General features: G+C 41.6%; 3 protein-coding genes across 3 annotated transcripts; 2 read left to right on the top strand and 1 right to left on the bottom strand.

Annotated features, from left to right (window-relative positions):
- Positions 1–5,332: 5,332 nt before the first annotated feature.
- Positions 5,333–21,902, bottom strand: LOC139159318 (vomeronasal type-2 receptor 26-like). Its single transcript, XM_070736641.1, has 4 exons — positions 21,471–21,902; positions 19,215–19,442; positions 8,707–8,833; positions 5,333–6,243 (listed from the first exon to the last, which is right to left on the bottom strand). The coding sequence occupies exons 1-4, from the start codon at positions 21,900–21,902 to the stop codon at positions 5,333–5,335; spliced, it is 1,698 nt and encodes a 565-aa protein (XP_070592742.1).
- A 27,936-nt stretch (positions 21,903–49,838) lies between these two features.
- LOC139159319 (vomeronasal type-2 receptor 26-like) lies at positions 49,839–78,365 on the top strand. The gene is made up of 8 exons (XM_070736642.1): positions 49,839–49,887; positions 56,364–56,424; positions 59,551–59,688; positions 63,620–63,911; positions 64,417–65,211; positions 65,937–66,149; positions 71,743–71,869; positions 77,464–78,365. The coding sequence occupies exons 1-8, from the start codon at positions 49,839–49,841 to the stop codon at positions 78,363–78,365; spliced, it is 2,577 nt and encodes an 858-aa protein (XP_070592743.1).
- A 2,920-nt stretch (positions 78,366–81,285) lies between these two features.
- On the top strand, positions 81,286–118,983 carry LOC139159320 (vomeronasal type-2 receptor 26-like). Its single transcript, XM_070736643.1, has 7 exons — positions 81,286–81,416; positions 82,892–83,050; positions 91,914–92,199; positions 106,635–107,471; positions 110,845–111,072; positions 112,015–112,141; positions 118,061–118,983. Exons 1-7 carry the CDS (start codon positions 81,286–81,288, stop codon positions 118,981–118,983), a joined length of 2,691 nt encoding a protein of 896 aa, XP_070592744.1.
- Positions 118,984–121,010: the final 2,027 nt, after the last annotated feature.

Here is a 121,010-nt window from a genome sequence, read left to right on the forward strand (position 1 = left end):
AGGAATATCAACCCTATTGCACACTTTAGAGTCATCGGCAAATAGGCAAACCTTCCCTACCAAACCTTCCCCTATGTCACTCACTCAGATATTAAAATGAATAGGACCCAGAATAACCCCTTGTGGCACACCGCTTGTAGCCAATCTCTTCTCAGAATACTTGCCATTGACAACAACTCTCTGATGTCTATGTTTCAGCCAACTGCAAATCCACTGAACTATCCAGGGATTAAGTCCAATCTTCACTAATTTATCTATCATCTCTTTATGTGGAACTGTATCAAAGGCTTTGCTGAAGTCCAGATAGGGAGGGTCTTGCCTTCTCTTTCTGCTCAAGATCCCCATGGACAATTGGTGGGCCACTGTGTGACACAGAATACTGGACTTGATGGGTTTGGCCTGATTCAGCATGGCTCTTCTTATGTTCTTATGTTCACAGATTTGGCAATTTCTTCCTTTTTTGAGGCTTTAGCAGCATATGTTATCTGTTTCGCCTCCTTCTGTCTCATTTTATACTCCTCTCTGTCAGCTATACTTCCAGACTCTTTATATCTCCTATAGGCAGACTCTTTTTCATTGACTATAGCCCTTACATCATTACTAAACCATAGTGGTTTCTTCTTCCTTTTACCTTTAGTTATTTGGCTTACACACAGTCCAGTGGCTTTTAAGATGGCCTTTTTTAATACAATCCACTGAGAACTTGCTCCTGCCCTTTTATCCCTGCCCTTTAATAAATTATTTAGATATCCCCCCATTTTTTTGAAATTTGTTTTTCTTAAATCCAATACTTTGGTTGTAGTATAGGATTGCTCACAATCAGTTTGTGCATCAAACCCCAAACGTAGGTGGTCACTGCAACCTAGGTTTTCTCCCACCTTAACCTCTGAAACTCACTTCCCATTCATAAAAACTAAATCTAGAATATTTTCCCCTCTAGTTGGTGTCTTAAACAGCTATATCAGAGCTGCTCCTGTAAGGGTCTCTACTATATTCTTACTTTTGCATGTAAGGGCACTAGGAATATTCCAGTTAACATCAAGCATGTTGAAATCACCTGTAATCACAATATCTCCCTTTACTGCCATTTGGGTAAATTCATCCACCATCTTGTTGTCATAATCCTCAGATTGTCCTGGAGGCCTATAGATCACCCCAAATCTAATGACAGAACCCTCTTTAGTTTGCATGGAAATCCAGAGAGTGTCCAGCTCCTTACATGTATTTTGAATTAGTGTTGCTTTTAGACTTTCCTTAACATAAATGGCTACTCCACCTCCCCCTCTCTACTCTATCCTTCCTATGCAATGTATATCCTGGCATGGATATTTCCCATTCATTGAAGTCCTTAAATCATGTCTCAGTTATGGCAGCTAGATCCAAATTATCTCTAGATATTATGGCCATTAACTCACAGAGCTCGTTGCTCAAGCTTCAAGCATTTGTGCACATTACCCAAAGAACATCATTATCATTATTTGTTTGTCCCTTATCCTCAACAACTACATCTATCTTATTTACAGCTCCCTTTTCATAAATTTGAACAAACTGATTTATCCTCATTGTCCGGGGACAGAAATCATTCACATCGGTTACATCTCTGTCCCCTTTACCTAGTTTAAATGCCTGTCCAAAAAGTTCTGAACTCCTTTTGTTGGCATGGGTGCCAAGATATAGGAGTGTTTATGCATATATTTTGGGAATGCCCGGTAGTGCAGAATTTTTAGCAAAAAGTGCAAGAGATATTAATAGGATGTTAAATATACAATGGATTAATTACTAAGGAAATGGTAGTATTAGTTAAAAGTAATGCGATGGGAGAATTTAGAGAAATAAAATAAGCAGCGCTAGAAAGTGGTCAGGTGGTAATAGTCTTGGGTTGGAAGGATGCAACAAAATGGACAATGCAAAATTGGTAACGGTACATGGTGGATCACATTCAATTTGAGATTATGGATAGAAGGATGAATTTGGCTAATGAAACTGATTTTCAACAACTGATGGGATGATGGGACAAGGTAGGATGATATATGGCAAATAGAATTTGAGACCAAACTGCAAGAAATTAATTGGAATAACTTTATAATATGTAAATAGATACTTTGCTCTTGGGTTAAAATGGTTTATACAAAAAACACCCCCGATTTGGTGGTGGGTTGTGAATGTTTGTCTGATGGTGGGCACAAATCATAAAGCACCTGTTTTATGTCGTGTGTGTGTTTATATTTGAAAAAAAAACAATTAAAAATATATAAATAGAAAAAAAAACTCCTCACCAAGCACCTGGGTACCTCTATGATGGATGCAAACCATCCATCTTAAACAACTCCCTAATAGGCCACTTACTAACATCATGAATGACATACTCAAACCTTCAGCTTTACGCCTTAACCACTCATTAAACTCTGCAATACAAGTTGTTTTATCCTCCCGACCACAAACCAGTAACACCTTTGAGAAAGTCACTGAATCAGTTATTCTGCCCAGCTCCACAATAAGACATTGGAAATCTTCACACTAAGACATTGGAAACATAAATGTGTTTGGGTAGAATGTGAAGATGTTGGATCAAGGAGACCCATATACAAGACTCTGCACCAACAAGAGTTTGCTGACATTAGGCTACCCACCATATAGAATATGCCATTCATGAGTCTCTAATAGTTATAACGATAGAGGCAAAAGCTATAAATAGTTCACAATTAAAATTGCACTTTCTTTTTCCTTTTTGGATACCCTTGTAGTCAAAGGGTATACTGGTAGAATTTCAGAGTCAGAGGGGGCCATGGACTTATTATGGAGCTGAACAAATGTAACAACATCAACATCATCATCATCATTATTTATTGGATTTGTATGCCGCCCCTCTTTGTAGACTCGGGGCGGCTAACAACAGCATGTAACAATCCAATATTAAAACAACAACATAGTGCAGATGCCCAAATCCACATCCCAGATGGTTGCCTAGCATCAAATGATCCAATGAAAAGAAGCCCATCATCCTTCAAAATTCTTGAATTTCCTTTCTTTTTCTCTGTGTCTGTGTATATACAAATACACACACATGCACACACAAACATCAATAGATTTTGCACAATCCACTGGAATCAGAGTTTTAGTCTTCTGAGTGTTTGGACTCATGTTATAGCCCATCCTCATGGAACTATTTTCTCACAAGAATGTGTAATACATTGTGATGATAGAGAAATTCTATCATATTATTATTGTTTTTCTGTTTTTGTACTTGCTGTGAGCTGCCCCGAGTCCCCGGAGAGGGGCGGCATACAAATCCAATTAAATAAATAAAATAAATAAATAAATTCCCTAAGGATGGACTTCAGCATGAGTCCAAAAGCTCGGAAAACAAAAACTCTGCTCTTGACGACTAACTTAGATTGGATCATAAATACTTTTGGGGGGGGGGGGGGTCTGTCATAACTTCATACAGTCACTAAGTGACTTGTCATAAGTCAAAGTCTATTTGTAGATCTTATTTTATCCTTCATCAAATAAACCAGCTTTATATTCCTTCCTTTCATTTCTGGCAATCTTAATTTTTAATTAGAAACATAGAAACATAGAAGACTGACAGCAGAAAAAGACTTCATGGTCCATCTAGTCTGCCCTTATACTATTTCCTGTATTTTATCTTACAATGGATATATGTTTATCCCAGGCATGTTTAAATTCAGTTACTGTGGATTTACCAACCATGTCTGCTGGAAGTTTGTTCCAAGGATCTACTACTCTTTCAGTAAAATAATATTTTCTCATGTTGCTTTTGATCTTTCCCCCAACTAACTTCAGATTGTGTCCCCTTGTTCTTGTGTTCACTTTCCTAATAAAAACACTTCCCTCCTGAACCTTATTTAACCCTTTAACATATTTAAATGTTTCGATCATGTCCCCCCTTTTCCTTCTGTTCTTCAGACTATACAGATTGAGTTCATTAAGTCTTTCCTGATACGTTTTATGCTTAAGACCTTCCACCATTCTTGTAGCCCGTCTTTGGACCCGTCATTCAAATATTTCATTCATTCAAATATTATCTAGGATTTGATCACTTCTTTGTATCAACATCAAAGTTTTTTACTACAGTCAGAAATGGCAAGACCGATTGCTTCAATGTAGCATATGATCTAATGTGCACATATTTCTGGAAACAGAACACCTTTGATATGTAAATTCATTAATGCCCCATTAGCCAAGAAATATCCATCTGGTTCAGTTCCAAGTGGGGAGAAAGACAGTGGAAACATGGACGCTGATTCTGTGCATGCGCGTGTCCCCTCACAAGATTTTCTTCCTGCACATGTGCAGAAGTAAAATCTTGCTGGGACATGCACACACATGTCAGAGATCCAAAGCTGTGCATGCAGTTTCAATTTTATTACCAGTGCGGCATCCTCATCTGTATTGGTAGGAACCCAATACTGCAGCTGTCCACATGGATTTGAAAGAGAGAGAGGGAGAGAGAGTGAGAGAGAGAGAGTGTGTGGTATTTATATCCTCTCTTGGGCTTTGCCCTTGAACTTCCTGTTCCTGTGGCAAGGGCATGTTTTCTATTGGTTGCTGTCAGACTCTCAGGGCGCTATGCAGGAAACATAACTAACTTTGTAGACAGTCTGTGTCCCAGGCTTGGTTGAAGTTTGCTGAGTGAAGCAATTAAGGGGCTGAGGGCTAATCCTACCTTTGTCCAGACCTTAATGCTGGGAGTAATGGATTACCAAAACCGCATTTCTAGGCTGGCCTCAGCTTAGGGTCTGCTTGGGGGCAGGGAGCTGAGGCTCTGAGTTTCTGTTTTTAGAAACATGTTTCTCTTTTAGTGGAATATAATATTGTGACTTTTAAAATATTTCTCAAAATGCTCCATTCTTCTAGGAAGGATGAGAACTTTGTACAAAGGCAAGAGGTAGACATAATATTTCTATCCCAAATTTTATAGTACCTTGTTTCCCCCCCCTCTCAGTTCCCTGGTTAGTTTACTCATTCTAGCACCTTTTTTTACAACCATAGCATTGGAGGAGTTCTTGGTTTTCCCCCCAATTTTGTGCGAAATCATACTCTCATCATTAATGCTTCTTTTCTTCAATGTGATGATCCACAGGACATACCAATTGAGGAACAGATTTCTGATACTCGGAACAATGGCATGGTCAATCCAGATGGCTTTTCTTCTTGACTAATCAGTTTGACATGATAGAAATACTGGTCTTGCATTTCATGTCTCTCAAGAATCAGAAATATTTCTTATAACACATATAAGGATTTTACTTCCTAAATATTTTATTTTACATTACAGTAATTATTTAGAAAAAGGAAGTACTATTAATCAATAAGTCTTATACGTTTTCATCCTTAAGTGCTCCTTGGTGTTCATGTGAGGTTTCAGAATAATGATGTAGCATTTGGGAACAAAAATGCAGACTAGTAAGCCTAGGCTGGAGGCTAAGATGGAGAAAATCTGTACAGCCACCATGTATTTCCCTTTGGTGCTCAGGTAGGTGGGGACAAAAGAGATCCAAACACTGCAGAAAACCAACATGCTGAAAGTAATCAACTTAGCTTCATTGAAGGTCCCTGGCAGTTTTCGGGCTAGGAAAGCCACTAAGAAGCAGATGGTAGCCAAAAAGCCCAGATAACCCAGCATGATATAGAACATGGTGACTGATCCTTCATTGCATTTTAGCAGAATCTGTCCTGGTTGGGAATGAAGGTCAGAATCTGGGAATGGGGGAGAGATTCCCAGCCATATGATAGAGATACCAATCTGGATACCAGTGAAGGATAAGACAATGGAGTTAGGAAGACTTTTTCCCAGCCAATTCCTCATCCTGCTGGCTGGCTTTGTGGCCAGAAATGCTACTACTACCATGACAGTCTTGGCCAGCAAAGTAGACACAGCTAGTGAGAAGACAACACTGAAGGCAGTTTGTCGAAGAAGACAGGTCACTTTCTTGGGGTGACCAATAAATAAAAGGGAAGCCAAGAAGGAAAGGAGGAGAGAGACCAGGAGAATGTACGTGAGGTCCCGGTTGTTAGCTCTGACTATGGGAGTTTTTTGATGTTTAATGAAGATTCCCAGGACAAAGACAGTGATTAGAGCCAAAAATGAGGCAACGAGAGCTAGACTTAGACCCAATGTTTCTTGATAAGATAGGTAACTTAAAACTTTGGGGACACATTGATCTCGATTCTTATTGGAATGCTGCTCATCTGGACACTTTTCACATTGGGCTTCATCTGAGAAACATAAATAATTGCTGTGTAAATAGTGAACCCAGCAATGTTTAACACATTAAAAGTTATTTACCAAAAGAAGACAGTGAATAAATAAGGAAAAGACACAGATACTAACAAAAAATATGACTGAAATACAGAGAAAACACTTAGGAGACTTATCAAACATGAAGATCACGAAAAAAGTGAAATACTTAGGAATATGGATGACCTCCAAAGCCCTATCTTTAAAAAACGACAATTACTTAAAATTATTAAGTCAGATTAAAAAAGATTTAGAAATATGGAGTAATTTACAATTATCATTCGTAGGAAGAATCTCCACAGTTAAAATGAATATCCTTCCAAAAATACTATTCCTTTTTCAAGTGATTCCGATAAATCCAGGAGCGAAATTCTTTGCCGAATTGAATAAGATAATAAGAAAATTTATTTGGCAAGGTAAAAAATCAAGAATAAAACAAAATTCATTAGAAGACCGTAAGGAGAGAGGGGGCCTGGGGCTTCCAAATTGGAAACTATATTATCATGCCACGGCTCTGACATGGATAAAAGAATGGCTTACACTAGAAAATCAAAGATTGCTTAACCTAGAAGGCCACGACTTGATGGTCGGGTGGCATGCATTTGTTTGGTATGATAAGTTAAGAACCCACTCATATTTTAAAAATAATGTTATTAGAAAGGCATTGATAGAAGTGTGGAATGAAATAAAGAAAAATCATTTTTTAGTAATGCCAGAATGGGTTTCACCCCTTGAAGCCATAGTACACCCAAATCTTAAAGGAAAAGGTAAGATTTGGAAATATAGTGATTTGTTAAATAATCAATTAAAATTAAGAACAAAACAAGAGTTATACGAGTTAGGTATAGACTTAGATTGGTGGCATTATATGCAGATTAGTTCTAGATATCAAATAGACGTAAAGACTTACATTTTTAAAAAAGAAAATAATGTACTGGGCAAATTATTATTCCAAAATCAAACAAAGACAATTGGAAATGTTTATAAATATTTACTAAATCATAGAACGATAGGTTGGATATTGAAAGATAACATGATCAGTTGGTGCAAAAATTTTGGCAAAGAGATTGATTTAGATACTTGGGAAAAGATATGGACCTATAATTGGAAAATAACAAAATCAATCTCTTTCAAAGAAAATCAAATTAAGATGTTTTATAGATGGCACCTTCCACCATATAGAATCTCTAAAATGTTTCCTTCGGTATCGCCCATTTGTTGGAAATGTAAAAAAGAAGTTGGTACATATTACCATACATGGTGGACCTGTCCGGAGACAAAAATATTTTGGAATAAAGTAGAGAATTGGATAAATGAAATAACAAAGGAGAAGATTAAAAAATCTCCTGAATTTTTTTTATTGGGTATTTCAAATATAAAGTATAAAAAAGATATTTACTATTTAATAATACATATATTGACTGCGGCACGAATAACATTCGCGCAGAAATGGAAAGAAAAGACGATACCGAAAGACTCTGAGGTGTTTAAAAAAATCATAGAGTGTGCAGAACTAGATATGATGACTAAAAGGTTGAACAATCAAACTGAAACAGAATTTTATAAAATTTGGGATAAAGTATATGATTGGTGGAATGTTAAAAATAGTATTAAAAATTAAACATATAAGAATAAATGATTACTTAAAAATTATAAGATAGAATTATATAGTTTATATAGTTCATATTATAACTAATTCAGAAGTGTTTATATTATTATTTTTTTTTATTTTTCTTGCATTACTAATAATTTGCTTATTGTTTTTTTGATATATATATACATATAAGTATATTATTATTATTTTTTGTACAAAAAATATATAGAGAGAAACTCAATCAATAATCTTAATTTTAAAAATCTATAATTAAATTTAATGATAAAGTAATTTTCAAGTGTGGTTTTTCTGCTTAGATCTTGTAACAGTTAGAGTTTTTTATATTTTGTATTAGTTAGACTTCTAAGATAAGCGGAGCAATAGTAGCTCCTTAAATGTTTAATGTTGTATGTCTTTGTTCGTGTTACTTTGAAAATAATAAAAAATATTTTTTTAAAAAAAGAAGACAGTGAATAGATGGAACAATAATTATTTATCCTAGGTCCCCTATTTGTCATGCTGCCCATTTTGTACCTAAATGGTATCTATGCTTTGCCTAGCCATATAATATATTTTCCATAATTAAAAATTATGTCTTATGTTGATAGAACATACTTCAATAATCACAAGAACGAGTAAATACCTGGTTTTAGGAACAAATCTCTGCATCCACAATTATCTGGATTATGGGGCATTTTGAGGGAGAAATAGTTTGATAGGTCACAAGTAGGTTATGTCCCTCCGTAAGTGGCAGCATTTAACCCACTGCATTCAGTTTGTGAACTAAGCAGGGTCATATCTGGTTTATACATGAATGGGGCATCTTCATTGTTCTTGAGCCACATACCTTCCTGTCTGGAAATTGTTCCTTCAATGCATAAGGAGCAGTCATAGCAGCAAACTGGTGCTCCCTCTCTCATCAACTTGCTGTATCCTGGGAGACAACTTTTAGTACACCTAGAAAAAGGCGCCCTCTAAACATAAAATTGGATACAAATGAGGGTATTACTTATGGTGGGTTTCTACTTATTTGGACAGGTTCTTTAGAACCAATAGAGGGAATTTTCCCTTGCTCACTGAACCAGCAATGATGGGAAACTGGACACCCCATGAACCGGCTCTCTTGGAAGTGCTAACTGTGACAACATCTTATCTTTATCTTCATATTCATAAACTGGATTTTCAACATTGTGCATGGGTGTCTGGACACCTACACAGTATGGGAGGAAGCAAACTGGCAGCAAGGTAAACATGCCTGGCTATGGATACGGAGAGGGGCGGCATACAAATCTAATAAATAATGATAATGATAATAATAATAATAATAATAATAATAATAATAATAATAATAATAATAATACCACATCTCTTCATCTTCAGCATGAATGGACAATGATATAAAAAAATGGGGAGTACAGTGTTTCCTTGACTTTCGTGGAGGATACATTCCAAGACTGCCTGAGAAAGTCAAATTTCTGTGAAGTGGAGATCCTTCCTTCCTTCCTTCCTTCCTTCCTTCCTTCCTTCCTTCCTTCCTTCCTTCCTCCTCCCTCCTCCATTCCTGGTTTTAGTTACCCCCCAGAACCGCCAGGGGCAATGGGACAGCAAGCTGGGGGCTTTGCTGTGCTCGCTGTCGGCATCTCCCATGGTGGCAGTGGCAGCACTGGTGCTCAGGGTCAGGGCAGGGTGGGGGAATAAGATGCAGCGGTGGCAGGCGGCAGTAAGTGGCAGGAAAAAACCCTAACCCTAACCCATTGCAAGCCATCCCCATGATTAGCACGTGGCCCCCTGACCCAACAATGCCCTCAGCTCCTCCCCCCTCAGGCAAGTTAAGGTGGTCTTGTACACCCACTTCAAGTGGAGTGTACCAACGCTCCGAGAATTAAAGGGGAGGAATAGGGAGGCTGGGGCAGAAGCGAAGCTTTTATTTAAAGAAACAGGATAGCTGGGGGGGGGAGTTAAACAGACAGTATTCCATGGCAAATAAGCCCTGAGATATGTAGTGGGGAAGCAATCAGATAACAACTGCCCCCCCCACTATGCTATTACTTGTCGATGGGGTGGCCTGAAGTGATTGGGTCAAGGGTGAGAGAGAGAGAGAGAGAGAGAAGTGTCTGTGCATGCCTGAGAAACCTGGAAGTGAGAGTGCGGTAAAGAACTTCTCTTGAGAGGTGCTCCTCCCCCTGATGCATGGAACTTTTCGACTAAGTGGCGGCAAACCCTGGAAGTTCCTGTTGAGGATGGCTTCTTTAAATAATTCTTTTTTTAAAATAACATGGGTATACCACAGGTTTTCAAAACATTTATTTTATTTATTTATTTATTGAAAACCTGGGGTATAGGCTTTCCACGAAAGTTGGACCCGTGAAACTTAAGGGACCACTTTTGCATGGAATGCAGAAGATTGCTTGCTCCTATCTCAACAATTGCTAGGACAATATCCACTGTAACTTGCTGTGTCCCTGCCTTCTTCCAACTCTATCTCTTAATTAGATTAATTTTTAATTAATTAATCTTATTGAGGGGTTATTTTAAAGATGGATGACTGGGATAGGATGGAAAGTATGTATGATATGAATGGGAGCAATGTTATGAATGGAAGGGTCAGCCTACCTGGCGATGTAGAGGTGGGAGGGATGAGGGAGCCTATTTCTGGGGTGGTAGAGGACCGGAATATTCCAGTCCTGCTGGGGAGAGGCAGACATGGGGTAGGCTCAATGTTTGAAAGTGATCCCTTGTTCCGGCCCCATGTGCTCCACCTGGGGTACTCTTGACGAGAGAAACCTGGGCCCTGGGCTCAGGCTGTTGCTACTCAATGCCAGGTTGGTTGTAAATAAATCTCTCCTCATCTGGGATTTGATCCTGGATGAGGAGGCCTACCTGGTATGTGTGACTAAGACCAGGCTGGGCCCAGAGAGAGGAGTTCCTCTCTCTGAAATATGCCCAGGTGAGTTTCAGGTATGGCATCAACCACAACCCGAGGGAAGGGGGGAGGAGTGGCCTATTATAGCCAAGAAGACCTTCAGCCTATGCAGACTTGCTGCTCCTGAGATTACGGGTTGTGAGTCCCACTTTATGAAGTTGGACCTAGGGGTTCAGATGGGCTTGTTGCTCATGTACCTGCCTCCCAGCTGCATGTCAACAGCCCTGCCTGCGCTGCTCGAGGAGGTAGCCAGGCTGGCGGTGGAATTCCGCGGACTTGTTATCTTGGGGGATTTTAACTTACTGTTGCTTGATGAATCCTTTGGGTTAGCACAGGAGTTCATGACCATCATGGCAGCCATGGACCTGACCCAAGTGTTTCAGGGTCTGACTCACGAGGGGGGGCACACTCCCGACATGATATTTTTTTCAGAGCAGCTGAGTAATGGTCTGAGATTAAGGGGCTTAGATGTTTTGCCCTTGTAATGGTCAGACCATTTTCTGCTACAGCTTGAGTTCAAGGCTCCAATCCTTCCCCACAGGGAGGTGGAACTGACTAGATGGTTCTGCCCCAGAAGCCTGATAGACCCAGAGGGCTTTCAGAGGGCACTTGGGGTTTTATCGGATTCACTCGTACACATTTCAGCAAATCCCTCGCTGTGGCCTGGAATACGGCTGCGATGGAGGCTCTTTACTGGATTGCGCCGTTGCGACCTCTCTGTAGAACTAGACCCTGGAGATCTCCTTGGTTTACCGAGTAACTCTAGGTGTTGAAACACTAGAAGAGACATCCAGAGAAGCATTGGAGGAAAAGTAAATCTGAGTCTGATCAAACACTTTTAAGAGCTCATATTAAGACTTATAAAGTGGCGTTCAAGGGGGCAAAATGCGCGTATCATGCTACCTTGATTGCACCAGTGGATTCCCACCTGGATGCCCTGTTTAGGGTGACCCACTCCCATCTAAATCAAGGGGGAGTTGGGGAGCCCTTGCAGGGTAGTGCTGAGGATTTCAATATGTTTTTCGCTGATAAAATCGCTCAGATTTGGACGGACCTTGACTCCAATTGGAACGCAGTGTTGACTGACAACGAGTCAGTTGAGGTGACAAGGGCCCATTTTAGTCCATCTGTCTGGGAGGAGTTTGACCTGGTGACACCTGATGAAATGGACAAGGCCATTGGAGCTGTGAGTTCCGCCACCTGTTTTCTGGACCCGTGCCCCTCCTGGCTGGTTTCAGCCAGCAGGGAGGTGACACGGAGCTGGGTCCAGGAGATTGTCAACACTTCTATGAGGGGGGGGGGTCCTTTCTGGCTCCCTACAAGGAGGCACTTGTGTGTGCCCCCTCCTCAAGAAGCCTTCCCTGGATCCAGGCATACTTAATAACTACCATCTAGTCTCCAACCTTCCCTTTATGGTGAAGGTTGTTGAGAAGGTGTTTCGCTCCAGAGGTCCTTGGAAGAAGCCAATTATCTAGGCCATCAGCAGTCAGGATTCAGGCCCGGCTACAGCATGGAAACTGCTTTGGTTGTGCTGATGGATGATCTCTGGCGGGCCCGGAATAGGGGTTTATCCTCTATCCTGGTGCTCCTTCACCTCTCAGCAGCTTTTGATACTAGCAGCCATGGTATCCTTCTGCGCCGTCTGGAAGGGTTGGGAGTGGGAGGTACCATTTTACAGTGGTTCTCCTCCTACCTCTCCAGTCTGTCACAGTCTGTGTTAGTGGGGGGTCAGAGGTCGACCCCTAGGTTTTTCCCTTGTGGGGTGCCTCAGGGGTCAGTCCTCTCCCTCCTGCTATTTAATATCTACATGAAATCATTAGGCGAGATCATCCAAGGACATGGGGTGAGTTGTCATCAGTATGCTGATGGCACCCAGTTGTTCATCTCTACCCCGTGTCCATTCGGCGAAGCAGTGGAAGTGATGATGCCAGTGTCTGGAGGCTGTTAGGGTCTGGATGGGTGCCAACAGTGTCCAACCCAACCCTGAGAAGACAGAGTGGCTGTGGGTTTTGCCTTCCAAGGACAATTCCATCTCTCTGTCCATTACCCTGGAGGGGGGAATTATTGACCCCTCAGAGAGGGTTTGCAACTTGGGTGTTCTCCTCGATCCACAGCTAACTTTAGGACACCATCTTTTGGCTATGGCGAGGGGGGCGTTTGCCCAGGTCTGCCTGGTGCACCAGTTGCGGTGCTATTTGGACAGGGGGTCCCTGCTCACAGTCACTCACATCTTATTACCTCGAGGTTCTACTATTGCAATGCTCTCTACATGGGGCTACCTCTGAAGAGTGTTCAGAAACTTCAAATTGTGCAGAATGCAACTGCGCGAGCTGTCATGGGTCTTCCCAGATACACCCATGTTTCTACAATACTCCGCGGACTGCATTGGTTGCCTATTGGTTTCCGGACACAATTCAAAGTGTTTGTGATGACCTAAAAAGCCCTACATGGCATCAGAGCAGATTGCTTATGGGACCGCCTTCTGCCGCATGAATCCCAGCGACCAGTTAGGTCCCACAGAGTTGGCCCAGGGGAAAAGTTTTCTCTGTGGCAGCCCCGGCCCTTTGGAATCTGCTCCCTCCAGAGATTTGCATTGCCCCCACCCTCCTCGCCTCTCGCAAGAGTCTTTTTTTAAAAATAAATATTTTTTAATTAATTTTCTTAAAATTGACACACAGACTTACAAACATTAAACATAAAGTGTGGGGATGTATCTTCCCCGCTTTTCTCAAAAGTATAAATGCAGATACAGAAAAAGGAATACATAGTTAAATACATAATTCAATACTACTAATGCAAAATTACCTAATAAGGAAAAATTGATATTATTACAGAGAAAAATAGTTGTAACTAATATAAAACCAAACAATCTTATCAATTCTATATATATAAACTAATTCTAGTATTATTCTTAAAAAGAAAAAGGAAAATTTAAACCAAGACATCTATATTTATTTTTAAATATCACAAATATTTTACTTTTTTAACTATTTGTATTCCAGAGATACGTTCTAAATTGCTTTCTTGTACTTTATTCATGTTTTTTGTTATAAATTGTGTTTTATTTTTATTTATTTTCAGACCTGCTACCTTACCATATTGTTCTATTGTCTGGATTAATCTTGGTGCTGTAACTATCGGATCTTCCATTATAAAGGTCTGATCATCTGCAAAAGCCTGGACTTTATACATCTCTTTTCCAACGGTTAAGCCTTTTATCTTTGGATCTGCTCTTATTTTTATTAATAGTGTTTCTAAGGTCATAATGAACAGGAGGGGTGAAATAGGACATCCTTGTCGAACTCCTTTATTTATTTTAAACGCTTCCAATTGCTCATTGTTTAATATGATTTTAGTTGTTTGTTCTGAATAAATAGCATCTATTAAGTTAACAAATTTAGGGCCAAATCTCATTTTATTTAGTTGCATTTTTATAAATGTCCAATTAACGTTGTCAAAGGCTTTTTGAGCATCTAAAAACATTAATGATAATGTTTTATCTGGATATTGCTCATAATATTCTAATACATTAATAATTGTTCTAAGATTATTTCTAATCTGTCTGCCTGGCAGGAAACCATTCTGGTCTGAATGAATTTTACTATTTATAACCGTTTTCAACCTATCTGCATATATTGCAATAAAAATTTTATAATCAACGTTTAATAATGATATTGGTCTATAGTTTTAAATTTTTTCCATTGCTGTATCCGGTTTATGAATTAAAGTTATCAAAGATTCAGACCATGATTTAGGAATTTTGCCATCTAACCTGCATTCATTAAAAATTTGCAGCATATTATTTCTTAATGTTTCATTTTCTATTTTATACCACTTTGCTGGAATAGCATCTGGTCCTGTGGCTTTGTTATTTTTTTGCTTCTTAATAGTTATAAGGAGTTCTTCCATTGTTATAGGGCTCTCCATCCTCTCCTGTTGTTCTTCTGTTAATTGGGGTAATTCTGAACTTTCTAGATATTTAAATACTTCATCTTCCTCTATATTATCATTTTTATACAATTCTTTAAAGAATTTTTGTACTATATTTGCTTTTCCTTCTGTGTCATATTTTATTGTTCCATCTTTATCTTCTAATTGTTTAATTAATTTAGATTGTCTCTGTTTTCTCAGTTTATATGCTAACCATCTCCCTGGTTTGTTGGCATGTTCAAAATAGTGTTGCTTAGCTCTTTTTATTTTTTCGAGCATTTGATTCTGTTCTTCCAATCTAATTTTATGTTTAATTAGATTTATTTTTTTCCCCAAATCCTTATTTTTCATGTTTTGTTGTGATATAAATTCTAGTTGTTTTAATTCATTCATTAATTGTTCATATTTTCTTTTCTTTTCTTTATTGTTAATCCTCTTATGTATGCTTTAGTTGCGTCCCATAGGTTTTGGGGAGTAGTATCTGTATTTTTATTAATTTCAAAGAATGTTTTTAATTCCTTCTCAATCCATTCTTTGTATTCTTTCTCTTTCAGAATGTTTCTATTCATTTGCCAATTGTAATGCTTTTTACTATTTCTCATATAAACTATAACTGGGTTATGATCCGCCCATGTGTTGACATCTATTTCTACCTCTTGTATATATTCTGCTGTTATTTTAGGAGCCCACACCATATCTATTCTAGTCCAAATTTTGTGGGGGTTTGAGTAGAAAGTGTATTGCCTTTTTTGGGGGTGTCTTTCCCTCCAGATATCATTCAATAGTAATTCTGCTTTCATTTTCTGAAAAGTGGAGGGTAATAAATTCTTTTTTTCCCTTTTACTATTTTTTTTCTCTCCCGAATGGTCTAATTGCCTATTTGTTATTGCATTAAAATCTCCAATAATTAACATATTTTCCAAATTTAATTCTATAATTTTTTGATGTAATTTTTTATAAAATGTAATTTGGTCTTCATTTGGGGCATATATAGAAACAATAGCAAGAGGTCTAGGTTCAATATTAACTTGGACAATCAAAATTCTACCTTCATTATCACTAAATAATTGTTTGGAATTTATAGAACTCTCAACATACATTGCTACTCCTCTTTTCCTTTGATCTGCTAATGCAGCATACATATTTCCAATTTTAGTATTTAGCAATAAATTCCGATTACTTTTTTTTATATGTACTTCTTGAAGTATAACAATTTGAGCCTTTTGGTTCTTAATTTTAGTAAATATTTGTTTTCTTTTTTTGGGTTCATTTAGTCCATTAACATTTACTGAGAAAATTTTTAAGTCTCTCGATGTGGTCATTTATTGTACTTTTTGGTTTCCCGCTGAGGTTGCTTTCTTCTGGCCCCGTGGTCCTGCTCCTCCACTTGTGCTGATGCCCCCATGGCTTCCGCCTGCATTATTTCCAGTTCTCTTGATAGCTGTTCCATTTCGCTTATTCCACTCTTTTCATAAAAGTCTCTTGCTTGGTCTAAATTCTCCAGCTTGTATCTTGTGGATTTCCATGTCAGTGACAGTCCTTGTGGAATAAGCCAGCGAAAGGTTGTATTCTCTTTGATCAAAATTTTGGTCAAAAATTGGTAATCTCTTCTGTTCTCTCTAACACTTCTTGGAATTTGTTTTAATATTTTTATTTCTTTGCCTTTATGTTGTAGTTGACCAGTTCTTGACCAGTGCAGTATATCATCTCTCAAAGTTCTTCTTACAAATTTAATGTGAATCTCTCATGGAAGGTTGTGACGACGTATGTAGCAATTTGAAATTCTGTAAACTTCATCAATTTCTTTTATCATTTCTACTGGGTCTATCTTGAGGATTTTCCCAATAATTTCAGCCATGATGGCCTTTAAATCTTCATCCTTCTCTTCTATTATATTTTGAAATCGTAGCCCATATGAAGCACGTTGCATTTCCAGATGTGTAATTGATTCATCATATCTTCTATAGCGTGAATCCGCTCTGTCTTCAAGATAGTCAATTCTTTTCTCCATTCTCTCCGTCTTTTCTTCAGCTGCTTTCATTCGATCTTCACTCTCTTTCAAGGTTTGTTTAATCTCCTTCATCTGGTCTTTCATCTCTCCTGTATCAACTTTCATTTCAGCCATCTCTGCTTTTATTGCGTCTCTCTGTTGGGTTGCGTCGCTTTGAGATTGAAGCATAAAGTTTTTTAATGCAGTTAGTGTCTCTTGGATTGTAGCAAGTGTAGGTTGTTGTGGTTTCTCTTTCTCCTTCTCCTTGGTAAACATGGTTGCTGATAAGGCCGACTGTGCGGGGGAGGGATGAGGCGAGCCTTGGGGGGACGATGCAGCAGATGTTTGCTTCTTAATTGTTTTGGTATGAGTAGAAGTACTTGACATTTTGAAATTTAAAATTGGTATTATTTTATATTAGCAGTATGTAAAGAATCGCTATAAATTCCAAACCTACACAATTAATTGCCCTAGGCAGACCACAGTAAAAATTCAAATACACACTGAAAATTGTAATATAGTTCAAATACAAATACAATTAGAATTCAATATTCAAAATATGACTCGTTAATTCTTATTACTCTAAATCCAAAATTATATCAAGAGAAAAGAAATTGATTTGGCACAGCAGGAGAAGAGAGGAAAGAAAAGAAAACCAAAGGAGAAGGAAGAAAGAAGAAAAAAGGAAAAAAATAGAGGATGAAGGGAGGGGGGCAATCTAAAAGAGAAGAAGAGATATAATTCAGTTAAGGAGGAGCAGGAAACCAAGGATTGTTAACAATGCATATACAAAACCCAAAGGATTATAATATAGTATAGGTTTAAAATTCAAAACTTAAAATTGTAAGAAGGAAAAAGCAGAAATCAGTTATTAATATTCCTCTTATAATAAACTAATTTTGTTGATTGAAGATCTAATCTGTTTTAGAAGACACTTTTAGTATAGGTTAAAAGAAGGTCCCGTAGATTTAAAGAGTAAAAACAGTGAAATTTAATCTTCTCAAAATTTTCAGGATCTCAGTTTTCCAAACGATTTCAATTTAGTTATCCAATGTTAAAATAGAGTCGATCCGTCTCTCGCAGCTTAAAGCAAAATGCAAAGCCTCTCCGCTACGAATCCGACAGAACAGCCATTAATCCAAACGAAATGATCCAACGAAGTAATCCAAATAGGGTCAATCAAAGAATCCAAATATAGAAAATCCAAAATAAGAAGGAAAATATTTTTATGTGTTTAATCAAGTTTTGTGACTAGATAGTAGGCAGTCTTGATCCTTCCGCTAGGAAAATCCGAGCCCGGACTTCATTTTCTACTATTTTTTGTAACCAATTGCTTCAAAAAAGGAGAAGAATATTCAGCCAAATAATGTCATTTTATATATGTTAAACCTTTTAATGTCTCATTTTGAAATCCTTTAAATTCCCCTTATTTTCAAACGTTTGACAGTTCAAGTCCAAATTCAAGACAATAAGTGAAAGTAGTGAAAGTAAGTTCCGGCTGTTGTTTTGCGCCTGGATACAATGTTTTAGACAACTTTCTCTTTCGCCTTCTTTTAAAACTTTTTTATTTCTCCACTTTCTTTTACTCCGATCTTCTTATTTAACATGAAACATAGAAAAAAATCTTTTTACCTTGATTGTGCTTTCTTTAGTGTATTCCTTTTTCAATAAAAGTAGCTTTAATCTCTGCTTTCACTTTTCTGATTCTTTCTTGCTTCCCGCTGGTTTGGTGGGATCGCAATGGCCGCGTCCTCTCTCTCGCAAGAGTCTTAAGACCCACCTATGTCATCAGGCATGGAGCAGCTAGACTATGCCCCCCCCCCGGACCATTAAATGTTATGTGTGGATGTGACTGAGTTAATTGACTGCTTTTTAATGTAGTGGGATTTTAGCTGATAGTTTTAACTACTGGTAACTAGATTTGTATACATATTGTTTTTGTATTTACCCTGTGAGCTGCCCTGAGTCTTCAGAGAAGGGCGGCATACCAAAATAATAATAATAATAATAATAATAATAATAATAATAATAATAATAATAATAATAATAATAATAATAATCTCAAGTCTTAAAGCGTGATGAAGCATGGAGGAAGCTATCTGCCTTTAAATGACTTTATTGACCTGTTTAGCTTCCTTACAGCCTACAAACAAGATTGGATTAACCAATCACATTGTTTCCATCTTGTTCAAGAACAATTCTGGCATCCACACCCTTACATATTTTGTGGGTGCAAGGAGAAACTGGAGATCTCCTTCACCAGCTGATGTGGCCTAGAGGTGGAGCTCTTGCCTTATAATCAGGACGTTGTGAGTTTGATCCTAAGTAGAGGGAGATGTAGGGTCTCCTGTTTGGGCAGAGGGTTGGACTAGATGACCTGCAAGGTCCCTTCCAACTGTGTTAATCTGTTCACAACCCAAACATTTTTCAATAAAGACTCCATCAGAGTGGCAATGCTTCAATTTCCATGCATAGGAGCAGATAAGTGATAAAATGTCAACAACTCAACTACCTGGTTGAATGATGTTGGCCATTTGATGGCACTCTGATTGATGGAGACCATAACTTCTGAAGAGGCTTCTCTTTCTATATTCCCAATTTTCACTCCAACTGTAGACTTGTTATGAAACATTGCCCAATTTATGATATCCAGATCAGCAACAGGATTTTGGTCCTCATCCAAATAAACATTATCCCCAGAAAGATTATAAAGCTGGAAGTTTCTTAGAAAAGAATGAAGCTAAAAAGACACCAATTATCATATGAATCCTAATTTAAAATAGTCTGCTTCAACTCAGTGCCTTTGTCTGCAAATGTTGGCAGAAAGAATTCAAATAAGGATTAACTATTTTTCTCTATTTTTGCTTTATCACTCAAACCATTTTATGAATCCTGGGTCTAGAAAGCTTAGAACTACGACGCCTTAAGCATGATCTAAGTATTGCCCACAAGATCATATGCTGCAATGTCCTGCCTGTCAATGACTACTTCAGCATCAACCACAACAACACAAGAGCACACAACAGATTCAAACTTAATATTAACTGCTCCAAACTTGACTGTAAAAAATACGACTTTAGTTGTCGAAGTGTGGAACTCATTACCAGACTCTGTACTGTCATCCCCAAACCCCCAACATTTTACCCTTAGACTTTCCACGGTTGACCTCTCCAGATTCCTAAGAGGTCAGTAGGGGGCGTGCATATGTGCACTAGTGTGCCTTCCGTCCCCTGTCCTGTTGTCTCTCCCATATCTCCTATATCTTTTCTTTTATTCCTATATCCTTTATTTATTCTTTCCTTGATTTATTTTATTCCTATATCTTATTCCTATATCTTATATCTTTATTCCTATATCTTATTCCTATATCTCTTCTATTCTTTCTCTGTTATATATTACTATGAGTATATCCTCTATAACCTTCCTTGTGTATTGGACAAAATAAATAAATAAAATAAAATAAAAAGGTGCTAGGGTCAGGTCACAAATATATTTTGACTGGTTCCTCAATATTGATTTAAAGTGCCAACCAATTTTGGTGATATGATTGATAACACCAATACCCCAAATTTCTTTTCCTGAAACTTTAATTCCACTCTGCCTTTGAATAATCTTCAACAACCTGATGCTGAGTTGTCCTATCTTCATTGGTAGATATGCCAATGCAATCTTCCTGTTTTATCTCTCTTACCTATCTTTCCCTTCTTCCTCCTCTGCTTGGAGATAGTTTTTCTTCAATTGATCTGATAGTTTCCTGAGAGGGAATGTGACATCCTGGAGTTATTTAAACTACAGATATGGAATGGAACTCTCTATTGAGGCAGCATCCCCTTTTCTTATATCACCCTGAACCAGCACAAGTATTCAACTTAAAACATCTAGACACAAGATATCTACCTCTCTCATTCTTCTTACACATAGAAACATAGAAACATAGAAGACTGACGGCAGAAAAAGACCTCATGGTCCATCTAGTCTGCCCTTATACTATTTCCTGTATTTTATCTTACAATGGATATATGTTTATCCCAGGCATGTTTAAATTCAGTTACTGTGGATTTATCTGCCACGTCTGCTAGAAGTTTGTTCCAAGGATCTACTACTCTTTCAGTAAAATAATATTTTCTCACGTTGCTTTTGATCTTTCCCCCAACTAACTTCAGATTGTGTTCCTTTGTTCTTGTGTTCACTTTCCTATTAAAAACACTTCCCTCCTGAACCTTATTTAACCCTTTAACATATTTAAATGTTTCGATCATGTCCCGCCTTTTCCTTCTGTTCTCCAGACTATACAGATTGAGTTCATTAAGTCTTTCCTGATACGTTTTATGCTTAAGACCTTCCACCATTCTTGTAGCCTGTCTTTGGACCTGTTCAATTTTGTCAATATCTTTTTGTAGGTGAGGTCTCCAGAACTGAACACAGAATTCCAAATGTGGTCTCACCAGCGCTCTATATAAGGGGATCACAATCTCCCTCTTCCTGTTTGTTATACCTCTAGCTATGCAGCCAAGCATCCTACTTGCTTTTCCTACTGCCCGACCACACTGCTCACCCATTTTTGAGACTGCCAGAAATCACTGCCCCTAAATCCTTCTCTTCTGAAGTTTTTGCTAACACAGAAATAACACATAGACTACATAGAGCACACATGAGAAATTGGGAAATTGTACAGCACTCCACCCTGTACCCAGACTATTTCTGCTCCATCATAAAACTGAATAATTGAATGGATTATTGCTGGAATTCCACAGAAGGAAAATCTTACCTGCCATGGCTGTACTACCTGAGGTACCAGGTGATTCCTGATCTGGATTCTTCTCCAACTGAGGTGAGAGGAACACATAGCATGAAGCACTGAGGAGACAGCCCGGATTGCAGTGGCAATACTGTGACTATCCTCAGACAAAATATCTGCAACCACATTGTGAGCTGGGATTTTCCAGTTCTCTTTTTCTATGCATCTTCCCCAAATTCTCTTGGATAACCCACGGCTCGAATAGGAACGCTGAAATGCTGTCTTCACAATTTTTTTGAGAATGGAAAAATATGAATTTAAATCATAAGATCGTGTCTTTCGATTTGTCTCGGTTAAGAAGGATATCAAAAATTCTTTATGCTGGAGTTGAACAAACTGATAAAAATATCTCACACCTATATCTGTCAAAGCTGTTGCAATCCACACTTTCCCCCCAAACATTTCATTATTCTTTTCAATATCATGTATCATTATTGTTAATATAAGTGAGGCCTGAAAATCTAGTTGACAAACGATAACGTTTACTTGACTGTTGCTGAAATACTGAAGATCCTTTGTTTTCGCTTTATTTATCACAGGGAGGATTTCTGAAAAGGCAACACAAATCCCTTTCTTGGTAGCCACTACCATAAAGGTTCTTCTGAACTTTTCTCCATTATCATTGTCTGGAGCAGCCAGGCCAATCCATCTCCATTGGAAATGGAGGAGCAGTTTAATAATTGCCAAGTGAGGTGGTTCTTGCTTTGGACTCAACCGGTAGAAAAAAGGGAAATGGCGTTTCTGCTCAGGAATGTGGCTTATGACCCCGTAGCTGATCTAAGATGAAAAAGAAAAGATGAGTGGGACATATATGAATTCTTAATTGAGAATTATTTATTCATTATTGGCCAAGTGTGATTGGACACACAAGCAATTTGTCTTTGGTGCGTATGCTCTCAGTGTACATAAAAGAAAGGATACATTTGTCAAGAATCATGAAATACAACATTTAATAATTGTCGTAGGCTACAAATCAGCAATCCGGAAACAATCAATATTAATAAAAATCTTAAGGATACAAGTAACAAGTTACAGTCATAAGTCATAAATGGGAGGAGATGGGTGATAGGAATGATGAAAAGACTAGAAGTAATAGTAATGCAGCCTTAGCAAATAGTTTGACAGTGGTGAGGGAATTATTTGTTTAGCAGAGTGATGGCATTTAATTTAAAGTTATTTCCAAGTGCAAAGGTGTGCTTTTTATGTGTCATTGAGAACACTACAGTTAATATAGGGATAGACAGATAGACAGATTATAAGAGTTGGAAGGGATCTTGTAGGTCATCTAGTCCAATCCCCCAGCCAAATAGGAGACCCTACACCATTTCTGACTGATGGCAGTCCAGTCTCCTCTTCCAGCTTCCAGTGATGAGGCTCCCACATCTGTTCTATGGGTTGACTGTTCTCACTGTCAGAAAAATTCTCCTTGGATAGTCTGAATCCATCTCAGCATAAAAAAGGGGGAACACTCTGAAATTAGTCTATCTTTCAAAAGCTATGCTGTAAACTGAGGCCAGAGTGAAGGGAAAAATGATTTAGGTTCACAATGGGAAAGTATTATTTTGAAAAATGTAGCTTGAACTTTCATTCATACCTGAGGGATTTTGTAGATGCCCAGCATGCTTGAAACATGAATGAAGAGCTCAGAATCCGTCCCTTCAAGCACAACCAATGTATTTTTTCTTCTTCCACAACTGTAGTTTGGGACATTCTCCTGTCCCATGGATAGCAAATCCATCATGGCATCGTATGTTATTCTTGCATTGAAAAGGATCTCATAAATGTTGTAGCCCAGGGTGATGTTTGGTACGAGCCTCGGATTCTGGTTGATCTCATGGAGGGCAAAGACAAAGGGCAGGACATGCACAAAACTCACAAACTTACTGCAAGATAAGAGATATTAATAGGTCTTCATTTTTGGTTTCAATTTTTATCTTCGGGTCATAAGGGAATGTCTTATTTTGGACAACCTTTTAAGGAAATCTGTGAATCATTAGTTACATATAATAATAATAATAATAATAATAATAATAATAATAATAATAATAATAGTAAGAATAACAACAACAACAACGAGTTAGAAGGGACCTTGGAGGTATTCTAGTCCAACCCCCTACTTAGACAGGAAACACTACACTGCAAAATATTTCGATCTTTTACATGTATTTTGGACAGTTAAAAATTTGGTCTGAAGAGCGATGGGATGGGTCATTCTAAAAACTCAACTAGGTCACCTGATGAAGGGCTGAGGAGGTTACTCAGCATCTCACTCTCACTACACTGCAATGTAGGAAATGTTGTCAGATGTTAATTGCTATAAATTGGCCCATGAGTTAAGTCGTCAATTGAGGACTATGTCCAGGAGAGGATAAAGGTGATAAAGAAGAGAGTGACATTGGGGGGAGAGAAGGAGGGAGGGAGGGAGAGGGAGACTTTGACAGATTGTAGTGTATCATAGACAACATTGTAGGTAATGAGAAGATATGGTGGGAAGAACTTTTTTTTTTGCCTTCAGCTAGGTGACTCTCCCTGGCACCACCTATGTTCTGAAGAACCAATGAAAATAGTAAATAATATAGATGTAGGATAGAGAAGTATGGATATATGTTATATGATATATATATATATATATATATATATATATATATATATATATATATATATATATATATTTGTTTTCGTAAATTTTCACGGGTATATGTATGTAGATTGTTCTGAGTTCGGGTTTTGCCCTGTGTAATGTTTTGCATGTCTATGCGACGTTTCGGCGAAATCACATTCACCATCATCAGCCTGATGATGGTGAATGTGATTTCGCCGAAACGTCGCATAGACATGCAAAACATTACACAGGGCAAAACCCGAACTCAGAACAATCTACATATATATATATATATATATATATATATATATATATATATATATATATATATATATATATATATATATATACTGTATATAAAGCTAGAAGAAGTAATATTGGGAAGTGTAATTATATATAGAAACAAAATAGTTGCACACAAGTGGTTAGTATTTACTTTATCTGTTTATATTCCATGTATTTTTGTATATCTTTTTAATATGTGGTTTGTTTATAACTAAAAAACTCAATAAAGATTAAAAGAAGAATCAAGCTCCATCTACCCTACAGCTATTTTGTGAGATTGACAGTGGCTCTCAGGGGCGAAGCTGGCTTTTATAGAACAGTTTTTAAAAAACGTCAGAGTGCATGACATGTCTTAGATAGAATAAGTGTTTTCTTTAAAGCACACAGGGAATGACAAAAAAGGACATTGTGACTTTGCACTAGGAAGTGGGATATCCATACTGAAAAGATTACCAATTAATCAGGATTCAGGGCATATTAGTAATTACCTTGCAAATCTGTTGGTGGGAGGCATGAAGAAACTATACGGTTGAACTACAGTACTGGATGTAGATATGATTCCACTAATCAGATAATCTCCAGGATGGTAATAATTTAACATATACTTTTCCCCTTCTAACACGCTCAGCTGACATCTGACCATTGATGCTCCACAGGGGAAATGAGACACCAGGAAAAGCAGCAGCAGCAGAAACAGCAGCAGCATTTTCCATACCATGAGGGAGATTTGCTTTATTCTTTGCCTCTGAGAAGCAATTGCCTCTGAGAAGCAATATTCTCTCATCAAAGATGAGATACATCCTGGCAGCAAAAACAGAGGCTCAAGCATAAAATGTCATGTTACCATAGCTCCTGACTACCTAAATCCCATCTGACATCCTTGGAATTTATTTTTCAAGATTTTTATATTAAAAGTTACCAAATATTTAAGTTCTGTTGATGACTAGGTATTCTCACTGTGGTTTCTGAGCAGGGAAATTTCCTGGGGATTTGCTGGAAATAGAATAAATCACCATCATTTTGTTAATGATAAAGGGAAAATTGATCACAGTGGGTTCCCTGTAAGAAATCTCTGTGATCCATATGTGTAGTTGCAATTTAAGTGTTTATGTGTTCCCTGAAGGGACTAGTTCTGGAAAGTTTGACTGCTTCTTGGCTCTTCAGGTCTCCCTGAAGAGCCAAGAATTTTGTGCTGTGGAAAACTGAGAGGGAGGCATTACAGGGAACTGCCTTGCACCTGGAGGGGGGTGACTGGAAAGCATCTCCAGTTGGGACAGTGCACTGATTGGACCATGTTGACTTTCTTTTGGGTGGGGAAAACCTGGAAACTTTCAGATTCGGGTTTTCCTGGATGTGCCAATATGACATCTCTATAAAATGGAACTTTGAGGAAACTCAAGCCTCAGAGTTTTCTTTGGTTGGGGGTGTTACTTGGAACCCTGATATTTAACTGAAATAATTTACAAAAAAGATGAAACTTTGGTTTATGCATATGTATGTCAACCTGTAAAAAGACTTCAGCTGAAGCCATACTTAATTCTGCTTCGTTTCTTGGTTGCCATTCAAGGGAGAGGGGGGAGATCATGGGAGGGAACTCAAGAATATGATGCCTCAGCTGGCTAGCCATAACAACTACCAGCTAGCATAAGAACCAAAGTCATGTCAATGGACACTTGTTGAAGTTGAGCAGGAACCTACATCTGGACTGATTGGCCCATGTGACCTGAGAGACAAAGTGGGTGGGGAGGTGTCATTCTTTTCACTATCCCTAAGGGGGAATAATTTAGAGCCCTGGTTCCCAAAGAGGAGCACACGCCCAACAGAGGGGCAATTTGATTTTTAATGGGGGCAAATGGAACCTTGCTTAAACCAAATTAATGGCCTTTTAGGCTTCCTCCATGTGAGTAGTTCATTTTTTAATAGCAAAAACTATATGTCACAGGGATGGGGAAGGGGGTGTCAGAATTTGAGAGATGCTTAGATGGGGCATGGCCAAAAAAAAGGTTGTGAACCACTGGTTTAGAGCTAGTTCCACTGTTCTAAGTGCCGATATGATGTACTCAATAACAAATCTCTTGAATATGAGCAAAGTGTCAGATTCCTGAGTTCCCTGGAGTTCATTACTCATAACAATGACAATGTAATTGTCTGGAGAGTAAGGATGGTGTTAGATTGATTGTGTGCTTGTTTTTTAATATTCTGGGGTTGTTTTTTTATGAATTTCTTAGCTTAAATTGTAATTGGATTGGTGGGTATTGGATTTGTTATTTGTTATTATGTATTGTTTTTACCTTGTTGTGAGCCGCCCCGAGTTTGCGGAGAGGGGTGGCATATAAATCCAATAAATCAAATCAAATCAAATTGAGGAAGTACTTTCCCCCCTCTCCAGTATGTTTTTTTTTTCAACTTCCTAGTCTAACATACAGCCTTAGTCTTTTCTGCTAACATTCTGCTCAAGTAGTTTCCATGCTTGGCTCTGAAACATTACTATTTCCATCCCCTGGAGTAGCTAAAGCACTACTAATCTCTTTGGTACTCTCAGAATTGTTCCATTAAGCAAGGACCTGTGTTGTATCCTGAAATGGCTACCTTGTATTTCCTGTAAATAGTTTGTTCCGTCTTCCAGCGCTGTCTGAGCCGAAGCAGGAAGTCGCTCCTGATTGGCTCAGACGCGGCTGGCTCTTGCTTTGGCGGGAGCCGCAAATGTATAAAAGAAGCGGCTTTTCCAAGCAGAGTCAGTCGGTACTCACTGAATTGTCACTTTGCCTTGCTGAGCTGTCACTTGTTCTCTGAGCTGAATAAAAGTACCGATTTGCTTGAACCCTGTCTCTGGGTCTACTTCACTGGCGACAAACGGACGGAAGAAACATCGCGTGCAACATGAACAAAGTCCAGATCGGCCAGGCTCCGGAACTCTTCGATCCCGAAAAAACGTCCTGGGATGAATACATGGCCACCTTCGAGATCTTCCTCGAGGCGGCAGGGATACAGGACGCCGAAGCCGATCGCAGACGGGCTATCTTTCTGAATTACTGCGGCCCAGAAATCCATGGCCTTGCCCAGACTCTCACCGACCCGCAGCCAGCAAGAACCGTAGCTTGGGACGTCCTACAGGAAAAGCTAGCGAGCCATTTCAAACCGACCAAACCAGCCATGGTTTTTCGGCATCAGTTTTCCATGATGGCTCAGAAGGAAACTGAATCAATCAACCAGTTTACAACGCGACTTCGGACGGTAATTGCTCAATGCAAGTTTAAAGACCTGGAAGCTCGCCTCACTGATGCCCTGGTTTTCGGCATGAGAAGCGCCACGGTGAGAAACAAACTCCTCACCGAAGAAGAGCCGACTCTACAAACCGTGATTAAACTAGCGCAAACCGCAGAAGCCGCCGACGCAGCAGCTAGAGAATTAAAAGAACACGGAAGGCGAGAACTCATTGCCAAGATTGACTCCGCGTCTCCCCGCGCCGTGGAATCAGACGACCCCAGCCAACCAGCTCACAACGGGGACAACTGCTTCCTGGTACAAGACCAGCCGAGACACCACAGAGCTACTCACCCAGCCCCCTGCGCGGGCTGCCGGGGAAACCTCCAGCGCCATCGATGCCCCTTCCGAGACGCCACATACCGCCGCTGCAACCGTCGAGGCCACATCGCCATCGCATGCAGAGCAACGGCACCAGAGGAGACATTCGCCACACCGCAATACCAACGACCACAAAACCAGACCCCCCAACCGCGAGAAAATAGACCGTTCCACTATTCGGGTCAAAGAAACTACTCAACCGCTAACCGCGACTACTATAGAGGTAACACTCAATTTTCCGTGAATAACACGGCAACAAAAAAAGGGGCCAAAATTGTTATCTCACTGTTACTAAATAACCAACCATGCTCGATGGAGCTTGATACTGGGTCTAGGTATACCATTATGCCTTGGGAGAAGTTTAAACTGTATATGCCTAATATGTCTAAATCTGATCTAAAACAAACCTCTTTAGTGATCAGAGATTTTCAAGGGGGGGTAATCTCGGTCCTGGGAACAGCAAATGTACCTATTGTATTCAAGAATGTCAAATGTACCCTACCCATGCTTATTGTAACGGGGGCTAAGCACTCTCTCTTGGGGTTGGCTTGGATGGAACCTTTGGGGATTGAAATTTCGGGTGTGTGTAATGTAAACTGTGATAATATGCCTAACTTTGTGCAAGAGTTCCCTGAAGTGTTCAGCCCCACCTTAGGTTCGTATAAGGGGCCCCCTATATCATTTTCTATTGACCCCAAGGTCCCACCAGTCAGGCTAAAACCTCGCAGGGTTCCCCTTCCGCTTCTCCCCAAACTAGACCTGCAGCTTGATAAACTTATAAGCCAAGGTATTTTGGTCCCTGTGGAACAAGGGCCATGGGAAACTCCCATAGTTACACCTCTGAAGCCAGATGGTTCTCTAAGGGTTTGCGCTGACTATAAATCTACCCTTAATAAGGCCCTCCAACACCACCCCTACCCCATCCCGGTGGTACAACAACTCCTTCACTCCCTGGGGGAAGGGAAAAGGTTTGCAAAAATCGACCTCGCGCAAGCTTACCAGCAACTCCCGGTCGATGAACAAACAGCAAACGCACAAACAATTGTAACGCACAGGGGGGCTTTCAAATGCACGAGGTTACAGTTTGGGGTAAGCATAGCCCCAGGAATATTCCAGAGCATTATGGAATGCCTATTGTCAGGGGTAAATGGGGCCATTCCATATTTTGATGACATCTTAATTGCAGGGGAAAACCAGGAACAAGTAAACAAAAGAATAAGGGAAGTACTTAAGAGGTTACAGGACAAAAGCTTAAGAATCAAGCCTGACAAATGTGTCTGGGGTACCAACAGTATAGAATTCCTAGGATATAAAGTAGACAAAGAAGGTATCCACCCCACAACAGAGAAGCTGAGAGCCATTAGGGAAGCCCCAGAGCCACGAGATAAGAATGAGCTGCAGGCATTTTTAGGCCTCCTTAATTTTTATTCCGTTTTTTTAAAGCATAAGGCAACAGTAGCAGAGCCTCTACATCGTTTACTCCAGAAGGAAGCCCGCTGGACCTGGGGGGAAACTGAACATGAAGCTTTTTTCCAAATAAAGCAATTATTAACTTCTAAAAGTGTAGTAGTCCAATATAGTGCTTCACTACCCATTAGGCTCACGTGCGACGCTTCACCATACGGCATAGGAGGAGTCCTAGCTCACGTTCTGCCTAATAAGACAGAGGCCCCAATAGCATTTTTCTCAAGAACCATGACTAGCACAGAGAGGAATTATAGCCAGTTAGACAAGGAGGCTCTAGCTTTAGTGGCAGGGGTAAAGAAATTTCACAATTACATTTTTGGAAGAAGTTTTGAATTAGTCACTGACCACAAGCCTTTACTAGGTCTGCTGGCCCCCAACAAGCCCACTCCGCCTTTTATGTCTCCAAGACTGATCAGATGGGCTCTTTTCCTCTCAGGGTACCAGTATGATCTCACCCACAAGGGGGGGGAAGGAAATCAATCATGCAGACGGCCTCAGCAGGTGCCCCATAACAGACTTAGTGGAGGACCCTGCTCCTTCCACAGATGTACTAATGATAGAACTCGAGGATAACCCACTAACCACGGCCAAAGAGGTAGCTGCACATACGCAGCAAGATCAAATCCTTAAACAAGTGGTAAACTGTGTACTTAAGGGATGGCAAAATGATGCGGTGAAACCTGATTTGTGTGACTTCAAAACCAAAAGACTTGAGTTATCTTATGTAAAGGGTTGCCTGCTGTGGGGAGATAGAGTGATCATCCCCAAAAGCCTAAGGGAAAAGGTACTCAAAATGTTACATGTGGGCCATCCTGGGATTGTCAGGATGAAGAGCCTAGCAAGAGGGCATTTATGGTGGCCAGGTCTGGATGCTGATATTGAGAGCTGGGTTTCGAAGTGTGAACCATGCCAAGAGTCACGGCCTAATCCCCCCAAAACAACTCCGGCTGAGTGGGAGCAGCCTGCTGGTCCTTGGTCAAGAATCCACATTGACTTTGCTGGTCCAGTGGGGTCCCAGTATTTCTTAATAGTGGTTGATGCGTTCTCCAAATGGGTGGAAATAATAGCAATGAATAACATAACCACAAGTGCCACCATCAAGGTATTGAGTAGACTGTTTGCCTCCCATGGTTGCCCAGATATCTTAGTGTCTGACAATGGGCCACAGCTAACAGCCAGGCAATTCGAATTGTTCCTAGATGGCCTAGGGGTCAGGCATGCCCTCATCTCGCCTTACTCGCCTTGGGCTAATGGATTGGCAGAATGTTACGTTCGTGTGGCAAAGGAGGCATTGCACAGGTCAGGCCCTGGGGATGTACAACAAAACTTGGACCAATTCTTACTCACCCAACACATCACCCCTAACTCGCACACACATGTAAGCCCTGCAGAGTTATTAATGGGAAGGAAATTAAGGTCACCACTAGATAGGTTGAACCCAAGGTTCTGTATTAATAATAATCAAATGTGTATAAAACCTGAAAGAGAAATGTATTTGGGACAAAATGTATATGTAAAAAGTTTTGATGGAAATGTAAACTGGATGAAAGGAATTGTTGTTAAGCAAAATGCACCAAAGACTTATATTGTAAAACTAGAGGATGGTCGTTTGTGGAAACGACACATAGACCACATTCGGAAGCGAACAGAAAATCAATTGCCACAAACCGCTGACATGGACTCTCCCCCTTCAACAGACTTTAACACATTGCCCGAGTTAAGAAACACGCAAAGAGACTTATCGGGCCAAGGGGAGCCATCCAGCGACGCCGAGCCATCCTCCTCCTCCGAAGCCTTCGTTGGGCCCGCCAGGCCAAGTCCGCCGCGCAGGGAAAACAGCGGCGAGCCATCCTCCACCGTCGGTGTCGAAGGAGAAATTGAACTGCGCAGGTCAGAGCGAGCTTCACGGAGGCCCCACCGATTGGACGACTTTGTCACGTGGCTTTCGTGATGGATGTGTCCAACTAGGAGGGGAGGGGTGTTGTATCCTGAAATGGCTACCTTGTATTTCCTGTAAATAGTTTGTTCCGTCTTCCAGCGCTGTCTGAGCCGAAGCAGGAAGTCGCTCCTGATTGGCTCAGACGCGGCTGGCTCTTGCTTTGGCGGGAGCCGCAAATGTATAAAAGAAGCGGCTTTTCCAAGCAGAGTCAGTCGGTACTCGCTGAATTGTCACTTTGCCTTGCTGAGCTGTCACTTGTTCTCTGAGCTGAATAAAAGTACCGATTTGCTTGAACCCTGTCTCTGGGTCTACTTCAACCTGAACTGTCATTGGACCAATGTGAACTGCATTGTTTGGGATGTCCCCATATTTTCTGTGTATAAAACCTAAGCCTGATAAGAGTGCATAGCAGGGGTGAAATCCAGCAGGTTCTAACAGGTTCTGGAGAACTGGTAGTTTTCCAGATTGTGTTTTGAGTAGTTTGGAGAACCGGTACTGGAAATTTTGAGTACTTCAGGGAACTGATAGTGGAAATATTAAGTAGTTCAGGGAATTGGTAGTGGAAATTTTGAATAGGTTGGAGAACCAGCAAATACCACTTCTGGTTGGCTGCCAGAGTGGGGAGAGAATGGGGATTTTGCAGTATCATTCCCCTGCCATGCCCACCAAACCATGCCAATCAAGCCATGCCACACTATGCTCATCAAGCCACGCCCACAGAACTGGTAGTAAAAAAATTGGATTTCATCACTGGTTCATAGTGGTGTACACTGTGGCCAGTGTTATTGCCATGATAGGATTGAAAAAACAATGGCTTTTCTCTCTTTCTCCTTTCACCTTCAATTCAACATGTTTCCTAACACTTCTTGGCTATTGATCATTTTTCACACCAGAAATATTTATTGATCTATTTTCACTGCCCGCCCAGCCCAGGCACTTGCTGCCTGCTGAGCCCTGGCGCTCGCTGCCAACCCAGCCCCGGCATTCGCAGCATGCCTCGCCTGACCCTTACCTTTTGGGGAAGAGCCGAGGCTGTGTGCTTTCTCACTCCTTTGCAGCTTCACCCTCCTGTGGCAGCAGGAGTAGCAGCAGTAGCAACATCACCATCACCACCACCATCTTCCTGCTTCATCCCTGACACACCAAAAAGATGTGGCGCAGGGAACAGGCCAGGTAGCCGGAGCTCAGTGGCACTGCTGATGTCGCATGGCTGGGGCTCTGTTGCTCCAGGTGCCACAGTGAGACCGAAATCTCATGCGAATGTCTCTTGCGCAGTGAGATTTCGGTGAAAATTACTGTGTTTTTGCTTCCACGCATGTGAGAAAGCAAAAAACTGATGATTTTCACCAGAATCTTGCTGGTGGTGCACATGCACAACATGTGCATGACTGGCAGTGATGGAGTTGCATGCACAGCTTCATTTCTGCTACCGGAATGGCACCCCCCATTCCAGCTTTTGCCCACCCCTGCCTATATCCTTTATCAATTGTTTATAGTACAACAATTCTGTATACATTCTGTACACATTAATGATAAACTTGAGAATTCTGTTTACATAGTGAATAAACTAATATGTTGTTGCCTAATAGATTTCCATATTATTAAAGCATTAACCAACATAACCGCTATACTTGAGGTCTCCTGATATTACGAGTCATTGTATCAGTAGCAAAACTTGCATAAGCATATGCAGTTAACATTAGTGCATTTCTTGGTTCTAAATATAAAGAATAATGTATTGTGTGCTTTAAATATCAAAGTATTCATTTAGGTGCTTGCCAATGTCTTTCATTTGGTTCAGCATTATATCTTGCCAATTGATTTATGCTGTGGGATATATCTGGTCGAGACCAATTACTCAAATGTGAGTGACTACCAATTAGAGATTGATACATTTCCTTATCAAATATAGGACATTTAATATCGCTATGTGTAAATGTCTGATCCATCGGTGTCTTAGCAGTTTTACAATTTTCCATATTATATCTTTTTAACAATTGGCTAATCTTCTTAACTTGCAAAATTTTGAAACCTTTATATGTCTTCATTTTATCAAGACTCAAATTATGTTTAATCTCCCCTAAATTTTTAATCCTGAACTTCCTTTGCAATCTAGAAACAATATCATTTGGTTCTTGTTCACCTTTGCTATAATTGCTATATTATCTGTAAATAGTAGTAACAGAGAAATCAAACTATCTTTCTCTTTCCTAAATAAACAAGGATCAGCTATACCAGCTTTAAAATCCATGGAAACTAATTCTTTTACAATGCACTTATTGCCTGGTGCACCAGTTGCAACCCTATTTGGACCGGGAGTTACTGCTCACAGTCACTCATGCCCTCATCACCTCGAGGCTCGACTACTGTAACGCTCTCTACATGGGGCTACCTTTGAAAAGTGTTCAGAAACTTCAGATTGTGCAGAAACTTCAGATTGTAGGGAGATTATGATCCCGCTATATAGAATGCTGGTGAGACCACATTTGGAATACTGTGTTCAGTTCTGGAGACCTCACCTACAAAAAGATATTGACAAAATTGAACGGGTCCAAAGACGGGCTACAAGAATGGTGGAAGGTCTTAAGCATAAAACGTATCAGGAAAGACTTAATGAACTCAATCTGTATAGTCTGGAGGACAGAAGGAAAAAGGGGGACATGATCGAAACATTTAAATATATTAAAGGGTTAAACAAGGTCCAGGAGGGAAGTGTTTTTAAAAGGAAAGTGAACACAAGAACAAGGGGACACAATCTGAAGTTAGTTGGGGGAAAGATCAAAAGCAACATGAGAAAATATTATTTTACTGAAAGAGTAGTAGATCCTTGGAACAAACTTCCAGCAGACGTTGTAGATAAATCCACAGTAACTGAATTTAAACATGCCTGGGATAAACATATATCCATCCTAAGATAAAATACAGAAAATAGTATAAGGGCAGACTAGATGGACCAGGAGGTCTTTTTCTGCCGTCAGACTTCTATGTTTCTATGTTTCTATGTTTTTATTGTGCAGAATGCAGCTGCGAGAGCAATCATGGGCTTTCCCAAATATGCCCATGTCACACCAACACTCCGCAGTCTGCATTGGTTGCCGATCAGTTTCTGGTCACAATTCAAAGTGTTGGTTATGACCTATAAAGCCCTGCATGGCACCGGACCAGATTATCTCAGGAACCGCCTTCTGCTGCACGAATCCCAGCGACCAGTTAGGTCCCACAGAGTGGGTCTTCTCCGGGTCCCGTCAACTAAACAATGCCGCTTGGCGGGACCCAGGGGAAGAGCCTTCTCTGTGGCGGCCCTGGCCCTCTGGAACCAAGTCCCCCCAGAAATTAGAATTGCCCCCACCCTCCTTGCCTTTCGTAAGCTACTTAAAACCCACCTCTGCCTCCAGGCATGGGGGAATTGAAATACTCTTTCCCCCTAGGCCTTTACAATTTTATGCATGGTATGTCTGTATGTATGTTTGGTTTTTATATTAATGGGTTTTTAATCGTTTTTAGTATTGGATTATTATTGTACGCTGTTTTATTATTGCTGTTAGCCGCCTCGAGTCTCCGGAGAGGGGCGGCATACAAATCCAATAAATAAATAATAAATAAATAAATAAATTCATAACTTGATTGCTTTAAACCATAAAGACATTTCTTTAATTTCCAATAACAAGTTTTAAACCTTTTCGCTTTCTCATATAAATGTGCATTGTAAAGGTGCATGTGAATATGCAGTTTCAACATCTACATGATTAACTATGTATTTATTTTTAGATGCCCAAACTAAAGCTCCTCTTAATATATTTGTTCTCAGATTAGGTGCAAATACATCATCACAGTCCTTATCTGACTGAGCAAATCCCTGAGCAACTAATCTTGCTTTATAGGTAGCTATGCCATCCACACCAATCTTTAATTTATACACCCATCAGTAACCTATTGCATGCTCACCTGGTGGTAAATTCACATCATCATATACCTCAAGATCCTTTAAAGATTTTAATTCCTTATTCATAGCTTCCTGCCAAGCTACCTAATCCTTTGTCAGATAAAGCTTTATTTCATTATAATTAGATGGTTCCACATTAAGCTGGCATACAATACTTACCTGATATATATCAGGTGGTCGTCTCTCCCTAGTCGACCTCCTAGGCAATTCAGTACAAGAAGTTGGAATTTCATCTTGCTTTACCTCCTGTATTGTAGCATCTTCTACATCATCCATAGATGGTTCTTCCATTGATAATTTCTCTACAGAATAGAACTGATAATAGGATATTATCCTATTATCAATTCCATTCTACAGAAGTTCTACAGAATAGAACTGTAGAGGATTCTTCCACTATCCTATTATCAGTTTTATTCTTATCAGGATCATCAGGAAACAATGGATCCTCAACAACAACACTATCTTGCACCTTGTGTTCCTGTTCAATCTTACACCACCCAATGTGCTCAAGGAATTTAGCAGGAAAAAGTAAACAAATGGGTTGGCCAAACCATTGTGAACTGGATGAATGCCACCTCTGATTAATATAGGGAGATCTAATGGAAAGTTAAATCAAAAACATTAGGCAGGGTTCAAGATTACAGATTTCTTCCTGAGCATTAGAAGACAGGCAGCACTAGAATTAATTGTCATCAACCTAAGGTGGTACCAAACTGTTTAGTTCTGGGTGACCTTTCCTAGGGGGCTCTGGAGACAAGAAAGTACATTGAAGGACAACACCCAATTTCCTGAGTGTCAAACTATCTTCTTTCAGCATCATTTTTAGACATGTCCAGAAACGAAGAACCACAACCACTTCACACCAATGCCATCTAGAGGTATATCTATGATTTTTCAATATGCTTTTCTCCAGCTTTTCCTCTATACATGGAGGCTCAGAAGTATTTCAGGATCCCCAGAGGAGATGTTGCTTCTTACAGTAATTATTAAAATCCTGGTCTGTGAAACCTCTCCTGATATTTCTTCAGTTTTTTTCCTTTGATGTAAATATCAGACTGAGGCAACTTGAAAGGGATATTATATGAGAAAAGGATAGATGTCTCAGGTCTCTCTCTGTGCGGCACACATTTTTGGAACATTCAGGGACTGTTCTTCTTCAATGTACCTTTCCTTTTTCCCCTTTCCAGGGGAAGTTCTGTTTAACTCAATCTCATTCAAGAAAATCACTCTCATTTCCGGCTTGTGACAATGCTTTGAATTTTTAGAACTATCTTGTTCTTCCTTAGAAACAGGAAGGGGATTGTTTCAGCCCTATGAATTATGGAACTCCTCTTTCTACTTCTGCTTCTGCTAATATCCCAGCCAGTCTCTGGGAAGCTGAGAACAAAGTGCCTGCTCAGTTTGGAGGAACATGAGGGAAGAAAACTACGGAGCTATTATAGGCCAGGAGACCACCTCATTAGTATAGTCTCCATTGCTACAATAATATCACACACAATTCTGCCTTTCAACACAGCTCCTTATACTCAAGCTCCCTCGTAAGTTATTCAGTGTAATGGAATTACTTTCTCTCCTTTTGCCGTCCTAACACACTTCTCCTTTTTCTTTCATTTACTCCTAAATTGTAGGATCAGGTATAATGTTTTGAATCATTTGGATTTCCATGGCTTCTCTCTTACGTCCTATTTTAAGAAATCCAAATCCATAGATGGAGTAACCCTGCCCCTAATGTCCAAATTATTTTTACCCTCCTTGTACAAGTTAATCACAACTAGCATATTGGAAATTTTGTAGTTACCTTTGCCCACCCATTTCCCTATTTTTATAACCATTCAATGACATTCAATTCCCAAGCCTAATAGGAGTATGGAATGACCTGTTTTTAAAATTGCTTTTCTGGGTCTCTTATGATAAGTTTTCGTAAGAGGTTTGTTCCCTATGCCATCCATCTGGAAAACTCAAAAAAATCATTTTGCTTGCTATGTATGTGGATGCATCCAAACTAGACTGTGTTGTTTCTCTGGGTCATATAATATATGGGGGTATACCCATAATTTTGCATTTATTTATTCTGGCATGGTTTTGTAGTGTATATTCAAGGTGGTGACCATTTGAAAGCTGTATGCAATAAAATTTCATTTTAATTAGCACACATTCAAAGTGATAATAAAGGTATTCAGAGTTTTAAGTCCTCTTGGCTAATGATTCTATTTTAATGATTGAATGATTCTGAATAGAAATAGCAATAGCACTTACCGTATATACCGCTTTACAGTCCTCAGCAAGCAGTTTTCAGAGTCAGCATTCCGGGTACTCATCTTGGCTGTTGCACTAATTAAAAACTGAGCACTATTACTAATAATGATATATTTGTGAATATTAAATATCCATCCCACATTCTCAACCCTCATTAAAAAATGGTGATGGGGGAGTAAAATTGGATTCTTGTTTTGGACACTTTTGTCTTAAGACTGAATGGGTTTTTTGGAGATTACGGTATCCTGAACATTTTTTACAGTAGTTCATTTACTGATCTAGCAAGAATTCTACGCTTCATTTTTGCCATTCAAAAAGTCAACAAGAATTCTCAGCTTTTGCACAATCTCACACTTGGCTACAACATCCATGACAATTATTTGGACACCCTTGGGACTTCAGATGCCTTGCTGGACATGCTCTCAACTGGAGAAGCCAATGTACCCAACTATAGTTGCGGCAAGAAGGATAACTTGATGGCTGTTCTTGATGGAACTCTTGATGACATCTCCATTCAGATGTCAACATTAGTAGGCACTTACAAAGTCCCACAGGTTTGTTTATGTTTTTCTGTTTCTGGTAAAGTGAGTAGGGTAGTGGTGGGTGGGTAATAGATTCAATAATATCTTTTCTATGGAATTCATGAGCTGCTTTTCACCATTGTCATCAGTAGGGATTGGAATCCAAAGGAGGCCTACACATTCAATTGAGCAAGGCTTCAAGCAGCTGGACACAATTATTATTATTATTATTATTATTATTATTATTATTATTATTATTATTATTTATTAGATTGATATGCCGCCCTTCTCTGAAGACTCGGGGCAGCTCACAGGATACAATGTAAACAATACAGCAACAAATCTAATCAATTAAAATTACAAACTAAAAACCCAATATAGAAAAATCAATCGGCCAATTCTTTCACAACCAAACATTTCATTTATGATGAAATGTTAAATATGGGACATTTAAGCAAATCTCTAAACTGATTTGAATTTGCAGTGCTCCAGATATAGAAGACATAGCATGTCTATAAATTAAATGTCAATGTTATGAGAAAAAAGAAAGAGCATCACCTTAGATCTCAGATTAGATAAATGATTATATTCAATGTTGCTAATATTCTGCGTTTTGTATTCTTTATCTTGATATGTTTTAATGGTTAAGAACTATAAACTATTGTAATATGTTTGGGAGAACCTCACTGGATATGTTAAAAGCATACATTTTGGATTTGATTTGATCTAAACATAATACACCATTTTTCATTGCTTCTTCAGATCACTTATGGAATTGTTTCAGAGGCTCTTAGTGATCAAAGTCAAATCCCTTTTTTTCATCAAATGCTGCCCAAAAATGGATTCCAATACTCAGGAATTGTCCAACTCCTCCTCCATTTCAGATGGACTTTGATTGGACTCTTTCCACCAGACACAGAGGAGGGAGAGAATTTCATGAGAACTTTCACTCCTATGCTTGTCAGAAATGGAATTTGTGTCATTATCTCACAACAATTCTCAATGGCTAGACCTACAGAACCTCTCAGAAATGCCATCTCTAAGTGGAGAAAAGTCAATGTCTTTGTTCACTTTATAGAATTTGCTTCCCTTCTGAATAGAATTAGCCACATCCATTTAACAATTGAAGGTTTGTCAGGACCCATTGAAGGGAAAATTTGGATCACCACAATTGTGGATAACTTGACAATGATAAGGCATATATTTTTCAAATATACCCATAGCATTTGGACATTTGCTTTTCAAGAAAGAAAAGGGCCAAATGATGACAGCTTTCAACCCAATCTTTTTAGGGATTCCAAATTTGAAGAGCAGTCTTTTCGCTGTTGTTTTTTAAAACATGTCATCTCTATTAAGGGCCGGAGACAATGTACACAGATAGCACCACTGAACATGGAAGAAAAAAAGAACAGAATTCAAATAAAGAATGACCACCGTTTCTATAGTGTTGTTAAGATTCTAGCCCATGCCTTGAATGCTGCATATTCCTCAATATTTAGGAGGAGAAAAATGGAGAAGGAGGGATTGGAGGCTCCAAGGATAGCGCCATGGCAGGTATGGGGCCTTGACAATGCTAATGTGTGGGAACCATTTCAACTTACTTGTTCTTTGAAACACCAACAGGTTTGGCCAAGCTGAGGCCAGATTTATTTCACAGGATTATGTTCTAAAGGGCAGGCAGTATGACTATTATATGTTGGTATTAGATAGATAGATAGATAGATAGATAGATAGATAGATAGATAGATAGATAGATAGATAGATAGATTTTATTGGCCAAGTGTGATTGGACACGCAAGGAATTTGTCTTGGTGCGTATGCTCTCAGCGTACATAAAATAAAATATACATTTGTCAAGAATCATGTGGTACAACACTTAATGATTGTCATAGGGGTCAAATAAGCAATGAAGAAGCAATATTAATAAAAATCTTAGGATATAAGGAACAAGTTACATGGGAGGAAATGGGTGATAGGAATGATGAGAAAAACTAGTAGAATAGAAGTGCAGATTTAGTAGAAAGTCTGACAGTGTTGAGGGAATTATTTGTTTAGTAGAGTGATGGCGTTCGGAAAAAAACTGTTGTTGTGTCTAGTTGTCTTGGTGTGCAGTGCTCTGTAGCGATGTTTTGAGGGTAGGAGTTGAAACAATTTGTATCCAAGATGTGAGGGGTCAGTAAATATCCCCCCCCTCTTTTTGACTCGTGCAGTATACAGATCCTCAATGGAAGGCAGGTTGGCAGCGATTGTTTTTTCTGCAGTTCTGATTATCCTCTGAAGTCTGTGTTGGTCTTGTTGGGTTGCAGCACCAAACCAGACGGTTATAGAGGTGCAGATGACAGACTCAATGATTCCTCTGTAGAACTGTATCAGCAGCTCCTTGGGCAGTTTGAGCTTGCTGAGCTGGTGCAGAAAGAACATTCTTTGTTGTGCTTTTTTGATGATGTTTTTGATGTTAGGTGACCATTTTAGGTCTTGAGATATGATAGAGATATGATAGATATCATAGAGATATGATAGAACTATTAAATACTGCTACTATAGAATTATTTAAAATGTATATATTTTAAATAAATTCCTGTACTTATGGGTTTGTAATTAGCATGATAGAATTTTATATTCATACATTTCAGTTAAAGCTCCAAGTGTTTATCCCAACCCTTCCTCACTGCAGGAATCCAATTAAAGCTTTTCAGAGTGATAGCTACTCAGTCTTTGCATTTAGCTGTGATGGTGCAGTCATTACAATGCAAGTTTTATTGTCTAACTCACTGCTTACTGCCAGGAGTTTGATCCTGACCAGCTCAGGGGTGACTCAATCCTTCCAAGGTTGGTAAAATGGGACCCAGATTGTTGGGGAAAATATGCTGATTCTATAAACCATTTAGGCAGGGCTGTAAAAGCACTGGGAAGTCAGGGTCCCACCATATGATTTCACTTCCTCAAATGCTCAGGACTATATTACAATCCGAAACACAGCTGAGCAGCTTTTCAACTGTGCTTCAGACAAAGAATAAAGGTCAGCATTAAGATGAGGGTGGGTGGAGGGCTTCTTCTAACATTGAGACGCTGGAAAAAATGGCTCAAAATTTCATCGTCACTGGGTTCCTACTGGTATGGCACTCTGGACCTCAGTGATAGGACTCCACCACTGTGTGAAGTGAAATATAAGTTTAAGTGCTATTGCTATTTAGGCAAACAGTGAGGGGGGGGGACTGAACATTTTATTTTATTTATTTATTAGCGGGCAGGCCTCTCCCCCCCCCACTTAAGGGGAGTTTAACCCCCCCACACACGCACTCACACACCATTTACCCCCCCTGCCCCCCCCAAATTCTCCACAGGGGGGGTTGTTTTACTAAGGTGGGCTGGTAAGGGCTAAAGGAAGATAAGCCTCTTGCTTTGGGACAAAGGGATTTGGGCACTTCGAAGCAAGGGTGGCCTTAGTGCAGGGTAGTGGGATCAAGTACTGCACCTAGTGGTGCGATCTGGTCCCAGCCCCCCCCCCCATTCGGGTGTCTTGGCCTGGGTTGTGGGGGCATCCAGGTTTTTTCCCTGTTAACAGTGTCCCAGGGTTTCCTGAACCCCAAGACCTCCCTTCCGGGTGGCTGGGGGCGAGCAGGCCTGGTTTGGGCCTACGATCTTAACTTTACCCCTGGGATTTTAGAGGGATTGTCTGCATGGCTCCCAAGAGGCGTGCCCCTACCCAGGGCCCCCTGGGTCCTCGCCCTCAGAGGGTGAGGGTCCCTTCATTACGGGCTAGGGAGGCGGGGGAGATAGTTCCTACCCCTCGTGCGCAACCTTCTTCTGTCAGCCATGCCACCCCAGGCCCTGAACCCATTATCTCGGCTCAATCTTTTTCTGCTTTACTAGATCGCCTGGACCAGATGGACGCCCGCTGGGAAGCCGCCTTCGGGGCACACAGTGGATCCATGCCCTCGGCAGCGTTGGGAGCCCCTCCTGCCAGCGGGGATGCGCAAGATCCATCTCCGGACCAGAGCGACCCGAGGGTACAGGATGCCAGTACGGCGGCCGGGGCCCTCGGGGCCCCATTGGATGGCAGGGGTGAGTCAGTATCCATTGCACCCACACTGGTTGTACGGGGGTTATCCACCGTAACCCCCCCGGCGGGGCTGGCCAGCATGGCTCCCCCTTTGGGGTTCAGCACGCCTACGGTATGCTCCCAAGTTTGGGGTGCGACCGTGCAACCGGCTTTGGTCCCGGCCGGGGCGCCAATGGTGAACACGGGGTCCACCGCGGGGGGGAGCCAGGGTAGTATTTCTAATACACAGTGGCTCCAACCATTGCCCGGATCTTCGGGGCCAACCGGGTCATCGCTCAACATGACTGGCAGTGGAGGGCCCCAGGTAGCTCCTGTTGGGGTAGCTGGGGCGGTGACAGTGCCGGGTTTTTCTTCCCTTTCGGCGGCCTTTTCTGTGGCAGGGACGGCCAGTAACAGTGTGGCCACCTCGACCGACCCCATGGCTGCTGCCATGGGGGTGGTGCCTGTAGGCCTTCCATCAACCCCCTTGGGATATCATTTGCACCCCTCGATTAGGGATAAGATTTGGAGGGGAGAATATATCGACCTCTATACCCTGTTAAATAGGGAGGTTCCCAAGAAGGAGAGGGATGAGGAAGCTCGGACCGATCGGGCCAAAAAGGTCAAGGTCCCCAGAAGTTTCAGGTCTTGGCTGTACGCCTTTTTGACCTATGCCACCGTTATAATACAAAAGGAACCGGGTAGGGCTACGGCGCTACTTAAATACATCGACCTCATTGCCATGGTATACTTCGAGGTCAAGGGGGATGCCTGGCAGAACTACGATGAGGCATTCCGGATGAGGGTGGCTTTTGACCCTTCTCTCCCCTGGGATCGGGAAGTGCCCGACCTATGGTTTCAGGCGACCCGTAAGAGCGGGTCGGGTCAGCGGACCGATAGCGGTCATTTAATGGAGGAGGAGCTGGCTGCACCCCACGCTGCTGCGGGGCAGGGTGTTCGAACCACCCAGCTTTGTTTTGAGTACAGTGCCAAGGGCTCTTGTGCACGCTCCTCTTGTAAGTTCCGGCATGCTTGCGGTAAGTGTGGGGGTTCCCATGCCACCCACATGTGCACACGTCCCGGTGGAAACAGGGACAAAAGTAAACCAGCCATTCCTGCGACGCAAGGGCCCCAGTCCGGTCAAGCTTGAGCGCTTGGCCGAACTCCTGAAAGGGTACCACCCACCAGAGAGGGCGGCTGTTATCCTTTGGGGCTTTTATGAAGGCTTTAGTATCCCTTATCGGGGTCCACGTAAGGCCTTATGTCAAAGAATTTGTAGTCAGTTTTGGGTAATGACGATTTAGTTAGAGCTAAGTTAAGAAAGAGGTAGACAAAGGAAGGGTCCTGGGCCCCTTCCCCCCCCACGTGCCTAATAGGAGGGTCCCCCCCCCGGGTGGTGCCCAAGAAAGCCCTAGGGGAATGTCGGCCTATTCACCCCGTAAAAAGGTAACCCTCTAACAGCTTCAGGAGCTCACAGGGCTGCTTAACTTCGCATGCCGGGTAATTGCTCCCGGTAGGGCGTATTTATGCAGACTGTATTCCTCCATGCAGGGATTAAGCTCGCCCCATCATCGCGTGCAGCTCAATGCAGGGGCCAGAGAAGACTTGTGGGTATGGCAGACATTCCTGGCCTGATTTAACGGGATTTCCTTCTGGCAGCAAGATTTGCTTCTCCAAGCAGACTTGCCATTGCACTCCGATGCCTCGGATTTCCTTGGCTTTGGGGTGATGCTAGGAGGAAGGTGGCGCCATTCACCATGGCCAGCCGAATGGGAGGCAGCAGGAATTTGTAGGGATCTTAGGGAGCCTGGCAGGGCTACAGAACCAGGGAGGCAGGAGGCAGATCGGGCCATTGGGCCGTCAATAGCTCCAAGCACCCGGGCTGCATACCGCAGGACAGGTAAGGAATTTTGGAGTTCAGGGCTAGCAAGGGTTACAGGCAGGCTTGGCCATACCAGTCGTAGGCTTTCCCGATAGGGACCCGGGTATTGGCCGTTTTAATTGTTTGGTTTGTTGTTTCAGCCGTTGCTGTTTTTCCGGCCCGTGGTTTGGCTTTTGGGCTGGCTGTTTTGCTGCGAAGTCTCCTGTCGGATCGCAGCTTTCCCTGGGCACCAGGAGGGACGTCGTCTGGATGGGCCGCAGGGGAATGCGCTGGGAGGGGCTCTGCCCCCTGTTTTCTGAGCAGTGTTGGTCCGGGAGAGCCCCCGAGTTGCTGGTAATCCACCTCGGGCGCAATGACCTCGGTGTTTTGAGTGGCTTGGCGGTGAGCATCCAGGCTCGCGAAGATCTGCAGGCCATCACCACTGCATATCCAGGCACACGCATAGTGTGGTCTGAGATTCTCCCCAGACTGGTCTGGCGGAATGCTATCTCACCTAAAGCTGTGAACAAGGCCAGGTTAAGGGTCAACCAGGCCATTGGAAGGGTGGTGGGGGAGTTGGGGGGGTGTAGTGAAGCATCCCCTGAAAAAATTTGGAACCCCCTGGCTCTACCGGGCCGACGGCGTTCACCTCTCAGATGAGGGGAATGCCATTTTCCTGTCAGACCTGCAGAGGCGCCTCCAGGAACCAGTTTAGGAGGCTGGGTGGGGGTCGGGGCCCCAAAAATTGAGATCTGACCCCCCCCCCCTCCGTGGCAGGTTGGGGGCGGAAATGGGCAATTAGAAGCAACTGCGCATGCTCCTTTCGGGCATTCTTTAAGGGTGATGGACCGCCTCTCTCCAGGAACTAGAGGTTTGAGCAATGTCGGGGATTAGAGAGAGGATGTCCATGGGAATCACCGGATCCAATCTCCCCCGGGGATTGGAGGGTGAATTCCTCCCACACGTGGGGCGTGGTTTGATCCAGGTGAAGGTGGTACCTCCACCTGGTTCAGCAAGGAGTTCATTGCCCAATGTTGCCAAGGAATGTTATGGTAGGAATTTCCGCCCCGTTAGTTTGGCTCTGCAGGTCCTTAGTCTGTTTTGAATTAAATATTCAAAGTTACATATTTAAATTTATTTAAAGTCATTTAAATTTATGATAATTAATAAATGACCGTTAATCCACAATATATGTCTCAGCGTCTTTACTCCGCCTCTGGGGGGCAAATGCCCAGCCGGCAGTTTTTTAAAGCTGCCGGCTGAAATTCCCTACAGGGCGGGGGGCGACGCTGAGCTAGCTCTTTTCAGAGCTCAGCACTTCCGGGTTCATTCGGAACCCGGAAGTTCGGCTTCTGGCAGCGCGCCAATGAGAGCGCGCTGCCGGCTTGCCCTGCCGGGTCCCAATCGTCCTATTTAAAGGGCGATCTGGATGGGACCCCCCATTGCTTTTCCCAGCGAACACCCACCCACCCTCCGCTATCAACAGTGTGTCCTAAGGAGGTCGCCTTTGGGGCCGAATAGGAATTTTTTGTGGCCTCCCCTTTAGAGGCGGCCGTTTTTTCGCCTATTCCACACTGACGGTGCGGACTGGATTGGTTAGGGGGTGCGGCGCTTTTAGTTGTTTAAATAGGCCTCACTTTGGTCACTGGGGTTTGGCAGGTTGGGGGCGGAAATGGGCAATTAGAAGCAACTGCGTATGCTCCTTTCGGGCATTCTTTAAGGGTGATGGACCGCCTCTCTCCAGGAACTAGAGGTTTGAGCAACGTCGGGGATTGGAGAGAGGATGTCCATGGGAATCACCGGATCCAATCTCCCCCGGGGATTGGAGGGTGAATTCCTCCCACACGTGGGGCGTGGTTTGATCCAGGTGAAGGTGGTACCTCCACCTGGTTCAGCAAGGAGTTCATTGCCCAATGTTGCCAAGGAATGTTATGGTAGGAATTTCCGCCCCGTTAGTTTGCCTCTGCAGGTCCTTAGTCTGTTTTGAATTAAATATTCAAAGTTACATATTTAAATTTATTTAAAGTCATTTAAATTTATGATAATTAATAAATGACCGTTAATCCACAATATATGTCTCAGCGTCTTTACTCCACCTCTGGGGGGCAAAAGTCCTTTTTGACAATTGAAATAATGATGGTCAGTTTGTAATGAAATGCTACTTAGATATGTTCTCTGGATTCTAAGCTATCTACAAACCCCTTGAAGGCAATTGCTTCTCTTGATTGTCAGCTGCCTTAAGTTTCCCACTAAAACATAGAATTCTCAATAAGTCATAAATAAATATGTGTCTGTTTTTCCATGTTATCTAACTGTAGTTCTAATTTGGGGAGGTACTGGAGAACAGGGCGTTCTGGGTTATGATTCTTTGGGGCTCAAAGAGTTGGACACAAGCGGTAACTAACAACGAAACTGCAATTCTTCAACAAAAGGACCTTGCCTTGAATACCTAACTGGACCTTAGAAATATCCCTTTCCCACACATGGTTCAAATTCATGTCCCATACGCTGCAGCAAAAGATGCCTGGCTTACCCTTTTAAAATGACTTGTACTCATGATTTCAACTCATTATAATTCTAGGAACTAGGCAGTAATCTTTAGTCTTATTTCACCAGTGTGGCAATGCATTGAAGATATATTTTAACTGGGACAAGTGTGTGGATTATTTTCTAAGCGGAGTGGGTTTGAAATAATTATATAGTCCAGAAGAAACCTTTCCTAATGTACTGCTCAAACATTTATATCTTAAGGACAATTTCTTTTAATTTTAATCAACTTAATAAATACAAATTTGGCAGATATTTTGGAATGCATTTTGTTTTTCTGCCTAGTCTCTGCCTCAGTCCAAATGTGTGAACAATTGTCACCCTGGATTTGTAAAGCGGACTTGGAAAGAAGAACCAATCTGCTGCTATGTTTGCATTCCTTGTCCAGAGGGGACAATCTCCACACAGGAAGTTGAGTGACACCAGAGAAAAGAGCATTGGATTCAACCAGAACTTCAACCAAATCAATGTGCGTGTTAAAAGAACTTGACTATTATATTTTTCATTCCTGTTTTGAATATGTCCAATTTATTCCATAAATAAGGAATAAATAATAAGGAATAAGATCCTGGAGAATAAGGCATGAAGAGATAGAAGAAAGTAGTGGATTGGACAAAATGAATTCTGCTAAAGGAAGTATTGTATCTACTTGTCAGCTTGGAAGTTTCCTTCCATGTTTACCATCTAAATTCTATGAAACTTGAGTATTGGTTTAAGGTCAATGGGTTTTGCTCATCCAAACTAATTTTATCTTACAGACCAAAAAAATATACCAATCAGTCAGTCAGTCAATATTTATTAAGATTGTAAAGCCACATAACAGAAAGATCTATTTGGGAGGACCAGACTGTTTGGGTTCAAGGAACAAAAGAAAACAAAATACTTAACATTGAAATTTACAGAAAACCCACATACAGTGATCAATATTTACATTTTGATTCTGATCACCAATTTGAGCACAGAATGGGAGTTATCACAACCCTAAAGCACCGGAGTGAAGGTTTGCCTACTAGCAAAGAGGGAAAAGAAAAAGAACTAAAACACATCAAGGAAGCCCTGATGTGAGTTGGTGAGCATAGCTTGGTGGGCATGGCAGGAGAAGGATACTGCAAAATCTCCATTCCCTCCCCCCTCCTGGGAGAAGAATATTGCAAAAATCTCCATTCCCACCCCGCTCTCGGGCTAGCCAGAGGTGGTATTTGCCAATTTTCCAAACTACTCAAACTTTCTGCTACCAGTTTTCTAAAACATGCTAGAATCTGCTGGATTTCACACTTGCTTTAAACCCCAAAATATGCTAAGGTAGAAGGGCTAGTTACAAAAAGTGTAACTTAGACACATAAAAGCCCATGTTAGAGGCTTCAGGGTTCCCAAGAAACTTATTTACTCCAAAGATAAGACACCCAGGTACAAACTGAGCACTGTAGTATATAAGCAGTACAATGCAGTGAGACACGTACAAACCTATACTTTGCAGAAACAAAACAATCACTCCACAAATGCATGGCGCAGCCTAGGAGAATAAAGCTGTCAGGATTCAAAATTCAGCAATCCATCTGCATTTGGACAATAAAGGACACTGTTTTGAAGACAGTAAAATCAAATATACAGGCATAAAATATATGTAGCTATGTTCCCTAAAATATTGTCACCATGTGGATCCTCAAAATATTGCCACCATGTGGATCCTTTTTTGGTTTCAGCCCCTGCCCTATTGGACAACCCCCCACCATTTAAATGCAGTAGACCACTCCTAAACTGCTGGAGATTATTTTTCTAGACATTGGGATAAAATGATTACAACAAAGTAGTCATATATATTGTGTCTTTAAAAAAACTAGACTGTAAGCTACTTACTGGTTTAAGATGGGCAACCAGAAAAGAATTATATCTTTTTATGTTTATATCTATATTTCAGATTAGCAATTACTATGCTTTCTTGCCTCTCAGTATCAGCTGTCATACCAAAAGGACCTTTCTTTAAACGTGAAAGGGGAGACAATAAAAATAATATTACTTACTGTTTTCTCAGATACTGAAAAATGCACTAAGTGCCCAGATGATAAATATCCAACTGATGACAGAATCCAGTGTATCTCCAAAAGAATAACTTTCCTGTCCTATGAGGAACATCTGGGCATCATCCTGGTCTCCTTTGCTGTACTCTTGTTTCTAACTACAGGCTTTGTTTTAGTCATATTCTTTAAATACCTAGAAACTCCCATTGTCAAAGCTAACAACCGTGAACTGTCCTACATTCTCCTGGTTTCCCTCTTGCTTTGCTTCTTGTCCTCCTTTTTCTTCATTGGCTGACCAAGGAAAGCCACCTGCCTTCTCCGACAAACAGTGTTCAGCATCATCTTCTCAGTAGCTGTGTCTTGTGTGCTAGCCCAAACAGTCATGGTAGTATTGGCTTTCCTGGCCACTAAACCAGGGAACAGGGCGAGGAGATGGTTGGGGAAGAGCTTAGCCAACTCCATCATTCTTTTTGTTTCTGCTGGAAAAATTGTGATTTGTGCAATCTGGCTTGGAGTTTCTCCTCCATTTCCTGACTCTGACGTGCACTCCCAGCCTGGAGAGATCATACTTCAGTGCAATGAAGGCTCTGTCACCATGTTTTATGTTGTTCTCAGCTACATGGCTTTCCTTGCTGCCATTTGCTTCACAGTAGCTTTCCTGGCCAGGAACCTGCCTGGGGCATTCAATGAAGCCAAACTGATCACTTTCAGCATGCTGGTCTTCTGCAGCATCTGGAGCTCCTTTTTGCCCACTTATTTGAGCACCAAAGGGAAATACATGGTGGCTGTGCAGGTTTTCTCCATCTTGGCTTCTGGTGCTGGCCTGTTGGGCTGCATCTTCTTCCCCAAGTGTTACATTATTATCCTGAGACCAGATCTAAATACTAAGGGACATTTAATGATAAAAGTTGGTATCTGATCATGAAGTAGTTTCTTAGGCTCATCACATTTAATTATTTATTGCAGTTATTACTGAGTTCGTGTGCTTATCTTGACAATTAAAGTTATTTAAAATGAAAAGAAATAAATATACAAAGAATCTAACTAACTCAAGATAATCATCAAAGTGTAAAATTAATGAATTATTAATTCAAATTGTCATGAAATTTGAGAAGGACAAGATAAGAAATGAGATAATTATATTAACATAATGCATCTGCAGAGTACATAACACTTCCCAGAATGGGATATCATCTATCTCCAGTCCACAGTGCAGTCCTTTCAGCAGTTCTTGGAAGGCTGCACACCCATTTGTACTACGTAGATGACCCCATGGACACAGATAAACCTCCACGTAGTCTCAATGACTCTTTAAAAGAATGTAAGTGACCAGCTGTCTGCAAGAAGTATAAATCCTTCCATTCCCCACCATTCAGTCAGATGAGAAGTGAAATGTCTTCATGAAAAAAAAAGGCAGTCCAGTTACCTCTTGAAAAAAGCACCTTTGGGACATATCAGAGGATAGCAGAACCACTCGATAGATTAAGGTGATCAGACGTCCCGCTTTTGGTGGGACAGTCCCACTTTTAAATAATTTGTCCTGCATCCTGCAGTATTTTTTAAAAGTCCCAATTTGTTTTTGGCAGCCATGTGGCTAGTCCCTGGCCTTCTCTCTACCCTCCCTTCCTCTTCCCCCACCCCCTGCGCACCCAACAACGAATTGCCATGAAGCATTTTCCAATGCTGCGCAGTGGAGCTGGGTACCATTTCTCCCCACCCAAAAGCTGCACGATCCAGGTGCTCAGCTGGCTGTTTTGCTTTGACCAGCTTCAGCCAGCAGAGAGTGAGTGCAGATGCCTGGAGCACTTTCTCCTCTCTGACTTTCTCACACTTGCATTCCCACACCGACTTCGGCTCAGCCCGCTGACTGCCAAATGCCACCTTGCTCGAGTGCACAGGGCCCACCCCTCAGCCAGGCTCAGCACGGCCCTCTCCACCCCTGACCATCACTGCCTGGAGCCTTGGGAAAAGGGTGGTGGGAGGGGGCGAGCAGAGATCACCCACAGGGAGTCCTCAGTGAGGGGCCAGCCAGAACTTTGGCAAGTGCCCTGGAAATGTGCAGGTCAGGAGTTTGGCTTTGCTGGATCTGCAAAACAGATGGGGGAGGGAGGGGGGAAGGAAGGAAGGAGATGCGAGGGAGGACAGAAGGAAGGAGGGAAGGAAGGAAACAAGGAAGGAAGGAAGGAGATAGGAGGGAGAGAGAGAGGACAGAAGGAGGGAAGGAGATGGGAGGGAGGGAGAGAGGACAAGGAAGGATGGAAGGAAGGAAGGAAGGAAAAAGAAAAGGAAGGAAGGACAGAAGGAAGAAAGGAAGAAGGCCATGTGGTGCTTGATTGCCTGTCTAGCTGAGGTTTGGAACTGGCCCGTGGAAGACTCCAAAGGCAAAGCCTGGCACACTGGCAGGAGAAAGCAACTTGGCAATGACCGGGGAAGCTCCTGCCCTTTCGGAGAGAGGAAGAAAGAGAGCGAGAGAGATGAAAGGAGGGAGGGAGACAGAAAGAAAGAGAAAGAGAGAGGGAGGAAGGAAGGAAGAGAGATAGAGAGAAAAGGGGAGGAAAAAAGAGAGAGGAAGGAAGGATGAGAGAAAGAAAGAAAGAGAGAGAGAAATAGAGAGAAATGGAGGGAGGGAGGAAGAGAGAGATATAAAGAAAGAGAGCAAGAGGGAGGGAGGGAGGGAAGGAGGAAGAGAGAGAAAGAAAGAGAAAGAGAGAGGGAGGGAGGAAGAGAGAGAGAAAAGGAGAGGAAAAAAGAGAGAGGAAGGAAGGACAAGAGAGAGAGAGAAAGATGAAAGAAAGAAAGAAAGAGAGAGAGAGAAAGAGAGAGAAATGGAGGGAGAGAGAAAGAGAGTGAGAGTGAGGGAAGGATGGAGAGAGAGTGAGAGAAAGAGAAAGATGGAGGAAAAGAGAGAAAGAAAGAGAAAAAGAGAGTGCATGGTAGGGCGAGAAAGAAAAAAGAAAGAAAGAAAAAATGAGAATAATGGAGGGAGGGAAGGAGGAAGAGAGAGAGAAAGAAAGAGAGAGGGGGAGGGAATGAGGTAGAGGGGAAAAAGAGATGGAAGAAGGAAGAGGGAGAAAAGAGAGAGAAAGAGAGGGAGAAAAAGAAAAAGAGCGAGAGGGAGCGAAGGAGGGGGAGAGAGAGAGAAAAAGAGAGGGAGGAGGAGAGAGAGACAAAAAGAAAAAGAGAGAGGAAGGAAGAGAGAAAGAAAGAAAGAAATAGAGAGAAATGGAGGCAGGGAAGGAGGAAGAGAGAGAAAGAGAAAGAGTGGGAGGAAGGAAGAGAGAGAGAGAAAAGAGAGAGGAAGGGAGGGAGGGAGAGAAAGAGGGCGAGAGGGAGGGAAGGAGGGAGAGACAGAGAGAAAGAGAAAAAAGACAGAGGAAGGAAGAGGGAAAGATAGAAAGAAAGAAAATGGGAGAGGGGGGGGAGAGAAAAGGGGAGAAAAAGAAAAATGAGAAAATGATGGAGGGAGAGAATGAGAGATGGAAAAGAGGGAAACAAAAGAATGAATGAATGAAAGAAGGAATATTAGCATGAACGGAAGGACGATGAGCCAGCCCAGAGAACATATACACGCTCCCCTTGTCTCAGATAATTTAGGTAACTAATTTATTTATTTATTTCATAGACCAAATTTTTAATCAAGACACCCCCCCCCCCAGCAATGGTGTCCTGCTTTACCAATGTTAAAATCTGGTCACCTTACTATAGATCCACAGAAATTCACAGAAACAGAATATCATCAATATCATACCACAAATCTACACTTCAACTGTAGTCTGAAATGATGATGTAATTGAACAGAACAAAAGAAAACAAAGAGTGAGTAGATAGGGAAGGATATGCAGTGGAGTGCCCCAAGGCTCTGATTTAGGCTCAGTACTCTTCAACATCTTCATCAATGACTTGGACAAGGGGATAGATGATGAACATCAAATTTGCACCAAACTTGCAGGAATAGCCAACACTCCAGAAGACAGGTTCAAGATACAGAAGGATCTTGAGCAGTGGTTCTCAACCTTTCTAATGCCGTGACCCCTTAATACAGTTCCTCATCTTGTGGTGACCCCCAACTATATGTTTAGCGCCAATTATTCCAACAGATCTTTAAACTGATTGGCAAGAGGTCAGAGGGAAACCCCCCTGTAAACGCCTGATTGGTTGGATTGTAAAAATATGTTCTGAGATGCCAGAATAGAAGCTTTAGTTGCTAACACCATTGGAAATTTGTCTTTTCCCATGGTCTTAGGTGACCCCTGTGAAATGGTTGTTCGACCCCCAAAGGGGTCCTGACCCCAAGGTTGAGAACCACTGATCTTGAGGGACTTGAATATTAGGTGCTATCTAACAAAATAAAATGTAATGGTGAAAAAAGTAAGGTTCTACATTTAGGCAAGAAAAACAAAATGCACAGGTACAGTATATGTAGTACCTTGCTCAACAGTAGTAACTGTGAGAGGGATATTGGAGTCCTAGTGGACAATCATTTAATATGAGCCAGCAGTGTGCAGCAGCTGCCAAAAATGCCAACACAATTCTAGGTTGTGTAAACAGAGGGATGTAATCAAGATCACGTGGAGCATTAATACCACTTTATAATTTCTTGGTAAGCCCATACTTGGAATATTGCATTCAGTTTTGGTTGCCATGATGCAAAAGGGATGTTGAGAGTCTGGAAAGAGTGCAAAGAAAAGCAACAAATATGTCTAGGGGACTGGAGGCCAAAACATATGAATAATGGTTGCAGGAACTAGATATGCCTAGTTTATTGAAAAGAAGGACATGGGGAGACATGATAGTAGTGTTCCAATATTTCAGGTGTTGCTGCACAGAAGAGGGAGTCAAACTATTCTCCAAAGCACCTGAGGGTAGAATAAGAAGCAATGGGTGGAAACTAATCAAGGAGATAAGCAACTTCGAACTAAAGAGAAATTTCCTGACAAGCACTTAACCCCACAATTCCTTTAAAGTAGCCATCTTGTGTTCTGGTAATCAACTTTCAAGGTTTTGTTTTTCAATTGATTAGCAAATAAGACCTATTTTTCCCACACCAGATATTCTTTGTAATTAATCTCAGTCTTTAAATCAGTTTCACAAAGCATTATTTTATTGTTGTGGCCTGCCAGTGCCTATTCAGCTGGTACCAGAGTCAGACAGTGAAGAGGCTAGAGAGGACTCGGTGCCAGAGGCAAAGATTCAGCCAGAGCCTTCAGAACCTCCAGAGCAGGGGTCCCCAAACGTTTTACAAAGGGGGCCAGTCCACTGTCATAGAAACATAGAAACATAGAATATTGACGGCAGAAAAAGCCCTCCTGGTCCATCTAGTCTGCCCTTATACTATTTTCTGTATTTTATCTTAGGCTGGATATATGTTTATCCCAGTCATGTTTAAATTCAGTTACTGTGGATTGACCAACCACGTCTGCTGGAAGTTTGTTCCAAGCATCTACTACTCTTTCAGTAAAATAATATTTTCTCATGTTGCTTTTGATCTTTCCCCCAACTAACCTCAGATTGTGTCCCATTGTCCTTATGTTCATTTTCCTATTAAAAACACTTCCCTCCTGAACCTTATTTAACCCTTTAACATATTTAAATGTTTCTATTATGTCCCCCCTTTTTCTTCTGTCCTCCAGACTATACAGATTGAGTTCATTAAGTCTTTCCTGATACGTTTTATGCTTAAGACCTTCCACCATTCTTATAGCCCGTCTTTGGACCCGTTCAATTTTATCAATATCTTTTTGTAGGTGAAGTCTCCAAAACCCAACACAGTATTCCAAATGTGGTCTCACCAGCGCTCTATATAGCGGGATCACAATCTCCCTCTTCCTGCTTGTTATACCTCTAGTTATGCAGCCAAGCATTCTACTTGCTTTTCCTACTGCCTGACCACACTGTTCACCCATTTTGAGACTGTCAGAAATCACTACCCCCAAATCCTTCTCTTCTGAAGTTTTTACTAACACAGAACTGCCAATACAATACTGAGATCGAGGATTCCTTTTCCCCAAGTGCATTATTTCGCATTTGGAAACATTAAACTGCAGTTTCCATTGCTTTGACCATTTATCTAGTAAAGCTAAATAATTTGCCATATTACAGACACCTCCAGGAATATCAACCCTATTGCACACTTTAAAGTCATCGGCAAATAGGCAAACCTTCCCTACCAAACCTTCCCCTATGGATTAAGTCCAATCTTCACTAATTTATCTATCAGCTCTTTATATGGAACTGTATCAAAGGCTTTGCTGAAGACTGTCCCTCAGACTGTTGGAGGGCTGGACTATAAAAAAAACCCTGTGGTTTTCTTAAGGTACCCTGGGGGAGGAGGAGGAGGCGAAGTGGAGCAAGTCCCCAACTCCTTGCCGAGTATTCTCTTTCTCTCTCTCTCTCTTCCTTCCCCTCCTTTTCTCTCTCTCTCTTTCTTTCTCTCTCACTCTCTTTCTCTCTCTCTCTCTCTTGCTTTCTCTCTCTCACTCCCTTTCTATCTCTCCCTCTTCCTTTCTCTCTCCCTATCTATGTCTCCCTCTTTCTTTCTTTCTCTCTCTCTCTCGCTTTTATTTATTTTTATTTTTATTTTTATTTTTATTTTTATTTTTATTTTTATTTTTATTTTTATTTTTATTTTTATTTTTATTTTTATTTTTATTTTTATTTTTATTTTTATTTTTATTTTTATTTTTATTTTTATTTTTATTTTTATTTTTATTTTTATTTTTATTTTTATTTTTATTTTTATTTTTATTTTTATTTTTATTTTTATTTTTATTTTTATTTTTATTTTTATTTTTATTTTTATTTTTATTTTTATTTTTATTTTTATTTTTATTTTTATTTTTATTTTTATTTTTATTTTTATTTTTATTTTTATTTTTATTTTTATTTTTATTTTTATTTTTATTTTTATTTTTATTTTTATTTTTATTTTTATTTTTATTTTTATTTTTATTTTTATTTTTATTTTTATTTTTATTTTTATTTTTATTTTTATTTTTATTTTTATTTTTATTTTTATTTTTATTTTTATTTTTATTTTTATTTTTATTTTTATTTTTATTTTTATTTTTATTTTTATTTTTATTTTTATTTTTATTTTTATTTTTATTTTTATTTTTATTTTTATTTTTATTTTTATTTTTATTTTTATTTTTATTTTTATTTTTATTTTTATTTTTATTTTTATTTTTATTTTTATTTTTATTTTTATTTTTATTTTTATGTTATGTTTGTTATGTTTATGTTTATTTATTTTCTGTCTGTCTGTCTATGTATCTATGTATCTATGTATCTATGTATCTATCTATGTATCTATCTATCTATCTATCTATCTAATAGAAGAGATAGGAGATAGGAGATCTAATAGAAAAGGAAATTACAAACAGATCCTATTCTTAACATTAGGCAGCGTTCAAGGTTATAGATTTCTTCCTGAGCATCAGAAGACAGGCAGCACTAGAATTAATTGTCATCAATCTAAGGTGGCGCCAAACTATATAGTTCTGGGTGACCTTCCCCAGGAAGACAAGAAAGTACACTGAAGGACAACACCCAATTTCCTTAGTGTTGAACTATCTTTCTTCAGCATCACTTTCTAGAGATGTCCAGAAGGCAAGGGCCACAACCACTTCAGACCAATGCCCTCTAGGGGTATATGTATGATTTTTCACTATGCCTTTCTCCATTTTCTCCTCTGCACATGGAGGCCCAGAAGTAGTTCAGGATCCCCAGAGGAGATGTTGCTTCTTACAATAATTATTAAAATTCTGATCTGTGAAATCTCTCCTGATATTCTTCCAGTGATTGCCTTTGATGTAAACATCAGACTGAAGCAACTTGAAAAGGATCTTGCATCAGAAAAGTATAAATGTCTCAGGTCACACTCTGTGTGACACAAATTTTTGGGACATTCGGGGACTGTGCTTCTTGAATGTACCTTTCCTTTCACTCCTTTCCAGGTGAAGTTGTGTTTATCTTTCAGTCAACAAAGTCACTCTCATTTCCATTTTGTGAGGGTGTTTTGAAGTGTTCAGATTATCTTGTTCTTCCTTAGAAATAGGAAGGGGATTGATTCAGCCCCATGAATTATGGATCTCCTCCTTCTGCTTCTGCTTCTGCTGATGTCCCAGCCAGTCTCTGGGAAGCTGAGAATGAAGTGTCTGCTGAGTTTGAGGGAGAATGAGGGGGAAAAACTACGGAGCTATTACAGACCAGGAGACCACCTCATTGGTATAGTCTCCTTTGCCACAGTAATATCACATATATTGCTGTCTTTCAACACAACTCCTGATACACAATCTCCCTCGTAAGTCATTGCCTTGGACGGGAAATGAACACTCGGACACCAAGCTGGGTAAAATGGGTCACTTTATTAAATATTAACAGAAAGACCTGCAGGGGTCGCTAAATGGGGCGGAGTTTCCTGAACACAACATACTTGGGCAACTCAAATGGGCGTTACTCCATGCCTGGTCAGGGTGAGGCATGCTCCGCCTACTCCCGACCAGTAAGCCACGCCCAGCATGTGGGAGGGCTCGCCTTGCATGACCCGGAACCGGAAATGACGTAGGTGAGCCCCAAGGGCACCCCCTTTACACCTCTCTGTCCGTGGAGGAAGCATGAGTTGTGCAATGGGGGTGCCAATCATCTTACAAAAGATGCCCAAAGGAGAACACACAGTTGCTACTGATACCCTTTCCGCCCCGTTTCTGCCACAGCAGGGGGTCAGATCTCTATCTTGGCCCCCTGCTCCCCGCCTAAGCCTGCCCCAGCTCACGCAGGCACCACTGCAGGTCTGTGTAAAAATTGCCACTCCTGACATCTTCCTAAATTGACCCAGTGACAGCTAGGGGGGGGTTTAAAAACACATGCCCGTGTGTCAGATCACTTTGCCTCCCCCTGCCATGTTAACCCATAACCTGGTCCCGTCAACAGCTGTTGGTGTGACGGCGACTCCGCATCCCCTCCATGTGGGGGTATCAGAACCATACACCAGAACCACACACCACGGCCGTAGGCCCCGTACGACCGGTGGTTCACCATGACATGACATCACTGTGCCAAGTCCTTCACCGACACCAGGTCGTTGCCACCCGTGTGCAAGACCAACAATCTGTTCCATATGCTCTGCAAGCCCCGGGGGACTGCCACGACTTGACGCCACTGGGCCAAGTCCTTCACCGACACCAGGTCGTTGCCACCCGTGTGCAAGACCAACAATCTGTTCCATATGCTCTGCAAGCCCCGGGGGACTGCCACGACTTGACGCCACTGGGCCAAGTCCTTCACCACCACCAGGTCGTTGCCACCCGTGTGCAACACCAACAATCTGGGTCCGGCCCATCACTGCTCCCGACTTTTCACAACGGAAAAGACCCGTCTCAAACGAAGACCTCCGAGCTCAAGCCTTTCCGCTGAAGCCCCAGCGACTCAGCAACCTCCACATTCCTGAAGATAATGTTGCAGCTCAATGTTCAGCCACCAAGCCATGCTGTGGCTGCCGTTCACTACTGTGGGCAACGGAAGGGCAGCTCCTTCGCACTTCGCACGTAACAAAGTGGAGCAGGGCCAGGACCTAGAGAAACGATAAGGATACAAAGACAGTGTTAGCCACCCGATCCCAAGAGTGCTTGTACTCAGGTGCTCTGAATCTACTTTATGAAAGCCACTGACTTCCATCTGCCACCGGATTCATTACTTTGCTGAGAACTTGTTGAAACCTGCATTCAGTATTGTTGAGGGAATACCGCCTGATATCTTGCCGATCCTCCTGTAACGGCCCCTAACTGTTATTTTAAAAGGCACCCTTCCCTGGCTTCATCGCTTTACTTGCACTAAGTCCATCATACCCCGGCATATATCCTTGTTTGATATACCAGGCCAGTGATCAATCCACCATCTGTGTTATTGGTCAGCCACCATGTGTAACCAACGCGGCTGCCGCAGCCGCTATTTAACATCAGTTTGCTGGCCCAGGGAACCTTGCATGATCCACTACTATGCGATCATGACAGCACCTTGCAGACCTACCATGTCCCAAAGGCCATTTTTATGGCTGTTGTGTGAAACAGACTCACCTCGTTGGGTGAGGATCTGGGTCTCATCCAATGCCCGCTGCCCCTGAAACTGGGCAATGTATAGCGGCTTACTAATTTCTCCCCAATCTGAGTCCTTTTCCTTGGACCATCTCTTGATCATTCCCCCTATCCTCAAATAGTTTGACACCAAGGTCTTTTGTTAGGGGAGCTAAGCCCCGCCTGTTGCCCCTACATGATGGCATGTAACCATGTGGTCCAACCTGCACTCCTTTGCTTGAGCGATGGCGCCGTTCACCAATTCTGGGTACCCTGCGCCCCAGCCTATGCCATGTGGCTGCCAACCGCCTGCCCATGCACACATACTCCCTGTTAATGGACTGGGCCTCCTGTTGCTGTCTCACTTCCCTCCACCGATGGGCCAGCTGTACACCATAGTCGCAGACCCATGTTCCTGTATTCCTCTCAGGCAATCATAATACTCTTCTTCCAGCATTAAAATGCCAGGGAGATTAGCCAATATGCTCTGTGGCCCTGCCTGCTCGCCCCGGGAGTAGAATAATTGCAAGAAATTTCTGAAGATAAGCAAAGGCCCATGCCAATGCTTTCTTTACCGTTAGCGCATGGATTAGCTTTACCAACATGACTTAATCAATATAACCATAATATCAATGGTACCATGCTGACACCACGACTTCAATATTGTTTATGATAATAACATTTTCTAAATTATTATTCACTAAAACAATTAATATAATGCTTAATAACTCATATTAAGCTAAAATCAACTCAAGTGTGAATTTGATTCAGATGACCTTGATGCTTAGCATTCTTGCAAGCCCCCCATTCCAGTAAGTGACTACACCATTTCCTTTGAACAAACTAAAGGGGCTGAGATAACTGACTAATTTATTTATTTGTTTATTCGCTTTTCATGCCGCCCTTCTCCTTAGACTCATGGCGGCTCGCCACATGTCAGCAATAGCACTTTTCAAACAGAGCCAGGCTATTGCCCCCACGATCCGGTTCCTCATCGTCTTACTCCTGAAGGGGATTAACCAGAAATTAGGAGATTTCCAACTTTCGGCATGGTAATGACATGGGGATCTGCAGGTTGTAGTTATGGTATTAATGGTATCTTTCAGTTTTGTTGGTACAGAAAAAAGGCCTGCTACCAACTGCACCCGTACTGTTATAGCCTTCAGTACAATAACTTTACATTTGGCAATGTGGCAAAATTCAGAATAATAGTAGCACCATTCATGGAGACATAATGACTTCCATGCGCAACTGGTCCAGGATCCAGCACATCATGAAAATAATAATAATAATAATAATAATAATAATAGTAATAGTAATAATAATAATAATAATAAAATACCCAGGAGCAAGCACATAAAAACCTTGTTACCAAGTAATTCCTTAGTGCAGTACATCCCTAGTTAAGTATGGCCATAAAATTAACAAAGATAATTCCTCAGGAAAAAAAAAAAGGGGGGGGGGCATATTTGACCAGGAGGATTGCCATTAAGCCACTTGAAAGTGAAGAGGAAAACATACCAAAGTAAACCTCCGGCCTGATAACATGTATGTATTCTCAACAAAAGCTTTAATAAGCAAATTTTACTATGTAAGGTGTAGAACATAGCTCACTGTGTTCCACCTGCCATAACAGTTTATATTAACACTGTCAACCCTTATTAAAGCGTGAGAGCAATTATTTATTATTTGTTTTAAATTGAGGGTAAGGGAGCAGCATGAGGCTATATTTACTTACTGCCCAATAACCTAATTGCCATTTTCAATGTGGTAAAGAAACATATGCCAGACCTGTCTGCCAAACAGCTTCTTAGGTCCCTATTCCACAGTGCTTCAAAGAAAGGCCAAGATATATTTCTGCACAGAGCTCTCGGTTGGAGATCCTTACATAGGCAGAAACCAATCCTTTATATTCAGCAGCGCTGCTCCAAATGAAGTGCAGGATTTCTAATGTTTGATAAAAGTGTAATAAAGATTAACAGCCTCCCAAGTAGCAGAAAAACCCTCATCATTTGTTGCAATGTTTCTTCTAAACCCGCTTCTGAGCAGAAGCCAAGGTTTTAACTGCCAAGTTGCTGTCAGAAGCCAGCTAAGTCCCCTGAAGCTATGATGAACAAAAGGGGGCCAAGGTCTATAATAATGCTACAGTCTTTTGATCACTACAAGCCATTCTCACTGACAAAGCAGTCTTTCCATAGATCCAGTTGCTCAAACACCACCTAACCTGGTTTCATGGCTACTATCCCTGATTGTTATTGTCCCTCTTGTGAGAAAATGCCATAGGAGGGTGCCATTATCCACTGGGTATGAAAGAACTGTTATCAAATGGTAGTGAGACCGGGCTGCTGAAAAGCGTTTCAGAATATGAAATTTTAATCCCCATACCATTTCCATGTCCACCACATTATGGCTCAATTATATATCCTGTTCTAACCAATGCTCATAACCCAGTGGCTTGTTTGGCCTACCCCACTATTTAACTGGCGTACAGAAGCCTTATTTCTCCAAATTTGTGTACGCTAAAAATTGCCTTAAAGGGATGTTCACATTGCCCTGTGGAATTGGAGGGGCGGGCAGAGGGGGGGGGAGTTTGCCCCACCACCCCCGCTGTAATATCATAACCCATGTGTTGTGCCCCCCAGTAAATCAGTTTACTTTCAAATTAATTCATTTTAAGCTCACTCAATTCAAATACATTAACTTAATAAATTAAATCATTTTGATAATTCATTAAGCACAATCCCTTCCCATACACTGACTTAATAACCTAAATCATTCTTTTTTTTTTTTAAATAAATCATTTTATGTTCAACTAATTCGAATATAACCGTTTCAATAAATTAACTCATTTTAATTCATTCCTCTTAGTATCAATTCATTCAAGTATACTAGCTTAACTTAAATTAAATCATTTTGATTCATTCATTTTATGCTCAATCAAAATCTACTGACTTAAATCGATTAAATTTTAATAACTTAATTCAAGCTCAATCAATTTCACTATACAGTACTGACTTAATAAATTAACTTGTTTTTACAAATCAGTTTATGCTAAACCACTTCAAGCATACCAGTTTAAATAAATTAAATCGTTTGATACAATCAGTTTATGCTCAATCAACTCAAGTACTATACTGACTTAAATAAATGTGGGCTTCAGTAGACCAAATAGATAAGATCTGCCAGCAGCTGGAACTATTCTCCTACAGATCACTATCGTTATGAACTGATTTATGTACTAAATCTATTACCCAGAAGCAACATACATGTAAACCTCCGCTCCATCAGGGGAACGGGGCCCAAGTCGGCAAGAGTGGGGGGGGGGAGATGTGTGTCTGCCTGGTCCCCACAAGGGGGGGGGGCTGCCATAGGCAAGAAAAACTTACCTCCCCCCTAAGCTGTCATGCTCAATGCATTATTCTACCCTACCTACCTAGCTCGCGCTGTGCCGGAAACAAAAAGGGGTGTGTGTGTGAAAGGCTCACCACGTGGATCAAGCCAGGCGCTGCCCCGCGCGCGGCCCCACTCGAGGCCCCTGGACTCTGCGGCCAAACACCAACCATGTGGGGGGACTATACTGTATTCCTGGACGCAGGGTGTCCCCGCCGATGTTCCCCCACCGCCCCGCTGCAACCCGAGCTGCCCCGGGCGATCGCCGTCGATCCCAGGGGTTCCGAAACGGTGGCAGCTCGCAGGAAGGACCTCGCACGCAGCCAGCCGCCCCCGGCCGCGAGTCAAGACTTCTGACGACGGCGGCAGCACAAACCACGTGGGGACCCCAGCGCTAGCCCTGGCTGCCCGGCACCGAAACGCCTTGGCGCGTTGCCAGCCGGGCCGCCGGAGCCCTTGATCACCTGCCCGGGCGGGCCCACAGGCCCCGAAGCCCGGGCTGCTGCTCCCGAGACTGGCCGAAGAAGGGGAGAGCCGTCCGCAAGTGCGACGTCCTCTTCCTGATGGGCGCCCGGCGAACAGCATGTTCCCGGGCGCTGGATGCCGTTGCCCCCTGCCCACCCGCAAACCTGAGCTGCCCCTGGCGATCGCCATCGATCCCAGGGGCTTCGAAAAGGCAACGTCCTCAGTCTCTTCCTTCCGTCGAGGAGAAAAGGCTCGCTGGTCACCTCTCTGTCCGTTCTGCGGCGAGCTCGGGGGGCAAGAGAAGCCGGGGGGGCAAGCAAACCCTGATAAAGGGCACACGCCCCGCCCCCTCGGCTTTCCCAGAATGCCCGAGCGGCCGCTGATTGCTCTGGGGCGTTCCCGCGCTAACGCGGGGAACGCCCCACAGCTGATGGGGAGAGCCGAGTTGCTTCCCGCCATTGGCAATTTTCGTCCAGGCGTTATTTCGCCTGGCCTCTCATTTTAGTGTGATGGAATTACTTTCTCTCCATTTACAGTCCTAACACACTTTTCCTTTTTCTTTCAGTTACTCCTAAATTGTAGGATCAGGTATAATGTCTTGAATCATTTGGATTTCCATGTCTCTAATTTTAAGAGACACAAATCTATAGATGAAGTAACTCTGCCCCCCAAAATCCAAATTATTTCCCCCTCTCATAGAATCCTGAATTAATCACAAATAGCTTATTGAAAAGTTCGTAGTTGCCTCTGCCGAACCCATTTTTATACTCATTCATTGATATTCATTGGTCCTAGTAGGAATAGAGAATGGTTTGTTTTTGGAATTACTTTTTTGGATCACTTATAAGTCCTCTGTGCTGATGACTCAATTTTAAGGATTGAATTATTTAGAATCTTGGACATTAAACAAATTTAAAATGAAAACTATTACAAATAAGGACATATTTTAAATATTAAGTCTTCATCCCACCTTCTCAACACTCATAAAAATTAAACTGATATGGGTCATTATAATTTCCTTCTTGTTTTGCACTCTTTTAGCTGAATGGGTTTGTGGAGAGAAAGAGGAATAAATGGAAATATATTTGATGTTGTTATAGATGATGTTATCATAATTATTTTTTACAGTAGTTCATCTAATTTTCCAATAAGAATCTTACGTTTCCTTTTTGCCATTCAACAAGTCAACAAGAATTCTCAGCTTTTGCACAATCTCACACTTGGCTACAACATCCATGACAATTATTTGAACACACTTGGAACTTCAGATGCCTTGCTGGACATGCTCTCAACCGGAGAAGTCAATGTTCCCAACTACAGCTGTGGTAAGAAAGACAACCTGATGGCTGTTTTTGATGGATCTCTTGATGACATCTCCATTCAGATGTCAACATTAGTAGGCCCCTACAAAGTCCCACAGGTTTGTTTGTATGCTTCTCTATCTGGTAAAATAACAAGGTAGTAATGAATGGGTAATAGATTCAATAATATCTTTTCTATGGAATTCATGAGCTGCTTTTCACTATGGCCATTGTCATGGCTAGGGATTGAGATCCACAGTGGGGAAGAGGCCTAAACATTTAGAATTGAGCAGCTGGACACAATGTTAAATATGGAACATTTAAGCAAATCTCTAAAATGAACTGATTTGCATTTGCAGTACTCTAGAGATGAGAAGAAATAGCACATCTATTATCTGAATATCAATTTTATTAGCAGTATCTTAGACCCCATATTAGGCAAATAATTATATTTAATCTTGCTAATATTCTGCATTTTGTGTTCTTTATCTTGATATGGCTTAAGGTTAATAACAGTAAATTATTCTAATAAGTTCCTGAGAACCACACTAGATGTGTTAAAAGCTTATATTTTGGACTTGATTAGATCTAAATATAATACACCATTCTTTATTTCTTCTTCAGATCAGTTATGGAATTGTTTCAGAGGCTCTGAGTGATAAAAGTCAAATTCCATTTTTCCATCAGATGCTGCCCAAAAATGGGTTCCAATACTTAGGAATTGTTCAACTACTCCTCCATTTCAGATGGACTTTGATTGGTCTCTTTTCAACAGACACAGAGGAGGGAGAGAATTTTATGAGGATTTTCACTCCTATGCTTGTCAGAAATGGAATCTGTGTTGTTATCTCAGAACAATTCTTAAAGGCTAGACCTATGGAACCTCTCAGAAATGCCATGTCTAAGTGGAAAGAAGTCAATGTCTTTGTTCGCTTCATAGAATTTTTTTCCCTTGTGGATAGAATTAGCCACATCCATTTAACAGTTGAAGGTATGTCAGGGCCCATTGAAGAGAAAGTCTGGCTCACCACAACGTTCGAGAAGTTGACAATAACAAGGCATACATTTTACCAATATATCCATAGTATTTGGAGCTTTGCTTTTCAGGAAAAAAAATGGCCAAATGATGATGCCTTTCAAGCCAGCCTTTTTATGGATTCCAAATTTGAAGACCAGTCTTTTCGCTGTTCTTTTTCAAAGCATGTTATTTCTGTCAAGGGCCGGAGACGATGTACCCAGATATCACCACTGGACATGGAAGAGAAAACGAATAGAATTCAGATAAGAAATGACCATCATTTTTACAGTGTTGTTAAGACTCTGGCACATGTCTTGAGTGTTGCATATTCCTCAATATCTGGGAGGAGAAAAATGGATGAAAAAGAGACATTGGAGGCTCCAAAACTAGAGCCATGGCAGGTATGTGGTCCTGATAAGGATCCATCAAACCTAGTTTTCATTTAGACCAAAAATGCAATGTTCATGTAGGGGAACGATTTCAACTTACTTGATCTTCCAAACACCAATGTGTTTGGCCAAGCTGAGGCCAAATTAGGTTCAGAAGATTATGCTCTAAAGGGCAGGCACCTTGAAAATTATATTAAAAAATACTATTATAAAATTATTTAAAATGTATATATTTTAAATAAATTTCTGTACTTATGAGTTTGTAATCAGCATGATAGAATTTTATATTCCTGAATTTCAGCTAAACTTGGGAGCTTTTAGCCTAACCCCTCCTCACTGCAAGGATCCAATTAAACTTTTCAGACTGATGGCTGCTCAGTCTTTGCATTTAGCCATAGTGGTGCAGTGGTTACAATGCAAGCATGGCTGGCTAACTCACTGCTCACTGCCAGGTGTTAGATCCTGACCAGCTCAAGGTTGACTCAGCCTTCCATCTTTCTGAGCTTGGTAAAATGGGTAGCTAGATTGTTGGGGGCAATATGCTGATTCTATAAGCCACTTAGAGAGGGCTGTAAAAGCACTGTGAAGTTGTATATAAGTCCAAGTTCTATTTCTATTTAGGCAAATAGTGAAGGTGTGTGTGTGAACATTTCTTTTTCACTGGCATAGCTTTAAAATTGGTCCTCTTTTAGGATGTTAAAAGTTGCTTTCAAAATTCCTGCTTGTTTCATTTCTAGTTCCATCTCTTTTTGGAGAAGAATGAGTTTTGCAATTTTTCCAGTGAGAAACTATACTTGGACCAAAGTGGAAATGTAGCAGCAGATCTGAATATCATAAGTTGGTTGCTTTTCCTCAAGAAGGATTCCATCAAAGAGCAACTGGGGAGTCTTGAAAGACAAAAGCTTATTATCAACCAAGATGCTCTTTCACGGCTAAAGTTGCTCAACAAGGTGCTTGAAAATATTGGCAACTTTTCTGTCTGTGTAGTTGATGTTAGTATCCCCAGAAAGAGCAGGCTCATATAGTTTTAAAGAGCCCATTTCTGAACAAAATTATTTATGTCTTTGTTTCACCCCACTAGGATAAGCCTCCTGCTGCGAGGAAGGTGATCCAAGGAGAGTCTTTTTTTATAAGCTGGAAAGAAAGAGACCCCCCCCCCATCTGGAAAGACAAGAACCATCACCTATCTGGGATTCGACCAACTAGTAACTAACAATACCAGACTTGATAACTGTCTGGATCTCATCTTCTGCAACAGCAAAAGTGCAATATATAGCTTACAAATAACAGAACCATTTTCCAATAGTGACCACAGCATGATAAACTTCAGTCTCAACCTAAGCCATACTATGATCCACCCAAATAATACAATACCAAAATTCAATTTCAAAAAAGTGAACTGCGAACTCATTGAAGCCCACCTCTCAACTTTAAACTGGAAAACTCTATTCTCTGAATGCTACACTACTGATGACCACTACAACACATTCCTTTTTTAAAAAAATACTTTTAAATTATTATTTTTATTTTGATTACAATACAAACAAACAAAACAAGACATATAAACATACGTATATATACAGATTGAATTGCTTAATGTTTAATACTTTACAATTCTGTTTTTATTAGTTCATTTCCTTCCCTTAAATATTAGTTCAATATTTTTTTCTAGCCAAAATCCATCCAAATATAAGCAATAAGTGCTGGAAATGCAAATCTGCCATAGGAACGTACTATCACATATGGTGGTTATGTCCGGAAGCAAAAAGATTTTGGTCCAGGATTCAAAATTGGTTGAAGGAAATATTAAATTATCAATTGGAAATGAAACCGGAAATGTATCTATTGGGAATAATCAGAGGACAGCATAGCAAAGAAGATTACTATTTAATAACCCGCATATTAACGTCAGCAAGGTTGGTGTTCGCACAAACTTGGAAACAAGAAAATATATCAAATGAAGAGATGGTGATTAGGAAAATGTTAGACTGTGCTAAATTAAGTAAATTAACATATGAATTACAGAATAAACAACATAAGGACTACTATACAGTTTGGGGAAAACTATATAATTGGATACAAATAATAATAATAATAATAAAAAAACATTCCTACTTGAAATGAAAATTATCATCAGATGTCATGTACCTCTAACATGTACCATAAACAAAAAAAAAATAACCTCCCCATCTCAATAAGAAAATTACAAACAAGAAAAAAAATCTCTCTGGAGGAAAAACAAAAAAGGACAAGTTTCCAACTTCAAAAGCCGATATAAAAGCATTCGCAATCAAATAAAAACAGAATGCCTTAACTACTACAGCAAACAAGAGGAAAACCTCCTACGCACCAAATCTAATAGAGCTTTCTACAACTTTGCCAACAATAAACTCAAAGACTCTAGACCTATCCCACCTCTCAAAGGACCCAACAACAAAGAATACCATGATGAATCATCGAAAGCCAGCCTCCTCAACTCTTTCTTTGGCTCTGTCTTTGTTAACAGCAATGGCTCATCCCCCAATTTCATAAATCGCACCTCAAACTCCCTCAATGACCTAACCCAAGTAGACTTCACTGAAGACCAAGTTGAAAAAGCATTATGTGACCTTAAGCCTTCTCTATCAGTCGGACCAGATGGTCTTTGTGCTTACTTCCTAAAAAAGCTCTCTTATACCATAGCTAAACCACTAAGCATAATTTTTGAAAAATCCTTCAGAACCAGCACACTTCCTAAGCTATGGTTAAAAGCAATGGTCATCTCCATCTTCAAAAAAGGAGACCCCTCTCTTGTCAATAACTACAGACCAATTTCACTATGCTGCATCCCATGCAAAGTCATGGAATCAATTATAAACCAATCAATTACTCTCCATCTAGAAACTAATAATTTGCTCTCTAACAAACAATTTGGTTTCAGAAAAAAACTATCCTGCAACCTGCAGCTCCTCCACTGCAAAATATATGGACAACTCATCTAGATCAAGGGAAATCTGTAGATGCAATTTATATCGAATTCTGCAAAGTCTTTGATTCAGTGGTCCACGACAAACTACTCCTAAAACTCAAATCCTATGGCATCTCAGGATCCCTCCACAGCTGGATTACAGCATTCCTGTCAAACAGACAACAAGTGGTCAAAATAGGAAGCACCATATCCACCCCCGTCCCAGTTAAAAGTGGTGTTCCCCAAGGTAGTGTACTGGGACCAACGCTCTTCATTCTCTACATCAATGACCTTTGCGATTACATCACAAGCAACTGTGTCCTCTTCGCCGACAATGTAAAACTCTTCAACAAGACCTGAACTCTATTTCTGAGTGGTCTAACACATGGCAACTCCAAATCTCAACTAGCAAATGCTCAGTCCTACACATTGGGAAGAGGAATCTGAACTCCAACTACGAACTGAATAATCAAATTATCACAGATAATCCCCACTTGGTTAAAGACCTCGGTATACTAACAACAAAAGATTTAAGTGCCAAAGCCCACTGCAACAACATAGCCAAGAAGGCTTCAAGAGTTGTAAACTAATCCTACGTAGCTTCTGCTCTGGCAATCTCACACTACTTACCAGAGCTTACAAAACTTTTGCCAGACCCATCCTCAAATACAGCTCATCCGTTTGGAATCCATATCGCATCTCAGACATCAATACCCTTGAAAAGGGCAGGGTGTGTGTGAGAGAGAGAGAAAAGGAGAAAGAAAGAGAAAAGGAGAAAGAAAGAGACAGAGAAAAAGAGAGAGAAAAGGAAGGGAGAGAGAAGAAAGAAAGAAAAAAGACATAAAGAGAAAGAAAGGAAGGAAGGAAGGAAGGAAGAGAAGATAGAGGGAGAGAGGGAAGGAGAGAGAGAGAGAGGAGGGGGATGAAGGAAGCACCACAAACCCTGGCACTAGACATGGCTTTAGAAGACACTTTGAAACAGCACAATGATTTATGACTGGAAGGCATCTTGGAGGTCACCTAGTCCAATCCCCTGCTGCAGCAGGAAACCATACATTGTCTGGACTATTTTGGTCCTTCTAACAGAGAGGAAAATTGCCAGAAGGGAGAAGAAGTTTACTAGGACAAGGCTGCCATGCGGAGGAAGGCAGAGATAGTCCTTGGCTTATGATCACAATTGAGCCCAAAATTTTGGTTGCTAAGCAAGAGTGCTGTTAAGTGAGTTTCACCACATTTCACTCAATCCATGACATTTCCTGTTTTTAACAGTGATGTACAAACTAGGGAAGAACATCTGAAGGCATGTATAGTGTTCTAATGTACAGAAGTTATGATTAAATGTGTGGCAGAAAATGGACTCTGGGTGTGTTTTTCAAAATGTAGTAAGTGAGGTTGAATGTATAGTTTTAAAAGAGCTCTCTCTCTCTCTCTCTCTGTATACGTACACATACAGTATATATAGTGGATAATGTATCTTTTTTTGTGCCTGGGAGTAATATGTAGGTAAACATATGGCATATATACATATATACATTTGCTGGCTCTAAAAGTTATTGGACCCAAACCAGCATGGCTTTACTGAAGGCAAATCAGGTCAGACTAATCTCATTGATTTCTTTGACTATGTCACAAAGGTGTTGGATGAAGGTGGTGCCATGGATATTGCCTATCTGGACTTCAGCAAAGCCTTTGGTACAGTTCCACATAAAGAGCTGATAGATAAATTAGTGAAGATTGGACTTAATCCCTGGATAGTTCAGTGGATTTGCAGCTGGCTGAAACATAGACATCAGAGAGTTGTTGTTAATGGCAAGTATTCTGAGAAGAGACTGGCTACAAGCAGTGTGCCACAAGGGTCTGTTCTGGGTCCTATTCTTTTTAATATGTTTGTGAGTGACATAGGGGAAGGTTTGGTAGGGAAGGTTTGCCTATTTGCCGATGACTCTAAACTGTGCAATAGGGTTGATATTCCTGGAGGCGTCTGTAATATGGCAAATGATTTGGCTTTACTAGATAAATAGTCAAAGCAATGGAAAATGCAATGTTTCCAAATGTAAAATAATGCACTTGGGGAAAAGGAATCCTCAATCTGAGTATTGTATTGGCAGTTCTGTGTTAGCAAAAACTTCAGAAGAGAAGGATTTAGGGATAGTGATTTCTGACAGTCTCAAAATGGGTGAACATTTTGGTCAGGCAGTAGGAAAAGCAAGTAGAATGCTTGGCTGCATAGCTAGAGGTATAACAAGCAGGAAGAGGGAGATTGTGATCCCACTATATAGAGCGCTGGTGAGACCACATTTGGAATACTGTGTTCAGTTCTGGAGATCTCACCTACAAAAAGATATTGACAAAATTGAACGGGTCCAAAGACGGGCTACAAGAATGGTGGAAGGTCTTAAGCATAAAACGTATCAGGAAACTCAATCTGTATAGTCTGGAGGATAGAAGGAAAGGGGGGGACATGATTAAAACATTTTAATATGTTAAAGGGTTAAATAAGGTTCAGGAGGGAAGTTTTTTTAATAGGAAAGTAGACACAAGAACAAGGGGACACAATCTGAAGTTAGTTGGGGGAAAGATCAGAAGCAACATGAGAAAATATTATTTTACTGAAAGAGTAGTAGATGCTTGGAATACACTTCCAGCAGATGTGGTTGGTAAATCCACAGTAACTGAATTTAAACATGCCTGGGATAAACATATATCCATCCTAAGATAAAATACAGGAAATAGTATAAGGGCAGACTAGATGGACCATGAGGGCTTTTTCTACTGTCAATATTCTATGTTTCTATGTTTCTGTGTGCAAACTAGGGAAGTACATCTGAAAGCATGAGTTCTAATGTACAGAATTTATGGTTAAATGTGTGGGAGAAAGTGGACTCTGGTTTTTTTTCCAAATGCTGTAAGTGAGGTTGAATGTGTATAGTTTTAGAAGAGGTGTTTGCGTGTGTGGGTGTTTTGTGTGTATACATACATACACATACAGTATGTATAGTGCATAATGTATTATGTTGTATGTCTATATTTAATAGTATGTACATGTATGGCATACATACATAGGATTAAATCGTATATTTTGGATGTTCAGTAGTAGTAAACAGATAGGAAAATTGTATCTCCTTGAGACCTTTGAAGTGAGGAGAGGCCAGGCACCCTGATCCTAACCCTAAACCGTGATGTGAGTGACGTTAAGTTGGCCATGCCCAGTCACATGATCACCAAGCCACTCTCACCCAGTAACATGACTGCTAAACAACTCCCACCCAGTCACATGACTGCCAAGCCACTCCCACCCGATCACTTGATCATCAACCTACTCCCACAAAATTAAGCCACACATACAAAATTAAGCCACGCTCACATAGTGCTAATAAAAACTTTTGGAACCCAACCCTGGTTGACAGATCCACTTTGTGAGGATTTTTTAAATAGCTTAACTGGAACAAATATATGGATTAGTTTCAAAGGGGAGTGGCTTTGCAACATTTTATATAGTCTTGATCTATTGCTCAGAGTTTTTTTCTTAAAACACAATTTCATTTTAATCAATCTAATAAACAAAAATTTGGAATGAATTTTGTTTTTCTGCTTAGTCATTGCCTCAGTCCAAATGTGTGGACAATTGTCACCCTGGGTTTGTAAAACGGGCTCGGAAAGAAGAACCAATCTGCTGTTATGATTGTATTCCTTGTCCAGAGGGGACCATCTCCACACAGGAAAGTGAGTGACACCAGAGGAAAGGGCATTCAATTCAACCAGAACATTTTTTTTATCAAAGTGCATTTTAAAAGACATATGTGAACTTGACTATTTTATTCTTCATTGTGATTTTCAACTTGTCCATTATATTTTATAATGGGAGAAATAAGATCTTGAGGAATCAGGCAGGAAGAGATAGAAGAACATAGTGGATTGGGCAAGATGAATTCTGCTAAAGGAAGTATCTTTTCTACTTACCAGCTTGGAAGTTTCCTTCCATGTTTACTGTCTAAACTCTTTGAAGCTCGAGAATTGGTGTCAGGCCAATGGGTTTTGCTCATCCAAGATATTCTAGTCAGTCAGTCAGTGGTGGGTTCCTCTGGGTTTGGACCAGATTGCCTGAACTGTTAGTGACCCACTGGTGATGTCACAATGTTTTCATGGATCTGATCAGTCAGTGCCATTCCATGGGCGCCGCCATCTTTTAGAAATTCCCCCCCCCAATTTTGTACCATTTGGAAGTTTTTTCCTCTGCTGCTGCTTGAAAAAGGGCCGTCCCACCTGCTCCTGGGTTTATACTTATTTTTATTCCTTCATCTGAAGCACAGCTGATCAGTTCCTCATGTGTCTTTCAGACTGATTATAGCTACTGAGCATGAATGGAACAGGAGTGGGTTCCTCCCAGTTCAGACCTGATTGCCCAAACTGGTAGCGACCCACTGGTGATGTTATGATGGCATCACTGATCCGGTTTGGTTGGTGCCTGGCCATGGGTGCTGCCATTTTTAAAATTTATTTTTTCCCAAATATTTTACCATTTGGAAGTTTTTTCATCTGCTGCTGTGTGAAAAAGAGGCCTCCCACCAGCCCCTGTGTTTATACTTACCTTTATTCCTTTGCCCGAAGCACAGCTGATTAGCTCCTCAACTGTTTTCCGGACTGATTATTGCTCCTGAACATGCACAAAAGCAGAGTTGCATGAGGGGATGCATGTGTGGGAGAGAGCGGGGGACACACGTGCATACAAAATGTTATGATATGAACTGGTGATGTAGATAAGTGGAACAGTCAATATTTATTATCATAGAGCCACATAACAGAAAGATCTATTTGGGAGCACCAGAGAGTGAGAAGGGACAAAAGAAAACAAACACTTAATATTGAAGTTTACAGAAAACCCACATACAGTAATTAATATTTACATTTTGATTCTGACCACATACTGGAGTACAGAATGGGAGTTATCAGAACCCTATATCACCAGGCTAAAGGTTTGCCAACCAGCAAGGGGGGGGGGGGAGGGGAAACGGGACTAAAGCATATCAAGGGAGCCCTCAGAACATGTGGCTATCCAAACTGGGCCTTCATCAAATCTAAAAAAGACTCAGCAGGAAATCCTCCATAACAGACAAGGAAGAGAACAAGAAAGAAAGCAACATTGTCATTCCAAATTTGAACTTGCAGCCTTTGCCTTGTAAGGCAGAGAATTAACCTCTAGGCTACAGTATCTAATCCCTTCAGCTTTGTACCAGGGAAGTGTTATATGTTTTTTCTATTGTATCACCCTGGGATACCCAAATATGGGAGGAGCTTAATGCTTCTTTTTGCCTCTCGGCCCAACCCAGGGCCATTTCCAAGGCAGTTAATTAATTAATTAATTGGTTTTAAAGAGGTTAATTCTCTGCCTCACAAGGCAGAGGCTGCAAGTTCAAATCCCAGTGAGGGTATGGCTAGATTGTGAGGCCAGAACAAGGTCAAAATAGATCTATCCTAGTCTCCCTTAATTTCCAAATTCAGCAAAAAACATATGACATGTGTAACTGAAACCTGGCTGGGCCCGGAGGGAGGAGTTCCTCTCTCGGAAATCTGCCCAGCTGGGTTTCAGATATGGCATCAACCTCGACCCCAGGGAAGGGGGGGAGGAGTGGCTATTGTAGCCAGGGAGAGCCTTGGCCTGCGTAGGCTCGTTGCTCCGGAGATTGCGGGTTGCGAGTCCCTCCTTGTGAAGTTGGACTTAGGGGTTCAGGTGGGCTTGTTTCTCACGTACCTGCCTCCCAGCTGCGTGTCAAAAGCCCTGCCTGTGCTACTCGAGGAGGTAGCCGGGTTGGCGGTGGAGTTCCCCGGACTTATTGTCCTGGGGGACTTCAATCTGCCGTCACTCGGCGAAACCTCTGGGTTGGCACAGGAGTTCATGGCCACCATGACAGCCATGGACCTGACTCAAGTAGTTCAGGGTCCGACTCACGAGGGAGGGCACGCACCTGACATGGTATTCCTCTCTGAGCAACTGAGTAATGGTCTGAGACTAAGGGGCTTAGATGCGCTGCCTTTGTCATGGTCAGACCATTTCCTACTACGGCTTGACTTCCTGGCTCCAATCCTTCCCCGCAGGGAGGCGGAACCAATTAAGATGTTCCGCCCCAGACGCCTGATGGACCCTGAGGGCTTTCAGACGGCGCTTGGGGTTATACCAGAGGCACTTGTCCACAGTCCGGCAGAGTCTCTTGCGGAAGCCTGGAACAAGGCCGCAGCGGAGGCTCTTGACCGGATTGCGCCTTTGCGACCTCTCCGAGGTGCTAGACCCCGTAGAGCTCCATGGTTCAACGAGGAGCTCCGGGAGTTGAAACGCCAGAAGAGACGTCTAGAGAAGCGATGGAGGAAGAGTAGGTCTGAATCCGACCGAACACTTGTAAGAGCTTTTATTAAGACTTACAAAGTGGCGCTCAAGGCGGCAAGATGCGCGTACCATGCCGCCTTGATTGCATCAGCGGAATCCCACCCGGCCGCTCTGTTTAGGGTGACCCGCTCCCTTCTTAATCAGGGGGGAGTTGGGGAGCCCTTACAGAGTAGTGCCGAGGACTTTAACACGTTTTTCGCTGATAAAGTCACTCGGATCCGAGCCGACCTCGACTCCAATTGTAAAACAGAGTCGACTGACAACGAGTCAGTCGAGGTGACTGGGGCACGTACTTGTCCACCTGTCTGGGAAGAGTTTGATCTGGTGACACCTGATGAAGTGGACAAGGCCATCGGAGCTGTGAGTTCCGCCACCTGTTTACTGGATCCGTGTCCCTCCTGGTTGGTTTCGGCCAGCAGGGAGGTGACACGGAGCTGGGCCCAGGAGATTACCAACGCTTCCTTGGGGAGGGGAGTTTTTCCATCACTCTATAAAGAAGCGCTTGTGCGCCCCCTCCTCAAGAAGCCCTCCCTGGACCCAGCCGTACTTAACAACTACCGTCCAGTCTCCAACCTTCCCTTTATGGGGAAGGTTGTCGAGAAGGTGGTGGCACTCCAGCTCCAGCGGTCCTTGGAAGAAGCCGATTATCTAGGTCCCCAGCAGTCGGGTTTCAGGGCCGGTTACAGCACGGAAACCGCTTTGGTCGCGTTGATGGATGATCTCTGGCGGGCCCGGGACAGGGGTTTATCCTCTGTCCTGGTGCTCCTTGACCTCTCAGCGGCTTTCGATACCATCGACCATGGTATCCTTCTGCACCGGCTGGAGGGGCTGGGAGTGGGAGGCACTGTCCTTCAGTGGTTCTCCTCCTACCTCTCTGGCCGGTCGCAGTCGGTGTTAGTGGGGGGCCAGAGGTCGACTCCTAGGTTTCTCCCTTGTGGGGTGCCTCAGGGGTCGGTCCTCTCCCCCCTACTATTCAACATCTACATGAAACCTCTGGGCGAGATCATCCAAGGACATGGGGTGAGGTATCATCAATATGCCGATGATACCCAGCTTTACATCTCCACCCCATGCCCAGTCAACGAAGCGGCGGAAGTGATGTGCCGGTGCCTGGAGGCTGTTGGGGCCTGGATGGGTGTCAACAGACTCAAGCTCAACCCGGATAAGACGGAGTGGCTGTGGGTTCTGCCTCCCAAGGACAATCCCATCTGTCCGTCCATCACCCTGGGGGGGGAATTATTGACCCCCTCAGAGAGGGTCCGCAACTTGGGCGTCCTCCTCGATCCACAGCTCACATTAGAACAACATCTTTCAGCTGTGGCGAGGGGGGCGTTTGCCCAGGTTCGCCTGGTGCACCAGTTGCGGCCCTATCTGGACCGGGACTCATTGCTCACAGTCACTCATGCCCTCATCACCTCGAGGTTCGACTACTGTAACGCTCTCTACATGGGGCTACCTTTGAAAAGTGTTCGGAAACTTCAGATCGTGCAAAATGCAGCTGCGAGAGCAGTCATGGGCCTACCTAGGTATGCCCATGTTTCATCATCACTCCGCAGTCTGCATTGGTTGCCGATCAATTTCCGGTCACAATTCAAAGTGTTGGTTATGACCTTTAAAGCCCTTCATGGCATCGGACCAGAATATCTCCGAGACCGCCTCCTGCCGCACGAATCCCAGCGACCGATTAGGTCCCACAGAGTGGGCCTTCTCCGGGTCCCGTCAACTAAACAATGTCGGTTGGCGGGCCCCAGGGGAAGAGCCTTCTCTGTGGCGGCCCCGGCCCTCTGGAACCAACTCCCCCCAGAGATTAGAACTGCCCCTACTCTTCCTGCCTTCCGTAAACTCCTTAAAACCCACCTTTGCCGTCAGGCATGGGGGAACTGAAACATCTCCCCCTGGGCACGTTTAATTTATGCATGGTATGTCTGTGTGTGTGACTGTTAGCATATGGGGTTTTTTAAATATTAAATATTTTAAATTTGTCTGATTGCTTATGATTTGTTTTTACATGTTGTGAGCCGCCCCGAGTCTTCGGAGAGGGGCGGCATACAAATCTAAGTAATAAATAAATAATAAAATAATAATAAATAAATATGACACATACAGAATACTTTTTGTCAGCTATGAATAAATTAATTAACTTTCTTGGAAATGGCCCTGGATTGGGCCGAGAGGCAAAAGGAAGCATTAAGCTCCTTCCATATTTGGGTATACCATGGTGATTCGACAGAATATTTTCAACCAATACAATATTCATCCACACTTTAAACCCAAAAATACACTATGGCAGAAGGATCAGTGTTGCAAGCAGTGCACCTTAGAGCCATAAGAGACCATGTTGGATGCTTCAGGGATCCCAAGAAGTTTGCCTGATCCAAAGATAAAATACCCAGATAAAAACTGAGTAGTGGTATATATGCAGTAAGACATGTGCAGACCTGTACTTTGCAGAAACAAAACAATCACTTCACAAAGGCACAGCACAACATAGGAGAACATAGCTATCAGGACAAGATTAAGTAATCCATCTGTAATTGGACAATAAAGTCCACTCTTTTGAAGACAGTAAAGTTAGACGTACAAACATATAATATATGTAGGTCTATTCCTTAAAACATCACCACCATGTGGATCCTCAAAAGGCTGCCCTTTTTGTTTCAGCTCCTGCCCTATTGAACACCCTCCCTATTGAAACCCAACAGCCCACCCCCACCCTCCTAAACTTTTGGAGGTTGTTCTCCCAGGCATGGGGATAAAATGTTTACAACAAGGTAGTCGTATATATTGTGTCTTTTTAAAAACTGGACCCTAATCTGCCTATTTGTTTAAGATGGGCAAACAGAAAAAAGTTATATCTTTTTATCTCTATATTTATATTTCAGTTTATCAATTACTACAAAAGTAATTACAAAAGTCATATTACTTATTGTTTTCTCAGATACTGAAAAATGCACCAAGTGCCCAGATGATGAATACCCTACTGATGCTAGAATCCAGTGTATTCCCAAGAGAATAACCTTCCTGTCCTATGAAGAACATCTAGGCATCATCCTGGTCTCTTTTGCTGTACTTTTATTTCTAACCACAGGCATTGTTTTAGTCATATTCCTTAAATACCTAGAAACTCCCATTGTCAAAGCTAACAACCGTGAACTGTCCTACATTCTTCTGGTTTCCCTCTTGCTTTGCTTCTTGTCCTCCTTTTTCTTCATTGGCCGACCAAGTAAAGCCACCTGCCTTCTCCGACAAACAGTGTTCAGCATCATCTTCTCAGTAGCTGTGTCTTGTGTGTTAGCCAAAACAATCATGGTTGTATTGGCCTTTCTGGCCACTAAACCAGGGAGCAGGGTGAGGAGATCGTTGGGGAAGAGCTTAGCCAACTCCATCATTCTTTTTGTTTCTGCTGGAAAAATTGTGATTTGTGCAGTCTGGTTTGGAGTTTCTCCCCCATTTCCTGACTCTGACTTGCATTCCCAGCCTGGAGAGATCATCCTTCAGTGCAATGAAGGCTCTGTCACCATGTTTTATGTTGTTCTCAGCTATATGGGTTTCCTTGCTGCCATTTGCTTCACAGTGGTTTTTCTAGCCAGGAACTTGCCTGGGGCATTCAATGAAGCCAAACTGATCACTTTCAGCATGCTGGTCTTCTGCAGTGTCTGGATCTCCTTCCTACCCAGCTACTTGAGTACCAAAGGGAAATACATGGTGGCCGTGCAAGTTTTCTCCATCTTGGCTTCTGGTGCTGGCCTGCTGGGCTGCATCTTCTTCCCCAAGTGTTACATTATTATCCTGAGACCAGATCTAAATGCTAAGGAACTAATGATAAAAGTCAGTATCTGATCTTGAAGTAGTTTCTCAGGCTCATAACACTTAGTTATTTATTGTAGCTATTATTGAGTTTGCATGCTTGTTTTGACAATTAAGGTTATTTAAAATCAAAAGAAATAAACATACAAAGAATGTAAGACTAACTTAAAATAATCATCAAAGTATAAAATGAATTAATTAATATTTGAAATTGTCATGGAACTAGGGAAGGGCAAGATAAGGAATGAGATTTTATTATCACATAGATAAAAAACTGACTGACCGACTAAGTAAGTAAATAAACAGACAAAAGTTTGAAAAAAAAATAGCAGTCAGTGGGTGGGATACTCTACAATGCATTTAAAAAGAAAGAAAATCACATCTTTCCAACTTTGTAAAATCTTTATTTTTAAAATATTTTTAATATACAGCAAAGAGGTGATTTTTAGAGTTGTTTTTGGAAAACTATAAATGATTTGTGAAGCTATGAAGTTAATTACAAAGAATCTCTGGTGTGGGAGAAATCTGTCTTGTTTTTTAATCAATTGAACAACAAAACCTTGAAAGATGACTACTTATATGACTTATGGGCCGGTAAAGTGTACCAACATTTTAAAACTTTTCTTAAACCAGAAATTACTAGTGAAGGCAGAGAAATACTTTAGGAGACAACTGAAATAGATTTACTGGAGTTAGAAATGCACTTGGATGACAATTTTAAAATTGAGTGGATTACCTCTACAGACTGAAATACATACAGATTTTTTGCAGTTATTTCATGGAAAGAATAAGTGGATTTAAATAAAAATTTTGAAGAGAAGAAAAGGTAATTCAGGAAAGTGAGATTTATTTATTTATTTATTTATTTATTTATTTATTTTATTTTATTTGTATGCCACCCAACTCCCTAGGCAGCTCACAACAAAAAAAATATAAAACATCCAAATAATACTAAAACCTCTAAAAACAGTTTTAAAACAATTTAAACACAACAGTTAAACCCATGCATACCATTTATGGCCATATCTCAATGGTTACCACCATCAGATCAGCGGCCCCAGGCCTGCTGGAAAAGCCAGATTTTTACCGCTTTCTGGAAGGCCAGTTAAGTAGGGGTAGTCTGGATCTCATCAGGTAGTTGGTTTCAGAGATTCGTAGCAGCCACAGAAAAAAACCCACCTCCATGGACCTGCCAGCCGAAACTGTTTAGCTGATGGGATCTGGAGAAGACCCCACCCTAAAGGGAACAGGTGTCCCCTCTTTCTGTGGGACAGTCCTGCTTTTCAATCATTTGTCCCACATCCCGCAGGGTTTCCAAAATGTCCTGATTTTTTAATGGAAGAGGGGGACTGCCAGCGGTGGGGGGAGAGCAGGAGGGAAGGGGCATGTGAATCCTTCTGGCTGGCTCAGTTACTGAACCCCTTCTCCTTTTCCTCCCCCTTCCTCCTCTTCTTCTTCTTCCGCCCTCCCCCCAACTCAGCATACAGTGCAATCTTAAAACGGCAACCAGAGTACACCGGATGCATGAGCAGCAGCAGAGTAGGCGGCAGTGGTGGGGGTGTTGGGCTGGGCGAGGGGGTGGGCGCAGAGCCCGATTGAAGCTCTGTGGCAGCACAGCCCTCCCGCCATCGCCCCTGCCCCTCGCTGCCTCTTCTGGGGATGCAGGCACCAATGGCAGCCGGGGCATGGCAGGGGCGGACGGCCTTACCACCACCTCCCTGGCACAGCCCATTGAGGGGCCGTCGCCGCAGCTGCCCAAGGGAGTTTTCGCATCACCATGGGCGCTGTCAATGAGGATGCCAAGACAACCACCGCCGCCCCTCTCCCCAGCTCAGCTTCGTCTGGCGCACCACACGTGGACTTCCTGTTGCAGTGGAAGGAAGGAAAAAAGTGAAAGAAAGAGAAAGAAAGAGACAGAGAAATAGAGAGAAAGGGAGGGAGAGAGAAAGAGTGAGAGGGATGGAAGGAGGGAGAGAGAGAGAAAGGAATAGAAAGGGAGGAAGGAAGGAAGAGAAATAGAGAGAGAGAAAGAAAGAAAAAAGAAAGAAAGAGGAAGGGGGAGGAGAGAAATAGAGAGAAATAGTGAGAAGTGAGGGAGGAAGAGAGCGAAAGAGAGAGAAAAAGAGAGGACGAGGAGAGAGAAAGAGAAAGAAAGAATGAGAGAGGGAGAGAGAGAAGGAGAGGAAATTGAAAGGGAGGGAGGGAGAGAAAAAGAGAGTGTGAGGGAGAGAAGGAGAGACAGAGGAAAGAAAGAGAGGGAGCAAAAGAGAGAGAGGAGAGGGAAGAGAGGAAGGAAGCAGAGAGAGAAAGAAAGAGGAAGAAGGAAGAGGAGAGAGAGAAAGAGGGAAGGAGAGAGAGAGAGAAAGGGAGGGAGGAAGAGAGATAGAGAGAAAAAGAAATTTTTTTTTTTGCTCCACATAGACCAAATTTTTAATCAAGAACACCCTCCCCCATGCCCCCCCGGAATGGTGTCCCTCTTTAACAATGTAAAAATCTGGGCACTTTATCTATATCGGTCACTGACAGCTATGTGATAGAAGGCGGCCTCGAAGATAGTCTGGCTCTAAGGCATGTACAGCTTTAAAGGTAATGACCAACACCTTGAATTGCACCCAGAGACCAATTGGGAGCCAGTGCAGAATTGATTGTAATGTGGGTGTACCTAGGTGCACCCACAACAGCTCATGTGGCTGCATTCTGGGGCTAGCTGCAGTCTACGAACACTCTTCAGGGGTAGCCCCATGTAGAGTATGTTGCAATAATCTTACCATGAGGTGATAAAGACATGTGTGACTGTGAAAAGAGCTGTTACTTAGCAAAGCCATTGTTAAGTGAGGCACCCACAATTTTATGACATTTTTGCCATAGTTGTTAAGTGAATCATGCAGTAAGTAAATCATGCAGTTGTTAATTAAATGAATTCATCTTCCCTCTTTGACTTTCTTGTCAAAAGATGGTTGGGAAAGTTGCAGATGATGATCAAAGAACCCAGGTTGCTGCAACCATGGTTAATACATATGCCAAGCATCCCAAATTTGATCACATGGCTGCAGTGCCTCAGATAGAAAGTCCATACAAAGAGTGGTGAGGTCAATGGAGATGATCATAGGAAGCTCACTTCCTGTGATTCAGGATATTGCTTATAAGCGTTATGTGCTTAGAAGCCCAAAACACACACCTTACGGTCTGTTTCTATTGCTCCACTCTGAGAGGGAGTTTGTAGAAGGACTACCAGATTCTGTAACAGCTTTGTCCCCTGTGCCATCTGGCAAGTTTGCAATATTTGTTTCTCTCGCCATGTACATGTATACATCCGAACTAGATTGTGTTGTTTCTCCCTATCATATAATATACTGTATGTATGTGTCTCTCTGTGTGTAAGTGTATGCGCGGATGTGTGTGTGTGTGTATTTACTCATGTTTATATAGTGTATACTAGAGGTGGAGACCCTTTGAGAGTTGTATGCAATGAAATTCCATTTTAAATGTATGCTGACTGGTATACATTCAAAATGACAAAAAAGTGATTCTAAGTCTAATGTTTCTGGGGCTGTTACAACCAGTAAGTCTGCTATTGCTATTGCTATCATGAAGAACTCAGTAATGGGCCATTGTTTCAGATTAATGCCCCAGGGAATTTTGACTAGATCTTCTTTGTAACCATGAAGACTGATAGTCTACATTTTGAAAGAAACAAGACATATAACAAGGGGCTCCAATATGTCATGATTTAAATTACTATTATATTGTTTTAAAATGTATGTCGCCCAAAGTTGGGTGGCTTATAAATCAATTAAATTAAAAAATGAAATGAAATGAAATGAAAAGAAATGAAATGAAAAGAGATGAGATGAGATGAGATGAGATTAGATTATCTGGAGTTAACTATTCTGAAGTATCTAACCTTCATTGAGAAAGATGACCTCATCCACATCGGACAAAATAAGAAGGAATTTTAATGACCCACTGCCTATTTCAAGAATGTTGAACTATTTTTCCACATTTTAAACTTTAGAATCTCAAGAATAAGCATGGAGACTAAAAATAATCAAACTTCCCTCAATTGTACCTTTCTTGACTCTCAAATTAGAGATTATTCTCCTGAGTCAAAGAAAACTCTTTTCTCTAATGGCACACTTTTATGGCAATGCTGGTTCCCAATATCCCTTCTAATTATTAAAACAATCATGATGATTTCCTTTGAACAAGGTTTATGGGATTTACACCACCACAATTAGTTACCAATTAATGTGACAACAAAGAGGATAACAGCATGTGATAATCTGATTTGCAACAGCCTCCTATGATGAGATCAGAGTATGGGGTAAAGCTGGACAAATTCTATAGCAGTCTGAAATTGGAGATAGCTCTTCCAAATTTTGACGGAAACTGGACTTTCTTCACTGTAGTTGTGGTCTTCTGTCATCAGATTTAACTCTGTTCAGAAGAAAGAATTATAGAAAGGATCACCTTTAGTATATTGTATGTCAAATGCTGCTGCTGCATATACAGCTCTTTCTGCTTCTGCTTCTGCTTCTGTCTCAAATTCCCTGTGCCAGTATGCTGATGAAATGTCCATTAAAGATGATAATAGAAGAAAAGGAGTGGTTCCATTACTACAAGCCAGGAGACTACTGGATTACTGGAATAATGTCTGGAATCATAGCTCGATTGTACCAATTTTCATTCTCCAAGCCTCCAACCTGCCAACTGAAAAGGTAGTTGTCAGCATGTCCAAGGATTCTTGTGGTTGATTTTACCTGCTCCAATGTGTTTTCCGGGAATTATTTACTTTCCCCAACTTTCCCCAACTTGAGAAAGGCAAGTCATTATTGCTTGTCCCGATTTACTTTAAAGGAAAGACTCCTGAGGAACCTGATGATTTTGTAAAACCTGAGTTTACAAAATTTCTTCCACAAGTGTCAACCTCAAAACTGGGCAACACTGGGCACTGCCAACACTGGCCCACAATGAATGTTGTCTGGATGGATTCTGCCTGCTTTCAAAATGATTACCTTGGGACTGTGGAGAGTCAGCAACTTATTCACTCATATTTATTTTATTTAGTTAATAGTTAAGCGGTGATCCCAATAAAGTTATTGGATAAATACCTTAGAACAGAGGGAGATCTCTTGTATTTTTGACCCACTGTTTCTCCCCCTTCCTTATATTTATTCTGTAATTCCTACCACCCTCTCCACTCTTTCTTTCCACCCTTTAACACTTTTGCCCCTTTTATGGCTTCCCTGTTCCTTTTGGTTTAAAAGAAGGATACAAAATAAAAAGGATAAAATTCAAGGTGGGGAGAGACTTTGCATGATAAGTTAATGTTTAGTCACAGAGGAATCACACCAAGTGTAGTTAACTGTAAAATATAGCACAATAATTCTAAAGTCATGAATATTCTGCAGCAAATATCTAAAAAAGCCTTATTGAAGAAATATCCATCTTCAGATAGGTCATATCTCTTGCTAATTCAGCCCTTGAATCCAGCTGCTAGTCATTCCCAGAGTGGTATAACAGGAAGAAATCATATAATATAATCACAAGGTACACAATATACAGTACCTTATTAGCGTTCTGGAGAACTGGGAAGACAAAGATCTCTTTTTTAATTATTATATATACATATATATATTTAATATTTGTCAAACAATTATAAGATGGTAGTTTGTATAAATAAAAACATTAGGAAAGTAATGATAAAAAGTAACAATAGAAGATAATTGAACAGAAGGACAGGGACAGTAGGCACAATGGTGCGCTTATGCACACTCTTTACAGACCTCTTAGAAAGGGGGAAGAGGTCAATTGTAGATAATCTTGGGTTAAAGGTTTTGGTTTTAGGAGTAGAAACCACAGACTCAGGTAGTGCATTCCAGGCATTGATCACTCTATTGCTGAAGTCATATTTTTTACAGTCCAGTTTGGAGCGGTTGACATTTAGTTTAAATCTATTACATGCTTGTGTGTTGTTGCGGTTGAAGGTGAAGTAGTCGCTAACAGGAAGGACATTTTGGTATATGATTTATGAACTATACTTAAGTAGGAATGGAAACGATGGAGATGTAAGTTGTCTAATTGAAGAATTTCAAGTCTTGTGGAATGAGGCATTTTGTTGTGGGAAGAGGAGAGAAGGACTCCTCTTGTGAAATATTTCTGGACTCTCTCAATTGTGTTGGTGTCAGATATGCAATATGGGTTCCATACAGGTGATCTTCCACAAGTATGGGCTAGGATGGGGGTTGCAAGCTATGAACATATCTACTTTGGTGCCTGGAGTAAGGGTATGATTTTATTTACATTTTATGGATTATTGTGAACTGAAATGAGTGCAAATAAGTAAGTAAATTAAACAAATGTTTTGGTTTTGCAAAAGTTTATTCTAAACAGATTGAAACAGTTACAGTAGTAAGAAACTTCTACACTTCCTTTTTGAGTGAGACTATTGCAACCATTTTCCCTCCCTGGTTACTCAACTATAAGAATAATTTTCCTCATTTTCCCTCCCAAGTCATAATGTGGAGAATATTTTTATTTATTTTTTTTGATTTCCGGTTCCGGTGGGGGAAGGAGGGTGGAATCATAGCTCCACCGGACTACGGCTGAAACATCAGAAATATAGAGAATATAGAAACCCCCCCCCACGTCAAATGAGCAACCTGCTTGGAGGTGAGGTGTCCCTGCTTCCGAAGACCTGAATTCAGCGTTGTTCGCGGCAGGGGTGAGCTGTTTGGCCGCGAACACGCCCGGAGCCGGATTGACAGAGACGTGGCGGAATGGCGGCTGCTGTTTACAGCTGAGCTGTGTTGTGCTGTTGGGAGGGAGTCGGAGGCGCCGGACAGCCCATTTACAGCTCGTTTGCAGCCCGGTGGCTTGGAGGTGAACATCTGCTGCGTGTCTTCTGTGTGTCTTCTGTCTTCTTCGCTGTCTCCTTTGCTATAAAGACTGTCAGACCGATCAGCTGGGAAGCGGGAATGGCGGCGGCTAATCAGAACTCAGCCGCCCCCCCCCCCCCGCTGCATGTTGCCTTCCTCTGTTGCCGTGCTCGATAGGATGGGGAGATTTGGAGGCTGGAGAGAGAGCACCCCCAATAAGACCTTGATACCTGCAGCTCTGGAGTGTCTTTCGGGTGGTTGTTGTTGGGAAATACTACCGAGACTGAGCACCAAGATTGAACAAGGCTGGACCCTTCAGTGTTAAATCTAGTCCCGGGACGCTGTGGTGCCAAATGGTGGGGGCGCCCGTCGTCGGGGGGACTACTGAAACGGGGGCCATGGTGCAGGCCTGGAGCCAGAGAGACTATTGCGAGGGGAGATGCCACCCAGGAAGAACAGCGAGCAGTGGAAGGCAATTGAAACAAACGACAAGAAAAAAGAAGAACATAAGGTTGAGGAAGTTGGGGGAAACAATAACTAAACCATATGGACTTGGACTGGGGATGCTGGTCAGTGGTCAGGGCCAGCACTTTGGTGATCTTTTTCCCCAGAAACCTGGAAAAGTGCTAAGTGGACAATTATATAAAATCTTAAGCCATTTACCGTATTTTTCGCTCCATAAGACGCAGTTTTTTTCCTCCCAAAGTAGGAAGAAAAATCAGCCTCGTCTTATGGAGCGAAGATGCAGGCAGGGTGGGGGGGGGAGGCTGCGAACTCCGAAGCGCCATCCCGCCGGCTGGCTGGCTAGCTGCTGCCTGGCCCCCTCCCTCCCGGAGGAGGGTCTCCCTCCTCACCACCAGCGGCGCTCCCCACGCCAGCCAGCCAGCCAAGCCCCGCGCCCGCCGGAACCGGCTCCTCGCTCTCCCCCCCGCCGCCCGCCGCGTTTGCAGGAGGTGGGGAGGGTCGGGCGGCCCGCCAAGGCCAGGAGGGACGCCGCTGCCCCCCCTTCCTTCTCTCCGCCCGCCGCTGCGCCGAGAGGAAATGCCGGCAAAGGCTTTTGTCAGCGGAGGCCGGCAAAGGCGATATTCAATGTCGGGGGCGCACGGGCGGTTGGCGCGTTCCCTATCTCCCTGCTAGCCCACTCGGAATATTCAAAATAAGAAAAGCCTTTGCCGGCGAAGGTTTTTCTTATTTTGAATATTCCGAGTGGGCTAGCAGGGAGGTAGGGAACGCCTGCAACCGCCCGTGCGCCCCCGACATTGAATATCACCTTTGCCGCCGGCCCCGCCTCTCCTACAACCCCCTTGCTGAGAGCTCTCGGCAAAGGTGAGGCGGGCAGGGCGTGCGCGCGTCACCGCTAAGAAGAACGGAGAACGAGAGTGAGTGAGAGCAACAGACAGCAAGATAGTGAGAAAGAGAGAGGGAGAGAAAGGGGGGGGAGAGAGAGAAAGAGAGAGGGGGAGAGAGAGGGAGAGGGAGAAAGAGAGTGGGAGAGGGGGGAGAGCTAGCAAGAGAGGGAGAGAGAGAAAGAGAGAGGGAAAGGGGGGGAGAGAAAGAGAGAGGGAGAGGGGGAGAGATAGCAAGAGAGGGAGAGAGAGGGAAAGGGGGAGAGAGGGGGGAGAGAAAGAGAGGGAGGGAGAGAGAGGAGATAAAGGAAGAGGAGAGAGAGAAAGGAAGAGAAAGAAAGAAAGAGGGATAGAAAGAGAGAGAGTGAGAGATGCTCAGTGAGCCTTTCTTTGAAGTTGCCTTTCTTTCTTTCTTTCTTTTTCTCTCTTGCTCTCTTGCTCTTTCATTCTTTTTTCTTTCTCTTGCTTTCTTTCTTTCTCTTGCTTTCTCTCCTTCCTTCCCTCCTTCCATTTCTTTCATTCCCCCTCTCTATTTTTATTTCTCTTTCATTTTCTTTCTCTCTTTCTTGCTTTCTTTCTTGCTCTTTTTCTTTCTCTCTTTTACCTTCCCTTCCTCTATTTCTTCTTTTCTTTCTCCTTCCTACCTTCTTCCCTCCCTCCCTCCCTTCAGTCCTTCCTCTCTTACTCTCCCCTTTCATAAGTTTCCTTGCTTCCTTCCTCTGTTCCTGTTCCTTCCCTCTTTCTTTCTTTCTTTCTTTCTTTCTTTCTTTCTTTCTTTCCTTCCTTCCTTTCCTCCCTCCATTTCTTGCTTTCCTTTTCCTTCCTCCCTTCTTTCCTCCCTCACTCCCTTCTTTCACTCCTTCCTCTCTTCCTCTCCCCTTTTTGGCTCAAAATATTTTTTTTCTATTTTCCTCCTCTAAAATCTAGGTGCGTCTTATCAGCAGGTGCGTCTTATAGAGCGAAAAATACGGTACCTAGACTTTGGTACCACCTTGCTATTGACTATTTAAGAACTACTGACTGGCTCCTTTTTCTTCTATATTTTTCTATATTTTTAATACATCTTAATACATTTTATTCTTAGCTATTTTTATATTTTTATATTTTTATTTGTTTAATATTTAACTAACTAATTAATTAACTGGAAATTGCATTTTTTACATATTTATTAGTGTTTTTACTGTTTTAACTGTTATAAATTTAATCTATTTTTAGTATTGGGGGTTCAAAATTTAAATGGATGACTGGGACAGAATTACTTGTGTGCATGGGCTGAATGGCCGGTATGATTGGGATGACTGGGGTGGGTGGGGTCACGGTATGGATGAGATGAATGGTGGGAGTATGAATGGTAGATTTGGCCCACCTGACGCTCAAGAGGCAGGAGGGGATGGGGCATCGATCTCTGGGGGTGGCAGAGGGTCGGAATATTCCTGTGTTGCTGGGGAGAGGCAGATATGGCGGGGGCCGCGGAGTTAGCCGTTCCAGGGGAACGAGGGACCGTTGCTTAATAACGATCCCTTGTTCTGGCTCCGTGAGCCCAATCTTGGGTACTGGTGATGAGTGTAACTCTGGCCCTGGACTCAGGTTGCTGCTGCTTAATGCCAGGTCGGTGGTAAACAAAGCTCTCCTCATCCGGGATCTGATCCTGGATGAGGAGGCCGACCTAGCAAGTATTACTGAAACCTGGCTGGGCCCAAAGGGAGGTGTTCCTCTCTCTGAAATTTGCCCAGCTGGGTTTCAGATATGGCATCAACCTCGACCCCAGGGAAGGGGGGGAGGAGTGGCTATTATAGCCAGGGAGAGCCTTTGCCTACGTGGACTCATTGCTCCGGAAATTGCGGGTTGCGAGTCACTCTTGATGAAGTTGGACCTAGGGGTTCAGGTGGGCTTACTTCTCACGTACCTGCCTCCCAGCTGCGTGTCAAAAGCCCTGCCTGTGCTACTCGAGGAGGTAGCCGGGTTGGCGGTGGAGTTCCCCAGACTTATTGTCTTGGGGGACTTCAACCTGCCGTCACTCGGCGAAACCTCTGGGTTGGCACAGGAGTTCATGGCCACCATGACAGCCATGGACCTGACTCAAGTAGTACGGGGTCCGACTCATGAGGGGGGGCACGCACCCGACATGGTATTCCTTTCCGAGCAACTGAGTAATGGTCTGAGACTAAGGGGCTTAGAAGCAGTGCCTTTGTCATGGTCAGACCATTTTCTACTACGGCTTGACTTCCTGGCTCCAATCCTTCCCCGCAGGGAGGCGGAACCAATTAAGATGTTCCGCCCCAGATGCCTGATGGACCCAGAGGGCTTTCAGACGGCGCTTGGGGTTATACCAGAGGCACTTGTCCACAGTTCGGCAGAGTCTCTTGCGAAAGCCTGGAACGAGGCTGCAGCAGAGGCCCTTGACCGGATTGCGCCTTTGCGACCTCTCCGTGGCGCTAGACCCCGTAGAGCTCCATGGTTCAACGAGGAGTTCCGGGAGTTGAAACGCCAGAAGAGACGTCTAGAGAAGCGATGGAGGAAGAGTAGGTCTGAATCTGATCGAACACTTGTAAGAGCTTTTATTAAGACTTACAAAGTGGTGCTCAAGGCGGCAAGATGCGCGTACCATGCCACCTTGATTGCATCAGTGGAATCCCGCCCGGCCGCTCTGTTTAGGGTGACCCGCTCCCTTCTTAATCAGGGGGGAGTTGGGGAGCCCTTGCAGAGTAGTGCCGAGGACTTTAACTCGTTTTTCGCTGATAAAGTCGCTTGGATTCGGGCCGACCTCGACTCCAATTGTATAGCAGAGTCGACTGACAACGAGTCAGTCGAGGTGACTGGGGCACATACTTGTCCACCTGTCTGGGAAGAGTTTGATCTGGTGACACCTGATGAAGTGGACAAGGCCATTGGAGCTGTGAGTTCCGCCACCTGTTTACTGGATCCGTGTCCCTCCTGGTTGGTCTCGGCCAGCAGGGAGGTGACACGGAGCTGGGCCCAGGAGATTACCAACGCTTCCTTGGGGAGGGGAGTTTTTCCATCACTCTATAAAGAAGCGCTTGTGCGCCCCCTCCTCAAGAAGCCCTCCCTGGACCCAGCTGTGCTTAATAACTACCGTCCAGTCTCCAACCTTCCCTTTATGGGGAAGGTTGTTGAGAAGGTGGTGGCACTCCAGCTCCAGCGGTCCTTGGAAGAAGCCGATTATCTAGGTCCCCGGCAGTCGGGTTTCAGGCCCGGTTACAGCATGGAAACCGCTTTGGTCGCGTTGATGGATGATCTCTGGCGGGCCCGGGACAGGGGTTTATCCTCTGTCCTGGTGCTCCTTGACCTCTCAGCGGCTTTCGATACCATCGACCATGGTATCCTTCTGCGCCGGCTGGAGGGGTTGGGAGTGGGAGGCACTGTTCTTCAGTGGTTCTCCTCCTACCTCTCTGGCCGGTTGCAGTCGGTGTTAGTGGGGGGACAGAGGTCGACTCCTAGGTCTCTCCCTTGTGGGGTGCCTCAGGGGTCGGTCCTCTCCCCCCTGCTATTTAACATCTACATGAAACCGCTGGGTGAGATCATCCAAGGACATGGGGTGAGGTATCATCAATATGCCGATGATACCCAGCTTTACATCTCCACCCCATGCCCAGTCAACGAAGCGGTGGAAGTGATGTGCCGGTGCCTGGAGGCTGTTGGGGCCTGGATGGGTGTCAACAGACTCAAACTCAACCCGGATAAGACGGAGTGGCTGTGGGTTTTGCCTCCCAAGGACAACTCCATCTGTCCGTCCATTACCCTGGGGGGGGGAATTATTGACCCCCTCAGAGAGGGTCCGCAACTTGGGCGTCCTCCTCGATCCACAGCTCACATTAGAACAACATCTTGCAGCTGTGGCGAGGGGGACGTTTGCCCAGGTTTGCCTGGTGCACCAGTTGCGGCCCTATCTGGACCGGGACTCACTACTCACAGTCACTCATGCCCTCATCACCTCGAGGTTCGACTACTGTAATGCTCTCTACATGGGCTACCTTTGAAAAGTGTTCGGAAACTCCAGATCGTGCAGAATGCAGCTGCGAGAGCAGTCATGGGCTTACACAGGTATGCCCATGTTTCACCATCACTCCGCAGTCTGCACTGGCTGCCGATCAGTTTCCGGTCACAATTCAAAGTGTTGGTTATGACCTTTAAAGCCCTTCATGGCACTGGACCAGAATATCTCCGAGACCGCCTCCTGCCGCACGAATCCCAGCGACCAATTAGGTCCCACAGAGTGGGCCTTCTCTGGGTCCCGTCAACTAAGCAATGTCGGTTGGCGGGCCCCAGGGGAAGAGCCTTCTCTGTGGCGGCACCGGCCCTCTGGAACCAACTCCCCCCGGAGATTAGAACTGCCCCTACTCTTCCTGCCTTCCGTAAACTTCTTAAAACCCACCTTTGCCGTCAGGCATGGGGGAATTGAAACATCCCCCCCCCTGGGCACGTTGAATTTATATATGGTATGCTTGTGTGTGAGTCTGTTAGTTTGTGGGGTTTTTTAAATCTTTAAAATTTTAAATTGTTGATTACTTATGATTTGTCTTTTTACATGTTGTGAGCCACCCCGAGTCTTCGGAGAGGGGCGGCATACAAATCCAAGTAATAAATAATAAAAAAATAAAATGATAGGCAGAATCAATTCTGGTGATTTTGAAAAGATTCCTTTGATCCTGACATAAGAGGTTTGCTATCTCTCTCTGATATTTCTTTTGGCAAGAAGCTCCTAGTGGTGTCAATGAGACTGTTCTTCTCATAGAAATTTCAAAAATGTCTATCAACTGCAAAATCCAAAGTCCAATTTTGAGCCTGATAGTGTAAGGAATTCTATTGTGTACAGAAGAGTACAAAACATTTCTCATGAAGCACTTCGGAATCTGCTGGATTTTACTGATGTCAAATATATGGTGGGGATTCCAAACAGTTGAACAATACTCTAAAATTGGTCTAGCATAGGTTTTATAAGTTTCCAGAAAAAAAGCTTCACAAAATTAAGTTTACAACTCTTAATGCTTTTTTAGCAATGCTGTTACAGTGAGCTTTGGAGCAAAAATCATCAGAGATAAGTACACCTAGGTACTTAACAAAGTTAGGGTCATCTACTAGATCAATGCCACCTACCTTATACTTGACATTCTGATTATGTTTACCAATATGTAAGACAGAGCATTTATTAATCAAAATTTGAAGTTGCCATATAGATTACCATTCAGACACATAGTCAAGATCACTTTGCAAAACAACAGAATTATCTGTAGAATTGAATACTTTTACATCATTGGCAAAAAGAACGGAATTGCTTTTAAGTTGATCACATAAATCATTGATATAGAGCAAAAAATATGAAATTTCTTACATTGCAGTGAGAACACCTTCTACCACATTCTGCCTTTTTTGTTGGCTGTTCATGAAGTCAACCAGAATTCAAGGCTCTTACCCAACCTCACCTTGGGCTACAACATCTATCAGAATTTTTTCAGTGCAAGAATGACATATGAGGCCATGCTGGATGTGCTGTCTACAGGGCAAGAGAATGTCCCAAATTATAGATGTGGAAGACAAAGGAATCTGCTGGCTGTTCTTGAAGAGATGGATTCTGAACTCTTTGATCATATATCTAATGTCTTGAGCATCTATAAAATTCCACAGGTATAAAGCCAAATACATTTAATTCTGTGTTGTAAATTGTTCAGATTTGCCTAGAAGACAGCACTTATATATATTTCTCCAAATACCATTGAGACACCATTGAGCGGGGTGGGGGTGGCCTATGTTTCCATGTTCTTCAGTTCAACTGATTCACACAGCACAGTGGATTTCCGTGCCTCAACTATTTTACTTACTGGGGCTGTCTTAGAAAGTACAGTTTGTATTTTGTTTGCTGGGCATGAGTCTCCTCAAGAAAATTGGAGATATGAAGGGAATGTTTCATGCAAGGATTGGCATGATAAAGGACCAAAATGGCAGGCATCTAACACAGAGAGAAGAGATTAAGAAGAGGTGGGAAATTACACAGAAGAACTATACAAGAATGAACTTATTGTCCCTGATAACCATGATGGGTTAGTCACTGACTTCGAGCCAGACATCTTGAAATATAAAGTCAAATGGAAGTCTGAACAACAACAAAGCTAGTAAAGGAGATAGTATTCCTGCTCAACTATTCAAAATCTTAAAAGATGATGCAGTAAAAGTGCTACACTCAATTTGTCAGCAAATTTGGAAAATTCAACAGTGACCCCAGGATTGGAAAAGGTCAGTTTACATTCCAATTCCAAAGAAGTGCAATGTGAAAGAATGTTTAAACTACTGCACCATTGCAGTCATTTCACATACTAGCAAACTTATGCTCAAAATCCTACAAGCTAGGCTCCAGCAGTATGTGGACCGAAAACTTCCAGAAATATAGGCAGGATTTCAAAGAGGCACAGGAACTTGATATCAGATTACCACAGATGGGAACTACAGCCAAGAAATTAAAATATGCTTGCTTCTGGGGAGGAAAGTTATGGCAAATCTAGACAGCATACTAAAAAGCAGAGACATCATCCTGCCAACAAAAGTGTGGATAGTCAAGGCTATGGTTTTCCCAGTTGGGACTATAAGGAAGACTGAGTGCTTTTGAACTCAGTGCCTTTGAGTCCTTCGGAATTGGGTGGCAGAGAAGTCGACACAAAAATATGTAATATTCGACACAAAAATATGTAACCCTTCCCTGGTGCAGAGATGAAGGGATTGGATACTGTAGCTTAGAGGATAATTCTCTGCCTTACAAGGCAAAGGTTGCAGGTTCAAGTCCCAGTGGGTATGGCTAGCTGATGAGGCCAAAATAAGGACGAAATAGATCTATCCTAGTCTCCCTTAATTTTCAAATTCAGCAAAAAAACATGTGACATATATATATATATATATCCCCAAAATATGAACAAGTGGGATGATACCTCCCGCCTACCAGACATCTGGAAACCAGCCCTCAAATGTATCCCAGCCATAGAAACCAGACTCAGAACACACATTGCAAAACAATCAAGTAGCCTGCAAGCTCCAACTACTCAGGATATCACACCTAATCTACAACCATTAACTAATCAGCATACCTCAGCTACATCAACGACCCCAGGTGTTACCCCACTGACTCACCAGGAAGTTTCTACACAGCAGGCAATTGCTGAGCCATCAAACCACACCCAGCCACCAGTATTTATAGAAGGAAGGCAGCTCAGGTCTCGCTGTGTTCGCCCTAGAACAAGGACAGAAACACCAGCCTGAAGATGACGAGTGGGACCTCGTCGAAACGTAGCCAAAAACATATAGCCCCTCCCTGGTACAGAGCTGGAGGGATCAAGGTCTGGTGGCTCAACTGCTAACTCTCTGCCTTACAAGGCAGAGGCTGCCAGATCGAATCCCAGTAAGGAAGGGTTTGGCTAGCTGATGAGGCCAGAACAAGGCCGAAATGGTTCCATCCTAGTCTCCCTTAATTTTAAAATTTCAGCTAAAAACATTTGATACATACATACATACATACATACATACATACATACATACATACATATATATATATATATATATGTAGATTGTTCTGAGTTCGGGTTTTGCCCTGTGTAATATTTTGCATGTTTATGCGACGTTTCGGTGAAATCACATTCACCATCATCAGGCTGAAGTTTCCAAGCTTCGTGCTGTTGTAAAATGGAATTTTACAACAGCACGAAGCTTGGAAACTTCAGCCTGATGATGGTGAATGTGATTTCACTGAAACGTCGCATAAACATGCAAAATATTACACAGGGCAAAACCGAACTCAGAACAATCTACATACATATACCCGTGAAAATTTACGAAAACAAATATATATATATATATATATATATATGTATGTATGTATGTATGTATGTATGTATGTATGTATGTATGTATATGTATATGTGTATGTATATATACATGTATGTATATGTACGTTTTCGTAGATTTTCATGGGTGCAGGTATGACGGTCTTGGTATACAGTGGAACCCCGACATAAGAGCTGCTCTACTTAAGAGCAACTCGAGATAAGAGCTGGGAGGGGAGAGATATTTTTGTTCTACTTACAAGCCCAAATTCGAGATACAAGCGCCAAGGAGCTGTCTCCTGAAGCCAAACGCTAACTTCCGCGTTCGGCTTCAGGAGACAGCTGCGAAGCGGCGCGCATGTTTTAAAAGGTTGCAGCCGGCCTGGGGGGCTCGGGGGGGTGCTTGCAGCTTTCTTTCTTGCTCTTTTTCTTTCTCTCTTTTACCTTCCCTTCTATTTCTTCTTTTCTTTCTCCTTCCCACCTTCTTCCCTCCCTCCCTCCCTTCACTCATTCCTCTCTTACTCTCCCCTTTCATAAGTTTCCTTGCTTCCTTCCTCTGTTCCTGTCCCTTCCCCCTTTCCTTCCTTCCTTCCCACCCTCCGTCCATTCATTCACCCATTCCTCTCTTGATCGCTTAAAGCCGGTCCCTGGTGCAAAAAGGGTTGGGGACCTCTGTCCTACAGGATTGGGTGGCAGAGAAGTTGAACATATGTAAATTTAAAAGTTTAAGAAAGTTTACAAGTTAAGTGAAAGAAACTTCATTATTCATTTATATGTACATGTACATTTCTTCATTAAAAACATGTCTTTCTGCATAATTTAGACTAACTTTGTGAGTTTTTTAAGGGCTGGAACCAATTAAAATTATTTACATTAATTCCTATGGGGAAAAGTCGTTCGAGATAAGAGCTGCTCGACTTAAGAGCCCAGGTCCGGAACGAATTAAACTCGTATCTCGAGGTACCACTGTATTCGGGTTTCTTCCCGTGTAGGATTTGGAAATTTCTGGCGACGTTTACATCAAAGGCACCACAGATAAAATCAGTAAAATTCTCCGCAAACACAACATCAAGACAGCCTTTGGTACAGATAAAAAAATAGCCAACATCCTAAGAAACCCGAAAGACAATATCCAACTAGAAAACCAGGGAGTTTATCAAATACCGTGTAAAATCTGCCCAGCCACATATATTGGACAAACTAACAGGAGAGTAAATGCACGTGTTGCAAAACATAAGAATGCATTAAAGAAAAAAGAAAAAACTTCCTCCCTTTTCCAACACTTCAAAACTACAGGACATGAAATTGATTTTGACAGTACCAAATTAATTTCCAAAACAGAACACTACAGCAAAAGAATAATCATGGAAGCCATCGAGATAGAAAAACATCCCCAAAATATGAACAAGCGGGATGATACCTCCTGCTTACCAGACATCTGGAAACCAGCCCTCAAAGGTATCCCAGCCATAGAAACCAGACTCAGAACACACATTATAAAGCAATCAAGCAGCCTGCAAGTTCCAACTACTCAGGATATCACGCCTAATCTACAACCATTAACTAATCAGCATACCTCAGCTACATCAAGGACCCCAATTGTTACCAGGAAGTTTCTACACAGCAGGCAATTGCTGAGCCATCAAACCACACCCAGCCACCAGTATTTATAGAAGGAAGGCAGCTCAGGTCTTGCATATATATATGTAGATTGTTCTGAGTTTGGGTTTTGCCCCGTGTAATATTTTGAGTGTCTATGCGACGTTTCGGTGAAATCAGGCAAAACCCGAACTCAGAACAATCTACATACATATACCCGTGAAAATCTACGAAAACACACACACACATATATATATATATGTCACTTTTTTTGTTTTGTTTGCTGAATTTGAAAATTAAGGGAGACTAGGATAGATCTATTTCGGCCTTATTTTGGCCTCATCAGGATAGATCTATTTCGGCCTTATTTTGGCCTCATATATTTACTTGAGTATATCCTCTATAACCTTCATTGTGTATTATTGTGCATTGGACTAACTAAATTTGAAAATTAAGGGAGACTAGGATAGATCTATTTCGTCCTTATTTTGGCCTCATCAGCTAGTCATACCCACTGGGACTTGAACCTGCAACCTTTGTCTTGTAAGGCAGATAATTATCCTCTAGGCTACAGTATCCAATCCCTTCAGCTCTGCACCAGGGAAGGGTTACATATTTTTGTGTCGTGCCTCTCGTCCCCTGTCCTATTGTCTCTCCTATATCTCATATATCATATCTACTATCCCTATATCTTTTCTTCTATTCTCTTACTGATATATTTTATTCCTATATTTTCACTTCTATTCTTCTCTAATATATTTACTTGAGTATATCCTCTATAACCTTCATTGTGTATTATTGTGCATTGGACTGACTAACTAACTAACTAACTAACTAACTAACTAACTAACTAACTAACTAAATAAATAAATAAATAAATAAATAAACAAACAAATAAACAAACAAATAAATAAATAAATAAATAAATAAATAGTGCTGTAGAAGACTCCTGTGAATTCCTTGGACTGCAAGGCGAATGAACAAGTCAGTCCCTAGAGGAGATCAATCCTGAGCGCTCTTTAGAAGGCCAGACCCTGAAGATGAAATTCAAATATTTTGGTCACTGGAGAAGAGCCTAATGCTGGGAACGATTGAGGGCAAAAGAAGAGGAAGACGACAGAGAATATAGTGACTGGATGGAGTAACTGAAGCAGTTGGTGTGAATCTAAATGGACTCTTGGGGATGGTAGAAGACAGGAAGGCCTGGAGGAATGTTGTCCATGGGATTGTGAAGGGTCAGACATGATTTCACAACCACCACCACCAACACACACACACAAACTCTGTAGAGGTAACCCTCAAGTTACCAATAAAATAAAGCCTGCCAATTACATTTGCAATTGGAAGACCCAGATTGTTGGGGGCAATACTTTTACTCCCTGTAAACCACTTAGAGAGGGCTTTAAAACACTGTGAAGTGTTCTCCAGTGGTTCTCCTCCTACCTCTCTGGTCAGTCGCAGTCGGTGTTAGTGGGGGGTCAGAGGTCGACTCCGAGGTCTCTCCCTTGTGGGGTGCCTCAGGGGTCGGTCCTCTCCCCCCTGCTATTCAATATCTACATGAAATCGCTGGGTGAGATCATCCAAGGGCATGGGGTGAGGTATCATCAGTACGCTGATGATACCCAGCTTTACATCTCCACCCCATGTCCAGTCAACAAAGCAGTGGAAGTGATGTGCTGGTGTCTGGAGGCTGTTGGGGCCTGGATGGGTGTCAACAGACTCAAACTCAACCCGGATAAGACGGAGTGGCTGTGGGTTTTGCCTCCCAAGGAAAACTCCATCTGTCCTTCCATTACCCTGGGGGGGGGGAAGTATTGACCCCCTCGGAGAGGGTTTGCAACTTGGGTGTCCTCCTCGATCCACAGCTCACATTAGAGAACCATCTTTCAGCTGTGGCGAGGGGGGCGTTTGCCCAGGTTCACCTGGTGCACCAGTTGCGGCCCTATCTGGACCGGGACTCACTGCTCACAGTCACTCATGCCCTCATCACCTCGAGGTTCGACTACTGTAATGCTCTCTACATGGGGCTACCTTTGAAAAGTGTTCGGAAACTTCAGATCATGCAGAATGCAGCTGCGAGAGCAGTCATGGGCCTACCTAGGTATGCCCATGTTTCACCAACACTCCGCAGTCTGCATTGGTTGCCAATCAACTTCCGGTCACAATTCAAAGTGTTGGTTATGACCTTTAAAGCCCTTCATGGCACTGGACCAGAATATCTCCGAGACCGCTTGCTGCCGCACGAATCCCAGCGACCGATTAGGTCCCACAGAGTGGGCCTTCTCCGGGCCCCGTCAACTAAACAATGTCGGTTGGTGGGCCCCAGGGGAAGAGCCTTCTCTGTGGTGGCCCCGGCCCTCTGGAACCAACTCCCCCCGGAGAATAGAACTGCCCCTACTCTCCTTGCCTTTCGTAAACTTCTTAAGACCCACCTGTGTCGTCAGGCATGGGGGAACTGAGACATCTCCCCCGGGCATATACAATTTATGAATGGTATGTGTGTATGTATGCGTGTTTAGAAAATGGGGTTTTTTAAATGTTTTTAGTAGAAATTTAGATTTGTTATAAACTGTTTTTTCCACTTTGTTGTGAGCCGCCCCGAGTCTGCGGAGAGGGGCAGCATACAAATCTAAATAAAGATAAAGAAAGATAAAGATATATCAATCTAAATGCTATTGTTATAGAAGCTATCTATTTGATTGAATCAGATTAAATAAACGTGATCACTCCGGTTTGTTCAATATATTTGCTAATCAAGTACACAGGTTGTTAAATACACATGAGGCATCCCACTGTGAGGAAAGCCATGTCATGTTGGAAGGGGCCATCCAAAGTCTCCCCCAATACCTCTTGCTCATTTACAATCCATTGGGGTCCCCATAGTTCCTTTCCAGAGGATGAGTTCCAAAATTTTTAGAAAGGGATTCTCTGCTCAGTGCTGGACAGACATGCCATAGTGGGCATGGCTTAGTTGGCCTTTTGCACCATGACAGGGGGGGCATTTTTGTCCCCCCAGGTTCCAGGGGCTTTCTGAAGGCCCTCTGAGGTCTGGGAACAAGCCCATTTACAGCCTTCCTAAATTTCCAAGAGGCCCATTTTTCATCTTTCCTGAGCCAATGTGCACAGCCTTACCGACATACAAAACAGGGCACATGGGAGTCCTTGGAGGAGTGGGGAAGGGTGGGCAGGGCTGGACAGGGCAGGGCCAGACAGAAGTGGGATTTGGGGGTTCTCCAAACTGCACAGAATCTTAGCTAGAGGTAGAGGAAGAGAAGCCGAAGTGTTTATTCAAATGATGGCAAAGCTATAAGAACATGACTTCTAAGGTAAAGTGACCAGATTTTAAGATTGGGAAAGAGGGACACCATTGAGCGGGGTGGGGGTGGGGTAAAGAAAGTTTAGACAAAAAATTACCAAAAAATGTCTCTCTCTCTCTCTTCCTCCTACCCTTTCTCTCTATTTCTGTCTCTCTCCCCCTCCCTCCCTCTTTCTCTCTCTCCCTTCCTTTGTCTCTTTCTTTCTATCTCCCTCCCTCTTTCATTCTCTCTTCCTCTCTCTTCCTCTCTCTCTTTCTCTCTCTCTTCCTTCCTCCTTGTCTCTTTCTCTCTCTCTCCCTCCTTCCCTCCCTCTTACTCTCTTTCTCCCACTCTTCCTTCCTCTCCTTTTTTCTCTGTCTCTTCCTTCCTCCCTTTCTCTCTCCCCCTCTTTCTTTCTCTTTGTCTCTTTCTCTCCCTGTCTCTTTCTCTCTCTCTTTCTCTCTCTCTCTTCTCTCTCTCGCTGTCTCTCTCTCTCTCTTTCTTTCTCTTTCTTTCTTTCTCTTTCTCTCTCCCCTCTTTCTCTCTCTCTCCCCTCTCTCTTTGTCACTCTCTTTCTCTCTCCCTCCCTCTCTCTCTTTCTCTCATGCTCTATCTCTCTTTCTCTCTCTCTTGCTCTCTCTCTCTTGTTCTCTCTCTCTTTCTCACTCTATCATTTCTCTCTCTCTCTCTTTCTCTCTCCATCCCTTTCTTTCTCTATCTGTTACTCTCTCTTCCTTTCTTTTCTCTCTCTCCCTCTCCATCAATGGTGGGCACCTGCACTGCCTCTCTCACCTGCTTCCAAATCAATGCCAACCCAGAGGCAGAGCGTTCTCAGTAGCTCAATTGGCTTGTGGAGAAGATGCAGGCATGAAGGGCAGCCTAGCAGCTCCAGAGGGCAGCAGCAAGCAGGGTCCCCCAGTGGGTTGGCCGCCTCCGGGGTGCCCTTGTTGCTCCCCAGGACCTGCCAGGGAGGCAGACACATCTCCTTCTCATGGATGAGGAGGGCGAAACGCTCAGTCAGCTCGCACAACTCCTCGGGACACAAGCAGCCTAGTCCAACATTTCGGGCATGAGCCCCGGGCCAAAGGAAACATTGCTCTGTGTGCAGCTCAGTTTGGTCTTCTTCATGGCTTCCGAGGTTTTTCCCAGCACCACTGAGTAGAATCTGCCGGGAAAAAACTTGGAAGCCTCGAAGAAGGTAGCTCAGCTTCCGCACTGCTCAAAATCGACCAATGTGGAGGTCCAGCAGCTTGTTTAAAAAAAATTGGAACTTTTAAAAAATGCCACGGGACACAGGAAAAATTGCTTAAAAGCGTGACTGTCCCATGGAAAACGGGATGTCTGGTCACCTTATTCTAAGAAAACTTTTTTGCTTGCTCCTAGGTAAAAGATTTTGGCTTCGGGCCACATGGCCAGAGGGCCTCTATTAGCAGAAAAGGCCTGGGTGTGACTATTTGGAATTTTAAACATTATGACTTTTGAAAAGTAAGACTTTGTCATAAATTCTATGAATCTATGTGGCAGGGCCTGTTTTTGGTCCCAGGAGGCTGCAGGGAGGCCTACTAGGCTCAAAATGGGGCATGGGTAGGGGTCATGTGCGCATGCGGGGGGACAAAGGGCATGTGCAGGGGGGCACATTGCATTATGGGTGATGGCACACTAGAGCGCTCTTGGCACACAATGACAAAAATGTTAGCCATAACTGTCATAGAATGTATAAGGCTTTAATCAGTGATTTTTAAACATTTTGAAAATTTAGTGAACAATACAAGAGAGGGTTTTTTCACAGAATCATAGAATAAAAAGTGAAAGTTCTTACATAGAGGAGAATGGTCAGACCATAACAAACAAATTGCTGTTCAATTTTTCCTTGAAAATATCCAGCAATGGAGCTCCAGAAGGCTGGCTGTTTCAAATCCTCATAACTCTCACAGTGAGGAATTCCTCATTTTTTATCATCCTGAGACTGAAGTAAAAGGATTCAAAAGAAAGATATGAAGGGAAAAAAATGACTAGGTCAAGATAGCTGGAGGGCACATCCAGAAAACAGCTTTCACATAGTTTTTCTAATGAACAAGACAGAAGAAAGTATGTAATAAGATTATTTCCAATTTTGAACTGGAGCTTGGCACAATGCCAGTTGTCTTGTTTTTTGTTTTTGTTTTAAACTGAAGTTATTAAACTGCCTTGCATTTCAAATGCTGAAAGAAATTCAGCCAATGAAAGAGTATATATAGAAATATTTGAAAGCAATTATTTAAATGAAGACAATGTAATAATATACCAATACTAAATAGTTGCTGGGAGGGGGGGGGATATAACAAACAATATTTCAACTCAACATATGAAGCAATCAAATAAGTCTCCAACCTTCCCTTTATGGGGAAGGTTGTCGAGAAGGTGGTGGCACTCCAGCTCCAGCGATCCTTGGAAGAAGCCGATTATCTAGGTTCCCAGCAGTCGGGTTTCAGGCCCGGTTACAGCACGGAAACTGCTTTGGTCGCGTTGATGGATGATCTCTAGCGGGCCTGGGACAGGGGTTTATCCTCTGTCCTGGTGCTTCTTGACCTCTCAGCGGCTTTCGATACCATCGACCATGGTATCCTTCTGCACCGGCTGGAGGGGTTGGGGGTGGGAGGCACTGTTCTTCAGTGGTTCTCCTCCTACCTCTCCGGTCGGTCGCAGTCGGTGTTAGTGGGGGGTCAGAGGTCGACTCCGAGGTCTCTCCCTTGTGGGGTGCCTCAGGGGTCGGTCCTCTCCCCCCTGCTATTCAATATCTACATGAAACCGCTGGGTGAGATCATCCAAGGGCATGGGGTGAGGTATCATCAGTACGCTGATGATACCCAGCTTTACATCTCCACCCCATGTCCAGTCAACGAAGCAGTGGAAGTGATGTGCCGGTGTCTGGAGGCTGTTGGGGCCTGGATGGGTGCCAACAGACTCAAACTCAACCCGGATAAGACGGAGTGGCTGTGGGTTTTGCATCCCAAGGACAATTCCATCTGTCCTTCCATTACCCTGGGGGGGGGAAGTATTGACCCCCTCGGAGAGGGTCTGCAACTTGGGTGTCCTCCTCGATCCACAGCTCACATTAGAGAACCATCTTTCAGCTGTGGCGAGGGGGGCGTTTGCCCAGGTTCACCTGGTGCACCAGTTGCGGCCCTATCTGGACCGGGACTCACTGCTCACAGTCACTCATGCCCTCATCACCTCGAGGTTCGACTACTGTAATGCTCTCTACATGGGGCTACCTTTGAAAAGTGTTCGGAAACTTCAGATCGTGCAGAATGCAGCTGCGAGAGCAGTCATGGGCCTACCTAGGTATGCCCATGTTTCACCAACACTCCGCAGTCTGCATTGGTTGCCGATCAACTTCCGGTCACAATTCAAAGTGTTGGTTATGACCTTTAAAGCCCTTCATGGCACTGGACCAGAATATCTCCGAGACCGCCTGCTGCCGCACGAATCCCAGCGACCGATTAGGTCCCACAGAGTGGGCCTTCTCCGGGTCCCATCAACTGAACAATGTCGGTTGGCGGGCCCCAGGGGAAGAGCCTTCTCTGTGGCGGCCCCGACCCTCTGGAACCAACTCCCCCCGGAGATTAGAACTGCCCCTACTCTCCTTGCCTTTCGTAAACTCCTTAAGACCCACCTGTGTCGTCAGGCATGGGGAAACTGAGACATCTCCCCCGGGCATATACAATTTATGAATGGTATGTGTGTATGTATGTGTGTTTAGAAAATGGGGTTTTTTAAATGTTTTTAGTAGAAATTTAGATTTGTTATAAATTGTTTTTCACTTTGTTGTGAGCCGCCCCGAGTCTGCGGAGAGGGGCAGCATACAAATCTAAATAAATAAATAAATAAAATAATAAATAAATAAGTACTAATAATCTATGAGAAATTAATATATTTGTCAGTTTAAAAAGATATTAACCATTAACCAATTAATAACTCAGGCTTTTTAAAGAAGAAAATGGACAGTCATTTGTCTAAAATGGTATTGGGTCTCCTGCTTAAGGAGGGAGATGGATTAGGGTAGGGGTGTCACTTGATTTAATTGAGGGTCACATCAGGGTTGTGTTTGACCTTGGTGGTGGTGTGACCAAGGTGGTTGTGGCCAGCATGACATCAGTTGTGTCAGGGACACCTGTGGTGGCCTGAATGCTCTGCCAGTGAAAACAGTTTCCTATGCTCCGTTTCAGCTGGGACAGCCTCCTGCAAACCTCTGCAAGTAAAAATGGAGCTCAGGAGGGGCATGCACGGATCTCTCTAGCTCCATTTTCACTGGCAGAGGAACCATGGGCAGGTCCTTTGCTATTTCCAGGGTGAGCTCATGAGCTTGATCTAAGGATAAGACACCAACTAGAGGGGAGAATATTCTAGATTTAGTTTTTACGAATGGGAGTTGGGTTTCAGATGTCAAGGTGGGAGAAAATTTAGGTTGCAGTGACCATCTATGTTTGTAGTTTGATGTAAAAACTCATTGTGAGCAATCCTATAATGCAACCAAAGTATTGGATTTCAGAAAAACAAATTTTAATGCAATGGGGGAATATTTAGATAATGAATTAAAGGGGAGGGATAAAATGGCAGGAGCGAGCAACCAGTGGACTGTATTAAAAAAGGCCATCTTAAAAGCCACTGGACTGTATGTAAGACAAATAACTAAAGGTAAAAGGAAGAAGAAACCGCTATGGTTTAGCAATGATGTAAGGGCTATAGTCAATGAAAAAAAGGCTGCCTATAGGAGGTATAAAGAGTCTGGAAGTATAGCTGATAGGGAGGTGTATAAAATGAGACAGAAGGAGGCGAAACAGATCATATATGCTGCTAAAGCCTTAAAAGAGGAAGAAATTGCCAAATCTGTAAAGAAGGAGGATAAAACCTTCTTCAGATATATTAGTGATAAGAAGAAGAAAAACTGCGGCATCACAAAGCTTAGTACCGGAAATAATACATGCATTAATGGGAATAAGGAGATCGCTGACCATTACAATAGCTACTTCTGTTCAGTTTTCTCAAAAGACACCTTACAAAACAATACTATAGAGGGATATAGCATTGCTTCCAGCTGTACGGATTCAGCTCCAGTGATCTTAGAAGCCGATGTCTTAGAAGAACTTGAACGATTAAAGATAAATAAGGCAATGGGTCCAGATGGCATCCACCCCAGAGTTCTTAAAGAACTCAGATCTGTCATTACTACCCCCCTGACTGATTTGTTTAACCAATCCTTGTTAACAGGAGAAGTTCCTGAGGATTTGAGAATGGCCAGTGTTGTGCCTATCCACAAGAAGGGCAGTAGAGAAGAAGCTGGTAACTACAGGCCAGTTAGCTTGACATCAGTTGTAGTTAAAATGATGGAGACTCTACTCAAAAAGAGGATAAATCAGCACCTAAAAAACAATAACTTATTGGACCCAAATCAGCATGGCTTTACTGAAGGCAAATCATGTCAGACTAATCTCATTGATTTCTTTGACTATGTCACAAAGGTGTTGGATGAAGGTGGTGCCGTGGATATTGCCTACCTGGACTTCAGCAAAGCCTTTGATACGGTTCCACATAAAGAGCTGATAGATAAATTAGTGAAGATTGGACTTAATCCCTGGATAGTTCAATGGATTTGCAGCTGGCTGAAGCGTAGACATCAGAGAGTTATTGTTAATGGCGAGTATTCTGAGCAGAGCCAGGTTACAAGCGGTGTGCCACAAGGGTCTGTTCTGGGTCCTATTCTTTTTAATATGTTTGTGAGTGACATAGGGGAAGGTTTGGTAGGGAAGGTTTGCCTATTTGCCGATGACTCTAAAGTGTGCAATAGCGTTTATATTCCTGGAGGCGTCTGTAATATGGTAAATGATTTAGCTTTACTAGATAAATGGTGAAAGCAATGGAAACTGCAGTTTAATGTTTCCAAATGTAAAATAATGCACTTGGGGAAAAGGAATCCTCAATCTGAGTATTGTATTGGCAGTTCTGTGTTAGCAAATACTTCAAAAGAAAAGGATTTAGGGGTAATGATTTCTGACAGTCTCAAAATGGGTGAACAGTGCAGTCAGGCGGTAGGAAAAGCAAGTAGGATGCTTGGCTGCATAGCTAGAGGTATAACAAGCAGGAAGAGGGAGATTATGATCCCGCTATATAGAATGCTGGTGAGACCACATTTGGAATACTGTGTTCAGTTCTGGAGACCTCACCTACAAAAAAATATTGACAAAATTGAACGGGTCCAAAGACGGGCTACAAGAATGGTGGAAGGTCTTAAGCATAAAACGTATCAGGAAAGACTTAATGAACTCAATTTGTATAGTCTGGAGGACAGAAGGAAAAGGGGGGACATGATTGAAACATTTAAATATATTAAAGGGTTAAATAAGGTCCAGGAGGGAAGTGTTTTTAATAGGAAAGTGAACACAAGAACAAGGGGACACAATCTGAAGTTAGTTGGGGGAAAGATCAAAAGCAACATGAGAAAATACTATTTTACTGAAAGAGTAGTAGATCCTTGGAACAAGCTTCCAGCAGACGTGGTAGATAAATCCACAGTAACTGAATTTAAACATGCCTGGGATAAACATATATCCATCCTAAGATAAAATACAGAAAATAGTATAAGGGCAGACTAGATGGACCATGAGGTCTTTTTCTGCCATCAGACTTCTATGTTTCTATGTTTCTAAGGACTCTGCAGGCCAGATCCAACTTCTAGGCCTTGAGTTTTATACCCCAGGACTAGGTTCTCCTGCTTGAGCAGGTGGTTGGACTAGAAGATTTTCCAGCTCTATTCTAATTGACTGAGTGGACTGGTGACCCACAGAGTTATAATGTAAACAGAAGGGTGTGTTCTGTGAGGACCACCAATGAACTTCACCCATTGATAATTCAGAGCTCCCTGGTTTCAAAAGGAGCATACACGTCAACAGGACAGAACATCAAGGGAACTAGCAAAATTCTTGCAGTTATTGCTTGAAACGTCTCTCAGCAGTGGGGGGAAAGATACGAGTGGACTTCAAAAATTTTAGCAAGGAGTTCTCTGCCTGGTTTCTAGGTGGGCATGGCCATGGTGGCTGTGATTTTGTTGGCTTCCTCCACCATGGCTGGAGGGCACATTTTTGCCCTCTCCAAGCCTCCGTGTGTGGCCTGCACTTACCTGCATCCAAAATAGGGATTCTTGGAAGTGACAGGGTGGGCAGTGCCAGCTAGGAGTGGTATTTGGTAGTTCTCTGAATTGCACAGAATCTTAGCTAGAGATTCTCCCAAACCCCTGTGAACTCCCAGCATACCATCCCATTTACCATCTGACATTTATTATTAAAACTGGCACAAACTACAAATACCTTCTCTTTTATCTTAGATCAACTATAGTGTCATCAACCAGATGGCTGAGCAAAATCATCATTTCCCTTTTTCATATCGGATGACACCAAACCAAGAACCTCCTTATTCAGCAATTGTCAAGCTGCTTCTGCAGTTCCAATGGACGTGGATTGGTCTCCTTTCTCAGGACAATGAAAGAGGAGAAAAATTCAAAAGACACTTGGAAGTTCTCGCCCTAAAAAATGGGATTTGTTTTGTTCTCTCAGGAACCGTTCCAGAAACAAATATGAAGTCATATGCTGGAGAAACTCTCATGCAGGAAAAAACAAAAATGTTCTATTCTCTTATCAAGAGTCAAATAAAAATTATAGTATGCCAACTAGATTCTCAGGCCTTAGGAATGTTAGCAGCAATAATACAAATAATTGATATGACTAATAAATCCATTGTGGGAAGAGTGTGGATTGTAACAACTTTGACAGCTTTAAGTGTAAGTATTTTTGACCTCTTGGTTGATCTACAAAATAAATATGCTTTGTTTTCCTTCCTTATCCAGACAAAAAAAGGGACTCAGTATTATGATTTTAATTCTTATGCATCTATGGTCCTCTTGTATGGAAAGGAAGCATTCCAATGTTCTTATTCAAGTCCTGTGTTATCTAAGAAAGTTTGGAAAAAATGCAGAGAAAAAAAGAACTGGGAATTCCCATCCCATGATGTGATTGCAAAAATTCTGTCTCAGGATTCCTCCAATATTTCCAAAATAATTCAAATTGTGGTCTTGGTCCTCAGTGCTGCCTCTTCCTCCCAGTGGAGTAAGAGGAGAATGAAAGTTGGATACCATCAACCACCCCAGGTTGTACAACCATGGCAGGTAAGTCTTCTCCTTTGACGTTCCATTTATTCTCTCCTTCCTATTCTTCAATATTAAATTAGATGTAGAGAGCTGTGAGATATTCCAAAGGGCAGTTGCTCAGTTTGTGGTATTTGAGAGAGAGATGATAGAGAAAAATCTTCCAAAGTTAAACAACCTGTGCTTTCTCCTGGGAAGCAAGAACATTCACACTAGAAGGAGGATGAGTGAAGTCATCAAGCAACCGGATGACACTTTGATTGGACCATGTGACTGTTTGGGAAGGGGAGGAAAACTTTTACTTTTAATTAGGTGAAAACTGCAGGAACATGTGGGTGTGGGAGAGGGCATTCCATGATGGGTGTGGGCACGTACGCTTTTGGCACCTGAGTAAAAAATGAGGTTCACCATCACTGTCATATTTCATTTCAGAAAAATTGTTGTCCAGGTCGCTTTTTGAAAGCCTCCAGTGATGGAGAACTAACAACTTCTGATGGCAGATTTATTTATTTATTTATTTATTTATTTGTTTATTCATTCATTCATTCATTCATTCATTCATTCATTCATTCATTCATTCATTTGACTTCTATGCCGCCCAATCCCGAAGGGTGGCCTACAATAATAATATAAATAGAAATACAAATAGATACAGAGCAATAAAAAGAAGTTGAATATAATCCAAACTATGTAAAACCCCGTATTAAAAGAAACCCAATTAATATAAAGCAGTCATAATCCCATTATACATATATACCATTCATACAGTGTGGCCCTGGCAGTTGTTAGTTTATGGCCCTCCAGGTCTGCTGGCAAAGCTTTGTGGCCTTACAGAAGGCCGGTAGGTGGGAGCAGTATGGACATTGGGAGGTAGTTGGTTCCATAGAACCAGGGAAAACCCTCCCCCATGGTCCCGTCAACCTGCATTGCTTTGTTGACTCTGACTCGGAGGCCAACTCTGTGTGTTCTTATTGGTCTCATATTTTAAATTTATTTCAACAAATTCTATTCATTCATTCATTCATTCATTCATTCATTCATTCATTCATTCATTTATTTATTTATTTATTTATTTATTTATTTATTTATTTATTTGGATTTCTATGCCGTCCTTCTCTGCAGACTCAGAGCGGCTTACAAAAATAGGAATAAAATACAAAATACAACAAAGAGAAACCCAAACATAAAACTAGTGTTAAAACCCCAAAGTTATTTAAAACCAGACATTAATAGTCATTCAACCACAACCCTACATTCTTTTCATCAGCCGAAGCAAGATGTCAGTGTTCAATGGCCCCTGGCCTGCAGGCAAAGGTAAATTTTTAGAACCTTGTGAAAGGTCAGGAGGGTGGGGATGGTGCAAATCTCTGGAGGGAGTTGATTTCAGAGGGCCGGGGCTCCCAAAGAAAAAGCTCTTTCCCTAGGTCCTGGCAGCTGGCATTGCTTAGCCAACAGGACCTGGAGAAGACCAACTCTGTGGGATGTGACTGGCCACTGGGATACAAGAGGCAGAAGTACAAATATAGCTTTGTACCAATCTATAATATAATTATATTTTCCCAAGGTATCACTTCATTGTATAATTAATTACATTGTATAATTAATTAATTATATTATAGGTATTAATTAATTAATAAATACCTATAATGGGTTTAATTTCTTAAATTAAAAAATTTATTCATTATCAATATCAATATTAATTCTCATCATCAACTATTAATCATTCAAAATCCCAAATTTCCAAAGGTTAAGTCATTTCATCCATTCCAGATTGTAATTTTCCCTCTAGAGATATCAATATGTATTTAACAGTTTTTAATTTAAACCATCAGATCAAGAATATTAGTTATAAACATCCAATAAATTCATAGAAATGTTCCATTATAGGTTATGAAAAAAAATCATTATATAGTAATCAAATAATGATCAAATAATCAAATAACAATCAACCATTTTCTCTAAAGTTCCATCCATTTAGTCTTAATTTTCTCTTCTTTTTTTCCTTATAACCTGATACATTCAACTTCATCCCCTCTCTTTTTTTCTTCTTTTCTTTCTTCTATCTTTAAACCCCCTGCTTCTTTCCCACTCTACTTTTTTCCTCTTTCCAGGTATTTTAAACATCACTTTTCTTTCCATTCCTTTTATCCCTTCTCCCTATTTTTTCCTTCATTTTTAGATTGTGTTATCCAATGTTTATATCCTTGCTCTCTTCTCTTTTTATCACTGTTAAGCTCAGTGTGATCATCATAATTATCATGTATTTCTATAAAATCATATGTTCATTTCCAATATCTTATTTTGTCTCACTATGAATCTCACTGTGAATCTCCACATCTTTTTCCACCTGCACTGCTTCTTATGTTTCTTTCTCCACTCTGCTGGTCTCTTGTTCTGCATTCACTCCACTTTAATTCCTCATTATTATATTTCCAAAGTCTTGTTTATCTTTTAATACTTTGTCTATTTCTTTTTTCACTCCATCTGTAAACTCCAAGAAACAGCTTTGTACATCCTTACAGCAGTCTTTAAAAACATCTACAAAGTCTTTATAGTTCCCTGCCTCCATATTGTTAAAATTGCAAGGCCAGAGTTCACAAGTCTTTTCAATCAGCCCCTTGCTGAACTAATATAGTTCCTCGCAATAATATTTTCAAAATACTTGCTGTACTCAAGAGCTTTCTGTACATTTTTTCCAATTCTATTTTCATGTTCCAAAAGGCATGTCTGTAAGTCTGTAAAATTATCCTGCAGCTCTGCAAAATAGTTCTTAAAGAATGCTGTAGGATCCTCATCTTCTAATGCCATATTGCCAACACCACCATTCCCCAATAAATAGTCTGATGTAATCCTATTCAATCAATGGGATTGTCTTCTGCCTCATACATCCCAGTGGACGGTCAGATCCCACAAAGTCAGCCTTCTCCAGATACTGTCAGCCAGGCAATGTCATCAGGCACGGTCTAGGGGAAGAGCATTCTCTGTGGTGGCCCTGGCCCTTTGGAACAAATTCCCCCCACCTTCCCTGCCTTCCATAAAGCTTTAAAGACCTACCTCTGCTGACAGGCTTGGGGCCATTGAAATTTGATATCTTGCCTTGCCCAATGAATGAATGTAGGATGCATGAGATATGAATCTTTTACAAGCCAATTTCCATTGCCATTGGTCAAGGGCCCTAAGTTGGTTCTCTGTTGGGTTTCCTGACCCCTATCAAATCACCAGATCCCTCTTCTTCACTGCCTTTCCAGGGCAGTTCTGATCTGGTTCCAATTGAACCAGGTCCCCAGGCAACTGGGATTCGGGATTCCTGAGTGGAGTGCAGGGAACCCCATGTCACTGCAGTGCTTGACCACACACCTCTCTTAGTTGTAATGTTTTTTAAATGTTTCTGCAGCTTCATAGATTTCTGAGAACCTTCCAACATCACAATATTTCCAGAGATGGGATTTCTTTTGATGGAAATGGAGTTCCTGTTGGTGACTTTGATATCATACACTGGACATCAATTTGGAACAAGTCAGATGCTGGGGTGAAAATTGGGAATGTAGAAAGACAAGCCTACTCAGAAGTCAGGATTTCTGTCAATCAAACTGCCATCCAATGGCCAACTTTATTTAACAAAGTAGTTGAGACTGTTTGGATTTTGCTCTTCTATTTGTCTCCATATGTAGATTTTTTTCTGCTTAGAAATAATTCTTACTGAGGCCAATTGAGATAACTTCCAAGTAAAAGAACTTAAAGCCTCAGTGGTCCAGGTCATGTTTGTGCTAAAAGTGTTCTTTTTAAAGGCATCTGGATTTTGTTTTGCTTCTCATCCAAGTAGCTGCTTCAGTTCTGACTGAATGATGGAGAATAGAAAGATTTGGAACTGCTGAAAAGGCTATAGATATAGACTCAGCAATTGGTGGAAGGTTCCAAACTTGTTTGCACTATTCAGGTGACCCTGAGGACACAGATAAATTCCAAGCGGCGTCAACAACTTTTGGAAAGACTGCTAAAGACCAGATGACTGCAAGGAATATAAATCCTTGCATACTCCACCATTCTGTCAGAACTGAAGAAGCTTCTGGAATAAGAAGTGAAACATCTTCAAGGGAAAACAAAGATAAATTGTCTTTTGAAAAAGCACCTTTGGGAAAAAAATCAGAATATGAAAGGTTTAGCCTACTGAATTGCATAAGTGAAAGATATTAAGAATATGGTGAGGGAAATTAGGGCAGCTAAAAAACTCATTTCCATATGATGGTACAATGATCAGTTGTATGAGAGAAAGATAGGTACTTAGAGAATTACATGCCCTAAGGGGAAACACCTTTTACAATGGAACTACTTTCCTTTGGAAAAAGAATAAGGCAATGAGTCTGTTTTGGGATCTAAAATGGAGATTGATAGAGAAAGAGAATGTCCTTTCATTTGCCTCTTTCATGTAGAGTAATTAAAGTTCATGCCACTACTCCATGACTCATTTCACTCAATATGCTCCTGAGCTTTTGGAAGCAAGTTGATTTCAGTAAATCTTTCTAATTCACATATTGCCCTGATTAACCTTTCTTCTTATGTTTAGATGGTGCCTTACTCAAGATGTACACAAAGTTGCTCCCCAGGTTATGTCAAGCTTGTGAGAGAGGGAGCCCCAGTTTGCTGCTACGACTGTTCTCTCTGTGTGGAAGGAACATTCTCTGAACAGAAAGGTAGAGTAGGTGGCTCCCAAAATAACAAAATATCAGGATACAATCAAAATTCTCTATTGATTGGGGGAGGGGTGTTATTTTATCAAGAAGCAAGAAAAACTTAACATTTCATGCAGGCATCCCCAAACTTTTAAAAGACTGGGCACTATCACTAAATTTGTATGGTGATGTGAGCATTAAAATAAATACTGAAAGGTTGCTGCTTTTAATTTTTATACATAAATAATAAAACTGTTGATTTGAGGTGTTGATTTGGGACAGAGCAAGGATGTGGTTAAGGTGCTGAGGTGTCTCCCAGGGGCCACTGCCAGCAGGGACAGGAGGCGGATTACAAACATTGTTAAGACTGTGAGTAAAGGTAATAACGTTGATGTGGTGGTGCATCTTGGCACAAATGATTTGTCCCAGAGAAATGTTAATGTAGTAAAAAGAGATTTTCAATGTCTAAGTGTGGAGCTGGGTAAAATAACTGACTCAGTGACTTTCTCAGAGGTGTTACCGGTTTGTGGCCAAGAGGATAAAACAACGTGTATCAGAGAGTTTAATGTGTGGTTAAGGCAGTGGTGTAAAGCTGAAGGTTTTGGCTATGTAAGTCATGATGTCAGTAGGTGGTCTAATAGGGAGTTGTTTAAGAGGGATGGTTTGCATCCATCATACAGAGGTACCCAGGTGCTCGGTGAGGAATTCAGAACTTTTTTGGACAGGCATTTAAACTAGGTAAAGGGGACAGCGATGTAACTGATGTGGGTGATTTCTGTCCCCGACCAATGAGGATAAAGCAGTTTTTGGAAGCTTATGAAAAGGGAGCTGCAAATAATATAGATGTAGTTGTTGATGATAAGGGGCAAACTAATAACGAAAATAATGTTCTTCGGGTAATGTGCACAAATGCTCGAAGCTTGAGCAACAAGCTCTGTGAATTAATGGCCATAATATCTAGAGATAATTTGGACCTGGTTGCCATAACTGAGACATGGTTTAAGGATTCTAATGAATGGGAAATATCCATACCAGGATATACACTGTATAGGAAGGATAGAATAGAGAGAAGGGGAGGTGGAGTAGCCATTTATATTAAAGAAAGTCTAAAAACAACACTAATTCAAAATACGTGTCAAGATCTAGAGACTCTCTGGATTTGCATGCAAAATAAAGAAGGTTCTGTCATTAGAATTGGGGTGATCTATAGGCCTCCAGGGCAATCCGAGGAATATGACAACAAGATGGTGGATGAAATTACCCAAATGGCAGTAAAGGGAGATATTGTGGTTATGGGTGATTTCAACATGCCTGATGTTGACTGGAATATCCCCAGTGCCCTTACATGCAAAAGTAAGAATATAGTAGAGGCCTTTACAGGAGCAGCTCTGGCACAGCTGGTTAAGACACAAACTAGAGGGGAGAATATCCTAGATTTAGTTTTTACGAATGGGAATTGGGTTTCAGATGTCAAGGTGGGAGAAAATTTAGGTTGCAGTGACCATCTATGTTTGTAGTTTGATGTAAAAACTCATTGTGAGCAATCCTATAATGCAACCAAAGTATTGGATTTCAGAAAAACAAATTTTAATGCAATGGGAGAATATTTAAATAATGAATTAAAGGGGAGGGATAAAATGGCAGGAGCGAGCATCCAGTGGACTGTATTAAAAAAGGCCATCTTAAAAGCCACTGGACTGTATGTAAGACAAATAACTAAAGGTAAAAGGAAGAAGAAACCGCTATGGTTTAGCAATGATGTAAGGGCTATAGTCAATGAAAAAAAGGCTGCCTATAGGAGGTATAAAGAGTCTGGAAGTATAGCTGATAGGGAGGTATATAAAATGAGACAGAAGGAGGCGAAACAGATAATATATGCTGCTAAAGCCTCAAAAGAGGAAGAAATTGCCAAATCTGTAAAGAAGGGGGATAAAACCTTCTTCAGATATATTAATGATAAGAAGAAGAAAAACTGCGGCATCACGAAGCTTAGTACCGGGAATAATACATGCATTAATGGGAATAAGGAGATCGCTGACCATTTCAATAGCTACTTCTGTTCAGTTTTCTCAAAAGACACCTTACAAAATAATACTATAGAGGGATATAGCATTGCTTCCAACTGTACGGATTCAGCTCCAGTGATCTTAGAAGCCGATGTCTTAGAAGAACTTGAACGATTAAAGATAAATAAGGCAATGGGTCCAGATGGCATCCACCCCAGAGTTCTTAAAGAACTCAGATCTGTCATTGCTACCCCCCTGACTGATTTGTTTAATCAATCCTTGTTAACAGGAGAAGTTCCTGAGGATTAGAGAATGGCCAGTGTTGTGCCTATTCACAAGAAGGGCAGTAGAGAAGAAGCTGGTAACTACAGGCCAGTTAGCTTGACATCAGTTGTAGTCAAAATGATGGAGACTCTACTCAAAAAGAGGATAAATCAGCACCTAAAAAACAATAACTTATTAGACCCAAATCAGCATGGCTTTACTGAAGGCAAATCATGTCAGACTAATCTCATTGATTTCTTTGACTATGTCACAAAGGTGTTGGATGAAGGTGGTGCCGTGGATATTGCCTACCTGGACTTCAGCAAAGCCTTTGATACGGTTCCACATAAAGAGCTGATAGATAAATTAGTGAAGATTGGACTTAATCCCTGGATAGTTCAATGGATTTGCAGCTGGCTGAAGCGTAGACATCAGAGAATTATTGTTAATGGCGAGTATTCTGAGCAGAGTCAGGTTACAAGCGGTGTGCCACAAGGATCTGTTCTGGGTCCTATTCTTTTTAATATATTTGTGAGTGACATAGGGGAAGGTTTGATAGGGAAGGTTTGCCTATTTGCCGATGACTCTAAAGTGTGCAATAGGGTTGATATTCCTGGAGGCGTCTGTAATATGGTAAATGATTTAGCTTTACTAGATAAATGGTCTAAGCAATGGAAACTGCAGTTTAATGTTTCCAAATGTAAAATAATGCACTTGGGGAAAAGGAATCCTCAATCTGAGTATTGTATTGGCAGTTCAGTGTTGGCAAATACTTCAAAAGAAAAGGATTTAGGGGTAATGATTTCTGACAGTCTCAAAATGGGTGAACAGTGCAGTCAGGCGGTAGGGAAAGCAAGTAGGATGCTTGGCTGCATAGCTAGAGGTATAACAAGCAGGAAGAGGGAGATTATGATCCCACTATATAGAATGCTGGTGAGACCACATTTGGAATACTGTGTTCAGTTCTGGAGACCTCACCTACAAAAAGATATTGACAAAATTGAACAGGTCCAAAGACGGGCTACAAGAATGCTGGAAGGTCTTAAGCATAAAACGTATCAGGAAAGACTTAATGAACTCAATCTCTATAGTCTGGAGGACAGAAGGAAAAGGGGGGACATGATCGAAACATTTAAATATATTAAAGGGTTAAATAAGGTCCAGGAGGGAAGTGTTTTTAATAGAAAAGTGAACACAAGAACAAGGGGACACAATCTGAAGTTAGTTGGGGGAAAGATCAAAAGCAACATGAGAAAATATTATTTTACTGAAAGAGTAGTAGATCTTTGGAACAAACTTCCAGCAGATGTGGTAGATAAATCCACAGTAACTGAATTTAAACATGCCTGGGATAAACATATATCCATCCTAAGATAAAATACAGAAAATAGTATAAGGGCAGACTAGATGGACCATGAGGTCTTTTTCTGCCGTCAGACTTCTCTGTTTCTATGTTTCTAAAACAAACAGATAACAAGATAAACAAAACAGTGAATAAAAGAAAACAGTAAATAAAACAAAACATATAAATACGAACATTTGGGGGAGAAAGTTTTCCCCACTCTTTTAGAGTGTTCAGAGAATTTTCCCTCATAGCTTAGTATTCTTTTATTAACGTATTGCTTTGCTTTGTTTATATTTTAGTCTGTTGTCTGAAAGTTTATAATTCATTTATTTCATCATTGTTCTTTTCTCTAGCCAGTCGTAGAGGCTTCCCCATATCTTATAATAATCTGAGTCTTCTTTCCCTTCTAATTTTTTAGACATCCTATCCATCTCTGCACACTCTTGCACTTTTTTGATTATTATACCTTCTTCTGGTGTTCTATCGGATTTCCATTGCTGCACATAGGCTATCATAGCAGCTAAATACATTACTTATTTTAAATTTTTTGAATGGCTAAATATCTTACTTTATGAAATTTACGAATGGCTAAATATCTTACTTCTTTTAAAAAATTTTTATCAAAGGTGCCCAATAAATATAATTCTGGTTTTTTTCCCCCAATTCTTCCTTTGTTATTTCTTTTAACCAATCTGCTATCTTGTTCCAATAATTTTTAGCCTCCGAACAAGTCCACCATTGGTGGTAGAATGTGCCTTTTTCTTTTTTACATTTCCAACAAAGTGGTGAGACTTTCGGAAACATTTTAGAAAGTCTTTCCGGTGACAGGTGCCACCTGTAAGATATCTTAAACTGGTTTTCCTTGAATGTAATCAATTTTGTCATTTGCCAATTGTAAATCCAGAGTTTTTCCCACTTTTCTAATTCAATTGTATATCCAAAATTTCTTCCCCAGCTTATCATTTTTCTTTTACAATTTCTACTTCTGTTTCGTATCGAATTAAGTATTTGTATATTTTGCTGATTAATTTTTCATTGTTCCCTAAGAGTGTCATATCCAAGTCTCCCCTCCCTACTTGAAAGTCATGCTCCCTTTTATCTTTTCGGTATGCATCTTTTATTTGTAAATATGTCCAGCAATCTATTAATTTGCCACTTTGTTCCAATTCTTCCTTTGATTTTAAATTTGTTTGTTGGTCTAATAGTTCTTTGTATCTAATTGTATTTTGGGGCCTGTTTAAACTTGGATGATACTTTAATTCAATTGTCAAAACCCACTCTGGTATCTTTATATAATGTTTTATGAATACAGATCTTCTTCTGTCAAACGTCTATTTTTTGCACTTTGCACCTTGCCGGAACCCGATCTCTCTTTCTTCCACGTGTTCAAAAGACTTTCATTTTCTGCCCAGTCACTCTCTTGCTGTAACTAAGTTTCAATGGCGCCTGCAATCGGTAACTTCCTGTATGTTCGTTCCTTCCTTTTAATCTCCATTCCTTGCTGCAGATGTTTAAGCTAATAATCACTTTCTCTTCAGCTATAAGTCCACAAGGTACTAGATTCTATTTATTTATCTATTTATTTTTTACTCGGATTCAATCAAATAAAGCAGGCTACATAACATATACACAATTTTTCAGCGTGCAGTTTAAAGCTCTTTCGTCTCCTGGGAATTTGTTAATTGTGGTCCCTCCAATCTCTCTTCTTTTATTCGCCTTCAATATTAAATTCTTAGAAATACCTGGGGTTGCTCGATCTCCGTAAAGCTTTCAGTTTCTTTTTCTGATATATCTTGTTTTCTCTGATTTACTTTCTGACACTTTTCTCCTTCCTGATGTGTGGTCGCTGCTGCTTCGGTCGGACGCCGAAACACCAGTTCTATTTAAATGAGGTTTTGGGGATTATTCCTTGCCCCCCAAGGCATTGGTGATTTGCCTTGTGGACTATGGATACTCCCCTTCTACGATCGGGACCCTCCAAGCCTGAATGCACCAAAGAAAACCCAAAACGGTACTTCAAATGAAAAAAAGGAGGTATACGAGTGGAACCCCACTCTTCTACCTCCTAGCGCAGTCGCATCACCACTGGAAGCCGAAAGGTTGCTGCTTTCTATTGAGTTTTGGAAAAGAGGAAAAGTTTTGAGAGCTGAAAATCACATCCACCTTCCGCCTTTAAAAAGAGTGTTGATTATTTTAACTAATGTTTTGTCATATGAATATAACTGGGCAGAAATATTATATTATACCATGAAAATGAAGATTGTGATTTTCATTATCCTACAGCTGCAGAAACAGATACTGTACATGCTAATCATTTTTTTTCAGATGCACTCCATTGTGAAAAGTGTCCAGATGATCAGTATTCCAATAAGAAGCGAGATCACTGTGTCCCAAAAAATATAAGCTTCTTATCCTATGAAGAATTGTTGGGACTCATCCTGGCTTTCTTTGCCATTGCTTTTTCCCTAACAACTGCCTTTATTCTGATAATCTTCATTAAATACCAAGACACTCCCATAGTCAAAGCCAACAACTGTGAACTCACTTACATCCTCCTGGTTTCACTCCTGTTTTCTTTCTTGACCTCTCTTCTATTCATTGGCCATCCTGTGAAATTGACCTGTCTACTTCGACAAACCATTTTCAGTATTGTTTTCTCAGTTGCTGTGTCTTCCTTGCTGGCCAAGACTATAATGGTGGTGGTGGCCTTTCTTGCCACGAAGCCAGGCAACAGCATGAAGAAATGGCTGGGGAAGAGTCTGGCCAACTCTATTGTTTTATCTTGCTCTGGTATTCAAGTAGGCATCTGCATGATATGGCTGGGAATCTTTCCCCCATTCCCAGATTCTGATTTTCATTCCCAACCAGAACATATCCTGCTGCAGTGTAATGAAGGCTCTGTCACCATGTTCTATTCTGCTCTTGGCTACATGGGGTTTTTGGCTGCCATCTGTTTCCTGGTGGCATTTCTGGCTCGAAATCTGCCAGGGGCCTTCAATGAAGCCAAACTGATCACCTTCAGCATGTTGGTTTTTTGTAGTGTTTGGATCTCCTTTGTTCCCACATATCTGAGTACCAAGGGGAAATACATGGTAGCCGTGCAGATCTTCTCCATCCTGGCCTCCTGCATGGGTTTACTGGGCTGCATCTTTATCCCTAAATGCTACATTATTATCCTGAGACCTGCCATGAACACCAAAGAACATCTAATGCTAAAAAAAAATAAGGCTCCTTATGTTGGTGTCTAATTTTGTACAGTTTAAATGCAGTGTAGAATCACATACTTTGAAATAATGTTTTATGTGTTGTAACTTATCTTTCTTCATTCCATGTGGATTTTGAACTATAATAATTGAATAGTAAAGTTTCTAAAATAAGTCAAACTATTTGAATTAATCATATTTCAATCTCAAAAACATTTTATTTTTGTATTTAAACTGTTTCATTTATAAAGCACTATGAAGTGGTATATAAATCTAAATGCTATTGCTGTTATGTATTGTAGCTTATCTTTTTTCATTCCATGTGGATTTTGAACTATAATAATTGAACAATAAAGTTTCCAAAACAAGTCAAACTATTTGAATTAATCATATTCTTCAATTGCCACAATCTGAATTCAAGTTAAACCATAACCATCCATCAGTGACATTAATAAAATTTCTGAAACCAGGCTAGATATACCAGAGGTATTCTGATATGCTTTTACATTAAATTAAAGACTATGGCTAATGATGATGTGTGTTTTTGTTACTATATAAGTTGATTTTATATGTTATTTTATGGGGTGATGTTCTAACTTTATTTTTTAAAATACTTAATTTTAAATACTGTATATATTTGATTAACCTCTGCTGGCTGGAATAATGTAAGATCACTTATAGATAGATAAATGAGATTGATGGGAGAGAGAAAAAGAGAAGCAGAGAGACAGATAACTTTTCTATATATTAATAATAGATAAAATATCAACATGAACATCCGAGCAACTTTAATTTTTTTCTCCATCCATTTGAATAAATTAATGAGACAAATTATTATTTTAGACAGTCTTCAATCAAAAGAAAAAAATAAGTACAACTCTGAATGATTTGGAGGGCAAAAATCATACAGACATCTGATGTGATAATGAAGGTGTTCTTATGAGGATTATTGAAATTGGTTTTTTTTTCTATGTCCATATCCATATCCATATCCATGCAACACATATGTTTCTGTGTCTGTATGTGTGCACTGGCAACCGAACAATTCAAAAGCATCTAAATGTAAGTAGATAAATAATTACCAATTCAGTGGGAATGTAACAATGTTCCATGCATCTTGGGGATATAGTTATGCCAACCAGATGACCATGGAAGCATCTTTAGACAAAACTGACTCTTCATTTGTGAATCAAAGATGAGCACCACCCCCTGGCTTAGTCATGACTGACCTACCATTTACCTATACCTACCTATAACTTCACTTTAAAATATATAACGATATTTTTGTGCATTTGTCTTTTCTTTGTCTTTTTCTTTTTGTCAGTCAGCCCTTCAGTGTATTACAGATTAGGAAACTGTGCCATATAAACCAGTACTACTTTTATCTGACTATTATCTTGGAAATGGTCTCTCATTGCCATTACCTCTGCCTTCTACACTATCCTTCTTTGGATATTCAGAAAGCATTAATAAAGCAAATCCCTCCAAAATACAATTGCAATGTATTTTTTATTCACATAATAATAAGTTTCACTCATTATGCTAAATCAGGATTCTACATTGTACTAATTTTGATTTCTGTCATTATAGTGTCATACCTATCCTAGCCACTTCTGGGTTATCTGTAAAGATGAAAACATTTCCTCCTTCCAATCATTTACCAAATCAAAATGTCCAAAGCTCAACAAGGCTGAACTCAACAAGAATGAAATGATATAGGGATTCCTGCTTAAGCAGGGGGTTGGACTGGAAGACCTCCAAGGGTCCTTCCAACTCTGTTAGTTTACTCTATTCTAACTTGGTAGTGTCCCATGCATATCATGTCCATTAGAAGATTGTCTCACAACACATCAGGAAAATCCTGGCATTTATTTGCAAGTTTTCGGTTCCCAGGTATATGAACTATGCATGTACGTATGCGTGCATATATGTATAGTTTGGCTAAACCTGGATGTAAGTTTTATTTATTTATTTATTTTTATTTATTTTGTCCAATACACAATATATATAGAAGAGAATAAACATGAGGTAATATATATAAAGAAAAATATAAAATAGAGGAGAAGATATAT

This window comes from Erythrolamprus reginae, chromosome 2 (assembly GCF_031021105.1).
Source record: "Erythrolamprus reginae isolate rEryReg1 chromosome 2, rEryReg1.hap1, whole genome shotgun sequence".
Taxonomy (NCBI): domain Eukaryota; kingdom Metazoa; phylum Chordata; class Lepidosauria; order Squamata; family Dipsadidae; genus Erythrolamprus; species Erythrolamprus reginae.

Coding starts and splice junctions, on each gene's coding strand:
- LOC139159318 (XM_070736641.1), bottom strand. CDS start 21,902: ATGTTTGGGGGGAAAGTGTGGATTGCAACAGCTTTGACAGATATAGGT. Junction 19,443..21,470: donor AGGTAGTACAGCCATGGCAG/GTAAGATTTTCC, acceptor GTGTCTTTTTAG/CTTCATTCTTTTCTAAGAAA. Junction 6,244..8,706: donor AACAATTTCCAGACAGGAAG/GTATGTGGCTCA, acceptor TATGTTTCTCAG/ATGAAGCCCAATGTGAAAAG.
- LOC139159319 (XM_070736642.1), top strand. CDS start 49,839: ATGGACACAGATAAACCTCCACGTAGTCTCAATGACTCTTTAAAAGAA. Junction 56,425..59,550: donor AAGGATCTTGCATCAGAAAA/GTATAAATGTCT, acceptor CCTTCTCCTTAG/ACTCATGGCGGCTCGCCACA. Junction 59,689..63,619: donor GATTTCCAACTTTCGGCATG/GTAATGACATGG, acceptor TATTTTTTACAG/TAGTTCATCTAATTTTCCAA.
- LOC139159320 (XM_070736643.1), top strand. CDS start 81,286: ATGGTTGGGAAAGTTGCAGATGATGATCAAAGAACCCAGGTTGCTGCA. Junction 107,472..110,844: donor AGGTTGTACAACCATGGCAG/GTAAGTCTTCTC, acceptor ATGTTTCTGCAG/CTTCATAGATTTCTGAGAAC. Junction 112,142..118,060: donor AACATTCTCTGAACAGAAAG/GTAGAGTAGGTG, acceptor ATTTTTTTTCAG/ATGCACTCCATTGTGAAAAG.